Source organism: Monodelphis domestica, chromosome 3 (genome assembly GCF_027887165.1).
Source record: "Monodelphis domestica isolate mMonDom1 chromosome 3, mMonDom1.pri, whole genome shotgun sequence".
In the NCBI taxonomy this organism is placed as follows: domain Eukaryota; kingdom Metazoa; phylum Chordata; class Mammalia; order Didelphimorphia; family Didelphidae; genus Monodelphis; species Monodelphis domestica.
Window position 1 is genome coordinate 387,653,904 of NC_077229.1, and position 144,179 is coordinate 387,798,082.

Consider the following 144,179-nt stretch of genomic DNA (forward strand, 5'->3'; position numbering starts at 1 on the left):
CATGCATAAAGATTTCAGACTTATGCATATGCACACATGAAGAAAAATCAATCTTACACACATGCATAAGATAATCTTACACACATGCATGATCCTGTATTTTTAAATCATCAAAGAACACAGGACTTCAATCAAGGTGAGAAGACAGGAAAATATGAACGCTATACAGAGGAAGACACAGGACTTGTATATTTGCATTCAATCAACACCAAAGACACCAAAAGAATTTTAAAATCAAGGACTGATGATAAGGAGTCATGTTGGATTATTTATCATACTTGTTCATCTCAAATACAGGTCAATGCATACACATTTACACCAAAAACATAACATGAAGAGGACTCACAGATGGAGTAAATGTGTTACAATTCATAAGTAGTGCACACAATTATTTCATACTGGTAATTTTTGGGGTTCCTTCAAAATAAGATCAACTTCTTTGAGCTTCTGCAGGACTCAGGTAGGAAAGAAGTTACAAAGACTCTTGTCTGAATGATTTCTGGTCAGGACTCATGTACAAATGTATCATAGTTGTACATATGTAAAGTTTATACAAAAAGAGCAATGTACATTTGTATCATACTAATGGATTAATTTACTAATATAGTTTTAGGATACTAATGGACTAACAATTAACACACAAGGAAAGATTAAGCTCGGGGAAGTTTGAAACTTGAGACAGATTAAAGACAGAATGAGAATGTATCTTATGATGAATTTAAAGACATATAGTTACCTTAGGAATAGAGTTTATAAAAGTTCATAGCTAGTACAATTGTTATGGTGCATTGTGATAGGGAAGTTTACTTTATTACAAAAATGTTACAATTGTTGAATCTGTTAACTGTGTTAAAAAATAATTCTGTATTTGATTTTGACTTTCACTACTTTTTCCTCTTTCCTATAATCCCTTAGGATTTAGAAAGAATTAGGATAGTGAAGATAGATTAGGATTTGTTATTGGGGGGGGGTAGATATTTAGAATAGTAGGTTTCATGGAATAGATAGAAGACATTGTTAGTAAATCATTCAGGTAAGTAAAGAACCATAATAGGCAAAGTCTGGTTGACTTTTGTAGGAACACAGAAATGGGGGAGTTGTGAATAAGGGAATGGTCAAAAGCAAAGAAAATTTGAAATTTGAAGAAGATGCTTCAGGAGGGGAAATGGAACCTTCCTAGGACCTGAGGGGGATGGGAGTTTCATGAAGATTCAAGGGCAATTGGAACCAGAAGGATGTGTTTTTTCTTCTTATCTAGGACTCTGAGGGAGCTGGATGGGAAAAAATATTCATCTCAAACCCCTTTTTGCCTGAACTGAACTGGATGAAGTTTTTCTTGCCCAACTGAAGACAACCTTTGGAATAGAGACTATATTTTTCCCTTAGGGGAATTCAGACCCATATTCCCTGGAGAGAGTTTTGATCAAACCCTCAAAAGGTGCCATAGAAAAGAGATAGTAGGGACCTTTCTCTTTCCCTCTGCCCATTCCCTTCCTTTCAAAATAAATTAGATACCTTGAATTATAACAGAATTGATTCAGAGTTTATGTAATAGAAGGGGAATTTCCATCCATCAAATTTAGAAGGAAAGCTGTGGGGAGTAGACTTACCCTCTAGTCTGTATTATTGGAGATTTTGAACCCTAGACTTCATTCCCCAGAAGTCCTTGGTATTTCCCAGAATTCCCTATAATCTCTCCTGAGTCTCTACATTAGCGAGATCACAATTGGTATTTAACTGGCAGTAACACCTCCCATGCTCTCTTCCTTTGCAATGATGTAGCAAGTATGGTGGTAAGCTAAGTGTGGGGATTTTAAATGGGCTAATCAGCCATGGGCACGTGGTTTTTATTTTGTATCCTCTTTATTTCTTGATTTCTAATAATTCTTAATAAACCTCATAAATATAATATTTTTATTATTAGAGATATAATTTAATTTTTTAAATAATAACTGACTAATGGACTATATTAGTGGCTGCTTGGCTCAGTGGAAATAAAGAGGAAGTGTCACACAGAACACAGTCCCCCAAAACAGCTGCTCTCTGGTCCCTTCACCTTTAAATTCCCCTCACTATTACAAGGACAATGCTTTGATAATTTCTTTTCTTTTGTCTTATAGGCCATTACATTTCCTAATTCCCTTTCTGCCTTGTTAACTGATCCTATTTTTTCTTTCATTTGCTAATATGGCTTCTGTAAGAATAATTCCTGAATCCAAGAATAGTCATTCTAAATCTTTCTCCGACACAGATTTTTATTCTAAATGGATTATCCCACCTCAGAGTATCAGTGACCCCCAAATCTAACATAGTAAAAACTAAATCATTCTATCAATGAAAATATTTTCCTCTTCTTGATTTCTCTAGTTCTGATAGTAAGTAAATGTTCAAAACACAAAAATTACCTTTCTGTCTGCCTTACTTCCCACATCTTTCTGTTGTCTAATCCTGTTGATTCTATATTTCTTACAATTCTTCTACTGATCCCTCAATTTTATTTTCTCACCATAATCACTATTGTAGTATCCCTCCTTGAAGGTAATGTAATCAGGAATATTTCTCTGCACTGGGTTATCAAGGACAATATATTCCTTTAAAAAAAAAAAGGTGAGGAGGAATTCCATGGGGACTGGAATGACCTTCAGGAATTGATGCAGAGTGAGAGGAGCAGAATCAGGAGAACATTATACACAGAGACTGATACACTGTGGTACAATCAAATGTCAATGGACTTCTCTCCATTAGTGGCAATGCAGTGATCCTGAACAACTGGGAGGGATTTACGAGAAAGAACACTATCCACATTCAGAGAAAAACTGTGGGAGTAAAAACATATTAGAAAAGCAACTGCTTGATTACATGGGTCAAGGGGGATATAATTGGGGATGTAAACTCCAAATGACCACCCTAGTGCAAACATCAACAACATGAAAATAGGATTTGATCAAGGACACATGTAAAACCAAGTAGAATTGCAATCAGTTATGGGAAGGGGTGGGGTGAGGGGAAGAATATGATTCTTGCAACCAAGGAATAATGTTCTAAACTGACATTCAATAAAAATTTCCATAAATAAATAAAAGTGAGAAAAGATTCAGTGTAAAAACAAAGATAAGAAGAGGCAAAGGGAAATACTGACCTGTGACAAGAAATTAGAGGAAATAAGGAAGAATGACCCCTGAGCACCTGAAACTAAATAAAGGCAGTTCTAACTTCCTGTATATTTACAGTATGCAAATTTGACTCCCCTCTAGATTCCTGGGTAGCAGGATCCCTACCTGGCTGGCACCAGCTCCAGACAGGCAGCAGTAGGGGCAGCAGCACCATATAGATGCATTCCTAAGCCACAAGTCCTCTGCTTGCAGGCACTGAAGCCACTAGGCCTTCAGGGACATATGGCCAGGAGGGGGTGGTGTTACTTAGAGCTCCCCAACATAAAAAGGTTTCATGATTCATTTTCAGCAAGCAAGAACTGCCTGTAAGAGATATGAAGCTATCCTCAAATAGGATGCAGCTGGACAATCCAAAGAGATGGCTACTGTTTGTCTTTCGAGAATGATGCTGATGTAGTTTGTTGATAGGCACCATCAGGTGAGAGATCACTCAGTGAAGGTCAGAGGAAGAAAGGAAACATGATATCTACCTCAAAATAACAACAGAGACATCTGCTTTCATCCTGGACATGCTTTTCATGTCCAGGAAGGGATATAGAACCACCCAAGGCTTATCCAACATAAGGGCTACTCTTTACTTTCTGGTGATTCACATATGCATAAATGGCACAAGCAGAAAGGATTTAGAAAGCATAACCAAGATACACCTTGATTATAAAACTAGAGACCTTAGGAGCTCAAGTGTGTTTCTATCATTGTTGGCGATGAAAGAAGAGAAAGCTTTCAGAAAAGAAAGGGAGATTTGGTTACAAATCTGGTATCTGAGAATGAGTTTCAGTCCATCACTTAAAATACAGGAATAAGAGGATATGTCCCAAGAATGGAATGCACCTAGTAAAGTGAGGTAAAGATATATTTCCCTAGACTCTTGCAAATTTAATCAAAGAGATTTCAAATCAAAAAGAATGAGGCAGAAAACTGCCTATGAATATCAGTTAAATTAGATACCACAGAGAATACTTCTATGATGTTGGGACAAATAATTGAGAAACCCAGAGACTTGAAAGAGACACAGTTCCACAATAAAGATAACAAAATAAACCATGGATCAAATGTTTAAATACAAATGCACAGAATATGGTGCAGAGAGCTAGAATTGGAGTCAGATAACCTTGGATTCAATTTTAGAAAAGTTGTAGAATACAAAATAAACCAATATAAATCATCAGCATTTCTATCTATTAGTAATGAAATCCAGCCATAAGAGATAGGAATGCTATTTTAAGTACCTCTAGATAATATCAAATACATGGGAATATACTTGCCTGGACAAACAAATTCCCTTCCCCATGCCTTGTTTTCTCATGTAATACTGGAATATCTCAATTATAGTAGGGATCTAATCAAACAATGTCTCTAATCTTTTATCAATGACTAGAGCATGTACAGTTTTCTTTTGGAAGATCAAGTTGGCACCAGCTTTAATGTACTTTAAGATGTTAGTCACTGCCATGAACACAACATAGACTTGGGGTATGATTTGCCAGAGGTAATTCAAATCTAGATAATTCATTGATAACTGTGTCCGTCCCATAGTCATATTGGTTAATGTCTCCAGAACATTGTCTATCATCCATGCCACTGTATTATAAATGATACAGTAGCCCCAATAAATGGCAATTATTCCTAACACAGCAGACCACAGTATTAGTTGTAACATGTTTGCCATTAGATCTTTTCTAGGCTCTGTCAGGAGTTAACAGTTAGAAAATGGTTGTTATCCCTATAAGCTTTGCTTCTAGCTAGATAGGATTCAAGATGACTAGATCTATTGCTGACAGCCCTAGTACAGCCTACCTTTTACAATAGACTTTCTTCCTCAGTTTTCCAACTGACCAGAGTGGCAGTTGGTAACTGACTTGTACTCCCTCCACCAGGAATCAAGATGTTTTTGATCTTGTGTGGAAACCCCGAGAGTCAGTGACAAAGGCTACTAGCCTCAGGAGTTGTAAATGACAACAAATTCACAACTAACAGTTGATGATAGTTGGTGACAGTCACTAGAGCTTTTTTTTAAATAAATGGGATTCTTTTAAATCTGGGGTGCCATCTGTATTATAAATGGAGGTTAATTTGTAACCAAGCAGCTCAGTCTTTCAGTATAGAGGAAAAGAGTGGGGACCTCCCCTTCTCAAAGTGGGGTTTGGAGGAGACAACTGATGTTTAAGGTTGGCTCAGAGAGAGGAGAGGGGGTTTAAAGATTTTCCCCCTTCTGCCTTCTCTCCTTAGCTAAAGGTGCTTTCCCCAATTCACTCTTGTCCCTCTTGTCCCCCCTCCACTACTTGAGACCAAAGGGTCTCCCCTTGATCTGTTCACTCACACTCAGCTTGGGGAATAGCTAACTCTTAATGTTAACTCAATCAGGTAATACAAAAGGAACTAGCATGGGAAGAATGGTAAAGGGAAGTGAGGAAAGGGGGTCCCTGTTTCTATCTAAACCCTTTTTGTCCCTCCTCGAGTGTGGGGGAACTCACGCCTAAGCCCCCTGAAAGAAAGTCAGGTTGACTCAACCCTGGGCAACAGGAACTGAGGTAAAGTCTGCTCAGGTTTCTCTTCAGAAAGTCCCTTCAATTGGGAAGTGTTGGGAGAACGATTTCCAGTCACCAGCAAGAAAAAGTGGGTAACCCTCAGGAGAAAGTCTTTTCCCACCTTCTGTCTTTTGCTTCTCAAGACTGAGACCAACTCCTCCCCCAGTCAGAGTCTTCTCCTCCTCAAGATTCCAATCTCTTGGGGCTCCTCCCTCATCAAGGTGATCAATTTCACACACTTTTTAGCCTGGCACTTTTTCTTTAAGTGCCAGCCTCTTTCACAATATCAATGGAATAGATTATATTCATAATAATGACCTTAGCAATCTAGTGTTTTATAAACCCCAGCTTTTGGGATAAGAACTCATTATTTGACAAAAACTGCTGGGAAAACTGAAAAATGGTTTGGCAGAAACTATATATAGACCAGTATCTCAAACCCAGTATCAAGATAAAGTACAAAAGGGTACATGATTTAGACATAAAGGGTAATACCATAAGGAAATTAGGGGAGCATGAAATAATTTACCTGTCAGAAGATAAGAATTTCTTAGAGAAGAATTTATGACCAAACAAGATATAGAGGGCATTACAAGAGGTAAAATGAATTATTTTTATTATGTTGAATTTAAAAGGTTTTATACAACTATAACCAATGTAACCAAGACTAGAAGGGAAACAACAAACTTTAAAAAAAAAAACTTTATAGCAAATTTCGCTGATAAAGGACTCATTTCTCAAATACAGAGGGAATTGGGTCAAATTTATAAAAACATGTCAGTCCCCAATTGACAAATGGTTGGAGGACATGAACAAGCAGTTTTCAGATGAAGATACCAAAACTCAATCTTATGAAAAAAAGTTCTAAATCCTTCTTGATTAGAGAAATACAAATTAAGACAGCTCTGCGGTACTACTTCACACCTGTCAGATTGGCCAATATGACAATAAAGGAAAATTATAAAAGGATGTAGCAAAATTGGAACACTGATATATTGTTGGTGGAGTTGTGAACTGATCTAACCATTCTGGAGGGCAATTTGGATCTCTGCCCAAAGAGCTATAAAACTATACATACCCTTTGATATAGCAATGCCACTTCTAGTTCTATATCCCAGAGATCCCCCCACAAAAGTGGAAGGGTCTATCTGTACAAAAATATTGATAGCAGCCCTTTCTGTGGTGGCAAAGATTGGAAATTAAGGTGATGTCCATCAAATGGAGAATGGCTAACACATTATGAAATGTGACTGTGATGAAATACTATTGTGCCATAAGAAAAAATGAGCAGGATGATTTCAGAAGCTGGAAGGACCTACAGGAACTGATGCAGAGTGAAATAAGCAGAATCAGAAAAACACTATACACAGTAACAGCACTCATCTTCCTGAGTTCAAATTTGGCCTTTGACATTTACTGGCCATGTGATCCCAAGCAGATCACTTAGCCCTTTTAGCCTCAGTTCTCTAGCTGTAAAATGAGCTAGAGGAGGAAATGGCAAACTACTCTGGTATCTTTACCAAGAAAACTTCAAATGGAGTCATAGAGAGAGGAATGACTAAAAAAAATGACTAAACAATGTAATTATGCTAAAGGGGAGAGGGGAGAGGAGATTCTTGTCCCAGTATAGGTTGGACTAGATGGCCTCTGATGACCCTTAAACTCTATAGATTCTGTGATTTTCCAAGTATGAAGATTAAAATTAACTCTCCCCTGATTGTGAAGATTAAATTGTAACCCCTGTCTATTTTTAGAGCACAGTGCTCTGAGTATGAAGATCTGCCCATTTTAGATTTAATCTCCCAAGGTGTAAACACCCCATTCACACTTTGAGTGGGGGAGGTCTGTGTAACCCACATGTGTGATAGTGGGTGATGAATCAGAATCGAATGACTGACTTCTGGGCAGTCTTAGAGCGGAGCGTCAACTGTGATTGGTAGACGTAAAATTAGGGGAAGACACAGGAAGTGATGCAAAAGAAGCGTCTTGAAAAGGAGCTGTTATTTCCTGTGAGAAAGAGCTCAGTTTTTGGAAGCGGAGACTGGAGAGAATTCTTCATGCTTTCAAGTTGAGGCTGGTAAAGAGGGGCAGAAGAATCTGCTGAATGGACTGATACATGGTTGAATGAAAGACTGACTCTTAACTGCTGGATTTTTCTGAAAAAGCTATCCTCTGGAAGGACCTACTCTTAAGAGACACTTCCTGGGTCCTCGAGGCCAGCTGAAACTAATTGGGGGTGGGGGGGGATTGGAGGAAATTACTTAGTGCTCAGGCTAGATATCTTATTTTATCCTCTCTGATTTCTTGCTTCACTCTTTCTATATTTTGTAAATAAATTGTAAATGAAAAATCTTTGGGATTAATTAAATTCCTGGTGACCACACTCTTAAATAATGAAGTCCAAAGAACCCCATGTGCCCTTTACACAAGTCTAGTTCTCTATTGCAGTGTCTTTCTGATACCTCCATCCTTTCCCTTAATCTATAAGACAGATTCATCTTCCTTATGTGCTGATCTAAAATGCTACTTGTAGACACGAAGGTTTTCAATTCTGTTATCTATCACATGTAGTCTAAATTCTAGTCTATCATTTAAGGTTCTCCACAAGTATTTCCATGCCACCTTTCCGGCCTCATCTTATACCACTCATTTTCACATATTCTATACTCTAGCAAGAGTGAACTACTACTAAATAGCCTCCATATATATCCCATGGCTCCTCCACCTTCTGTGCTGTTCATACAATTTCCTATTTTGGGGAGTATTCTTCCCATTCACTCTATAACCCCACCATATTAAATCCTACAATACTTCAAGGCCAAATTCAAATGATACCTTTTCCTTGCAGGGAGAGGTTTGATTCCTTGGATTTGAATATTCATTCCTTAAGTTTTACTTGCATGATGTTTTATTTAATATTGCAGTTATATAATATGCATTATACCATATTTGATTGTAGAAGCCTCAAAGTCAGAAAGACCTGTATTCAAGTCCTACCTCTGACACATACTGGTTGTGTTATATTAGGTCACTTAAGTTGCTTAACCTCCCAGAACTCTAGGCAACTCTCTAAGACTAAAGTTGCAAAAAAGGTGCCAACCTTCATTGCTTTTCTTCCTAAAAATTTCCCACATCCAAATCCCTAATCACTGTTGAATCTGCTATACTATTACTAGTTCTTTAAGCAAGGATAACCAATTATTCTTCTTTATAGCCCATCTATAAGTTCCACTCATAAGTTCTCATATTTCATAATAACTTAAATACCACTGTTTCAAGATAGCTAGGTGGTGTAGTGGATAGAGTGCTGGGTCTAGGGTTAAGAAGACCTGAGCTCAAACCCAACTAAAGATACTTATTAGCTATGTGAATCTAAGCAAGTCACTTAATCCTGTTTGCCCCAGTTTTTTCACCTGTAAAATTAACTGGGAACAACTCAGTGAAATGAGAGCCAGGCCAAGAGACGGGAGGTCCTGGGTTCAAATTTGGCCTCAGACAAGTCCTAGCTATGTGACCCTGGGCAAGTCACCTAAACCCCACTGGCTAGCCCTGACTGCTCTTCTGTCTTAGAATCAATATCAATTCTAAAATGGAAGGTAACGGTTCTAAAAAATAAATAAATAAGATGAACTGGAAAAGGAAATGGCAAACCTAGTATCTTTGCCAAGAAAATCTCAAAAGGGATTATGAAGTTGGACATGATTGAAACAAGTGAAAATAATCATTCTCCCACAATCCAGTTCTACATCAAATTCCTAGGGAAAGTATTTCCAGATTAGATTACTGTAACCTCGTCTTTTATCTCTTCAATACCATAAATCATTTCCAATGAGCCCTTTAACTTCCTTCACTATCTTCTTTGAACCTCCAACTTTGCTTTATCCCCTTTGTTACACAAGAGTTTCTGTCTGACCATCTCATTTCCTAATTTCTCTGCTAGACCATCTGGGTTCTTGGCTCAGTTCTCCCACTTAAGGCAATATCTCCTTATTATAAGTCTTTATTCCTAGATTTTTACCAATACCATCTACAAGGGGTATTAAAACTGAATTTTCTTTTGTAAATTTTCTTAGGAATGGTTGCAAGGATCTTCCTTTCCTGCTCTTCTCCATCCATATATCTTAGCACAAAATTCTTACTGAAACTTTTTAGCTAATTAAATTATAATATTAGCCCTTCAATCTTCTTTTATTTTTAAAAATTGTTTTACCATCTGTTTTTCCTTCATGTACATCTGTAACCATACAACAACCTGTTTAAAAAAATTTTTTTTGTAGAACACACAGCAATGCCTTCATTAATGATGGAAAATTCAGGCCTTATTTATGCTCCCTTCAACTCAACACATTGACCTATAAAATTCACTAGCAATGTGACCCTAGGCAAGTCACTTAGCCCTGTTTACTCCAGTTTCCTCATCTATAAAATGAGCTGTGGAACTATGCCAAAAATACTCCAAATCAGGTCCCAAAGAGTCAGACACTAAGACTAAAAACAACAAAAAACTTAATAAGGTCCTTCAACTCTCCACTTTTCAATGGCTCTAGATATATATATAGCCTATACTTGGACATTTAAAGTGAATTGCACAAGGCCCAGCTGAAACTGTCTAAAAATAATAAGACGTGTTTAAGTGACCTCGAAAAACTAAAATAAATTATGATGTCAAAGAAGTAAAATAAATTATGATGCTAATGAGAATAACAAAGGAAAAAATCTCAAAAAAGGATTAATAAGTTAACAATAACCAGGTTAAGTAGCAAAGTTACAGCAGTTTAAGTTTAACTGAAAAGAATTTAGCCAAGGAGTGCTCTCCTTGAACTCTTCCAAACATTGTACACGTTTTGTATTGTGCTGAATGCTTCTTTTTGCTTATAATTTTTCTACCACTTGATATTCCAAAAGGCAAACAAGTAAGGACTTAAGCATTATGCTTATATGCCAGTCACAGCTTTAACCACTCACATAACTTTTAAATCTTTTGTGTAAATTTATTAAATCTCATTAAATGTATCTCCTCCTTCATTTAGTGCAACAATAATATATTTATTTTACAACTTATTTAATGTAAATTACTTGCCTGGACCAGAATTCTTTTATTAAGGGCCCAATTGGATTGAGGTTCTGAAATAATTCATAAAAATAAATTTGACAAAGGCCAGTTTGAAATAGAGCATAAACAGGATGTATTAGAACTGAAGGGATGTTACAGCTTGACCCTTTCTCATTTTACAAATGAGCAAATTGAATTCCAGCAAGTTTACATTTCTCACTCAAGTTCTATGACTAACACACTGAATGACAGAAGTCTGACTAAAAGTCAGAACTCCCAATGTTCTGACCACTATAACCAAACTAGACATAGAGCCTGTTATGAGTCTATAGTGCCAAAAACTTCATGATAACATTCTATAAATGTCTCATTAAAAATTTCATCAGTGGGCGAGACTAATATTGTGGTACTAATAAAACTATTGAAGGAAATAGAAAGGCCATTGTGTCTTGGTTTTGTATCTTGAATCTGCTAGTTGTTTTTTGCTCTATGCCATCCACTTGGTTATTTCATCAAAAATTATGGGTTCTTTTGATAAAGGTATCCTAAGGATTTCTATGGAGCTAAAAACACAAATATCTTGGACAAATTGAACTGGATAACCTGTAGGCATTTCCAACTCAACCCATCTGAAATAGAACTATTCCCTTCTTTATTGTAGTCTCTCAGTAACTGAGGATGACGATTGTTTTTGTACACAAAGACACCTGTGCATGAAGATTTAAGTGGAAAAGTCGGTGCACAGAGACAGTCCCACTCTCTCGGCATTGGAAGCCTGGGTCCAATGGCACAAAAAGTCGTTACACCTGGAGACTAGAGGAGGGCAAAATAGTTTATCTGTTAGACCTATGGATATGGGAAGAATTTATGACTTGATATAGAGAACATTACAAGATATAAAATAAATAACATTGACTACTTTAAATTATAAAGGCTTTGCATAAACAAAACCAACACAACCAAGATAAGAAGGGAAACAACAAACTGAGAAAAAAAATGCATAGCAACAAGGGCCTTTCTGAAATAAATAGAAAACTAATGTAAATTTGTAAGTATTCAAGTCATTCTCCCCCAATTGACAAATGGTCAAACAGGAATTCCTCAGATGAAGAAAATAAAACTATCTTTAGTAATACAAAAATGTTACAAATAACTATCAGAAAAATACAATTAAGACAACTCTGAGGCACTATCTGTAATATATGACTACATACACACACACACACACACACACACACACACACACACACAACGGGGAACTGGAGAGAGAGGGTGAGAACTGAAGAAATAGAGAGAGGAAAGAGAGTGATCCTCCTATCAGTCTGGCTAATATGACAAAAAAGGGAAAATGATAAATGTTGAAGGGGATGTAGAAAACTTGGGACATTGATACACTGCTGGTGGAGCTGTGGCCTGATGCAACCATTCTGAAGAGCAATTTGGAACCATGCCCAAAGGACCATAAAACTGTCTATGCTCTTTGAGCTAACCAATACCACCAAGTCTGTATCCCAAAAAAATCAAAAGTAGGAAGAATCTACTTTTACAAAAATTATTTATAGCAACTTTTTTTTTGGTGGCAAAGAACTGGAAACTGAAAGGATATCTATCAATTGGGAAATGGCCAAACAAGTTGTGGTATGTTATTGTAATGTAATACTATTTATTATACCATAAGAAATGAGGAACAAGAAGATTAAAAAAAAAAAAACCCTGAAGAGATACAAAGTAAGGTGGGCAAAACCAGGAGAAACATACATAGTAAAAAGATAAGTTTTCAATGATCAACTGTTATTGGCAATGCAAGGATCCAACTGATGGAGTCTGAATGCAGATTGAAGAATAGTATTTTTCACTTTATTTCCTTAATCAGTTTTTTCCTTGTATAAGCAACATGTGTCTTCTTTCACAATATGACAAACATGAAAACTGACATATATATGCATAAAAGCATATATATATATATATATATATATATATATATATATATATATATATATATATATAAACTAATATATTATCTTTTGCCTTGGAAACGGGCAAAAGGAGAAAGGAAGAGAACATCAATCACAAAATGTCAGAGAACAACTATTAAAAATTTTATCTACATGTAATTGAGAGAAAAAAAATCCATTCCTCCTTCAGAACTTATTAGGCACTACTATCCTCCCAATCACCTTGGTTCACAATTTTGCTGTCTCTCCTTATTCACACTTACCTCACATATCCAAATCTATTGCCTTTACATCTCCTAGACAAGGATTACCAAAGCCATAGCTTAAAACTGTATCACCTTCTCCACTTTGAACTACCACATTAGTTTAGGCCTTTATCATTTCTCACCTGGACTACTGCAATAGTCTTCTAATAGTCTTGCCTCTTCTTTCCATTTACGTAGCTACAAAGGTTCTAAAGCACAGCTCATCATGTTACACAGCCCCCTCAGCCCCCTCAAAAAGTTCCAGTGTCTATTACCTGTACAATGAAATAGAAAAAAAAACTCTGGCATTTATAGTTCTTAATATAATCTAGCTCCTTTCTACTTTTCTAATCTTATTTCATGTGCAGAGCAATTTCTCTGCGCTCAATATTTGAGATAGTACTGACCTACCACTCACTACATAAGATGCCATTTCCCATCTCAGCATCTTTTCATTGGTTGTGCTCATGCCCAGTGTTTGTCCCTACACCTTTTGATTCTAAGTTTAAAAAAAAAAAAAAAAACCTTCCCTAGGAAGCTTTTCCCAGTCTCCCCAACTGCTAATGCCATGTTCAATATTTCTTTGAAAATTGGATCCATTTTAAACAAAGCAGAAAACATTTTTTCCCCCGAGTAGTTAATGAATCTTTTGGGGGAAAGTGTTCTAGTTATAAGCTCATGTTTTCATAACTTTAAGTTCCTAAATCTTGTAATAAACTAACACTGTAATAAATGAAAAAATAAATGAACAGCATTAGCTATCATACTTCTTTAATTCACAAACTGCTATTTTTTACTAAGTTTAAAAAGATAGATACTACTCTCTCCCAACTTATCAACTCTAGGGAAAATGAGAGAAAATAATTTAAGTGGTAGAAATGGCTATTTTTAGTGTTGCTACTTTAATACTGTTAATTTATGTCATTACTGCTTTTATCAAAGGACAAGTTTATGTATCTAGCTTAGAAAGGAAAACAATAATATCAGTAATTTTTTTAAATCTGGATTTTGCCAGAATGATCTAGAACAAGTATTTATTCTTTCCTCTTGTCTACATGCTCACTTTGAGAGGGAGATAAAGAAAGAGGAGAGAAAGGAAAAGAGGAAAAAAATGAAGGAGGGAGGAAGGGAGGGAGAGAAAGAAAAGGAAGAAAGAAAACCAAAATTGAATTTATTGCCATTTTGTCAAGTTTCTCCATTTGGAGAAATGCTATGTTTCAAATTCACCTTTAAAATTTTGTACTTAAAAAATCTTATTTATATTACAATACTTGAGAAGATCTATTATTTGTTCACAAAAGAAAATTCTTTTTCTCATCCATCCCTTTCCACTCAACCCAATCCAGCAGGAACTTTCCTAAAGGTTGTCTCCTTCCCTTTGTCTTTTTTTTTAATTGTAGATTGTGATCCTACTTTTAAAACATTTTAAAAATCAATATTTAATATGGCAAATACTAAAAAGAAAAAAACATTCCAGCATACCTTCCCCTCAAAAAAAAAAAAGGCTACCTGGTGATGAACATTCTCTGAATTATACTAGGTCCAGGTAACAGAAAACGTTCTGCACTTGGAGTCTTTCCAGATAAGTAAGAAATGCAGGAGCTTGTCTTCTATTGGCATAGTCTTCCAGAATTCAGGGTCCCCTCTTTGCCACGAGGAGCCAGTGAGTGAAACATCAGTAATAACTGTTTTCTCTAAATGTATACTCTTCTTTGAATTACAATGTGTGACATACTTTAAAACAACATTCACATTAAGAACAAAACTATGGAAATGGGTTTTGAGTAATAATACATGTATAACCCAGTGGAATTGCTTGTCAGCTCCAGAAGTGGGGAGGGAAGAGGTGAGGGAGAAAACATGAATCATGTAACCATGGAAAAATATTCTAAAAAAAGTAAAAAAAAAAGAACAAAACTAGATTTTAAAATGAAATCATACCAACTAATTTTAAAGAGGTTTGTGTTTCTAGAAAAGATGTTTGATTTGAAATATGAAATGCAATCTGCAGTGTTCCAATAAAATTATCATAATTTATGAAGAGCTGAGGTCTGGAAAAAACTGCATATAATCCTACTAAAATTAAGAACCTTGAAATTAAAAGAACTGTTAACCTGTGAAAGAGTTAAGTGAGCTATGAGAAGACAGAGAAAGACAATATTAAGTTATAACTTTTGTAATCTCTTTTAGGCAGTTCAAACTATAAAAACAAGCAATTTAACTAAGAAAGATAGATATATATGTATGTATGTATGTCCACAAAGACAAACACAACAGTGGTTTCCAAAGTTTATTAAAAATCAAAGAATAGAAAAACTTTACATAAAAATATGTCAATTTTAGCTTCCACATTGTTGTCCACACAAAAAAAAAATCTAAACATGATATCTTTTTTTAAACCTGTAGCACATAACCACAGTGGTAGCCAGGCCAATTCATTTGGTTCACCATGACTGAAATGGAACATGATACCTGTGTTCTATGAATCTAGCTTTAAAATGCACACTACATAAGATACCAACTAAAGTCCGTGTAGTGGTTTCCTTAATGTAGGTTTATACTCAATATTGCTAATGTGTAAAGATTAGTAGTATAGGCCTATGTATCAGACTTTATAAATATCTGTTTATGAATAGGTTCACAATTTAAATATTTTTAAATATTTTTGATAAGTTTCAATCATCAAGAACTGCAGAAAAAATGTGCTACTCTATTCTGGAATGCCCTCCTAAAAAATCTGCAGTTGCAGTTTATAGATTCCAATGACAATGTGGGCTAGTCCTGCTTCAAAAGGCATACCACAGACATTTTAAAGCTTTATCATGCTAGATGCCTAGTTTAACATTCAGATATCAATTCTAAAACTTCCCACTTCTCTACATCATTTAGATGTCATGGTAATGTTTTCCTCTCAACATTCTCCACTAGTGGACTTCAAAAAACAACCCACCTCTAGTGTTTAGCAGGGCTAAAACCCCTCATTTTAAAAACGGGAAGTCAGATAGCATTTGAGATGCAACCAACTCCCAGGACAACTGTGGTGCTTCTAAAACTCAGGGTTAGGCAGGATGTATATATTCTTGTTCAAAAAAAGGTAACAAAGACAGTGGTTGTCATGGAAGAATACACTTGCATAGTATACCTGTATGCATCTGTAAATTAAGTGCCAGCCACTCAGACCGTGTGCAACCCTGGGCTGTGTTCTCTTGCAATACATTAAAAGATACTTCCTAGAGTGCACTGAGCAGATGAAGTACTTTTCATATATTTGCTCTTAACAGAACAAATGCATACTGCTATACAGATTCCATAATGGAATCAACATAATTCCTTTCTCCACATTCCTAAAACTGGGCAAATCTTTTTCAGTAATGATGTTCAGCAGATCCTCAAATCATTATACAGGTTCTGTTTCATTACTAAAACTGACTAGAAGCATTTCAAAATTCACAAATTTTTTTTATTTTTTTGGGGATTTTATTTTGTGACAACCCTTTTCTCACCCCTAGAAAGTTATACTTCTGGCACTTTAATTGCTGGATTTGTTGTCTAGTTAAAAAAAAAGAAAAAAACAACAACAATTAAAACTCACTGGTCAGAGCAAGACAACTGACAAGAGGCCAGACTAATGAGCTAATGAGCAGGGTCAAAACGGTTTGGAGCTTAATTCCTTCATAAAACGATAAGCCAACTCTGCCCATTCATTATGAATCAAGAAGCCTCACATTTTACCAAAGGAAAAACAAAAACAAAAACAAAAAAGACTAAAAAAAACAAAAACAAAAACAAAAACAAAAACCCCTCATGTGGTGTTTCTAATGACATTCAACCTGCCAAAACTATAAACCCAACTTAGAAAATGCAACTTGGGAAAGGATATAGGATTTTTAAAAAAAAATTCCCTCTTCCATTAAATATAACTTATGTGAAAATATGAAATTAAATTAAAAAATTCTTAGTTATTGCACAAATTATAGTTTTCAATATTTACAGAGCAAAAAAGTTCTGAAATTTGAAACAAAACATGAGGGCAGTAAAACTGTTATAAACTCCCAACTGTGTCTGCTGGAGGAAAAAACATCAGGGGTTTAAATCTCCTCTGCTTCTTTGACAGAAATAAAAATAAGAAACCCAAACTGCAAAGGAACAAATGCAGCTACAGCAAAAATGCCAAAGCATTTAATGTCCTTGCAGTTCTTTATCAAGAGCTGCTTCGGCACTGAATGAATAACCCTGGGAAGGCAGAAAACAACTTCCACATTTAATAAGGCTTCACAGATGAGCACAACTACTTTTTCTTTAAGATGGATTTGACCACCACACAAAGAAACATGCAAAATAATCAGCTGCAGATATTCACAATACCCGTACGCTGATGTGCTGAATGCTGGTCTCAGTTCCCCAGTTTAGTGTCCAATGTCACTTAGCTTCAGTTTGTAAAATTAGGGATAGATAATTCTGACATGAGACATTATCTGCTGAGACTAATAGGCAAACTGTCTCTTGTGTGTGTGTGTTTTTTCCTCCTCCAGCCAGTACGGTTATATTGGTGGTGTCCTCTGTTGCCCACAGGCTGCCGCATTCCACTGCTGCCAACAGGATTGTAACCATTGCCTTGGTTATGATTATGAGTTCCTTTCATGGAAAATTTCATGCCATTGTGCTGCTAAAAAAAAAAATAGAGAATTTTCAATGACATAGCTAGGCCAAGATAGCAACTATAAGCATAATCACAAGATCAAAAGTTGTCTCCATCATAAGAGAAAAAGCTATATATTATTTAGAAAAAAATGACTTGGTAAATGCAGCACAACAGATTCTATAATTAGGGAACAATATAAATATTATAAAACTATTAAATACCTACATAATAATTTCTGAGTTCACACACATCAATCTATTGGTCCCACATCCCATAGAAAAAAAGACAACAATCATAAACTTCTGAATCAGTAGTCATTTCCTTATAGAAAAACCATAATAGTAAGATAATGATTTATACTTGGGTTTATATCAGTCTGTCAAACCCCGCACTAAGAACTAATTTCAGAGATTTTGAAAATTTAAACTCTCTCTGTAGATTTTCAATATCATAAAGATTGAGTATCACAAAATTCTTCAGGAATAGGTCAAATGCAAATCAAGAGTAAAGTCAAGTTAACAACAAGAAAGCACCATGACAGAATGAGTAACAAATTGGGGAAAATATAAATAAAGGAAGTCAAAATTACAAACATTTAGCATGTTTGGAAGACTATTCTTTATTTTTTATAAGTTCTGAATTTAATCTGAGATATTTCTCATTTTCTGTTAGTGGGTATGCTTTCAATATAGTAATGATTACTAAACATTCACTCTTGTTAAAGTTTAAGTATTATCATGTAAAAGTTTCATTCAAGGAGAAATATTTTCATTCTTAGAGGATTAAAAAAGGAATGGATGGCTTAGTCAAAAAACATTACCATTTCTGTCCCTTCATTGAGTTTAGATGCAAAGAATAAAAAAGCTACATAAAAAAAAAAAGATTCATTGTTGCTGCTAATAAATATATCACATAATATATCAGTCCTAGGATTGTAAAGTCCCTATACTGTTAAGGGGGGAAAAAGTCATTGGTGTGAAATCAAATACATTCAAGGGTCCACTTGGCATACTGCATTATTACTATGAATATTTCAGAAACTCTTGCTCAAACTTATTTCCCCAAACATGTATATGTGTGTACACATGTTCATATGTACACACATATACATGTATACCTAAACATTTATTTTATGTTTAACTTATTTGTTTTCTTTATGACAGTTTACTACTTAGACAACATATATTTAGGGGAGTTGCAAATTAATAAAAAAAAAAGAATCCTCAGGATTTTTTAAAAAACAGAAAACTGAAGGAATTTGCTAAGCATGGAAATTTTAAGAATGCAGATTATGAAGCAGAGGCCAACTTTACTAGTTGTTTTCATTTTATTAAAAGTAATGTATTCATTTTCTCTGGAACCTTGGCAAATGAAGAAGCATTTATCATGACACCAAATTTTTAATAGCTATTTATTGAGTACAAACAGATTCTCATCATTTAAACTCTCTCTGTAGATTTTCAATATCATAAAGATTGAGTATCACAAAAGAAAATTCTTCAGGAATAGGTCAAATGCAAATCAAGAGTAAAGTCAAGTTAACAACAAGAAAGCACCATGACAGAATGAGTAACAAATTGGGGAAAATACTCATCAAGAATTGTGGCTCAGTAATTCCAGTCATATCTGATTCTTCGTGACTACATTTTGGGTTTTCTTGGCAAAGATGTTTTGCCATTTCCTTCTCCAGCTCATTTTATAGATGAGGAACTGAGACAACATGGTTAAAGTGACTGCATAAAGTCACAAAGCTAATAAGTGTCTGAAACCAGATCTGAACCCAAGCTCAGGGCTCTAGCCACCATGCCACCTAGATGCCCTTCTTCCCTTCTTGTCAAGCACAGGCTTTTACTTAAAAGGTATTAATGTCAGCATTATACATTTAGAAAATTGTGGGTTTGTCTTAAAATTATAGCTCTCACAAAGCCAGACTTTGAAATATCTTGCTAGTAGTAAGATATTTTCAACACCTGTTTTTTCAGTTTAATAGATTAGGATGGTTAAAACTCTGAATTCAAATAGCATGTTAGTACAATTTTGTATAAACTATAAAAGCATACCTTATGATACAAATGGGGGCTTGAGAGTGGGTTGGGAGATGTAGAAGGAACAGCAGGAGAGGACATGTGATGAACAGTTTTCAAAGATGGGGTCCCTTCAATACCAACTTGTCTGCAAGGAAGCGGGGCCACGCCTAAGGTAGGTGGAGGTATAGTAAACCTAGTCTATGAAAAAGAAATAGCAATAAACATTCAATGAATAGCAGAATAGCCTAAAAATAATTAATTTTTTAATCCTAAATCAAATGAAATTTGTGTACTAAAAGTACAAAAGTGAAATTCTTGCAGATATCTTCTGAATAAAGGTACATTAGAGCAGTTAATTTTATCCATTAAAAGTCTAAAACAATAGGTTTTATTTAGAATTAGACTCACTATATAGGCAAGTAGCAAGATGACCTGGGTTTAAACCCCTCTTCAGACTTAATAGCATTGTGTCCCTAGGCAACTCACTTATCCTAAGTCAGTTTCCTCATCTGTAAAATGGGGATGATAATAGCACCTGCCTCAAAGTGCAGTACAAGAATCAAATACAGCATAAAGTACTTCATAAATCCTATAGCACCATATAAATGTAGAGAATGTTACATACTTGTAAACTCTAAAATCACTGTTATTATTAAAATAAAATATAGAGGACTAATTCATAAAGTGAGAATATTTTGCAAAAATTTAAATTTGGCTCAAAATCAAGAAATAATTAGTAGTATTCTAATGTGAAATAAAGTACTATTCAGTTTTAAGAGAGAAGTCTAAAGCAAAACTGTCCAAATTAAGGTTCAGCTGCAAGCAAGCCTTAAGCCATTAGCAAAATTCAAAATATAATAGGGAAATGTTTAACAAAATAAATAAAAACGTGACACAAAATAGATTAATTGTGAATTTATGGTTTTCTAAGTCAATATGCAGCCTCTACAGGGATCCTTTTTTACAGGGATCCATTTCAACTTGAGTTTGATACCACTAGTCCAAAGTGACCTAAACTTACACTTTCTTACTCTTTTCAAGATAAAATTTCCTACTTCAAGTATGTAATGTCATTATGCAATAATATGTTCCTTATCACAATCAGTGACCTCAAAACTTGATTTGTCTAGTATGACGTGTAGAGTATGGTTACTGGCAAAGCAATAACATTTTTTGCCTTATTGTTTTTCTACAGGTCAACATTTTCAATTTGTTTATCTTAATATTTTCATTATTTTCCCCTGTAGTTTCATTCAATAACTCTTCCTCAGACTTTGAACAGTCTAACAATTGTATATTAAGATTAAGGCAAGTTGAACTCCCAAATAAAGAGGGGGAAAAAATTCTTAATTAGGTCCTTGAAAGTCAGTAGGGTTGGATGACCAAACAAAATTGGAGCAGCACTGCTCTAAGGAGAGGGAACAAAGCAAGGATCCCTTCATGTGTACACTCTTCTCTGTATATATTTATTAACTGGAGTGTCCCTTCATGGAGTTATGAGAGGCTCCTGACCACAAGGCCAATGACAGAAAGGTCCCATACATACCAAAATATGAATAGCAGTACTCTGGCAGCAAAAAAAGAAAAGAAAAGAAACAAAGTGGGTGCCTATCAACTGGAAAATGGCTGAACAAATTGTGATATATGAAAATAATATAGAATATTAGAATATAGGATAATATGAAATAATATATAATAACAGTATCTTACAAATAAAAAACGAGCTAGGAGAAATATGAGATTATGTGTGATGTGATAAAAAGGGAAGAAAGCAGAACTGAGAACAATATATAAAGTGACTACAATGATTTAAAAAACACAAAAAGGAAGGTGAAAGAAGGGAAATTGAATGAACAATGCTGGTGTGAAAGAATAAAAAATGAAATAGGCATTCCTCCTCTCAGCACAGAAGTGATAAACTTGGAATATGAAATGTGTGTACTATCATACATCCATGTTACTTTGTCAGTTGTATTTTTCTAGTCTACAAGGGAAGGTCAAAGAAGGTAGTATGTTATAGGATAATACTCGTAACTGATGTCAAAAAAAAAAACTGGCATCAATTCCTAATGTAATTCATGAGGACCCTTGATATCTCTGAGAGACATTTAAATCTTAGACCCTTATCCTGAAAGCTGTGCACCAAAATCTAATTAAAAGACTAAAATTTCATCTTGGGGGAATGTTGAAGGGGGTTGAAGGGCAGAAGAGCAGAGAAATCTGGCTCAACTTCTGGTTGTGCCCCCGGGGCAATCATCTCTCTGAGACTCAGTTTCTTCATCAATAGAATGAAGGAGTCAGATAAAATGTCTGAAATCCTATCCACTTCCAGCATTCTGATTCTATTGGAGAAGTTGTTTCAACACCTGTTACATTTTGTACACTGCATAGGCTTGCAAGGAGTCTCTAAATATGGGTAGAAAATTAAACTTAAAAAGAATTGGTCACACAGAAAACAAATCACAAGATCATAGCTTTGGAGCTGGAAGGTAGTCTTTCCCCTTAATTTTATCGATAAGAAAACTCAGACCCAGTGAGACTGGATAATTTGCCCAAGGTCACATAGGTAGTAAGAGGAAGACCTGGTTCTAGGCCTTCAAAAGGAGGACTCTTTCCACTATACCAACTGAGTCTTGGAAAAGTGGGCTTTTCAAAAGTTATTACTTAAGGAAGTTTTCACTTCTTGTCAAAACTCAAGATTATAATGTAATACCTAAATCGGTTCAATTTCACTTAAATACTAACAGCTTATGATGTATAAACTACAGTTCTTGGCACCAAGAACAGAAGAAAAAAAAAAGAGTATTTACCTTCAAGGAGGTACAACCTACTAAGGTCAGATATGAAATATATACAAATAAATATAACAAACTATGATGGACAAAGAAGCCAGAGGATGTTTAGAAAAATTTAGGAAAAAAGTATTTTCAGCAAGGGAATGCTTTAATTTAGTTCCTCAGCATTCAAATACTAAACTTTGAATGATTAAAATTGTAATTGCCTGAAATTAATAAAAAAAAATTTATCCATCTTCCATGTCAATATTTTCTTTCTTTTTTTACCTTAATAATGAATATTTGTCCTATAAAACATGGAACCAAATGTTGTCATATTTCCCCATAGTGGAATCGAAGCATTAGGAAATAGCTAACATATTTTATGCTCAAATTACTACAAAATTTTTGCAATTCTTCTAGCTTGCCTTTAGTTGGGCTATTGAGGGAATACTTTCTCCTCCATACATTATACCCTACTAAAGCACAATTTGGTTACAGATACAAAATCAAAGTATTTTCAAATCTTTCTTTTGGACTACTAATCATATCTCAATGGGGTACGATAGGGGGTAGGGGAAATTCTTATCTCAATTACATGAAGTGGAATAAGCTCTATATAGCAACTAAGCCTAAAAATAATTTACATTAAGTGGAATGGAAGAAAGTATAATTTTAAGTTTAAAAAAATAAAGTTTTGAACTGAAATTTTTAAAGATGGAGTATAAAGTACCACACACACTAAAACCTTGCTTACTAAGTGGAATTTAAGATAGGTGCAACATGGACTCCTTTCCCTCCCAACTCCCCCATCACCAAATAAAGGAATTTACCAAACTACCAAAAGGATTTCATTATAAGACAACCCTTTTTATAAAATAACTCACTGCATGAGAAATGAATATTAAAGGAGGATTTATAGAATCTTAGAGATGGAAAGAATTCCAGAAGCCATTTAGTCCAACTGCTTAATTTTATAGATGAGGAAACTGTCAGGCCCAGGGAGGTTAGGTGACTTGCCCAAAGTCATACAATAATAAAGGTTAAAACAAGATTACAGAGATTTAAAATTGAGTAAGAAGAAAGTGAGGTACTCATTGAAGATAATCTTCTCAAGAAACTTAACCTAAGTGATAAGAATTTATAAAGGATAACAGGGATGAGGAGACATGGGTATTCTTACAGACATCAGAGAATCAGCCAATGGTCAGGAAAAGATCAAACACTAAAAAAAGGGTAGGGATGACAGAGGAAGGGATCCACAGGAGAAGACAGAATGGAATAAGATCAAGAGACCTGTATCAGAATTTGCCTTGGCAAGGAGAAGGATCATTTCTTCATGAGAGACAGGCATAAAGGAGATAATAAGTGAGAAAATGCTCTTGAGTGAAGGTAAGATATGTTCATTTCTATCTACATAAGTGTGGGTAAGTATGAGAATGTATATATACCATGAAGATTGCTTTAAAACTATCTTTTTTTCTTTCCAAGGCTACATTAAAATCCACTGGTCCTTTTTCCTATTCAGAAGTGTCCCTGATTGGGTGAGGTTTCATATTGTATCCTAACAATTTCCTCTCTCTACCCCCAATATATTCACTACTTTAAGACAGCATTGTACCCATCATCCAACATCAAAGTTAAACAAACAAACAAAAAAACCACTGTTTTGGGGAACCATTTCTACCAATAAAATATCCCAAAGCAATTAAAATCCTAAATTCAGGAAATTAGAAATTAACATTTTAGAGAAATATAAAAATAATTGTACCTGGTTATTAGTTGTCATTATTAACGTTCTAGTAGGAGCTGACTGAGGTTTACCACTTGGCATTGGCAATGCTGTAGGTAAACTGGCCATAAGCTGAGATGGTGCTTGCAGACTAAATTGGTAAACATTAGGAGTTGTGCAAGGTGGTGTATCAGAATCCTTTTTTGTAGAGAAAAATTAGAAAGGAAAAGCAGCTTCATAAAAAGAATATTAGCTTATTTGCCAAAAAATAAGTAATGATGACAAAATTACTAGGTCTTATGCTAATGAAAACTAATGAGTCTGATATTTTTGTCAATTTTAAACCCAAGTCACAAAGTAACCTGTAGTTTCTATGAAATAATTTCATAACTTGAATTCAATTGAATAAAAAATATTGCAGGATATAAATAACCTCATAAAGTTCTTTATATGATGTCTCTTTCCCTATTGCAAAAGCATTTTTAAATTCAATATTTAAGAAAGATAACTTCAGTACAAATTCAATTTTTATTTGATTTTCTTTTAAAGTAGTATAGGATCAACTCTCCCACAAAGTAAGGACATAAAGAAAGGGCTATATGAAGCAACAAATCAGGTTTAAGCCTTTATGACAATTTTAATTTAATGAAAACATTTATACAGCATTTTGGCACTGAAATCCTTATGTAAAAATAACAATTTTGTGGGGAATTTTAACATTTACCACTAATTACACTGTTGCAATATGTTAGGAAGTATCTTCAGTAGAAGGAATTGCCACATTATTATAAACCGGTGTTTTACATTGACTACATATCATAAAATCATCCATACTTACAATATCACTACCAGAAAGTGAAGATACAGAAGAAGCAGATGAGCCAGAGGAAAGAGGCTGGGTGTTAGACAAAGGTAAAGTCAAACGCTGGCTATAAGGTGATTCTGTGTCTCTGTTTTGAGGTTGATCCCCACTACATGGAGTTATCTGCTCTTTTATCTTTATTCTATTATCTGTTAGAAAAAAATTAGAGGAAAAAAGTTTCTAAAATCATCTATATTGTATAATTTTCCATTGATATTTTTGTAAAAATTAATAGCTTTTCAGTTGCTAGATATAACTGAGAAAATCAACTGGAAAGCATCAGTTATCCCCCCAAAAAGATAAAAGTCATGATAAACATAACTGTTTCTTACCAAGTTCAGGTGATAGATTAATTTTGTTTCCCCATTTTTCTTTGATCCATCCTCTATAGTCAATCACTTCCTGTGTTACTTTGATGATTCTACCTAGTGTACTTAAAAAAAAAGTTTGAAGATTACTGTAAAAATTTCTGAAAATTATCTTGTATCCTTCCCACTAACCAGCTAATCTAAAATATCATTTATCAACATGACAGCTTGCTAAATATCAAAGGCAATTGTCTGTAAAGAAGCTAACATTTTATAAAATTTCTTTGATTTCTGGTATTAAGTAAAAATCCTGTTTACATTTCAGATACTGGATGCTGCTATAAGCTTAAGTCCTCTTAAGTGATCATGTTATGGAAGTTGTGCTCAACAAGATCCTTATTTGCGTACTAGCCCCTCTCCTCTTCAGGCCTAGAGCTAGCTGCTCTTAATTTCCCCTGCAAAGAAAAATTGTTTAATTAACTCAAAATCCTAAATAGTGTAGCACCCAATACTCTATTTAGTGTGGACATTAATGCTATATATAACAAAATTCAAATTTAATGTGGATAAAACTGTTTCTCTTGAAAGGATTTCCATACTTTGTCAAACGCTATATATTCAAACATTTAAATGCAAAATTTTGCCTCTTTCTAATAACCTTGGTAGAAAAAAATTGTCAACAGATAATGTTATGACTCTTGTCATCCAAAACCACTTTACATATTAAGTAGAACAGATTGTGTAAAAGTACAACATAAGAAATAAGAGTCTACATGGGCTGTTCCAAGCTTATGAATGGGTTGTGTTCCAAAACTGTATTTATAAAGTTGGTTTAGAAAAAGCATCATAGAACTAGTGGTTAGGTTTTAAGACTAGCCCAAAATGATTGATACATCTTAAATTGTAACCTAAACTTCTAATTATGATTTCAACTATATCTAATTAATAATATTTTTAATTGCAAAATATATCCTAAGTTCCAGCATGATCTCATTCTCTTCCCCTCTTCCTCCTCTTAAAATAGCCTGATAGGAAGAAGCTCCTTTGGGTGAGGAAGGGTGGCACAGAAGGGAAGATGTAGATTCTTCAGAAACTAGCACAGTGATGGTGAACTTTTTGGGGACCCCATGCCATGCCCCCCATCCACCCCAGGCTGTGTGCCCATGCCCAGGCCCCATTATGTCCCTTACCATGCCCCCAACTACATGCCCCACCCCCTGTGTGCAGGTACCCCACCCACCCCTACAGGGGTCAGGGTGGGCTGAGCTCACAGGGAGGCTCCTGAGCCCCATACCCTCCCCCTTACATTTGGGGGCAGGGCCAAGCTATTAGTCCTAAATCTGCCTTTCTCTCTGCCTCTCTGGGCTGCCCTTCTCATTCAGCTGTGTGGGGGCATGTCCACGAGTCTGCCTGCTTTGGGGAGGGGGCAGCATTGCCAATTGCTGCTTCAGGGAGGGATACAGTGTGGCAGCAAGGCAGCTCACAGCTTCAAAGAGGGAGTCAGCTCATGGCTTCAGGGCAGAAGGCAGCATGGTTCTATGTGCTCAGCCCCTGGGATGATGGAGAGAGGCTAGAATGCCCCATCCACTGCATTCAGGGATGGGGCCAAGTCCCAAGCCAGGAGATCTGGAGAGCCCATAGAGAGGTCTCTGTGTGCCATCTTTGGCACACGTGCCACAGGTTCGCCATCACAAAACTAGCATATCACTAATTCTCTATATTTCACGAAGACAATTATCAAAGTCAAAAAGTGGTCATGGGACCCCTGAGGGTCCCTGAACCCCTTTCTTGGGGTCCTCAAGATCAAAAATAGTTTCACATTAAGATGTTTTCACTTCTATAATGTTAAATATCAATAGATAAACAAAAACTCTTTGGGGTCTTCAATGTTTTTTAAAATGTAAAGGGGTCCTGAGACCAAAGTTTCAGAAACATTGCTCTGAGTCAATTACTTCTCATGTATTTTAAACTTAGGAAAAAAAAGGGAGTTGACTCACAAGAGACATGAGAGAGACTCTAGTCACTCTGGAAACCTCCCCCCTTCATATGTTCAATTGCTACATAGGCTGAATTTTGGTAAACTGGAGACTCCCTGTAGAGATAACAAAATCATTAGCTAATTACTCAGAACTGGATTAAGATTTGAGAAGGGAAAAGCAGGATTACTTGAGGAAAAGAGGAGTTCAAAGTAAATGGTAGTTCTGCTAACATCCACAATTTAGAGTTTGCATTTTCTAGATCATTAGACATAATACATTTTTTTATAAGGGCTACTACTTATAATCTTATTCCAATTCAAATAAAATTTGATTAACAACCAAGAAACAATTTGTAGTAAGTCAAAGAAATTTTTGTAAGGAAACACATTTGTTTTGGCTAGTGTGTTCCAGATGTTAATAAGGAATATAGCAATATAGTAGGTAATTGAATATTTTCCAGAAAATTCCAAAAAAACAAAAAACTCATATTACCTCTCAGAATCTCTGTTTGGGTATGATCTTGCTAGTGGTGACACTGCATGGCTAAGAACAATGTAGGCATAGTCAAAAACTTGCTTCACTTGCATGGCACCATATGAACTTCTGCCAACATCATTTCCTATAATAAGATAACAATTATAAAGATCTACAAAGCATTTAAACAGTAATTACTCAGATAACTTTTTTGTATTTACTTTTTACATAAGGTATTTATTTTAATCAGTTCACAGTTACCTATAACAATTACTGTAACTTTTACTTAACATTCAAAGCTTGGTCCCTATAGCAGGGCTTTCATACATAAAAAGGACATGAGTGGGGGGAAAAGGTGCCTGAATGATCATATAATTGAATATATTTATCTCTAATTATAGTCTAAATTAAAAGAGAAATTATTTTTAGATTATCAGTTTTATGACTCATTTTCTCCTACATTGAAAATGGGTGCTTGAGAGTTGATCAGCAAGTTTTTACATATTTAAAATAAAAACAAAGTCAAGAAAACTGGCAACTCCTAATCAAATAATTTTGTACTCTCCTATTAGGAGAAAACTGACATATTATGATAGCGAAGATATTTTATTATACCTGAGGACTAGAATCTAAACTTAAAACTACCTTGAAATTACTTTAATAAAGGATTACTAATTAGATATTGCAAGGTATTTACCAGACAGAATTTAGTACAAAGTCTAAACTCTAATCCTATAATTCAAGCCAGATTTCATTTAAATCAGTCTCTTGACTAGATATAATCATTTTATTTTACAAAAATAATATGGTTTATAATTAATATATAATCTTTACTTCTCAAAGATGAGTAAAGATTTCATTTTGGAGATATGTATACTATACATTTTTAAATGTATTTAAATTTAAATTACCTTGTAATTGGCTCAAAAAATACATGATGATATTGGTTATCTGGCTTACCAAAATAAATTTAAACAAATACTTAATGTTATAAGGAGATGAAGTACAGCTAGTTCAATAGGTTAATCATAAGTATAAAGCTTGTGAAAAGATTTTGGCCATTACCATCATTGAAAGCCCCAATTCACTTAAATTTGTTTACTGCAAACAAGAAATATGTGTTTTATTACTTTAATTCAATTAAAAAATTGTTTCAAAAATCATTTTCAAATACTTGATGAAAATGAGATATGGTTAAAAAGCTTCTTCAATCATGATAAATGAAGAATTTAAGCTATATAAATATGAAGCACCCTGATATATTGAAGATTTTTTTTTTTAAGTACTGGACTTGGAGTCAGAAAACCTGGATTTTGAATACCAATCCTGCCATTTACTCTGTGACCTACAATAGTCATTTAACCTCCGCTAGGCCATAGTTTCTTCATCTGTAAAATGGGAGAACTGGTAAGATAGCTTTCAAAGCCCTTTCCAGGTCTAAATCCATGAACCTATGAGCTATATATAATCAAACTACTCTTGCATGAATGAATAATTTCCAGATGCTTTTCAATTTGTGAAAAATTCTCAATATATAGTGAACTCAAAGGAAAATGACATTTCTTATAACTGCAGATGAAATGATTAGTTAGAACACGGGATCAGTATTTCAACTATTATCTGACTAATTCATGTAAGGGATTTCTAATATTCCAGCAGTGTGATTTTCTTTATAATTCCATCTGCAAATATATTATTGAATAATTCATCCTTTTTAATAATTTCCCCCAATTACATGTAATAGTGAATAATTTCATCCCTAACTTGTTTGGTATAGGTTGTAACAGAGAGGAAAAAAAAGAATGTATAACATCATGGAAGAACATTGGGATTCTAAAGTCAGAAGAAACCAGGCTACAGGTCCTGCCTACTATTCTTAATTGTTTGTTTGGCCTTATAGTGGTATAACTTCATAGTATGTTTGTTCGTTTGTAAAATAGGAATAATAGGTATACTATACCTGCCTTAGCAAACTGCTGTGAAAAAAGCTTTTTGTAAACTTTAAAGTTCTATTGCTAGAGAAAATATGTTATGTCCAATTTACAACTGATTGTCATATGTTTTGTGGTAAGAGACATTCTTGCCATTGGGCTAGCTTTGAATTGAAAATGGCCTCAAAACTTAAATGAAACCAAGATTGGAAACATTAAGCATACTGACTCTTCATGTACTGGCTTTTTGTACCCAGTCCAATAGGAAGATATATCAATTGCCTAAGGTTTGATCTCCTAATTCAATTAAGTTTCTGGGTTGTTTTCATTATTTTTAAAGAAAAAACTAGTTTAGCTTACATGGCAAGTATTGCTGTTGCCCCACACATAAAGAGCGCTAGCAGAAAATAAGGTAGAATAGTAAAACAAGCTATATGCTGTTTATTTTTAAAATTCTCCTTAAGAGATTACATAGATATAACAAATTTCATTTTTGTGAGAAAAAAATCACTCATGTGGAAATTTATTGTATGGTATCTCTCTACCTGTAGCCCCCAGTAGTGTAAGTGGTCCCCAGTAAAATCAGTCATCGTCTGGCCAGAATCACTCCTCACATGAGGACCCCAAAACCCCTCCTTTCCAACTCCACCTCTGCTATACTTGATAATAACTGGCTGTTCTTGATACACCCATTGAAGCAAATATTTCCCTGAGAATTTGGGCTAGATGGTTACACATTTACCTGTGATTTATTATCCTATAGAAAACTCTAAGCTTTACATGGTAACAGTTTCAAGAGAGTATTTAATAATAATAAATAGGTATTATAACATTTAATAAACCAGAACTAAGTTACAATATTTTTAAATGGTCAGTTAGACTATTTAGATTATGGATTATAATTTGGATGGCCAACCTAGAGGCAGCATAATATAATGCAAAGAGTACCAGATTTGTAGCCAGAAATGGCAAAAGTTTGAATTTCAGTTTTGACATTCACTAGTTACAAACAAATCACTTAACTTCTCTTAGCCTCAGTTTCCTCATTTATAAAGGGGGATAATAATAACACCTTACAATACGTTATCCACAAAATGGAAAGGATCTCAGTTTTATCTGCAACAAGAATCCGTACCTCGCAAGAGTAAGTTTAGAAATCAGAAATATAAGATTAAAAATTAATATCCAATACTCCATGTATTATATTTTATAAGATTTATTCATAGTCACTTGAAGTAGCGGGAAAGTATGGCCTGAGCAAAGAGCAGTTTCCCAGACTGCAAAAGCAGGAGAAGAGAGCACGAGGGCAGGGTTACAGAAAGTTTTATCTACATAATGTAAGCACGTAAAGTGGGGACTAAAGGAAAGGGATTCTGGGAAATGAAGTCCAAGGGTACAAAACTCTAATTACACAATACATAAATCTTAAGCCCTGCACAAATGTAAAAGTATCATTCAACTCACAATCTCTGAAAAATTATAATTTTTAAAACGTGTCAAATAAGACATTAAAAATAACTTTTGGATTGTATTTAAGATTATTTAGACTGAAATGTGCCATCTATTAAAAGCAAAAAAGATCCAAGAATGGAGACTCATGTTTATGATTCCTGATAATGGAGAAGGCTGAGGCTAATTATATACAAGGTAGAAAGTTCTAAGCTACAGTTAGTCTAAAGCTGATCAGGGGGTGTCTGCACTTAGCAAGGCACAGATTGGTGAAGGCTTTCTAAACTGAGAGTCACAAAGCTGCCTCAGGGTCTGACCAGCACAGGTCTATAGTTCCATCCTGTTGAGAAAGATAAGGAGAGAGGAGAGGAAGGGAAGAAAGGAGCCATATTGCACATTATATTTTTCTGGTTAAGATGACCAATATTTGGAAATCATTAACAACTAGTTCTGAGAAATCTTCACAATTTTCAGTGAAAATAAGAGAATATTAAGTGATTGGTTTTACCAGGCAATAGAGGATCTTCAATGCACAACATGGATGGTCTATATCCATTGGTCATGGCTTTCATGATTTCTTCTTTGGCGATATAGGCACCTCCATTTTTTATTCTAATACCAGTTTTCAAGTAATTAAAATTTCTTCCATACAGTTCAAAAAATTCTACTAGAAGCATTCCAAGGTTTTCATCAGCTCTTCTGGCATCAATTCTGGGATGCAACTGCAAAAGAAACACATTTCTACTTGGCACAGATCTGGGTGAATCTCCCAAATATATGTCATATACCATCAACTCTGTTTCTAGACATCCTATAAGACTTAAATCTCTTATTAGCCAGCTCTTTTCTCAAAGTCAATAATTGGTGCTTATAATGATCCTAAAGCTCTAAAAAAATTCGAATTGCTTTCTGAAATCAAAGATTATAATCAGCATAATTTTATATTTTAAACCATATTTCAACTATTACAAAACTGGTCATCTATCTGTGGTCTATAAGATAACTCCTAGTTATTCACAATGTTAGCTTAAACAGAATTGCTCTATTCCTAGGCCTTGCTAGATAATAGTTTAGTAACTTGGACTTTGGTTTGAATCTAAGTTCTACCACTTATTACATGTGTTACACTGGGCAGAGCATATAACCTCTCTGCACTTCAGTTTCCAGTTCTCAATTAATGATGTTGTATATTAGTCAGAATTCTAGATAATCCAAGTTTAATATTTTTGACCATTCTAAAGTAAAGCCAAAAGGGGGCAGCACCAGAATAAATAGTTCAATTTTATATGAAATAGAAATATCAATAGACCTAATGTAGAATAATTTTAAAAGTATATTTACAACACTGAATTGAATATTTCCCTATTCAAACAAATTAGTAGCAATTCAGGCCACCATACATTTTATTTTAAAGAGAAAAATTCAGCTTAGATTGAACCTAAAAAACTGGAAACTAAAAAGGGATAGATGAGGTAGAAAGATCTTAAGAGCTGCATTTCCTGAAAAAGTTATTTTAAAAACCTCAATTATCTTCTTCCTACACTGTATACTACTTTGAAAACATAATAAGATTCCAAAGCTTATGACATTTAAAAACTAGATCCCTACTTAATGTGATAATATTCAATTAAATAGCATTAACTATCTCCTTATCAGAAACTGTAAACAGTTCTCTGAATATAAAGATGATAAATGACAATCCCTGTCCTAGTATATTGGAGCACAACACTAATAAAAATCAGCTTTACCAGATTCTAAAGAGTACGCATTCCTTTTTCAGGAAATGATCTACCTAAGTATCCTAAGGTAAAAAAAAAAACTAGGGAAACTAATCAGAACTAAATATTTCTCAAAATTTTCTTTGGAAATAATTTCATATATAAATTAATACTCTGTACTATATATCATTTACAAATATTTGGTGTGTGAAAAGATAAAAGTCTTAGTCCAATCTCTTCTAAAGAAAAATGTGAAACACATTATCTTTGATTAGGTAATATGATGAAATGGAAAATAAGATTTTAATCTTCTGATTTTAAGACATTGGACAGAAAAAAAGGTAGACCACCTGCAAAGCTATTGCAGCAATTCAAAAATGCTATGATGAAAGTTACTGTCAGGAAAGATGAATAATAAAAATAGAAAAGAATTAGGTGACAGCCTGGATATAGGGGATAGAAGATTCAAATACGAGTCAGCTTTCTATCTTAGTCTAAAAACGGTTATCAAACAAGTGTTTAAAAGTAGTAGGAAAAAATAGATTTAGCTTTGAATAGAGAAAATACAAGTTAGAGCTAGAATGGATAAAATAATTTAATCTAACCCCCTCACATTTTATGATAAAAAACTGAGGTTAATAAAGGGAAAGAAAATTAACATCTTAATAATAAATAGCAGAGCTGAAATTTGCATCTAGATCTTCAGACAGTGTCCAATATTCTATCCATGACAACAGGCTGATCTCAAAATTTTGAAGAGTTTGAGGCAATAACAGAACATCTAAGTGGAAATGCTCTGTGAGCATATATGGAACTGGAAGGCAGTATAGAAGTTAAGTCTGAATAACCATATTTGAGAATCAAATATGACTTCCGTGCTACTGAAGCCATCAGAGCAAAAATATTCTGTACCAGAGTTTAATGTACAATGTTTATCAAAGCAAAATCCCTCTTTATTATCTGGTAGGGGAAAACCTCTTCTTCCTATTTAGAGTCAGTTTATACCTGATATATACCATTTGGCTCCACTTTGCTAAATTTGTAGGGAGGGCAGGGAGAGAGAGAGAGGGGAAGGGCGGGGAGAGAGAGAGAGAGAGAGGAAGGGCGGAGGGAGAGAGAGAGAGAGAAAGAAAGAGAGAGAGAGAGAGAGAGAGAGAGAGAGAGAGAGAGAGAGAGAGAGAGAGAGAGAGAGAGAGAGAGAGTGTGTGTGTGTGTGTGTACACATACTTTATATTCAACAAGCCATATGTTCCAAAACCAAATATGAGTAAAGATAAGGGAATAAAAAGGAACAGAAAAATTTTGTCTTCTTATAAAACAAAATGGAAGATAAGTAGAATATAAAATGTATATTTGTTCATCTTTAAAAATTGGTCAGAAAAATTACTTACCTGTAGAAAGCTAATGGCCATTAAAATTAGGCTGTAAGAGCTAATTCCACCTGTAAAAACTTCATTCAAGTCCCTCTGCAAGAGGAACTGCTTTAATACTAAAATCAAGTAAGGCAGCAATGAGTATTTCTGTAAAGAAAAGAAAATGGATGTACTATGGTTAATACATTTTTTAACAAATTCTACAATACCTTAAGGGGGAGATAAAGAAGGTTACAAACTTCACATGGATTACATAAAGGTTTTAGGAGCTGTCCTAGGTATCTATATACCTGAAAAGTTACTTTTTTACCAGCTGGGTTGTCAAGTACAAGTTGTGTACCTTCTACTTTTGTTCTGCTACAAGAGAAGAATGGGGAAAAGAAGGAGCTTTAAATAACTTTTGTTGAAAGGATATCCTTTGAAGAACTAAGTTCCCCTCTCTACCTCAAGAGACACCCAACCCCAGAACTACATCCATCTTCCCCATGTTTCCCCAAACTGCTATTTGTTTAAAGGAATATGCTAAAGAATTAAGGATTTTCTCAACCCAGCCAACTTGATTCACAATTCTCCCAACCCTACAAAGAAGTTGTAATTTAAAGTAGAATGAGAAGCTGAGTATTTTCAGGAAAATGTCTTTCAATATAAAAGTGTCTATATTGCTTATAATAAAACTTTTAAATTAAAATTTAATCAAATATAATAAATATAAAAACAATGAAGTGATAAATAAACTGTGGACTTATGACATTTTTTAAATACATATACTTTAAAAGGTAGGAACAAATTTCATGTCCCCCTACACACTCTATTTCTGAACATTCTAAAATTCACACACAAATTATATATTCTTTATGAGAAAAAAAACTAAACTTAAAAAACAAATACCAAAACAACAAGTTCCGTCTACATCATAGAACAGTAGGAGTTGATACACGAAACTGGAACTCTCTATTATGGAAAATTGCTTTTACTTTTAACTATAGTCTTTCTAAGTTCAACATGCAACTTTCAAAACTATTCTGCTTTTCTGTGATTCCTTCTGGCCTTCCTTCTATTCTCTTCTCATTTAAAAAATTTGAATCCCTATCCTTGCCCATCTCCTGCCTGATCAACCCCAATAATATTTTTTTAATAAAAAGAAAACTGAAAACATAATAAACATACATAGTCAAGCAACACAAATACCTATAATAAAATGTTTTATTCATAGTCTTTATAGCATATGAAAAAATTTTCATAAACTGATTTCACCTCTTTGGGAGTAGATGTTCCAGAGCCTCCTACCATTGGATATCTTGTTTAGATTAGGTCATGGTTACATTATCCAATGTTAACTTGCTAGAGGGTAGAATCCTGAACAACTTAAATGGATGATCTGTCCATTTTATTCTTTGTAAACATCTTTATTTTGTATGTAATCTAAATAAGTAAAGGATTAGTTTTTAGGTTTTGTTTTGTGTTTTAGTTTAACCCCAATTACTGAAAAAAATTTTAGTTATAAATATTTTCTTATAGAGTACTAATGTTGAAATTTACAAGTGTATAGCTCTAGGATCTGAAAAATAAGCTAGGAATATTAGTATTAGGAAAAAAAAGGTTCCCGCACTTAAAAATTAAATATATTTAATATCAGTGTTTGAAGCATCAACAAAAGTTAGCACTCAATGATTCATTCAATATAGGTAAAATCTCTTTTCCAAGATATACTTTAAATTTGAATGCAAAGTAAGTCACTTTTTTTTTTACTTTGATTTATATAATTTCATGCATTCTCATAAAATTGAAGTTAAAAATTTCTGGATTAAAAAAGATTAAGATAGTAGTAGTAATCCAGTAATACAGTCAGTCATTGTGGTACAACCACTTCCTACCTATCATTTCTAGTCTATTACCTGTTCCTTATATATAACATTCCATCCCCTAACTCCATGCTTTAACTCAGGCAATCCCCTTATGTTTGGAATGTTTTTTTTTCCTTATTTGTTTCTTAAAATCCTTAGCTTCTATCAAAGCACAAATGAAGAACATGCAATGTTCTACACTAGGCCTTTTCTGATCTCCCTATTTATTACTATGCTCTACCTCGTAAAATTTGTTTGCATTATTTATCTCTCTATACACGTAAGATCCCAGGATAACATAAGCTCTTTGAAGGCAGAGACTTTTTTGTTGTTTTTTTTTTTATCCCTACCACCTACCACAGTGATCTACATATAGTATGTAATAAATATTTGTTAATGGAATTTAACTTGGTTTCATAGATTCATTTCCCACTGAGATACAGATTTACTCCTCTGAAGACAACTCATACAATTCAGATAAGCTGCCACAGCTGAGCTAAGCCATAAGGTGTGTCTTCCCTGTGATTATAGGTAGCTCTCTGTCTAAACATACTCCAAAGAGATCAATAACTATCTATTTTCCATGCTTTTTCAAGAATCAGTGATTTATTTCATCAGTATTGTGAATTTCAAAACTATTCCACTCTAATCAGACCATTCTTTAGAAGATCTGATTTAGCTATTTCCTGATCAATAACAATGGAGATTCTTGGAATAATAGAATCAGGTCTTGGAAACTCCACATTCTCCACCCTACTCAGTTTAACAAGATTTTGAAAGATCTGCATCAAATTCACGATTTAATTATCTGAGGAGATGGCCTTCAACAGACATGTGCAAAAAAAGGACAGACCTCTGGGCTGTCCTAAATCAAGCTAAGTCCTCATTGGTACAGATGAGACATAGAAAAGTGATGTTAAAAGGTCCATATAAGGCACATCACTTCCTGCCTCTGGCCTCTTTCCCTGGAGAGATGACTCTGGCTGGCAGCATGCTAAGCATTCCGACATCTTGGAGTGTTGGGTGGTGAGTTTTGCCCTGGAGCTGATTTCAGGTTCAGGTATCTTAGCTAAACCTCTTTGGAGATCAGGCTGATTCCTTCCTCCTTCACACTCAAAACCTTACTTTTTAGATCTCCTATCTTCCTGCCCCGTACTAGCCCCCTCTTTCTTCTTAAAATCTGCTCTACTATATCAATTAAATCACCATAAAATTTGGCAGCTGACTTGGGTATTTTATTATTTGGGATTTCCCTCAGCGACCACTTAAATTTAGATTTGTTTCAGTCTCAACCATAATTTTACCCTTTACAGTATGAGCAATCTCCTCTGTAATACAGATCAAAAGTCCTTGAAAAACTGGTTTAATGAGCTATTTCTGAAAAAACATCACTATGGAGTGGTCAGCCACTTCTAGAGGAAGACTAAGAACTTACCTAGACCCTTCAATGACATACCCAGAGGTCATCTGCTAGCCTTTCTTCAAAGACCTGCTGGAGCACAGGCCCTACTAGTAAAACTTTTTAGAATACAGGGTTAGTACCACATTGTAAGGGAAGAAGATGGTGCTGAAGTTTTAGAACAAAACATTCAATCTAAATATGACACCTCAGAGTTCTGTTAAATAACACCTAGCTGAATTTATTTCCCTTAACTATTTTGATTAGAATGTCTAACTTCAAAATCCTCCAAACTTTGTGTTTGCCCTTTGGTTTCAGTTTAATGTCAATGTTCTTCAAAACCTACTAAGACCCTTCATTTCATTCAGATCACCTTATCACCACCTTACCAACCCAGAAGATAAATACTATAGGGATTATCCTCATTCTTCAAATTAAGAAATTGAGGTTCAATCACTTCCCCATGGTGACAAAGCTGAGATATTTCATAGGAAGGATATAAATCCAAGTAAATCTGTCAAGTTCAACCCTCTTCTCACTATACTATGACTTTCAAACAAAGGCAAAAATATATAATGTTAATGTTTTGAGCATTTATTCTCATTTTCTATCCTAACATTTTCATTACACAATGAGCAGAAAAATTATATAATCACATGAATCTTGTTCACTATCACCTTTCTTAATTTATGATTGTTAATCCTGTTCACTAAGGAACAGTGACTCACTTCAAGTTTAAAAATGAGTAGTAATATTAATGGTAACCAAGTCTAACATCTTCCCCTACTCTTCAATAGTTCTTGCTGCTCCTGAAAACATTTTAGAACACAAAAGTTCAAAATAAACATGAGGGCTGCTCCTATGACATGTCTTTTTTTGAAGAATCCAGTGTATATTTGACTACAGGAGTCCTTAAGGAGTCAGAGTAAAGGTGATCAAAGAGAGAACACTTAAAGAGAGAATCAACTTAATGATATGCAACTGATTCAATACATTTAATATTTCCATTAAGTTTCAGATTTAGAAATTGAAATTGTTTAACAGGGGTAGATGGGGTGGCTGGCACTTCTGTTAAGGCAAGGGAGAATCATTCAGGTGCAAAGAAGCAAATCTTGCCCTTGGTTTTTACATATGTGTCTTCAGCCTTAAATCAGATTCTAAACTATAAAGGCAGGAACCACATTTTCTATTCTTATATCCTTTACAATGAATAGCATAACACTTTCACTTATTTATTGAGTTATTGCTCTATGTAATGCACTGTTTGGTGCTGGGAGAGAGATATTTTAAAAACACAGATCTACTTGCAAGAAGCTTATCATCTAGTAATAAGAGAAAACATGGACATAGATAAATATAATACAGTATAAACTAGAATATATAATACCTTCACCTCATCAATTGTCCTTACTGTTACCTTCCATTTTAAGGAGAAAATACTCCCCAAAGAAAGCACTTTAAGGATAAAATTTTTGCACTAGAAATAACAGTTTTGCAAAAGCAGACTTTCTTGGTAGCTATGGAGAAAAAGGAAAAAAGAAAGAAAGGGGGAAAAGGGAGAAAAGAGGAGATAAGGAGGTAAGGGGGTAAAGAGGAGTGATGCGCTAAGGAGGAAGGGGGAAGGAAGAGGGAGAGAGTGCGAGGGGAAGGAGGAGGAAGGAGAGAGACAGACAGAGACAGAGCAAAAAGAAGAGGGTAGTACATGAGGTATATAAAGGTATAAAAAGGCAATAAAATAAATAAAAAAGAATAACATGGGACAAATAATGGCCAATAATTATTTAAAGATGTAAATGTATAAAATTAAATATCTGAAATGTGTTCTGATACATTTATTTTAAGAAGTTACTGTTGTAACTCCATGCTCCAGCCAAGTTAGCTAACTTATCACAGATAATATGGATCAACTACCCCTACCAAATGGCCTTAGGTTGGTCCTGCCCAAGGAATTGGCTCTTGTCATAATAGGAAATGTATAACATTTTGTCAGAGATAGAATGAACCTCAATTTCATGGTCTTGACAGTATGCAAGTATTTTTCCATTAGTTTCTTATTCTGATTTATTTTTCCAACAATTTTCTATGTTTTCCCCTAATTTTAACTGTATACATAATACCAATCCCAAACACTAAAGTAAATGTTTATTTAATTTGGAGGGTTTTATTGAGTTCTTGGTAAAGTTTCTCTGTGTTCTCATCCTCTGAAACAGGACTTGATACAAAAGCTTTGGTTACTTATATAGTAGTCTTTTTGTAAATAGTTATTATAAGTAATTAGAAGTGACTAAGTGTAATAATGGTATTTCTTATTATCTTATGATGGAGCTAACTCCATTATCTCATTTGCTTCTTTAAAGAGAACATAGGAACCCCACCAAGAATTATTTTAATGCCTCCTTGTGGCATCAGTAGTCCCAGGTTCTTAAGCACTAGCTCTTAGAAGATTTTGCCAAAGTTTTCAAGTGAGATCCCACCAATTGGCAACTGGGTAACTACAGAGAGGCTCATTGACAGTAGGCAGACCAGTTAGTGATGAACTCTGAGCTATTCAATTCAATTAAATAAATATTTATTAAGTGTCTATACCATGTGCTAGGCATTGTGGCAACCACTCCCACTCAAAAGTGCAGCAAAGGTGGAACTTAAAAGCCCAATTTAGAAACTAAAACTAAAGAGATGAGTAACTGATGAGATGGATATGAAGACTCTAATCAGAACCCAAAATTGCTGCTAATCTAAAGAGCCTCCAAAAGGAGAACAATTGTAATAAATTCAAGAGAAACTCAAAGGAAAAAATTAATTTCCCATGAGAACTAGGTAAATACCTAGTTTACTTGGTTTTTTTAATCTCTTAAGGATTTGAGGCATTTTGTTTTGTTTTTTTAATAAGTGGAGAGGAGCTCTGGAGGAAAGAAGTGGAAGGAGAATAAATAATTTACAACAGAAAGTGGCAAACTATGGCCAGTAATGGACACCCTGAAAACCAGAACAAATAGACAAGAAATTAATAACTCCATGAAATATCAAGAAATATTAAAAAGAGATAAAATGACTGTTATGGGGAGAAATGTTTGCTATCTGCTACTAAAAACATCTAACCTGGAAAATAGGTCAAAGACAGAGAATTGAGACATCATTGCATTCTCTGAAATCCATGATTTTTAAAATATATATTTCAAGAAATAGCAAATGAGAACTACCCAGATCTAGTAGAACAAGAAGGAAAAGTGAAGGCAGAATCCACCTATCACTTTCTGAAAGAACTCTCCAAAAGAAAAAGTCCTAGGAATGTCAGCCAAATTCTACATCAAAGAATAAATACTGTAGCATCCAGAAAGAAACAGGGCAAGTAATCAAAGATGAAAGCTAGAATCCCAAAATGAACTGGAACTTCCTAATGTAGATGAAAGGAGAACTTGGATAGCAATATTTCAAAAGCAAAAGACATATGCTTGCAACCAAAAATAACTTACCCTTCAAAGATAAATATCATTTTATGGGGGGGGGGGGGGGGGTTGTACCATTAATGGAACAGAGGGTTTTCAGGCATTTCTGAAGAAAAGACTAAAACTAAGAAGGAATTTTGAATTCCACCACAAGAGTTAAGAGAAACCGTGAAAGGTAAATTTATTTAAGCAAATGGAAGAGGCTTTATGATAATGTAACGCTAATATATCAGGAAGAGATGAAACAAGTATCTCTTCAGAACCTTAATGTGTTCAAAGAGTATTTAGGGATTTAAATTTAAAAGTTACAGGTCCTGGGGGTGGATTGGTCCCTTACTGAGTGTTTAAAAACTAGGAAAATAAGGGTGAGTAGGGTGAGTATAAGAATTCACCTTTTAAAGAAAGTGTCAGAACTTATTCTTTTTCATAATTAAGTTGGATAAGAAGAAAAGCATGTAACCATGGAAGAAGAGGTGGGGAATGGGCATCAAATGAACCTCACTTTTAACTGAAACAGATAAAGGAGGGTGAAACACACACATACACACACATATATATGCAAGCATGCACACAATCTGGTATAGAAATACAGCTAACTCAACAAAGAAATAATCAAAAATGAGGAGTGGAGAGTTAAGGAAGAGAATATTGGGGAAGAAACACTGTAATGAACTTCTGGATGCTGAGAGATTAAAAAGAAAAAAAAATAGATTCTAAAGGGGAATCCAAATTCTTTGATTTGAAAGCTGGTTCTGTTAAACAGATGATTTATTTATTTTTCTAGTTAACCAAACAACATTCAAGACATATAGGGAATGACACCTAATATTTTTGACAGATTTTCCATGGAGAGTGTATGGGTAAAAGTCACAAAATATGCAGATAGGAGGGGTTTTGTTCTATACTTTGGCAGAGAGATCCACATCTGTGAGATTATACATCCATTAAAGTATGAGATTATTTGGCTGTAAACATCAGAATTTTAATAAAACTTTGATATTTAATTTTCTAAATTCTGATAATTCAGAATAATAGTACTTATAAAATGAAGATAAAAGAAAAAATCTTTAAAAGCCTATACATATTTCAGTTTAACACTGTCTGAAAAATGAATATCATGAAGATGTATAATATTTTGGTATTGTTAAATGATAACAAAAGATTTTAAAACCCATCATGCGACAAAACTATCAATTTTTTAAAAGTTTCTTTCAATCAAGCGTTCAAACAAAATGTCACACTCATTTTAGTCAAATGAAAGGGATTTTAAAATATATACTTTTGGGGGCAGCTCAGTGAATTGAGAGCCAGGCCCAGAGACAGAAGGTCCTGGGTTCAAATATGACCTCAGATACTTCCAACCTGTGTGACCCTTTGATTTGAAAGTCACTTGACCCCCATTGCCTAGCCCTTACCACTCTTCTATCTTGGAACCAGTACACAATATTGATTCAAGGACGGAAAGTAAGGTTTAAAAAAAAAAAAGATATACTTTTGAATGAATTTTTTTAAGATGTACTAAGTTACAAATTAATACTAGACAATGTTATATATTGCAAGTTTTAAACTCATTAACTAATTTATGACTTACTAAATTCTCATTTAAAAACCTGAATTAAACTCCTATACATGGCTAGTCTTCTCTGTTTTTCATACAAATAGACACTGGAAAGAGATTTTAGCAACTTTTTTTCAAAACAAGATTCTACTTTGTTTCAAAATTCAAAGATAGCACAAGATAGTTCTCTTTATAGAAGCAAATCTGTGAAGTGGTTATTTTAAATATGAATCTCTCAGTTAAAACTTCCTAGTGTAAATAGTGGCAACAATATTCAAGTTTGAGTGGAGAAGCAAATCTTAAAACTACTTAGAAATGGATACTTCTTTATAACTTTGTATCACAAATAGGGCAAATATAAAGCATTAAAAGTAGTTATTTTCCAAATTAACCCAAGTGTTAAATTTCTTAAAGTTTTACAAATTAAAATCAAATAACTAAAAAATAACCTTTAAAATTCCTTAATTTTTCTGAGATTCAACTTTTAGCATAGTAAACATACCTTCATATAATCCTTGATTAACCGAGCTGCCTTCACACCAGTTTCCATATTAAAACTGATGTCAACTTTTACTTCTGTCTCCTGGTCAGTGAGTTTTATTATTGGTACCTGCAAAACGTTTTAAAGGCATTACTGACTTATTTTGTAACACTTGTAATAATGAGATTTTTCAAAATTGCTATTTTCTATGAATTTTAGGAAATAAAAACAACAAACACAATTGGACAGAAGAAACATCAATAATACCTCAATTAATGAGGATACTGAAATCCTACATCATTTTGTAGATGACCAATACAAATTGGACAGTAATATAAACAAATTAAAGAAAATTAATTTAAAGACAATTTAAACATGTAAAACCTTGTGTATGGTACAAATTAGTAAATAAATCAAGGTGATATAATACATCAATTTAAAGTAAAGTAGTAGAGCTCAAAAGGATATTAGAAATATATCTTATTTTTACCAATAAGAAAACTGAGCCCCTAAAAGATTAAGGAATGTGCTCAAGTTCATATAGCTCATTGTTATCTTAATCATTGTAATAGTTATAAAAGAAGTAGCATTTATATAGCAATTACTAAGTGTCAGGCTTTGTACTAAGTGGCTTTCAACTCTTATCTCATTTGACTCTTGTACAAGAGTGGCAAACCTGGAAGGCTAGTGCTTTTATTATTCCTGTTTTGCAGTTAAGGAAACTTGCCTGGGATCACATAACTATTAAGGATTTGAGGCTGGAATTGACTGTAAGTCTTTTTTTGATTCCAAGACGAGCTCTCTATTCACTGGGCTACCTGGCTGCCTCATAATTAGTGACAGAGATGAAACAGTACCATACACAACTATGCCAAAATGCTTTCATGTGAGAGTACAAATCAATCAATAAATTTAAAATAAAAGACTGTGATCTCATTTGTTCTTTTTAAAGAATGGAGAGTTTGGGAGCAGTAAGTACCTGGGGGGAGAGAGTAAAGGTGCATCCCTCTCACAAAAACTGGTGGCATAATAAGGTGATGAAAAAATATTTTTTCTACTACTAGTCTGAAATGGCACTTAAAAGTCCCTTTTTTAAGATTTCCAAATGGTTTAAACCAGCTTTAGGGAAACATTATCCCCAAAAGTTGTTTTTAGTTGTTTCCCAAATAAAAGTTTTTGTCATTCTAAAAACTTGTCAGTCATCCCTACTTCTCCCAATATTAACTCAATAAGGAAAAATTATGGACTATGGCTATGGACAATAATATTTCAAAAATCCATAATTTCATTAATGTGAGTTTTAGTATATGTAGATCTCTAGCTATTTAATACTTTAAGATTTACAAAGTACTTTTCTTTACAGAAACATTTTAAGTAGGTAAGTACAAAGATAATATCATAAGCAGCAGTAATAGAAAGAGAACTACTGACTCCAGAGTCAGAAGAAAAGTCAAGTCCTCCCTCATACAGATAATGACTGCATATTCCTGTGCAAGTTATTTCACCTCTGAGTGTCCCCAGGCCACTCTCTAAGACTATTATTTCCACAGAATGTACTTTTCTGCTTTGGTAAAGGAAGTTCCTTACCATGAACTCCCTATTTGTGAAGGAAAACACAGATCTGTTTCCTCTTGAAAAATAACCACCAGGGCTCAGAAAAGCAACTTCCCAAAGTCACACAGTTTGCAAACAAGCACTGGAGCTGAAATTTGCACACTATTTCTACTTCACTAACAGCACAACAGAAAATCTAATCAAATTATATTTGCTCAAAATATGAAAACTTTTGTCTCTGCTCCCTATCATTTTCTCTGGATTCTGAACATGTTAGCGATACTATGGTAATAGTGCATCTGACCAAGGTAGTCAATATAAGCGGCTTCACTTCTAAAAAAGGAATGCTAGATAGATCATAAGAGGACAATTCTGCTGCTATTGTTACTCTGGACATCCTCTATCAACCAGTGGGTACATGGTACCTAGCTTAAGGGAATCTAACCAGGAGGCATAAGTATTATTTAAAACATTTTATTTTTCCTTAAGATTCTCAGGAACCCAGGACAATCTACTTATCAGGGTATTTTAGTTTTTGGCAAAAAATTGTCAGTAAAACCTTGGTATTCCATTAAAGAAGTTACATGGTATAGTAGAAAGAGTATTAAACTTGGAGTCACAGGACCCAATTCTTTATTTATTTGTTTGTGTGTTCATTTATTTATTTATTTATTTGTTTGTTTGTTTTTGGTGCTCTTTTCTTTTTAAATTTTGAATTCTAGATTCTCTCATTGCCTCCCTTACCCTACCCAATGAGAAGGAAAACAATATATCAAGTATACATGTAAAATCATGCAAAACTTTTTCCCATTAGCTATATTTTGTTTTGTTTTGTTTTAAAAACCCAATTCTGAATCCCATCTCTGTCACTGCTATCTGACTTGGTTTGAGTAAAGTTTAACTTCTCTGAGTCTCCAAAATGAAGGGATGGACTAAATGATTTTTAAGGTCTCTTCCAAGTCTACATAAATTACTATGAATTTTGGACAACTGCTACCTCATCACATTTATCCACTAAGCAAAAAGATTTGCCTGACTATTGAACTACAGATTTTAGGACTGATAAGATCTTAGTGATCACAAAAACCAATCATCTAATTTTATAGAAAAAGGAAACAGACATAGGGAGATTAATAACTCAGAAAGGAAATTCATTTGTTTTCATTTCTTTCAAAGAATCTTTTTGTAAAGAAAAATAAGGATTTATGAAGATATTTTAATGAAATTTTTCACAAAGTATGTATTTTAAGGATAGAGTAGGCAAAAAAGGAATAGTGAGCTAAGAAAATAATTTATAAAAGTATACCACTTAAAAATTAAACTTTTCTCTTAGTTTAAAAACACCTTCATTCCCATTAAAAATTGCACAAAAACACAAATTAATGTCTAGACAAAAATGAAGCACTATTGAATATCACAATAAATTTAGCCTTCTACATTAATAGTCATTTCATCTCTCATTAATATAAAGGCATAAGATGTTTTACTTCTCCAAATATTACAATGAAATATAAAACTGAAATATTATTCAATTAGAAAACTGAGAAAATACTGAATGAAGTTCCTTTGAAATTCCACTATCTAGGACACTATTCTAATATCACTGTTTTGGAGCTTACTAATATGCAGAGAGCACTGAAAACCTAAAATGCCCCCTTATCCTCCCATTTTCAATGAATCCAAGATTTCTAACTTGAAGCATTCTTCTTCCTCCACAAGAAAGAAATTAAGTAAAATTGTGCTATTCTGCCAAGAAAATGTTGATTGTTTACTAGCACTTGTTCTACTAGAAATTACAATTTCCATCAATTTATAAGCAGCTAATGATCATAATAATTGAATATATTACAAAAGATTGACATCACATACACTCAAATTTTAATCAAGCCAAAATCTAAATGTTGAAAAATCCAACATATTAAGTCATGATGACTTACTAAATCAAAAGAGCTGCTTGTGCAGAATTTTTTTAGTTCTCTAAACCCACCTACCTGCTTCATTTACATTTAAAAAAATACTTACCGTAGCTTTGTCAAGTACTTTAATGGAACATGGCTCAGCCACATTGTGTTTCCGAAGCGCTTGTTCCAATAGCTGTAAAGGAGGACGCTCCCATTTTCCAAAAACTACTAAGTCTATGTCACTATACAAAAGAGAGAGCACATATGTCAATAAAGCAAGCAATAAATATATTTCATTTTTATTCTAAAAGTAGAAGAACATAATATTTAGCTTGAATAAACCATTCACTTTTTTTTAGGAGCATAATATAATTCTATTACTTTTCCTCACAGGTAAAAAGCAGTTTATCTCCTATTGTAAAATGATGACATGGAATAGAAATGGTTTTCTAAACATTCTATGGATATAATTTTAAAACAGAACAATATCTTCAAATTCACACTTCTGTGCTCTCTACGGATTATGGCATTTTTCTAAGTCAAATTCACTTTTCATTAATATAATTTGAGATGTCCCTGGGTTATCTAGAATTCTCATAAATTTCAAAGACTGTCTTTCCTTTAATTTGCAAATAGCACTTGTAGATCAGAACAACAGACATTAACTTTTAAAAATCAAAATTTAAATGTAATATTTTATGCAATTATGCACCAAATCTTATCCGTTATTATGGATAAAAAGGGCTATGGTGGGGAAAATAAAGAATTATAAAAACTCTTATCAACTGAATTATAATTAAATGACAGAGTTTTCATTTTATAAATAAGAAAGCTGGAGCTCTAAGCAAAAATTATAATAACAAAACTGTGAAACCCCACAATATTTCATTTCTTATAACCACCCTCTGTTCTTTACTAACTTTTGATTTGGCTGTAATTATGTGATGTACAGTTCTTGAAACTAAAAAAAAGTAAATATGACTTTAAATTTTTCATGCACACAACAACACATTTAATGGGAATTAAGAAACTAAATAAGTAAAAAATTTAACTTAGAACTAACTTACCTAGTTGGAAGATAAAGCCCTGTACTAAAGCTGCCAAATATCTGAACCTGAAAGAAAAAGACATTCTCTTCTAAAATATTTCAAGCAATTCATTTATCAAAGTTCTGATTAAATTAAAAACTTAACATAAAAAGAAATAATTATTATTGGATACAAAGCCAAACTAGATTTTTTTAAAACCCTTACCTTCCACCTTAGAATTAATGCTATGTATTGATTCTAAGGCAGAAGAGTGATAAGGGTTAGGCGATGGGGGTTAAGTGACTTGCCCAGGGTCACACAGCTAGGAAGTGTCTGAGGCCAGATCTGAACCCTAGGATCTCCCCTCTCTAGGCCTGGCTCTCAATCCACTGAGCTACCTAGCTGCCCCCAAACTAGAATTTTAATAGTAAAACAAAGATCAAAATTAAATAACTAGTAAGAAAAATATTTTGTAATCTAAGAACACTCTTATTTTAATAATTTGCTATCTCCATTGTATGAATTCCTAATGGTCTCAAAACCAGAGAATTTGTCTTGTTGTTCCACTTAAATAATTTTAAAATGTATATTGAAATTTTTGAAAGCTCTCTGAAGAATATTTAAATAAATCAAAATAAATAACAATCTACTATATTAATAAAGAACATCCAAATGCAACATGTAATTTCTCTATAATAAAAATTTTAATGATGATTAACATTTATATAGCACCTTAAATTTGGTGAAATATTTTGTTTATTCAGTTAATCCTTAAAATAATTATGTGTTATCCTCATTGTAAAGGTAAGAAAACGAAGTCTCAAAAAGGTTAAGTCACTGGGCAAAGTCATACAAAAAGTGTCAAAAAGGATTCTGAATTGAGGCCTCTCATAATTTTAATTTTGCCAATCAGCATAAGAACTTGAATATGCTAGAAATACTGATACACTAGATTTTCATACATGTGATTGCGGAGTCAACATTAGTAATATCTGAAAAACCATGGAAAACAGAAAAAGTACCAGAAGGTTAGAGAAAAACAAATGTTTTGGTTTCCCCACTCCCTCCCCATCACCAACACTAACCCTCTCTTCCAAAAAAGCAGGGAAATCTATAAACTCTAGTAGGCTACTGAGCTTGACTTTGATTCCTAGGAAAATTCTATAATGGCACATTAAAGTTATGGTTGATAAAAGAGCCAGTATGACTTTATTAAAAATAGGTTATATCAGATTAACATTATTTCACTTTTTTATTGATTACTAAAAGAAAAAGAGGAATTCTTTATATATGTTTTACATGTATTTTAGCAAAGCTTTTGACAAAGTATCTAAAATTACTCAGGTGGAAAATATGGCAAATGCAGAAAATATAATGTAATTAGATGAATTCAAAACTGGTTGGATGTCCAGCTTTGAAAAGTAGTTGTTAATGGTTCAATGTCAGCAGACAAGAGTTCTTCAGTAGAGTACCCCAAGAATATGGACTTGACTCTGGGCTATTTATCACTCTCATCAATGACATGGATGAAGATGGAAGACTCATCAGATTTGTAGGTGACATTAAAATGGAAGGGGATTGCTAACATGCTGAATGAGTTAGGTTCTTAAAAATATGTTATCAGACTACACACTGGGCTAAATATAACAAAACGAAATTTAATAGAAATAAATGTAAATGTAATAGAAATTATGTAAATATTACATTAGCTGGATAAGTACAAGATATCAAGGAAGTGATGTTTTTGTCCAAAAGATATGAGGTTTTAGAGGACTATCACTATCACTCAGCAGTATTAACAGGGTTTTCAAAACAACTAATGCAGTGTTAACAGAGGAAAAAGAAAGTGAGAGACCCTCCATATTCTGTCCTGGTCATGTTTGTACAGCATGTTTATAGGGCAGGAAGTAACTGATATCTGGAATATTAAATTCAGTGCTAATCACTTTGGTTTTAAGGAAAATATTAATAAAATGGAGAGATTTCAGGGAAGGACAATCATTATTGTGAAGATCCTGGAAACCGTGTCTTGTCATAATTTGATAAAAGAACTGAAGATATTTAGCCAGAAGGGGTGGGGGTGGGGGGAGAGGGGAGAGGGGAGAGGGGAGAGGGGAGAGTGAGAGAGAGAGAGAGAGAGAGAGAGAGAGAGAGAGAGAGAGAGAGAGAGAGAGAGAGAGAGAGAGAGAGAGAGAGGGGAAGAGAAAGAGCAACTTGAATGGCTGTCAAGTCAAAAAGGTATTAATTTTTTTACTAATTGGCACCAGAGGGCAAATAAAATGGTTATAAATTTTTAAAAGTTTTATTTAGGCTTGACATGGAGGAAATCTGTAGCACTTTCAGGTGTCCAAAAGTAAAATTGATTGCCTTAAGAAATTAAGAAATAGTAGTTTGTCTTCTACTTGGAAGTCTTCAAGCAAAGTCTGGATAGCCACTAGTAAAGCATTTTATAGTGCAGATTCCTTTTAGTTATAGATAAGAAAAGAAAGCCACTGAAGTCCCTTCTAATTCTCAAATTCTAGGATGCCCTAAAAATTGGATAGGAAATAATTTAAAAGAATGATAAAATGACAAGAATATTTACAGACTATGCAAAAAGTTTCATTACACTCACATTATGCAATGCCATACGTGAGCATTAAAAATTAGTTTATTTTTAGACTGCTACAAAAATTATCTGTAAAATGAGTTATATATTAAAGAACTATATTAGACAGGCTAGACACTCAACGTTTAAGAGCCTTAAGTAATAAGAACAGGTTGATTAAATGCCAAGCTACTGTCTAGGCCAATAAAGTCTAAGTAGAAATGACCAATGTATTTATAAAATTTTACCTACATATGATTTTTCTCTAAGACAAAGAACACTATAATTTCAATAATTTCATGTAAATAAAAAATAAATTTATCTACTCAAGAAAATTCACCAATAAAAAATCAAAATCACTATGAATTCATTAAACTGACATGGGTTTGGTAGTAATTGACATTAGCAGTTTCCTTAATTTTTTTAAAAGATTTTTTAAAATTGGGAAAGCACAGGATTAGGGAAGGACAAAAAAATTCTCACTATGTATTTCAAAACTAAATGTTCTGGTGGAAAACCAATGAGATTCATCATTCAATTTTTTTTAAAAAGGGAATCATTAAGCATTAGCTTAGGTGGTTGGGTAAGAGTCAAAAATTAAGTCAATTATTCAGTAAAATTCTTTTTTTTTATAACATCCTACTAGAAGCCCAAGGAAAATATGTGTTGATAAAAGAGGTCTTTTTATATCAAAGGGAGAAAGGCAGTAAGACAGATAGCTGAACCAGTTAGAAAAATTCAAAAAATAACTCCCCAAAATAAAATGATACAGTAAGTTAATATTTCTTTTTACTGAGGAAGCATTTAGAAAAAATTCTCATTCTCAAGTTGTCCCTTCATATGGGTGAGGTCAAGAGAACAACTAATGATAAATATACAGGATGTTCCGGACCAGTGATGGTCAATCTTTTGGAACTTTTTTGGGACCCTGTGCCATGCCCTACCCACCCCATCCCCAAACTGAATACCTGTGCCCACCCCCAACTGCATGCTGCCCACCTCCCCCACTCCCAACTAAGTGCAGTGTCCCACCCACCCTGCATTCAGGGTGGGACCGGGGACAGGACTGAGCTCCATGGGGAAGCTCCAGCAGCTCATACCCGCCCCTTGTGTTTGAGGATGGGGCCAGGCTACCAGCCCCAGGCTGGCCACACTTGGGAGCCTGCATCCCTTAGGGCAGGAAGGGGTGTAGGTAAGAGGTCCAAGGGGCACAGCTACACTGCTACTTACTACTTTGGGGCTAGAGGGGCACAGCTGCACAACTGGCAGAGCTTAGCCCCTGAGATGGTGGAGGGAGGCTAGAATGCCCCACCCCCTGCATATGGGGGCAGGGCCAGGGTACCAACTGGCCAAGTCAGGGGCCTGCAGGTGCCCACAGAGAGGTCTCTGTATGCCACCTTTGGCAGATGTGCTATATAGGTTTGCCATCTCGGTTCTAGATTTTGTCTAAATATAGAAAAATCACTTTGATGGGATGATACTGAGTCAAGAGTTTTGAAGGAACTCAAGGGTACCACAGCAACTAATGTTGAAGAACTGGCAAAATGTCAATAATTTTCAAAAATATGAATGCTCTACAATAACCCCTGCAAAATGATGAAGCTCCATTTTCATAATGATTAAGGGAATGGACAAGTGAATGCTGAAGTAAAAAGACTTACTAAAAGGAATTTATGCCTGACTGATCTATTAAATTTCTTTGATATAGAAACCTTACATTTGGATAACTAGGTACAACTAATAAAAGTTTTTACCAGTAAAGGTTTTCTGAATAGCTATACATTAATTTCTTTTAATTAATATTTAAATGCTTGTTATATTCAAGATACTATGCAAGGCATTGGGGATACTCAACACCACAACCAAAGTGGAAAAAAAACGTCAGTCCATAACCACAAGAAGTTTACAAGATACATACTTTGTAAATTGATATTAAACATAAGATAATTTGAAGGAGAGATCACCAACAACTAGAAGGATTTTTAAAAGTATATTAACTGGGCCACGAATGAGCTAAGATTCCTAAGAAACTGTGAAAGAGTTTTGCGCAAGGGGGATGGGGGGGGGGGGGGATAGTATCTAACTTTGGGAAAGATAAATAAAGTCAGTTTGACAGCAATGCCACTGTATAATGTAAAGTTAAGTCTGGAAAATTAGGCTAGGACCAGAGCAGCAAGAGTTTTAAATGTAGGGCCTAGACTGTAATTTATCCTAGAGAAAAAAGGGAGTCACTGAAGACGTTTGAAAATATGAGGAATATGGTCAAACCTGTACATCAGGAATGTCACTTTGGCAGCTCTGTTTAGCTCCCCTAAACAATGGTTTAGGGGAAAGAAGACTAATTAGAAAGATATTGCAATAATCTAGAAAAGAAATAAGTGTGGCTTGAATACCAGGATGGTGAAAATATGAATGGAAATAAGGGAAGAAATTCAAGAGTTGTTAGTTAAACTTAGAAACTAGCTGGAAGGGTCGAGTAGTGTAGAGTAAGAAAAACCAAAGATTCAGTTTATAAACCTAAGTGACTAGAAAGATAGTGGTGTCTCCACCAGAAATAATGAATTCTGGAAGTGGAATAGGCTTAGTGAAGAGAATAATAGATAACCATTTTGGATGTATTGAGTGTAAGAGGCCTACATGATATCCAGACAAAAACAAACAGCAGGAAATAGCTAATGAGTGAGAGGAACCTAGAGCTCAGCAAAGAAATTAGAGCTAGAAGTTAATTTGAGAGTCATATGCAAGAAAACAATAGCTGAACCCAATAGAACTAATCACAAAGGAAAAAGGAATAAAAAGAAAGGGGAAGAGGACCCAAATAGAGACTTGGAGGAGGAAAGGAGGGAAAGGTGAGGAGATGCATAATAATCTAACAAAGCAAGATAAAAAGGAGAAGTCAAATAGGAAGGAAGAAAATCAGGAGAAAGCAACTTGATGTAAGCCAAAGAAGTATTCTAAGGGGAGGTGTAGTTAACAGTGTTAAAAGTTGTGAAGAGGTTAAGAAGAATGATGCAATTAAGAGACTATTAACCTATGAGAGAATAGTTCTAGGACATGGTAGTGGCAGAAGCCAAATTGCAAGGAGTCAAAGTGAGTGGGAGCTGAAGAAGTAGAGGCAATGACTGTGGATGTCTTTTTTCCAGGACTTTGACAATTAAAAAGAAAAACAACATAGGAAAAAGGGAATGTGGCATGTCAACTGAAGTTTGTTGTGGGGTTTTTTAAAGATGAAAACCACTCCAGCATGTTTGCAAGGAAGGAACTGATAAAGAGTTCAAACAGGAGAGAGAGGTTGACTAAAGATATGGTATCAAGAGCACAAAAAGATGTGGGTCTTAACAAAGAGGGCAACTTCTTTGTCATACTAGAGCAAAGGAAGAGAACATAGCATAAGAGAGAATGAGGACTTTGAATATAGAATAGGATATTAACAAAAAAAGAGTTTCAATTTTCTCTTTAACATAGTAATCAAGGGTCTCTGCTGAGGGAGCCAGGAAAAGGGTGATATAGAGGAAGAGAAATGATGTTTGAAATGACAGATGGGGCAATGTGACCAAGAAGCTATCAGAAAGAAATAAAAGAATTACCAGGCAGCAGTAAGACGTATTTTAAAAATATTTCATTACCATGCAATTGAGAAGACTGTTTTTAAAAAGTTAGATAAGAAAGAAATGGAAAAAAAGAAAGATAAAGAGGTATCTTGAATGGGGACTAGGAATACAGACTTAAACACAAAGAATCTATAATTTCATAAACATATGGTACTGTAAGGTACTAGGGCTCTATCCACCAAAGCTTCCTTCAATGGCTTATATTGCCTGAGAAAAACAGAGGTTAAGTGATTTTTACCAAGGTCTCAAAGAAAAGTGTCAGAAGTAGGATCTGAACAGATTTTCTGATTCCAAGACTGAATTCTCCTGACTTCAATCCCAGGACTCTGTCTACTATATCTCACTGCTGTTACTATAACTACTCCTATCTTCATGACTTATAAATGCTCAGGACAAATATGTACAGAGTACTATCTGAAGACTGATGTATTAAAGGCAAATAAAAACTAGTTTTACAATACAAAAATACAAATGACAAACTTACAGATCTGCTATAAGCTCCTTTAGAGTAGAAATCATACCTTAGACATCTTTTTATCTCTCTCACAGTGCCTAAAATAGTGCTGGGCATGTTAGAGGTAGTTCAGGATAGTTTAGTAAATAAAACTTTTAAACAACATCTAACACATAGAAGAGTTCAGGCTTATGCTCAGGCTCTTCTATAATTCTATTCTTACTGTATACTCTACTGTTTCTCATATGGCAGGCAGGTTAAAGGAAATTAAAATGTATGGAGAAGCCCTTAACTTAAAAAAAACCATACCTTTTCAGAAGATATCTGTTGGTAGCATTCTGACTGGAAAATGGGTCTGATTCTTTATGGTAATTATATTTTTAAGCTTACATTCACAGAGGTATGTACAGTAACATGAAGATACTATGGTTTGAAAATATATACTTACATCAGCTGTAGGCCAAAGATCTTTTATGACAGTTTCTATTCTTTTAACTACTTCTCTTCGCATAGCTGCTTCTTCGGGACAAGGAGACATGAAGTTATAAAAGTCAATTATTTCTTCATGAAGCCTGAAAGAAAAAAGGACAAAATAAAATCATTACTGTGAGTATAAATGGGCTTCCCAAGATCACTTAACAATATAATTAACAGTATTATTAAAGCTACATAAACAAACCATAAAAATAATTTTAAAGCCTATTGGTTATTTTGAACTTAAACATATAAACCATTTATTTTTAATAACTGGGACTAAACTAAAAAAAGTCACAAAAGTATTTGGTTCAGAAGTTAACAAGGGAAATGAGAAAGGTGGAGTAAAGGGGAAGGAAAAGAGGGAAGCAAAAAATGATACATAGAAAAGAAAAATGTGAATGGATACATGTTTGTATGCATACATACACACACATTTATCTATGGTAGGTAGTCACAGAATTCTAGGCAAACTACTTGTAGTCATTTCAAATTAGAATTGCTCAATAAAACTATACATCTAAATAAAAAATAAACATAAACAACAAAATTATTAAGCATCTAAAGGCATTTTCTCTAAAAGAAAACAACACTGTAGGGCAACAGCTGGAAATAAGTTAATTTACATAGGCATTATCTTACTTTTATGATTCTAAATCACACTCTGAATAGTCAGTCCAAAATAGGGATATTCCAAAAGGTTTACCCACCTCCACTTGTCACTCCTCCCTACCTCCAGCCATTTATCTTTCCAGTGAAAAATTTATGTCAGCACCTAATAGATCTCACCATTGGACTCTATAGGAAAGAAGTACTGATGCCAATTTAGCATCACAGATACCAAACAGATTAAGCTTGTCATTTTATTACAGATGTTAATTAAGATGTAGAAAAGAGAAAGGCAAACTATACTGCAGAATGTGTTAAATATATATTTAAAATTCATGTGCTTATATTGAAAATATATTTGGTAAATTTACAGATTCCACCACTACTGAAATAACTGGCAAAATAGGTATTACTCTCTGCCTTCGTTCATCAAATAAAAAAGAAAAGAAAATTCTTTAAATAGCACTTTTAAATATTGGGGTGGGAGGGGGGACAGCTGGGTGGCTCAGTGAATTGAGAGTTAGACCTAGAGACAGGAGGTCCTAGGTTCAAATTTGCCCTCAGACACTTCCTAGCTGTATGACCCTGGGCAAGTAAGTCACTTACCTCCCATTGCCCAGCCCTTACCATTCTGCCTTGGAACCAATACACAGTATTGATTCTAAGACAGAAAGTAAGGGTTAAAAAAAAAAGTTGGGAAAAGCAGGAACCATACTGATAAAAACTGGGAATGTCTGTGGGTTATAGTATTTTAGTAATCCAGCTTTAAGGTCACCAGAAGTTCAAAACTGCTTGAGTAATAAATGTCAATACAGTTTGTTCATGATTTAACAAAAATGATTATAGCATTTTGAATTGTAATTAAACTGAATAAAATTTTTGTTAGAATGGAAATAAGCAACATTTAAATGTAAACACTACTCTAAGGAAGTTAGTTTAGAAGCATAAGTCAAATTTTTATAGATTTTTTTTATTTTTAAAAAGTGCAGAAGAGCAATGAGATCAAATAGTTTTTTGTTGGGGTTTTTTTGTTTTTTGTTTTTAATAAACCCTTATCTTCTGTCTTGGAACCATTGGTTCCAAGGCAGGAAAGTGGTATGGGCTAGGCAATAAGGGTTAAGTGACTTGCCCAGGGTCACACAGCTGGGAAGTGTCTGAGGTCACATTTGAACCTAGGACCTCCCGTCGTCTGTAGGCCTGGCTCTCAATCCACTGAGCTACCCAGTTGCCCCCCAGAGATCAAATAGTTTTAATGTATTTCTTATAATAGATTTTATTTTAATATTTAACCATATAATTTATCAGGTAGAAAGCAATTTAAAGGTACTTTGTATCATGTTTTATAGGTAATATAATATATTTAACATCATATGGAAACTACCCAAGTAGAAAAAATTAACAAGTTAATTATGAACCTATAGAAATATCTTTAAATAAGTGATGTAGCAGAGTAGAGAACAGAGTACTGCACTTGGATTCAGATCCTACCTGTGACATATCTCAAAGAGAGTATGACTCCTAAAGAAGTTTATCTTTCCTCTTGGTTCCAAGTAAATCTGAAGGAATTGTCAAACAAATCATAGAAACCTGTGATTTCCTTTGGTGTAAAATATTTCCAGAAAGTAAAATTAAAGATCCTTAATTTTTTCACTTAAAATGATCCTATCTTTATTAAATTAATTAGTGATTATGAAGAATAGCTAGGTGGTACTAACACAAGAATCAAACTCAAGAGATCTTCCTTCTCCTACTTGCTACTACCTATATGACTTTAGGCAAGTCGCTTAAAACCTGAGACATGTTAGACATAGTTCCCCCATTGGTAAAATGGAATCAAACGTGTCCTAACCCTAGCTTGAAGGGGTGGTTCAAGGATAAAAATAACTTTTTTATCCTCGTTTTTAACAAAATCAAAATCCTTTGTTTTTAAACAAAAATGTTTGTTTAGCAAACATTTACTCAGTGCAATGAATGAAAGTCAGTAAGTATTTTGGAAATAGTCTTAAAACATTATATGATTCAAAGTATCAATTATTGTTATTATAACTTTAATTAGTTAGCACTTGACTAGTTGAAGCATTCTAGAAATCCATATTTCATTGATGTTTGAAGTAAAAGGCAGACAAATATTTGAACTCAAAAATCAAATTAACAACCAAAAACTAGGAATAGAGGGAACTGAGCATATGACAAATTCAGTAAAATTTGTTATAAGTATCAACCAGTGCGAGAGTTCTATTTTAATCCATTGACCCAAAATCTAAAAATTTCTTAAACTTGCTACTTTGCCTTCAAGATAATAAAAATATAAGTTTGAAGAAGAAAAAAAAATACGCTTTGCCTCTAGACTAGCATACCATATTTAGCTAGCTTTCAGAACAAAAATTACATTACTTTTTTGATTGCTGCCTCTTTAAATTTTAGTATTTTGACAACCAATTCCTGACCAATATGTCCTTTTTTCCAAAATCATTTGCACTATCTTACACGATAAACTATTTGTGAAGTATCTTTTTGTTCCTTTGACTCTGGATGCTCTCTGTTAAGCTTTGTTTATTAGGGGCAGGTTGGGGGAAAGAGAGAAGAGATTACTGGGAAGAAATCTTTCTATTTTTTTTCTTAGCTAAAGTTAAATACAGATAATTTGAACTTTATATGAAACTCTAGCACAGTGGTTCTCAACCTTTCTAATGCCGTAACCCCGCAATACAGTTCCTCATGTTGCGGTGATCCCAAACCAAAAAATTATTTTGGTGGCTACTTCAAAACTGTAATTTTGCTACAGTTATGATTCAGAATGTAAATACCTGATATGCATTATGTATTCTCATTGCTACAAATTGAGAGGTTGAGAACCGCTGCTCTAGCAAGATGGCAGAAGTAACTCTTTGTAAACTTCTTCAACACAAAAACCTCAAAGGAAAGAAATTATGAATTAAATATGAATAAATTATAGCTAAATACAAAAGATGTGCCAAAGATCTCATGAGTTAACAACAGGAATCTTTCATTCTATAGAGCTCTCTGCACCACTACACTCAATCAACGATTAAATGTCTGCCTCAATAAGCACAACATCAAGCTCCCAAGTTTGTGACTCAGGGGACAATCATGGGAACTCCTTCCCTGCAATGGTAGTGACTTTCCTTCTTCTCCACACATAGCCTAAAAAAAGTATTAGGCATTGATTCTGCTCAGTCACAAGAAGAGAAGGGAGAATGGGGGGGCAGGGGGCACCCTGACCTTAAGAATTCAGGCTGGCCTGAAAACATGGGTGTGGAGTACTCACAGCCAAAGGGCAGATAGAAGTAGGGTAATAGGACCAGAAACCAAGTTGAAACTAGGCCTACTTCCTCCTAGCTTACTCATAGAAAGGATCTGATCTCACAGCCCCTAGTGGGAAGAGGGGGAAGCAATCTATTAAATCAACCTTAGAGGAGTTTGTGAACCTGTGGAACAGGAACTGGCAAAAGAGTGAAAGGAATATATGAAAACTGATGAAACACTAAAATATCAAGAGAGAAAAACTGAATAAAAACCTAGCTAACATGCAACTGAAACTGAGACAACCTAAAAATAAAAGGAAGAATGAATAACCTTGAGAAGGGAAAACATTTTGAATACTCAATAAAAAAAGAACCAATATTGCCTAGTGCAAGATACTCCTGTGATCTCCCTACATATCATGGAAAGACAGTAAAAAAAGTCTAGAAATGACTTGAAAGAAGTAAAACTATTAAAAAAGAAAATAAGAATAAATATTTACATCAAAAATTAGATTTCTTAAAAGTAGAATTTTAAAACCTAAGTAATGAAGAAAAAAATGAATTTTGGAACAAGAATCTTTCCAAAGTAATAGAAACTGAGAAAGAGAATAACAAATACAAAAATACTGAAGTGTAAGAAAATCTGGTGGAAAATTTGCAAAAGGTATCCATAACAAAAAATGAATTCTATATAAACTAAAGTGAATGACATCAAAGATATGTTCAGTGATATTCTATATTCTATCAAATAAGTAAAAAAATAATTATGCCAAAAATTAAGAAAAAACACATGACTAGATTTAACTTTTTATGAGACAAAGTGTTAATGTCTAACCCTGAGAGGAAGAAAGGACAAAAAAATTAAACTACAAACCATTATAACTAATAAACATTTGTTATTTTTTTAATTCTAACAAAAAGACTTCTACACCCAAAACTTATTCATTATGATTAAGTTGGATATTCATAGACTCAAACATGGTTTACCATTAGAAAAATGGTATCATTATTTATTTAAAACAGAACATTCCAAACAATATTATTATAGAAAAAGCTTTTGACAAAGTACAATATAGATAATTTTAAAAGACATTTAAAAATCAAGTAAGTATTATTTGTAATAAGGAAACCTCAGCTTTCTCAATACAAGAGAAAATAAACTAAGCAGGCCTTCTTTCCCTAACTTTTATATGACACAGTTTTAGAATGTTAGCAGTGGCAACAAGAAAAGAGGAAAGAAATTAAAAGCATAAACCCAGGCAAAGGAGTGACAAAACTACATTTGATTTGTTCAAGGAGTGATGTTGTACTTAAGATAACCCCAGGGAATCAAAGAATACAACTGAAATGAATAATTTCAGTAAAAGCAACAGGATGTAAAATAAACCCACCAAAATCAACAGCATTTCATTATAGTACCAACAAAATCCAGAAGGAAAAATCAGAAAAAAGAAATCCCATTCAAAATAATGACTATATAGTATATATCTGCAGACATCTATCAAAGTATATTCAAGATCTATAAAACTGCAACTTTTTATGGAACTACAAAAAAATTTAATGACAAATATTCATTCAGGGATATTCATTGCCCAGGGTTGGTCCAAATGAATGTAGCAAAAATGGCAATACTACCTAAATTATATTTTTATGTTTAAAGTGCAGATGCTATAGGGTCAATTCCAGACCAGTGCAATAAAGCAAGTCTCACAAATTTTTGGTTTCCAGTGAACAAAAAAGTTATGTTTGCATTGTACTGTATCCCATTAATTGTGCAATTTTAATGCTGTCAATAAAACAATGTACATACTTTAAAAAACAAACGCTTTATTGGTAAAAAATGCTAACTATCAGGTGAAGTCTTGATGTTACTGAGTGCTCAGAGTCATGGCCTAACTTTCTTGACTTTTCATATGTTCCACTCACTAAAATCATTTCTAGCTTCTGATTTCAAGTGATCACTTAGAGGCTTATTAATAATAATAAGTAGGGATACTAACTGGCCTAATTTCAATATTGTTGTGCCTTAGAGAGAAAAAGAAAAGAGGGGAACATCTGACTGGAAGAGTAGTCAGAAAACACACATTTATCAATTGAGTTTGCCATCTTAGATGGCTGTATCCTTGGCAGCCCAAAATAATTACAATAGTAATATCAAAAATCACAGATCACCATAATAGACATAAAAGAATGAAAACGTTTGAAACATGAGATTTACCAAAAAGTGAAAGATATAAGCACATGCTGTTGAAAAAAGAGCACCAAAAGACTTTCTTGCCACAAGGTGGCCACATACTTTCAATACATGTTAAAAACACATTATCAGCAAAGCACAATTAATGGAGGTATTCCTGTACCAAGAGAGCTACATTATAGTACTTGACAAAAACAATAAAATTCATTGTAGAGACAATCTGGACACCAGTCTGCTGAAGGAGAGACAAGTTGGCCCAAACTGGAAGTGGGAGGTCAAAGCTCCATAACTCTAGACCAGGCTAAACATAAGTAGCCCCTTTATTAGAGCCTGGGAGACCAAGTATTTCTTTTAGCTGATTGGTGCTGGATAAATATCGAAAAGTGAATCAGTGGAAAAGATCAGATAATCAAAAATCACAATCTTATTAACCCAGTTTTCAATATATGATTGAAAACAGATCTGACAAGAAACTCCCTATTTGACAAAACTGTAAAGTAGTTTAGTTAAAATTAGGCATAAATCCACACTTAGACCATATACAATAATAAGCTTTAAATAGATACATGACCTGATTATGAAAAGTCACACCATTAAAAAAAAATTAAGGGAATCAAATACAAGAGTCTTTCTCTAGCTCACTTTACAGATGAGGAAAATGAAGCAAACAGGGTTAAACGACTTACCCAGGAGTCACAAAACAAGTAAACATCTGCAGCCAAATTTGAATTCAGCCCTTCCTAACTAACAGGCTGGGCATTCTACCCACCAAGCCACCTAGCTGCCCTTCTGATACATTAATGTGATGTAAAATTACATACCCATCACTTCCATACTATTAAGACTAAAAGCCTTTAAAATAGAAACTACAGGGGCAGTTAGGTGGCTCAGTAGATAAAAAGTCAGGCTTGGAGACAAGAAGTTCTGGGTTCAAATCTAGCATGAGACACTTCCTAGCTACGTGACCCTTGGCAAATCATTTAACCCTAAAAGTCCAGCCCTTACTGTTCTTATGCTAGAGGGCCAATATTCAGATATAACTAAATACAGACACTTGAGAAGACTTTTACTAATTGATACAAAATGAAGAGACTAAACCAGATAAATAAGCATAATAATTACAATGATGTAAATGGAATGAACCAAAAAACATTAAAAAGTGAATGCTATGATTAAGTTTGTTCCCAAAGAAAAGTGAATGCTATGATTAAGCTTGTTCCCAAAGAATGCACTTCCTTAGCTTCTAGGTAGAGGTAGGGATATGTGCTACACATAATCTTGATCTTGGTTGTTATGATAGATAACTGATAGCTGAATTGTTTTCCCTCTTACTCTTTGGTATTAGAGAAATATTTCTGGGAGGGAAGAATACACTGGAAAATGAAGGTGATGCAAATACAAAAGATATCAATAAAAATTTAAATTTTTCTAAAAGTATCATTTTGAAATCGGAAGGCAAGTCATGTTCCTTATAGGAAACGAATCGTGTCATCGTAGAGTTGCAGAAATATAAACTATTACTGTTATTAATAGCAAAGAAGAGTATTAAGCACTGTCAGATAGTTACACAAGACTTAAAAAGAAGGTAAATTTCAAAAATTTCAAACACAAAAAGGGCTACAAAGTCTTATTAAAAAACAAAGGACAGGGAAAGCAGATGGATAGTAGGCCAAGCTTAAAGATGGGAGCGTTCAAATCTGGCCTCAAACACTTTCTACTTGCATGTTTCTAGGCAAGTCACTTAAACGTAATTGTATAGCCCTTAATGCTCTTAGAAACAATATTTAGTGTTGATTCTAAGAAGTTATGGGTTTAAAAAAAGCTAGTAATAACAGAAAGAGATAATTCTAAAAAATGAAAAATTATTGATAAAAATGATTAACTATCCACAATAAGAAATTCTCTAGCAAAACCAACAGCTTCATAAGGAGCTTTCCTGTAAGTTTAAGATGCCTCATCCTCAAAATATAACTATATACAATACAAATATAATATATAACATATATTATGTATGTGAACTCAGGTGCACACTCCTAACCTATCTATTTAAGCCTCTCCCTTATCCCTCATACAACTAAACTTTTAGAAAGAATAGTATATGCTTGTTGTATCTACTTCCTAACTATATGCTCACTAATGATATTCTTAGCTCAAAATCTACACTATGCTTTTGTTCTCAAACTCTTTTTAGAATAAGACTATGGACCACCCTATCATTTGAGTACCCTTTTCTTCCTTGGCTTCCTATTTCTCCTCAACCTTAAAATACAAATACTTCCCAAATTACTATTTTTGGTCTGAGTCCCTTCTCTTTCTATTCGCTTACTTATTGATCTTAATTAGATGCCACTTTTTCCATGAAGCCTTTCCTAATCTTTCTTAGCTTCAAACTGAAATGCTTCAAATTTCTTAAGACCTCTTTGGGTATAGTTTAACCCCTTTGAACTTATATACTCTTTTTTGTATCACATAGTTAGCTACTTACATATTTTTCATGCTCACTACTTCCATACCATTGGATTAAATGCCTTTAAAGTAGAATCTATAGAGGCAGTTAGGTGGCTCAGAGGATAGAAATATAGGCCTGGTGAAAGGAAGTTCTGAATTCTAATCTATCCTTTGACATTCCCTAGCTATATGACTCTTTGACCAGTCCTTACTGTTCTTCTAACTGATGACCAATACTCAGGACTGAATTCAAGACAGATGGTATGGGTTTGTTTTTTTTTTTTAAACGAATGGAATCTATCAAATCTACCTTTGTATCTCTGGTGCCTAGCATAATGCTTTGCACATAGCATTTGTTAATAACTAGTTTGTCAGAGTGAAAAAGACAAATACAAAAGTTCAAAACAGGACATAAAACTAAATGAAAAACACAAGAATGACAGATAAAAATCTAGCATGAAAAAAGCTTCATAGTGTAACAACTTGATGAGAGCTAGAAGGTACATAGAGGATATCAAGTCTAACACCAAATGAAAATAGGAGATAGATGAGGAAACTAAGGTACACAAATTAAGTAACTTGCTCAGTATCAGTCAATAAGTTTTTATACAGAATTTTGAACTCAAGCCTCCTTGAATCCAAGTCTAGCACTCTAACTGCACCACTCAATCCTGAAGAAACTGAGATTTATATTTTAAAATGGTAAGACTTTTAAGGGGCCATTTTCAGGTAAATGCAAGGCATAAAAGAAATACAAACACATATATGCAGCTTTCTTTACAAATTTAATGTTAAAAAAAAAAAGACTGACTAAAAGAAGACTTATATTTTCTATTTTCACTGTTAAGATAAATTGACCAAACTAAAAGGAGAGAACAAAGCTTTTGATTAGTCAGACAACAAACATTTTTAAGTGCCTACTATATGCCAAGCACTATGTGAAATACTGGGAATACAACAAAGACCCCAAAAAAATGGTCCCTACTCTCAAAGAACTCACAATCTAATGTTTCTAAATGGGAACTGAAGTACACAATAGGTGCAGTGATATTGGAAATAAGCAGCTGTTCTAATGAGTTCAAAGCTCTCCAATGAATGAATTATATGAAAGGGTGATAATATGTAGCCTGGTTTATTTAGCATGTAAGACTCACAAGGAGTGAAGTACTATAAATATTATCCTTAATTTATAAGGAAATAAATATCAGATAAATTAACTTCCTTAGATAAAATGCTAAATCTATCATTCAAACCTACAGTAGGTACCTCCTGATGAGTTCAAAATTCTTTTTACTACTGTCTGAAAATTGAATATGTATAACTACCAAACAACCATTTGTATAATACTGAAAAATGGAAGATTTATCAAATAAAAATAGGACAAATGTTACCTCTACCTTCCAGAAATTAGTCTGACAAATATAGTATACCTTAACTTTAGCAGGACATTTAACAGTGTTAAAGATCAAGCTTTGGAAATGAAAATTTTTCTTTAAAGAGGATTGACTTAGATATGGATGAGAAAAAAATTTGAATTAAAATCTTACACAACTTTCTATGGGGAAATGACATAAATCTTCAGAATTGTAGGCAATTCCATAAGAGATATTCATAAATAGCCAAAGTTTGTGCTAAAATCAAATGAACTAGAGATTGTGATTTGAGGGAGAAAAGAGAGGGAAGCAATAAATGATCAACTAGAACACCACTAGGACTTTGTGAGGATGAAATTCATGACTGGAATATGGATATAGATTGGAATTTTTTTTTTTAAACCAGAGTCATGATTTCACTAGTAAAGAGAATTCCCAATAAGGAAACTCCGGCAAGATCTAGTAGATTAGCATTTGCTCTATAATTTATTGTCTTGAAGAAATCCCTGGATAACTTTGTGAGATTAAATTGCACAGGATCATAAAGAAGTATATATGTTAGAGACAGAATTTAAACCATGATCTTCTGGTCTCCAAAGTTGGCGCATTATCCACTTGATACCACATTGCATATCTCTTTGAATGGGCATACTTTGAGAGAGGGTAAAAAGGGTGGGAGAATGAAATAAAATGCTTTATTAAGAATGTGGACTGATGTAGGGACATCCAGGAATAAAAATGGTAAATGGTGGAGAGCATTTGAGTGAAGATCAATGGAGGGAGGAACAAATCATTTTTTCATCAGAATATCCATATGTAGACAAAATGAGGAAATAAATGAATCCAGGAAAACACATCACAATCCTGACACAGAGGCATAATATACTAGTGAGAGGGGAATTTTAAATATCCAGACATTTGTTGTAACTGTTTTTGCCAAAAGAAATGCAGCTATGTTTCTTGACTTACCTTAATGAAAATTACATCCTTCAAAAAAATGGAGGCGCCAATAAGGGGAAATCATATTCTGGATATTTTTCTCACCAAAAGAGAATAACATACTGAGTTGGAAATGACAAGAACACCAGTGACAAAGAAAAACAGGAAAGTCAACAATAACCTGATATGAACCCTAATTTTTTAAGAGATATGAACCCTAATTTTTTAAGAGCAGTTTTCAAAGAGTTCTGAGGAAGAATGAGTTAGATCCTCTGGTCTAAAAAAAATCACAGAATAAATCAAACCAAAAGACTGACCACTCTCAAACGTGAAATCCTAAATTTGCAAGGGGAAATAATTCCAATGAGGAAGAAAAATAGGAATTATGTTATTGATTGGCTCGATGTAGATGCACAAAGAACTCACCAGTCAATTTAGGTACATACATTATGGGAGTGAGGGAGAGGAAAGAAGGAGACAGACAGACAGACAGACACAGAGAAAGACAGACAGACAGAGAGAGAGAGAGGAGGGGGGGGGGGGAGAGAGAGAGAGAGAGAGAGAGAGAGAGAGAGAGCTGCTTCAATATTAGGAAAACTAACAATGTAACAGACTATATCAAAATAATGAAAATCACATGATTTTACAAATAGATGTAGAAAAGATTTTTGACAAATTACAATACTGATTTTTTAAATTATAAAGCATGAGAATAAAATCAAGAGCTAACTCTAAAACTAAACAATGCTAAGTGTTTCCATTGAAATCAGGGGTAAAGCAAAAATGTCCACTGTCACCACTATTCTTTGATATAGAAATGCTAAATACTGAAATAAGATAAAGAAATTGAGAGAAAACTTGAGCAAAGAAGGTGAAAAATTATTGATCTTTGCAGATTACATGTTACCTTAGGGAATCTGAGAGTTTGAACAAATAATTCATCAGAAATATGAAATAATATTAATAAAATAATGGCATCTAAAATAAAACATAAAATATTCTATAAATATAACGAGACAATCTGCAGAAATAAATGAAGATTTTTAAAATGAGACCAATAAATATTCATAGTTGGACAATTCTAGTATAATAAAAATGACGATAATACCTAAATTAGTTTATACACTGAAATTAGTAGGGTACCCTGAGGAGTATGGATGTTGAAATCCACCAAAGGATACCTCAGTCCCCTTTTAGTACAGTAAGGCAGTTGGGCCTTATCACACTGGGCCAGAGCACAACTCGGTATTCTAAACAGTTGTTGATGTAAAAACTAACAGGTTTATCAGTAAAACAAAAGGTAAGTAGGGAGGATTTAGGAATGGAAGGAGGGTGCCTTAATCAAGAAGGTCTCTCACTTCCCTCTTACCTCTACCTTCACCACAAGGTGAAGCCTTCAGTTTCTTGATGCTCCCTTTCTCTAGATGTATGAGTTCAACCCAGCTGAGTCAGGCCTGAGGTTGACCCCTCAGCCCTCACACCAACAACTGACTCTGGACAAAGACTTTCTTTGTCAGGGTTGAGAGTAGGTAGGATCTTCTTCAGGTGTATTTCTTCTTGGGAGAAAAGGTACTCCCAAAGGAAATCAAAAAGTTTCCCTTCTCTCACAGGCTTGGAGCAGAGATCAACTCCTTTATCTCTCAGTTCCAGGACAGGAAGAATATAGTTGGTCTTTGCTCCTTCAAAATGTCTCATCCCACATTCCAGAATCTTTTCTCTAATGTTCCTAGCATGCAGTCATGCACAAACCAACTTTTACTTTACTTAAATTCATTTCTATTTCTAATAGTTCTACCATAACAACATATAGTGCCATGGTAAACTACTAAAAGATCACTTTATAGAACTAGACAAAATAATTTTTAAAATTCATTTGAACAATAAAAAAATTAAAGGGAAAGGAGTCAAGTAGTATTGTGTCTCGAACTATACTATAAAGAAGTCATAATCTAAAAAATTTGGTACTGGTTAAAAAATAGAAATTTTGATCACTAGAACAGAACAAAAAGGATCAGAAGAAATTAAATATTAGTAGTGTAGTGTTCAATAAGCCTGAAGTCATCAATTCCTGGTGTAATAATTGCTTATTTGACAAAAACTGCTGGGAAAGTTAAAAAACAATCTGGAAGAAATTAGGTTTAGATCAATATTTGATACAATATTCCACAATAAATTCTAAATGTACATATGACATAGAGATAAGAGGTCATATTGTAAATAAATTGGAAGAGAAGGAAAGAAGATACCTTTCACAATTGTTGATAACAAATTCCTTGACAAGAGCTAGAAGATTATGATAAAAGAAAAAATGAACAACTCTGATTACATAAGATTGAAATGGTTTTGCTCAAATAAAATGAATGCAATGAAAAGTTAAAGAGAAAAGTTAACTGAAGAAAATCTTTGCAGCAAATTGCTCTGATAAAGATCTGATATCCAAGGAAAACAATAAGAATTTATCCAAATACATAAAAACAAGAGCTATTCCCCAATTTTAAAAAAATCAATGTCATTTTCCAAAAAAATGCAAACTATCAACAACTATATTTTTTTAAAATATCTCCAACAAGAAGGTCTAGGCCAATGAAATTGCAATAACTTTCTTGAAAATTTTAGAACATATTAAAGATGTAGTGAAAATTTTGAAAAGTATTTGATGATTATAAAGAACCAAGAAGAATTTGCCAAGTATAGACTTACTCCCAGCAGGGTCCAAGATATATATATATATATATGTGTGTGTGTGTGTGTGTGTGTGTGTGTGTGTGTGTGTGTGTATACACATATATATTAAGACCTGTGGATAGACTGAAATCACAGGTATAAGCATATGTATCTTCTGACTATATATTTAGCAGATAGATAGATAGATAGATAGATAGATAGATAGATAGATAGATAGATAGATAGATAGATGGATAGATGAATGGATGGATGGATGGATGAATGGATGGATGGATGGATGGATTATTGCCTCTCCCCACTCCTGCCCCTTAGTTTGGTGATTCATGGTCTCCCTATGCCCACCAAAAAAAAAAAAGGTCAGACCATGGCACTTTGCAGTCTAGTGCTTTGTGGTTGACCACACATAACTGAAACCTCAGAAATCAAAACCTCAGATGAGGGATTCCTACTGTATTTCCTCATTTCCTTTTTTCAACAAGGTTTTACACAGGCAGATCATGGGGAACTTTATAATTATAGTTTACCTATATTTCAGCAAGATGTTTGAAGTTAAGAGATACATAGACACAATCTGACAGATTTGAACCACTGAATGGCAGGAATCAAAGACTACTTATAGTTAGAAAATAGCTCATTAGGAGGGTTCCAGTAGAATACTCCAGGGATCTGTATCTTTGCTCTGAGTTGTTTAATAATGACATAATAGCACAGTCAGGATCCTTTTATCAAATCTTTAAATGACACAAAGGCAAGGGTACCTTAGGATCCAAAAATATCTTGACAGGCTTGGGCACTGGACTAAATCTAACAGAATGGAATTCAATAAGCTAAAATGTGAAGTCTTATACTTGAGATAAAAGAACTTCATAAGTTCAAAATGAAGGAAGGCATGATTAAAATAGCACTTTGATATCAGAGTTTTAGAAGACAATTAGGTCAACATGAATCAACACAGTGGTGTTGTGGTGGCAGGCAAAATAAGCTAATACAATCTTGGGCTACATAATATCTTCCTAGAATAAGGAAGTGATCATCACTCTGTACTTTGCTCTGGTTGGACCTCATCAGGAATATAAAGTAATACACAGTATATGGTTCTGGATGACACCATGTGAAAATGACTTTGTTAAGCCAAAAGCATCCAAAGTTGTACAACCAGAAAGAATAAGAGTCTTCTTATAAAAGTTAGCGAAGGAACTACGGATGTTTTACCTAGAGAAAGATTAAAATAGAATGGGAGTAAATAAGGAGATGTGAAAACTCTATCAAAAGATCTGAAAGGTTGCGATGTAAAAAAGGGATAAGACATGATCTATTTGGACCTAGAAGACAGAACCAAGAGCAGCAGACATAAGCATACAGAGACAAATTTAGGCTTGATATAAGGAAAATTTTCCTAATGATCACAGTTATCCAAAATCAAGTAGAATGCACCTTGGGAGATAATAGATTCCTCTTTACTGGAGATCATCAAACAGAAGTGGGATGACCATTTTTCAGTAATATTGCAATGAGAATTTCTTTCAGGTACAGAATTGCCAGATAACTTTGATTCTATGATATGGAAAAATTCAGAATTAGAACACCTGTAGGAAAATATTAACTTACTATTTAGAGAGCTGTGTATTGAACCAGGCAATTTGGAAAGCAATTGGAATTATTCAAAAAGAGTTATAAAACTGTCCATAACCCTTGACTAGCAATTCCACTAAATATCTACCCCTAGGAAGTTACTAACAAGAAAAGATATATTAGTTCCAAAAAATTCACAGCACCACTATTTGTAATAGCAAAGGATGGAAATAAACATGCATCAACCAATTAGGAAAGAGCTGGGTAATGAATGATACATGAATATAATATAATGGTGCTCAAGAGACAAATATGAAAAACTTAAGAAAATATGGGATGATGTTTATAAAATAATATAGAATGAAGAACTAAAAGATACCACAATTATATGAAGACAAAAAGCATTAAACAAAAGCAATAAAGCTAAAGCCAAATTCAATAAACTAACTTTTTAAAGAAAATACTTTGATACTTCTTAACAACTGTGGTAAATATACAAAAGGATAAGATTATATTATAAGTAACTCTTTTATGCATTTTGATTTACTATTTTCAGACACTGCAACTTTGTTAAAAGTTTGGTTTTAGCTTATCCTTTGAGTTAAAATACATAAATTAACAAAAAAAAAAAAGACAAAACATGGTCTTATATACATTTTTTTCATTAATGTTCCAGTTTTAAAATCATTCCATTGACCTTAAGAGTTGTTTCTAACTTTCCTACTTGGTCTACAGAACTAGTTTATTTTTGGTTGTCAGAATATTTCATTACATTGCCATAAAAACAAATTATTGGGTCACTAACACAAACATTTAGAAAAAACTGCCAACACAGTTCTTATTGAAATACTAAGAGAGGCTTTAAGACCATATCCTGAGTATGGACATTATCGTCCTTCTCTGGACACTGGCAGAAATCTCTGAATGAAAGGATAAAAAGGCAAGGAAAACTGGAATGAATGTTAATTAAGCATCCTTAAATGAATAAAGCTTCCTGAACCTGCTAAAGCACCAAAATGTTGAACTGCCACTAGAAAATGAAAAAAATTTAAAAGAGATGAAATTAGATGGCAAATGAGTCAGTAAAACCTATACACACTTTCAGGATCACACCTATTGCAGTTAAATGCACTCAGCCTAAACCACATATTTGTTCAGACATGCCCTTTATGCAATAAATGTACCAATGAAAGAGCTGAGTAAAATTCAAGTCCTTTTTAATTATATAATTTTTCTATTAACTTCAGATATACAAATAAAGTCATGGGGGTAGTAGAAAATATCCCTATGATTTGTTCCAACAAATATCTTGTTTAAATAAATTTCCAAGATGATGATATTGTGATTTTTAAAATAAGTAATACTATTAACTATGTATTTAATTTAACTAATGTCAACTTAAAAGTTCTAAATTTTTTAAAGGGTCCCAAACTGATTTTAAAAATAATCTTCCTTAATAGCATTAACAGAAGATATCTTTTTTAAAGAAAGACTAAATAAGCATATCATGCCTATGACAACATAAATATCTAAACAATTATTTTCCTTTAGTATCCTATCTAACTATTACAGTTAGAAAATGCAAAACATGGTAGTGTTTAGATATTTAAACTAATTATTTAAAACAACCAAATTTTAAATTCTCCAAAATCTTTTTGGGTTACTGTGCCATCCAAGTTAGCATTACTTATGTTTATTCCATCTGGTAATATAGCAACTTAAACATTTAATTTTTCATTTAAAAAAGTAATTAACCCACTAACTCTACAAACAAAAGTTTAAAAATGCATAATGTAAGCTCATCTATATTTAGCCTCCAAATTTTTTTCTTCTTCCTAATTTACCATTATGTACTAAAATTTCATTTTCCCAGTCTAACCAACAGTAACAAATTCAAAAGAAATGAATCCTTGTGGACCACATATTGATCCACAATGAAAAATCACTGTGTGAACACATATATTTTGAAAGGTATGACTGGGAAGAATCAGACTATTTTACTTAGGAAAAATGCAAGTCCATTCCAATTAGCCTGTATAATGTGAAAGCCAGTATATATGTAAGTCTCTGAAACTTAAAAATACTTTAGACCCAAAAATTCATTTTTAAGTCATATGTATGGGAGGCAAAGTACTTTCTCACAAAGATAGTGTTATTAAGTAGTGGCTAGACTTCTAGGCCAGTCTACAAAAAACTATTTAGCCCATCACCTAAGTGAGGTAGATTACAGAAGATGCTTAGGACTATAGGGAATGTGCTAGGCTTGAATTAAGGTAAACTAGTTATATTCAAATCATGTTCTGGTACTTACTGCATGAACCTGGTTAAGTTAAACTTCTTTATGCTTTAAGGAACTCTGGAAATTTACTTACAAATCTGAATTTCTCCATACAATACTCCTTTAAAAGAGTGGCAGACTTGATCTGAGTTCAAGTTTCACTTCTGACACATATTAGCTGTGTGAATCTGGGTAACCACCTAGGGCCTCAGTTTCCTCAATCATAAAATGGAAAGTTTAGATTAGATGCCTCTAAGATCCCCTTCAGATTTATGATCTTAGGATATGATTTGTCTTTCACTTATAGTCAGCAACCTAGTAGGGTAGCTCCTATGATATTCCTGCTTCTTCTTTTATTGCATTAAAATAAATTTTCCCAGGGCTAAGAGATTTCTCATCCTCTTTACTCTCTACACTTTTTCTCCTCTGATCTATGCCTTTGATTTCAACTATTATTTCAATGTGGATTATTCCCAATCCTTATCCCTAGTCCCAACTTGATGCCAAAATGCTGTACCAGCATTTCCAATTAGTTGGAAATGTAACTGATGTGTAACTGGCACATTACGTTAAAGCAAAACTCATCAATTTTCCTCTAAAACCTACATTGGGAAAGCAGCTCAGCAAAAGCACAAAATCAGTAGAAAGAATAAAATGTGTTTTGACTGGTACCTGTACCAGGGAACATATCTAAGCCTGATTCTTAAACAGTAAGAAGGCAATGGTTGCTTCAAATGTATATAGTATACATGAAGTAGTTTCAGAAGGAAATTACCCTTTTAGCTTAGAATTTGATATAGAGGAAAGGAAAGCTGACACAGTATGATTTGAACCCCAGGTTTCAAGAGATTATATATATATAAAGAAGTATGGTAAAGAAGGAAAAGTTAACAATCCAAGAAAATAAAAGCTGATTCTAGGGAATTCACTGGCCAACTAAGACTTCTAAAATATGAATATGGATATATTCCAAGGAGGCCGATGATAAGAAGAAAAGTTCCATTTACAGAAAAAAAAATTATAAAAGTATTTAATAGTTAAGACCTGGAAACAAAAGAAGGTACCTATTGATTAGAAAATGGTTAAATAAGTTATGCTCCATAAATATAATGTAATATTACCATGATGGAGGAAATGTGGACTACATTAGAATGGGAAGAATTATGATTTGATGCAAAGTAAAGTAAGCAGGACGTGGAAAACAAAACAATTAGTGACTATAATGTAAATGGAAAGAACAACAAAACAATTGAAACTGAATGCTGTGAAATTATAATGATGTTTTCATCCCAAAGGAGAGAAGTGATTCTTCCCTCCTTCTTCAGAGAAATGAGTATAGAACATTGTATTTAACATGAAACTTCTTCAACATGTTAGTTAGTTTTACTGAATTTTTTGTCTTTATTTTAAAGTGGTTCCCTGAGGTCTGTAATATAAAAACAAAAGAAATCAATAATTTTTTAAAGAAATGTAGAGAAGACAGACACAAAGGAAGCAGAGAATGAATAAGTATAGCACAGACTTATAAAAAACTTTTCTTACTCCAAGTCCAGCACTAACAGCTAGTAAGTAGTTCTACATACTGTTTTTTTATGCTCATTTTCATTTGATCTTGAATTCCATGTTACAATGATAAAGTAAGGTTCCAATACATCTCTAATCTTGTAGGAATATCAGATTATCCTTTAAGTGCAGGGTACAATATACAGGGTACATACCAGCCAATGATCTGAATTACATAAGCCAGCACTTCAGTTGCCTGTAGCCTCTAGTAGACAGAACTATGTATGTTTACTGTTTTCATTCTTACAACTTTAAATATCCTCCTATATATTTCACAAAGTAAACAGGCAGTTGTTTGTCTAACTGAATCAGTAGAGCTATGACAGGGTCAAAATAGGTAAAGGATCTAAACGTATCTGCATTTTCAAAAATTTGATTATGCTCATAGAAGCAGACCATGAGGCTCTGAGCACTAATTATGGCTAAAAATATTTCAAATAAATTAATAAGACAATATCAGTTTATTAATTTACAAAGTACCACATACTAAGAGACAGCACAGCAGAGTAGATAGAGAGCTGGCCTCAAATCCAGGAAGATTCCTCTCATAACACTTGGCAAGTTGCTTAAGCTTTTCAGGGCTCCAGGCAATTAACACCTAAATTGCAGAGAAGGTGCCAACCTGCACAGGAGTTTCCCATACCAATGAAATTCCATGGCCACTTCCTGTTCCTATTACAATCCACAAAACCATCAAGCAGGACAAAATATTCATGTCTGCTAATTAGTGCATTCTCATCCTGGGTGACAGTTTATTTTGAAAATCAATTAAAATCAGCTTGTTTGGTGAATATCACCAAAGCAAAATGGATGAACTTAAAGGACAATGTCATAAAAGTGTAAAGGTATGATAAACCCTGATAGTTGAGATACAATATGTCTGGCTACTCCTAGGTAGGCATTTTCCAACCTGGACAAGTAATGAATGAAGCAAGAAATTTATTCTCACTCCCTTTTTCCTACACGTCAGGAAAATTTCTGCCCTTTCATTTTAATTTACAAGATATAACTAATTATATTCCTATGTTATTTTAGTTACACCTTAGTTTTATTGACGAGATCCAGAATATTTATTAGAAAGTCAAAATACTCCAATAAGTCTATTAGGATATACCTTCTAAGACAATAATTATCTACATTTTTAAAAACTGCACTACCTACATAATTTTATGTACAGATACAAACAAAAATAGCATTGTGTTCCTTCATACTGATTGAAATTGAAAGGAGAATATTAGAAGGAAGCAAATACTACATAATGATATTGTGTCTTCTTATAAACAAAAAAAAGTGATATTTTGGATCGACCACTATTTTTCCTGAGCTTCACATGTGTCATTTGTTGGTTTGCACCACATGTTATGATTTGAGCTATGTTCACATGATCATTCACAGCACAGATCTGACAGTACAGGACACTCCATAAAAAAGTGAAGTGATTTTCTTATTTTTCTATACTACAATAACAATAGTTATGAGGGAGGGGGAATACATAAAATCTCCCCCAAAATCAATTATTTCACTCAAATGAAAGTTACTGTTATGAAAACTATAGCTTATTATTTTAACACAAGTGAAAAAATCTACATGTGATCTACACCTAGCTTAAACTCATGATAAAATTTAACAACAAAGTTTAGGGAAAAATCAATTTAAATTTTATCTTTCAATTTGGGGAGTTCACATTTGTATCTGAATTGGTTTCTCTACTCTCCTGCTTCCTAGAATGTCCCTTTCATCTCTGATGTATTCTCGCCAACCTGTTTTTCTTCATCCAACATAACCTGTTAACCTGTTAACGATACCATCTTAATCAGACTTTGCAATTATTTTTTTCTAATCACCATCAATTCCACCATGTTAGTTTAAATGCTTCATGAACCTGGTCTTTTTTATTCTAATCATCTTTCCACTCCCATCTCCACCATGCTAATATAGCACATATACAACTGGCAAAATGATCTTTATAATTCCCAGATCAAGTCTCCCAACTACTTTTAAACTAAACATTTCACTACCTACTAAATAAATCAAGCCAAAATTCTTTATTATGCTATTCAAAACTCTCCAAAAATCTTGTCTCAAATAGTCAATCTTTCCAATAGAATCCCATACCTGGAAGAGCTATGCCTGCCCCAGCCTACTTTATAACACAAACCCTGACTCCAACCTGCCTCAAGGCAGAGCATTTGTGCAGGGAAACTTGGCAATTGCCTCTTAAAGTGCTGCAGTACCCTCCTCTTTTTATATGACAGAGAAGACACATCTACAAAGTATTTCACTATAAAAATGATTTAGGCATTTTCGTGGATCGTAAGCTTCATGATTCAGAAATGTGATGTGGCAGCCAAAAAAGCTACTGTAATCTTGGTTCCAAAGTGTGGGAGACAAGTCTTGCTCTGTCCAGGTCAAATCACTTAAAAGCATTACTGTTCTCTAGCTCTGGGAATCACATATTAAAATAGAAATTGACATTCAAATGAAGAAACCTGAAACCATATTATAAGACAATCAGTTAAAGGATCTGAAGTTGTTTAACTTTAAAAAAAAAAAGACTACTAATAGTGAAGGAACATGATGAGAAGTCTGAAAATATCTTCAGAGCTGTTCTCTGCTTGACCTCAAAGGACAAAACTAGATGGTAAAGTATAAAGAGGCAAATTCTGGCTAAAAGAAAATATCCCCACAATCTAAGTTATCTAAATAAGAATGGGCTACATGAGAAGGTAATAGGTTCTACCTCATGGGATGTTTTTAAAAGGAAACTAGATGACCATTCGTGTCACAAATGTTGTTGATGGGATTCATATTCTAAGTAGGTAAAGAAGAGAACTACATCTGACTTTATGATTATATATTCTTCATACTCTCAACACATCTTTCCCACTTCTAAATTTTTGTTTATGCTGTCTGGAATACTTTCCTCTTGTCTCTGGCTGCTGAAATTCTATTCACCTTGCAATATGTAATTTAAGTGCAATCTCCTCCCATACAAGCTTCCCTGAATTCCTTAGCCATAAGTTATACATTCTCTGAGATTTAAGATTCCTTAAGGGAAGTGATCTGTCTTCTTCCTCTTCATATTGTTCTTGAGCCTTCAACTATGCACCTTTCATATAGCGACAGCTTAATAAATAATTGTTGAATCAGGAAATTCAGATAAGTAACAAATACTGCAACCAAGTGAACTGGTAAAATATATATTTTACAACCCCTAAAGCATGATAGTTTTGAGCAAAGCTTGTCACAGGGTCTACTTGGCCAAGAATACTCTCTTAGGGAGCTATTTCGGTGGAGAAGGGGCCCACCATGCCTGGCACCAACACTGCCACTGCCGGGGCAGGTTAAGTCCAAGAGCCCACAGAAAAGAGAAATACTCACTATATTGTGGTTCACTTATCACAGCTTCACTGTATCACAGATTTTTAAAAAATATATATCTAATTCTGTATAACGGAGTTCCACTTATCACGGCACACTATTGGCTGATATAATGAAAGGTGATCCACCATAGCACTGTATTCTATATCCTAGGTGCTGATTGGCTCAGTGACTATAGGTTAATAAGAGTGTGGAAAATGTTTATAGGAGAGTGGGAGAGGTTTATAAAGCCTTAAAATATATATAAATAATAAAATAAATATAACACTACTACTTTGCAGATTTTTACCTATCACAGGGGTCTCTACAACTCCTGCAGTAGATGAGGAATCACTGTACCTCCAACCTGGATCACCAGCCTTGACTCCAGCTTGCCCTGCAGCCATCATCAAGGACAGCATCTCTGTTCAGAAGTGACCTAGGAAATTGTTCTCCAGGAACAGCAGCCATATCCTCCTCAGTACCCAAAGAATTCAGAGACCCAGAAAAAGTTCTCACCAAAGTCCTTGGAATCATCCAACAATTCAACAGAAAAAGAAAATTGGGTTCAAAGAAGTTAAATTACTAACCCAGGCATGGCCACATAAGTAGTGACTGGACCATGAATACAATCCCGCTCTTTCCACTAAATTTTCCCCCTATTCTAAATCATTTGACTTCTATTTTACATTTTGACTATCTCTCATCATTCTTTCTACTGAACGATAATCTCCATTAAGGCAAAAAAACATGGTTGGATTTAACTTTGCAAATTCACTAGAACAGTACTTAGGACATAGAAGACTTGCACTAAATATCTAGTGAACTGAAATAGGCAGCTATATACTGAATGATGACTTGAAATTAGAAATATAAAAGTCAATGCTTGAATTTTCTTATCTATTTCAGTCCTTTAATTTAAATTTATTTTATTTTATTTAAATGTACCCGCACAAAAGTTCTGTACCAATGCTTCAAAATATTGTGGTGATTCCTTCAGGTTGCAGCAAAGTGTAACTTCTGGCAGGTTTTATCATGCTAGAAAAGTATCAACTATGGTACTTAATGAACTCTGATGAAGATGTTCAAGGATGCTCATAATCAATAAGCTGAACTGATACAACCATTCTAGAGAGCAATTCAGAACCAGGCTCAAAGGGCCACAAAACTATGCATATCCTTTGAACCAACAATGCCACTCACTGCTGGATCTATATCCAAGAGATCTGAGATAAGGGAAAAGGACCTTCCTGTACCAAAACATTTTTAGCAAACTTTTCTGTGGTGGCAAAGAATTGGAAACAGAGAGTTTCCATCAATTGGGGAATAGATGAACAAGTTGTGGTATATGGCTGTAATGGAATACTATTGCATATGAAGTAATAATGAACAGGATAAGTTCAGAAAAACCTGGAAAGCCATATAAACTGATGCAAAGTGAAGTAGGCAGAACCAGGAGAACAATGTATACAATAAAAGAAATGCAAGATGACCAACTGTGAAGGACTAAACCATTATTAGCAAAGCAAGTCTCCAAAATAACCCAAAGGAGTCATGATGAAAATGTTATATCCAAAGACAAAGAAGGAACTTTTAGAGTCTGAGTAGAAATCAAAGCATGCCATCTTCCATTATGTTTTTCTTCATGAAATTTCTATTGTATATGTGACACGTAACTTCCATCATGACAAGAGATATATGGAAATATGTCTCATATGAAAGTACAGAAATACCCTGTATCGGACTAAAACCTGAATTCCAAAATATCAGAAAACAATTGTCAAAAACTATTTCTATGTAACTAAAAAGGAAATGATCTTCAGAAATAGTTTCTGTATGTAATTGGAAAAAAACAGCTTTAAAAAATCAATAAGGGGGCAGCTGGGTTCAGTGAATTGAGATCCAGGCCTAGAGATGGGAGGTCCTAGGCTCAAATCTGGCCTCAAACAGTTCCTAGCTGTGTGACCCTGGGCAAGTCACTTGACCCCCATTGCCTAGTCCTTACTACTCTTCTGTTTCAGAACCCATATATAATATTGATTCTAAGGTGGACGGTAAGGATTTTTTAAAAATCAGTAAGCTAGATAATTATCTGGTAATGAAGTTTTTGGAAATAGTAATCCACAAAATAAAAATATCACTGTCATTCAGTCCTATAAAGTTATCTTCTCTCTGTGCAGTAGCAGAACACAGAGAATGCTAACAATCACAATGCACACGTTTTTTTTAAAACCATCTATAAGAAGATTCTTACCTAAAAACAAATATCAATCAACATTATTGCTATAAGTGAATCCAGAAGTTATAAGCAAATTGCAACCTAATGGAAGACTGATTCATAACAGAAGCAGCAAATAAATGATTTCATAGGATATCTGGATATCTCAAACTAAAGAGCTCATTATGATGAACATAGAGAAAAAATTAGGAAGCTAATTAAGAGTTTAAGCATCAACATCTTTTGAAAAGGATAAAAAAATGAAGAATTTGATAAGACTTCAAATGATATTTACACTTTAATACTGAATTACTTCAAGAAGAAAAAGTCATGGCTAACAACAAACATCCTGACAAAAAATAAAACTGACTTGACAGGAATCAATTTGTTCTTGACGTGAGAATACTTTCTAGACAAGATGTCAGATTATCAACTTACTAGAATAAAGATCAAAAGCAATGCCAAATAGAATAAAAACAAAATGATGTCATGATTTAATATTAAAGATCATGCTACCAAAAAATTTGGATGAGAAGTAGTTGATATACATCTTGGTATTTAGGAAATGTATTCTTAATCAAATAAGCAATGTAAGCAATCACAGAAAATAAAATATATAAGTTCATTGGTTACATGTGTAAAAATTAAATTATATCTCTAATAACATTATTAGAGATAAAATTTAATCTTTACAGGAAGAGAAGAGCAGGAATTTTGAATGGGCTAATCAGCCATGGGCACGTGGTTTTTATTTTATATCCTTGATTTCTAACAATCCTTAATAAACCTCATAAAATATAATATTTTTATTACTAGATACTAATTTAATTTTTACACATGAAACCAAAAAGCTTCTGCATAAACAAAATTAATATACCCAAGATAATGGAAATAACTGGAGAAAAGTCTTTTTATCAAATTTCTTTGATAAAGAGTTGGTGTCTAAGATATATTCCAAGATATAAATGTTTAACAGATATGTTTGTGTGTTTACACACACAGATATACCCAAAAAGTCATTCCCCACTAGATAAATGTCAAAGGACATGAAAAATTGCAAAGTATTTACAATCACATAAAAAAAATACTCCAAATTATTAATAAAAGAATTGCAAATGAAAACAACCCTGAATTTTCATATCCTGGAGATTGGCAAAGATGATTAAGATCTTGAAGGGGTTATGGCAAGATAGGTACTCTGGTACATTGTTAGTAGAGCTGTGATTTAGTATAACAATTTTAGAAAACAACTTGGAATTATGCAAAGTGGCTAAAATGTCTATATATTTTGACTCAGATTTACCATTATATGGCTTATACTCCAAGAAAATTTGATTAGACAGTTCGCATGAACACCAAAATATTTATAGCAGCTCTTTTTGTGATAGCAAAAAACTTGAAACAAAAGTAGATGCCAATCTATTGAGGAATGGCTAAGCAAATTCTGGCAAATAAATGGAATGGAATGTTACTGTGCTTTGAGAATTGACAAATGTAATTTATATAGAAAAACATGGGAAATTCTATATAAGCTGATGCAGAGTGAAATAAAGCAAAAAAAAACAGCATACATAATAAAGATACAAACAGAAAGAACAATAAAAAATCAAAAACTGATGTGAAATTATTTTAAAATGTGGCTTAAATTAAATAATTCAAGAAAATGTCCCTACCTCATCCCTTGACAGAACTGGAAAGTCCATAAATTGCACAACTTTATAAACTTCAGAAAATGAAGAACAGCAAGCAGGTTAGTCTGTCTAGACCAGAAAGTGTATGAAGGGGAGTATTATATAATAAATCTAGGAAGGTCAACTGGAGCCAGATTGGAAAGCAGTTTAAATTTTAAACAAAGGCATATATATTTGATGCTATGATCTAGAATGCCTCTGGGGGATTATGGGCATAAGTATTATATGGTAAAACTTGGGCTTTAAAAAATCAATTTGGAAACTGGAGAATGGATTTGTGGTTAGGGAAATATTGAAAGACTGGTAGCAAAGGGATCTAATTAGGAAGCTAGTATAATAGTATAAAGGGAGAAGTAACACACCCTGAAATAAGATGGTAAAAATGTAAAAGTAAAAAAGGGCAAGTATGGAAGATGTTGAAGAAGCACAATTAATAAGAAAGTAATGTAAAGAAAGACTCCAGCATTAGATCTCAGCACTAAAAGAGTAACAATACCCTCAAGAGAGGCAGGGAAGTTTGGGATGTGACTGGGAAGTAAAGGAAAAAGATAATGAATGGTTTTAAACCTGATTGAGTTTGCAAGACCTGTAATTCCAATTGGAAAAAATGGAACTAGAACTCAGGAAAAAAATATGGGTTGGATATGTAGATCTGGAAGTCATCAGCATGGAGATAATTAAATACCTTATTATTAAGTTATCTTATTGTATATTATTTAATTATATAAATTAACTTATTATTAAATAAATAATAGATGCTCCATTACCACCTCACATTGCTTAGCCTCCCCTACCTCCAATAGTCTACCCTGAGGCTGATCCAGTAAATGGTGGAGGGAAGGGGGAGAAGCGAGGAAGAGTCTCCCTAAACTCCACAGTCTCCTTTCCTTACTTCTGAAGCACACCTTCTGTAAATTCTACCACAAGATTGTTCATAGAAAACTTTTCAATCTGCCACTACAATATTATTTTATTTGAGTATAATTCAAAAACAGGAAAACTTCATTAATTTAGAGACCAACTCAGTGAGACAAATAAAAAGTCTACCTTTTTACTACCTATAAATAAGGGCTTGCTAAGCAAATTAATCATTCCCATGTTTTGTTCACATAATTTAAGTTCTAGGGAGAACAAACAATTTTCGAGGACTATTCAGGCTTAACTCAAATTTAAAGCCCATATGCAAAAAAATAAATCTATTTGCAAATGAATTATGACAACTAGATTGGGGCCTTTAAAAATTATGAGTAAACAGAGTTTAGACTTCAAAAGTAATGAATTGAAAAACAAGTTAATTTTAATATGCTGCATTAACAATAAATTAAAATAGACACATTTTCATTGAGTTTTTTTAAAGTAGGGATTTTCACTAAAATTCCAATATTAAACTCCATAAACTTTCTTATTGATTCCATTTTTTAAAGTCGAATCAAGATATTCTCATTTGAAGAGAGGCTGATTTTTGCACGCTAGATATAAAAAGAGATCTATGGGAAGTGTTAGTGCTAGTACTATACTGAGCAAATAGTAAGCACTTCATGAATGCTTTTTTATTCAATCAAAAACATTTGCTTCATGGATTTTTTTTATGATCAAGATGAATTTTTTCTAGCCATATTTTATAATAAAACATCAGTTCACCAAGAAGGAAGAGAGATAGGTAAGTTAGATCTGAACTATTAATGTGATGAAATTATATATGCCAATTTCGAAATTGGAAAATTGAGTCATGCATTCTACAAACATTAAGTGTATGTACTGATGCGCTGGGAATATATTTTTTCAAAAATCTCAGCCCTCGATGAGCTTACAATCCATATGGAGACCACATGAATACAGTAAAATAAATGTAAAATATATTCAAAGTAAATACAAAGTAAAGGGGGCAATATTAGAAATAGGGGAAGCTAGAAATTCCCTGAAGGTAAGGGGGAAGTACATTCCAGTTATATGTTCTGGGAATACCTATATGCAAAGGAAAGTAGATGAAAGATGAAGAGTCTGATAAGGGGAACAGCAAGTCACATTAGAACCAAAGTAAAAAAAAAAATCTAGACAACACATTAGGGACAGAACAGCCAAAATGAATTAAGAATCATTATGTTAATGTTCATTGAGTAAAAAAGAATGTAATAAGGAGATAATTAACACCCTTTCAAAAGAATTGTCACAGAGAATAGGGTAGAACAAATGGGCCCTGGGACAGACAATAGTGAAGAGAAGGAAAAATATCCTTCTTCTAAGGAGATACATATTTAGATAAATGGAATTTTAACAGTTAAATACTGAGAAGAGTAATTTGTACCCAGAAGTTAACCCAGTCTTTTAACTTTTACTTCAACTAAGTAATGTGATGTTAATTTTAAGAAAAGAGAAGTTATTCAGTTCAGTTTTTAAAAGATGAATTTTGGTTATTACATGCAACTAGGAAAATAAAACAGCTTCTAAAAATAAAGAATTTATTAAAAAAAAGATTAATTTTGGGGGCAGCTGGGAGGCTCAGTGGATTGAGAGCCAGGCCTAGAGATGGGAGGTCCTAGGTTCAAATCTGACCTCAGACACCTCGCAGCTGTGTGACCCTGGGCAAGTCACTTGACCCCCATTGCCTAGCCCTTACCACTCTTCTGCCTTGGAGCCAAAATACTCAGTATTGACTCCAAGATGGAAGGTAAGGGTTTAAAAAAAAAAAGATTAATTTTGGTAGTAAAAGCTGAAAATGCCTTGGCTACTCTAAACAGACACTATTTGATGACAGATATTTCTAGTGTAGAATGGAATGTTGGAGCTATAATCAGATTCAGTCAACAGCCATTTATTAAGACCTTTAGAAGTGCCGGGACAGTGCTCACTATGCATGGAAACACAGAAAACAAAAACAAGGAGTTCACATCTAATAGTTTAAAGGAGGCCTCAAAGATCTAATTCATTCACACTTTTCACCTGTGAGGAAAAGGCCTTCCTAGAGAGGTTAAATAATATACCCAAATTCGTGACTCAAGCCTAGGTCTCACCAAACTACTTTCCCTTTTGGAGCTCACTATAGCCTGCTTTTAGTAACGAAAACTTCATTAATAATAATAGCTAGCATTACACAGTGCTTTAAGATTACAAAACTTTTTACAAATAATGTCTCAATATCCTCACAACTCTGGAAGTGCTAATATTATCACTATATCAGAGATAAGAAAACGAAGACAGATGGATGTTATATGACTTATCCACTGATCACAAAGCCATTGTCTGAGGCCACATCTGAACTTGGGTCTTCCTGACTCCAGATTCAATATTCCATTTACTTTACTATCAGTCATCTATATCTTCACTTGTTTACAGAAATACCCTAAAACCTTTTAGGGAGCAATATTAATGTTTTACATTTGAAATGAACTAGATTTCTTCAACAATATCTATTTAAAATTTCAGTCTTCAATTCTCCCCATTCTCTTCAGCAGTTTTACTAAACTTAAAAAGATTTAAAAATTAACTCTCTTTCAGCTTCAAATTAGGGCACATTTCTTCCCATACATATTTCTAATATGTATTGATCCATCTGACAACCTGCATTGAGCAGAGGAAAGCCCTGAAGCCATTATCACACATCTGCATGTATTGAACTTAAACAAAGTTTTACCTATTAACATCCTAGCACCTATAAAATATAGAGTATATGAGTATAATCTTGTCTCAAAGTCACCCAGGGGCTGGTAAGAGGAGCAAAGTTAATACAATCAATACCCAATTTACAAACAAATCATATTCTGATTTATAAATCATTGTTTAGTACTTTGAACCATTACTCAATTAAAAAAAACAATATAAATTCTAATATCATCCCTTAAAAGCCTTACTTACATCTATTAATAAACTCATCAAAGTATAATAATATGCTAACAGTACCAAAAGAACCTAAACAACTTATTTAACAATATTCAGACTTAACTTGGGACTTCTAAACCAACACTCCTACTGAAAAAGAGCCAGGGATTTTCCCCAGAATGAAATACTTTTCTTGTCCTGCCTCCTGAAGGCCTTGAGGGTTCAAGAAAGGGAAAAGACACCCAAGGCATTACCACTTTCTTTTCCAAGGACTCAAGAATAATTTTTATTATTCATTTAGCATGATCCATTCTTCAGTTTTGCCAGTGGTTATTCAAATTCTTCCTGAACTATAATTTCTGGAATTCACCTTTTTTCCTTTAAAAAAAAAAAAGGACATATCTTCCCATTTCCAATATTCTGACATCTCTTATATTTTTTGAAATTCTTTAGAGATTATTACAATTATTCAGTGATTGTGTCTGCAAGTTCTTTCATACCATGTGATAAAGTTTCTCTAGTCCTGAAGACTTGGCGTCCTTCAAAGAAATAAAGAATCTATTATTTCACTTATTGTGAGATATTTGTTCCTTCTTAATCATGTTTGTAATAATCACTTTCCTGTGAAGATCATTCTTCATAGAAAAAAATTAAATTAAAATGAATTGAGTGGTTCTCATGTCATTATTATTATTAACTGATATTTCAAGCTATAAAAGTTCACACACTCCTTTCCTAACTACTACTCTATAAAATGGTTCAGACAAGTACTATTGTTACCATTTTATAGATGAAGAAAATCAAAGAGGTGAAGGAAATTAACCATAATCATCAACTAAGTGGCAATGACAAGCTTTGAAAACAGACTTTGAGTACAGTTCTCATCCCACTATACTGAGTTACCAATATATGATCTGCTTCCCCACCCCGTGTTTTTTATCCCTGTGTTGTTTACCTTCTGTCCAAACTAATTTAAAAGGCTCTATTTGGGGGGGGAGGGGGTGAGGAGGGCTATCTCTACTTGGGGATTTTGGTTCCCTCTACCAATAAAAAAGCTTCAATTCATTCTGAAATTTAGCCAGGTAACTAATGCTCTTGCTGTTTATTACCTATCACTCTTAATTCATCCTTGAAAATCTTCAGACCTTATGGTAAAAAGTGAAATAATTTCATGACTTTAGAGATTCAGAATAAATAGGATTGGGGAAGGGAATTGAAGAAGACTATAGGAAGAATAGCTCCTTGGCCCAATTGAAGCACATTTAACAAGGACTGGGGAAAAAATGTTTTTCCTGGAACCTCACAATTATAATCAAGAAGGCTTTAAACAAACAATAGTGGGTGGGGGAGTCAGGGAGGGAGACTGCCCACATATATCTGAAAAGCCTGGTACTACAGAAGCAGGTACAAAACAGAAAATAGAACTAGTAATTCATAGGAAACTATTCATGGAGAGAAAGCAATAAAAACTATGGCTTTAGATGTCTACTTTACAAATAGACAAAATACAGGTAATAGAGGGTAAATGAGAGATCCCTAAGGAAAGGAGGCAAATGTGGCCTGATGATTATCACAGACATGGTAGCAATGAACCTCATGACTACAAAATAAGTCTGGAAGGATATATACCTTATTTTTTTTTAAGAGAAAAAAGAAATTGTCTATTAAGAAAACATAAATTCTTGATAGAATATAAATCCTTTGAAGGTAGAGACTTATTTTTATCTTTGCATCCCTACACCCCTAACATAATGCTTGGCATATAGTAGATGTATAATAAGTGCTTACCGATTGAGAAAATCCTGGAATCTAAGAGTGGGGAAATATATTACCCAATATTTGGATGAGGATAAAGAGGAAAAGAGAAATTATTGTTGGCGATAAATTATAGACCAATTTGACAAAAGGAAGAATTAGGTGAGGAGTTTGAAAAGTAGATCATAAATCTGGCGTAGAAGCATGATATTCTCATTTCTGTCAAAAGCAAAGCAATTAGTTAATATGAAATTTGCCATACTGATGAAATAGAAATTTAAGTGACAATTCCATCACATTAATAAGAAGAGGGAAAATACACATCTAGTTTGAATTACAAATTTGTTCTGGAAAAAGGCCATTTCAGAATATATAAAAAGGACAAATAGGATATAGTGGCTCAATATGTTGCAGAGAAGGTAGGACCAAAGAGTATTAAGCCAGAAGATCAAAAATTTAAAGGAATCATTTATACAAAAATATTTATAGCAGCTGATTTTGTGATAGCAAAAAAAAACTATATCTAAAGAGATCCCCAACAACTGAGAAATGGCTAAACAAATTATAGTATGTGGATGTAATGGAATACTACTGTGCTATAGAATTATGAAAAGAACCAACATTTCAGAGAAACCTGAAATGACTTGTACCAACTTCTGCGGAGTGAAGCAAGCAGAACCAGAACATTCAACACAAAAACAATAACATTGGAAAAACAAAGAACTTTAGAAAACAATAATTCTAATCAACACAATGGCAAACCATAATTCCAGAGGTTGAATGATGAAGTATGGTACCCAACTCCTGATAGAAAGGTGATGGACAGATTCAGGGTATAGCCTGAGACTTAAACTTTTTGGACATGGCCAATGCAGGAGTTGATTTTGCTCAACTATGCATACATGTTATCAGGATTTTGTATTTTCTTTTTTTCTAATGCAAATGAGTGGAAAAGGGAGAGGGAAAGATTTGGTTGAAATTTTTTAATTAAAAAAAAAAGGTATAAAGGGGGCAGCTGGGTGGCTCAGTGGATTGAGATCCAGGTCCAGAAAATAAATAAATAAATAAATAAGTGGGAAGAGGGCAGTAAAATCTGCAAATTATGGAACAGAAAGAATGATTTACTCTGCACAAAATATATGAATTATATGGTTAAATACTCACTCAAAAAGAAATAATGATCACTAAAAGTCAATATTGCTACATCAAAAGCATGTCATGCTAAAGGTGAGCAAAAAAGGTAATGAATTACATCAGATTTAAAAGCTTTTACGCTATCAAAACCAATTCAGTTGAAATAAAGAGAAAGTATCAGTTAAGCAAAAACCTTCACATCAAATATCTACCCCAAAAAAACTGACTAAAATATAAGAGAATAAATCCTAGTATAATATTAAGAGAAATTTACCCAATATTTATGAATGGTCAAAGGATATGAACAAATTGTTTTCAAAAGATAAATTTGAACATATCAACAAATGGAAAAAGTGGAAAAAATGCTCCCAGTTACTATTAATAGAATTGTGAATTTTAAAAATTCTGAGATTTTACCTTACCCCACCCCCTCAAAATGACAAAGACAATAAAGGGAAATAATAGTTAATGTTGGAAGGGCAGTGGGAAGACAGCACACTAACTCAATACTGGAAGAACTATGAAATAGTCCAACTATTGTTGGTTATAATACTTGGTTATAAGAAAAATTGCTAAACATCCATAATGCTTAACTCAGACTCACCCACCACTGAGCACAACTCCAAAGAGGTCAAAGCTAGAAAGGCCTCATATATACCAAAGTATTTATAGCAGCACTTCATAATGGGAGGGTGCCCATCAATTCAGAAATGGCTGAACAAGTTGGTATATAGTACATAAGTGTAATTAAATATTATTGCACTTTTAAGAGACAAATGTGGTGAGAACACTGGAGAATGGGCCACAGGCCAATTGTTAAAATTGGGAATTCTCAGCCTAAAGAATAGCCTTGAGGGGGCAGCTGGGTGGCTCAGTGGATTGAGAGTCAGGCCTAGAAATGGAAGGTCCTCCTAAGTTCAAGTCTGGCCTCAGACACTTCCCAGCTGTGTGACCCTGGGCAAGCGACTTCACCCCCATTGCCTAACCCTTACCACTCTTCTACCTTGGAGCCAATATACAGTACTGACTCTTAAGATGGAAGGTAAGCGTTTAAAAAAATAAAATAAAATAAAATAAAATAAAATAAAATAAAATAAAATAAAATAAAATAAAATAAAATAAAATAAAATAAAATAAAGAATAGCCTTGAAAGGAAATATGGAAGTATCCTTCAAATATCTGAAGAGTTCTCATAAAAGGATGAGCCTTGTTCTGCTTAGCCCCTCAGAAAAGGCTATAAATAATGTGAAATTGTCAGTGTTAGATTTAAGCTTGATATAAAGAAAACATTCCTGATAATTATAGACTCTTTCAGGGCAAAGGTCTTCAGAGTCTAGAGGACCATTTAATGAGGGCATTTTAGAAGGGATCCCTTGGTTATATATACCTTGGCCTTTGTCAGCCAAGATCTTTAAGTTTTTGGCAAGTGTCTATCTCACTTTCTATGCATTCATTCCAATGTTCTGTCACTCTACACTAAACAAATGCAGAGTCATGACACAAATTTAGCTATCTTCATGCCTGATATTTCTATTGCTGTCTATTCTACCAGACCAGTGGTTCATTTCATTAGCTTCAACATAAGATCACAGATCAAAAGCAGGAAAGAACAGCAGAAACCATCTAGTTCAACTCCCTCATTTTATGTACAAGCAGGAAGGTTGAGTAAATTGTTCAAGGTCACACATAACGGTCAAAGGTGCTCTAAACTCCAAAGACAAATATATTCTCAAAGCAGTCATCTGTGGTCTGGTAAAATCTAAGGTGGATAATCCTCTACCAGTATAGTACCTCTGACTCAAAAGGCAAATACTTTACTTTCCCTAATTTACAGAATTCTTCAATGAATTCTACAATTTAGGTCCCTATCCTGTGCTAGAAAGGTTAGAGATGAAATGTCCAATGGCTAAGACCCTTGAAGAAGAATCACTGAGTTCTTGTGAAAATAAGCTTTTTTAATATAAAGAAATTTGAGAAAAGTTTGTTTTGGGACAGGAAAGGAACTGAAGAAAAATAGAAAAAACAAAAAAAACCCATGTAAGAAAAATAAAGTAGCACTCATTTCAACCTCTTGCTCAGGAGTGTCCATCGGTGACAGAAAAAAGTTACCATTCTAAGGGTTGTTTTGGCCTCATGGATTCTTATCATCTTTTAATTTTTTTAAATATCAAGCTCAATAATTCAGATACATTGTGTGAGCTCAGTATTTAAAGGTATTGAGAGATTAACTTATTGTGCAATGAAGACTACAACAAACACCTAATTTATGTTTTACAAATTTGTTTACTAAAAGCATCATTCAGAGTACTAAGAGGATTCATTTTTTATTGCTTCCCAATTTAAAAAACTATGTTATGCATATCTGCAGGCATAACACTTTTATAGAATACTTGATAGTTCTATAGTATGTCTCTCTCATTTGATTCATAACACTAAGGCCAGAGGTATAAGCATTATTGTCCTCAATTTTAAAATAAGAAAAACAAAGACTCACAAATTTAAGTGACTACTTCAGTGAGACAGGCTGGTAAAATGTGAGTGGAGAAACAAGTAAGTGGCAGCGGATATGCAAATCTTAAGTTGCTTTTGGATCACTCAACTAAGAAAGCAGAGTCTGGCAAAAGGATGAAAGAGAATAAAGTAGGACTGTGGAAAAAGAAGCAAAAGGAGGGCAAGTTAACTAAGAATGGGCTTTTGAATCACTTTCCTATCATTGTGAGTTCTAAAGTTTCATACTTTCTTTCAGTGTACTTGAAACCTACAAAAATGGAAATCTGGATGTGAGAGGGAAAAAAATCAGCTTCTAAATTTATTCAGTTTGTTAAGTGATTAGAGTATAATTTATGGTGCATATTTCTACAACTGACTCTCTACTTGATTACTTTATACAATATAAATCCCAATCATTCCACCTCACTTTATATTCCTAGTCAACAGTTTTTCCTTGTCATAAAAAATAACTTATTTTTATTATGCCTCCTTCAAAAAAACTGTCCATTATCTAGTTCCCCAATTTAGGTTAGTCCTCAATTAAAGTTTCTATGGGTTTCTAACTATAAAAGTATTGGATATCAAAAGTTTTTACTATAAAATACATGGTTTATAGATCTAACACTAAGTTACCTGTAACTGAATAAATAATCACTTTACTTTCCCAAGCCTCTTTCCTCATCAAAATAATAACAACAATAATAATTATAAACAAGATTTACATAGTACTTTAAGGTATGCAAGGTGCTTTATATGTGCAATCTCATTTAGGCTAGATCAACTCTGAGGTCCTTTTTAGTTCCAAGACTTAATATTCTAAAATTCTAAAGCTAACAATTTAGATATTTCTCCTTTGATCTTTTCTATCCTTCAAGTTTACAAATTAATCAACTATTCTCTGCCCTCAATAATGATAATTCCTGCTTGAGTAGAGAATGGAGAACATAAGATCAGACATATTTATAAGTAATAAATGCTGGAAACAAATATACAAACAAGAAACCACAGCAGGATTGTTCTCAGTAATTAGGGAAGAGAATTCTTATAGTCGTTTCTCTCAGAAAAGGAAAAAAATTTCTACTTTGAAGAACATTTTCAAATCAAATCATTTGCACTGCCACAGTCTAAAAGAGCTGTTATAATTAAGGGTCATTAGTAGTTTCTATAGGAAAGAAGCTTTGGCCTGAAAGGTTGGCATATGTGCATTTTTTAAAAACCAATTAAAAGGATTTCCCTAAGACAGGCAGAACTGGGCTTTTTGTTAGTTTTAGGTTCAGTCTACAGGAAAAGGAAAGGGAGTCTATGTCTTTTAAACAAAGTGCCAACTCACCCTTAGCAGTTGAGGAGTAAACTTGTACTCTATAAATCCTGAGCTAATTCTGGATTCAAGTCTGGATATCTAAGCACCATTCATAAAAAATACCAGCACTATTTATTACACATGTATTATATGCTCTTCAGTTGAGCTAAACTGCCCTTGCTGTTCTTCATATTTGATATTCCATCTACTAAATCCTTGCCTTTGCACAGGCTCTCCCCTCATGTCTATAATGTCCTCTCTTCTCTTCGCCCCCCTTAGAATCCCTAGTATCCTTCAAAGCTCATTTTAAAATGCTACCTTTATATGAGGTCTTTCCTGATCCCCCTCAAAGAAAGAAAAATAGCCTAGTAAATATATTTGTATTTGTGTGTGCTGTGTCAGTGTGCACACATGCTGTCTCACTCTATAGAAAGAAAACTCCTTGAGAAAAGGGAATGTTTCATTTTTTGTCTTTGTATCCATAAAGCAAGTGCATGATCAATAAATACCTAGCTAGATGCCTACTTTCCTAACTATATAACTGGCATGAGAACAACTTGCTCACGCATCTCTATAATTATCTCTGATGAAGGAAAAAAAGCAGGCATTTACAAACAATATTCCACAAAAGAATTCATCTCTGCCATCTTATCCTAAAAGATGCAGAGAATGCATCCTTACCATCATTATTTCTAGAATATTAAAAACGTTTGGGTACAACTCTCTTCTAATAAGGTGACTTCCATACATATGACAAAATCACAAAAAACTAAACACATTAAAAGCAAATATATTTTAAAAAACTAAACTAAAATGTTAGATTGCATGGAAAACAACTTGCAGCACTGTAATCTGGGGAAAAATATTTTTCCTATTTTTTTCACTGCCAAATAACCCTTCAAAACTAGATTTTTTTTTTTTAATTTTTAAACACTTGGAAGTTACTCCTAGATTCTAGTTTTCACTCCATTGCTATCACCTTATTTGACTTTGGGCAACCCACTTTACTTTTGAGGGTCTCATCTCTCATCTGCAAAATGAGGGTAAATTTGCTTTCATGGAGTTCAATCAAAAAATGCTATGACAGACAAAATCTGTCAAATCATGGAAGTAAGCTTAACAATGACAAATCCCTGGCCCTGTAGGTTAGAGGGGCAAAAGTTCACTTGAACTGAAGATTCTACCTCTGCCACTTATTACCTTTTTGACTTAGGTAAGTCATAACCTTTCTGGGTCTCAATTTACTACTTATTCATAAAATCAAGTCAGAATAGATAGCCTCCTCCTCAAATTCCTAACAGTCCTAAATCTGTGATCTTAAGACAAAAAATGATACAGTACCGGTATAACATGAAATCTTGGGTGAGAAACATCATTATCAACAGGATTTGGGGGTAAGGGAAAAGGAAGGCAAAGTTCAGGCATTCCAGATATAGGGCATACCATGAATCTAGGCAAATATGCAGAAAAGCATAGGAATAGTAGTGGGGGGAGAAGGAGCGTGAAATGAGATCAGAAAGATTGGGTAACATCAGATTGTAGAAGACCTTGAATACCCAAGAAGACTGAGCCTTATTCCTTAAGCAACAGAGGATGAATTTTGAAAAATAATAGTGATCTAGCAGCCCTGTTAAGAACTGAATTAGAAGGAGCAAGGGAGGAGTGAGGGAGAGTAGAAAATAGAGTAATATTAGAAGGTCAGTACAATGAATCTAGGCAAATATGCAGAAAAGCATAGGAATAGTAGTTGGGGGGAGAAGGAGCGTGACCAAATGGTTTGTAATAAAGGACTAAAGTATGGTTGCAAAGAGGGGAAGATATCAAAAACAGTATAGAAGTAAAGTCAATAGAACATGGTGAGAGACGGATTAATGAAAGGCAGCACCAAGGTTTTAAACATGGAAAATTTGGTCAATTGTAGTGACACTAAAAATAGACAGAAAGTATCAAAGGTTGAGGGAGAGGGAACAAGCATGGTATTGAATGTATGATTTGAGTTATAAGTGTATATAAATAGAAAATTCGGTAAGATCACTTTCTATCCCTGAAACCTGGCTTCTGACCTGCCTCAACTGAAAATGCTCTCCTCAATGACCTCAGTTATTAATTCCAATGGCCTATTCTCAGTTTTTAACTTTCTTAACCTCTCTCAGAGTTGATCACACCCTCCTCCTGAATACTTTTTGTTCCCTGGGTTTTTGTGGCACTGCTTTTCCCATAACTATTTTTTCTGTCTTAATATCTTCTCAGTCTCTTATGCTGGTTTATCATCTATTCCATCCCCTACATACCAAGCTTATACCAAAGGGCTGTATATATCTTCACCTTTCTTTTATTCTCTACTTCTGCTCTCACTATTGGTGATCTCATCAGCTCCTCTGGGTTCAATAATTATCTCTATGCAGATGGCTCCCCATCAATCAAGAAGCATTTATTAAATGACTGCAATTTGCCTGGCATTGTACTTTATATTATGTCCTCCCTTCTCTCCTGAATTCCAGTACCATTCTCATCAAATTTTTGCTGGAAATCACAACCTGGGTATTCCACAGCCATCTCAAACAGACTCAAAATAAAATGTAGTGTTTTCCTTTGAGCTCATTCTTTTTAATTATCTATTTCTTTTAAAGGTCCTATCATTCTTCTAGTCAACCAGATTTGAAACTTAGGTTCACAATCTCAAAAGTTATCTTTGATTCTATACTCTAACTCTCTCATCCACACCCTCCCCCCCCCCCCCCCCCGGAAGATGTAAAATCATGGCAATTCTACCACTTCAACAACCAGTATGATCTATCTTCTATCATATCATCATAACCCTAATTCAGGCTCTCATCTACTCTCATCTAGACTTTTGCCATAGAACCTCCTAATTGTTCTCCCTATATCAAGTATCCTTCTCCAATCAATCCTACACACAGCTGCCAAAATGATATTTCTAAAGCAAAAGTGTGACCATATGACTCCCCTACCTCAAAAAGTTTTGTTCATTAGCTCTCTTTTACTGCTAACATAAAATAGAAATTCCTCTGTTTAACTAACATTTGAAGCTGGCTCCTTTCCAGATCAATTTCATATTACTCATTTTCCTCCTCCCCCTTCACCATATACTCTACATTCCAATGAAACAGGATTAGATACTTTTCACATGTGACTTTCCATTTCCAGTCTTCATGCTCCTCTCCCCTTCCTAGAATTCAATTCCTTCTTACTGTTCTCTCTCAGAACTCCCAACTCCCTTCCAACTGATCAAAAGCTACCTCCAAGGCTGGGTCCTTCCTGATTCTCAACCTGTTACTGTTCTTTCCTCACCCCAAAAATTACTTCAAATATATTTTGTATCAGCATTTAAATACATATGTATGTATTTTGTATTTACAATTTGTTTCCATGTAGTTGAATGTTATCTCTTTGGGGTCAGGAATGGTTCTATTTTTGTCATTGTATCTCTTATAGCCTTTGTTTCATGGGGCACCACAATGGAAAAAAATCATTACCACATACTCAACCTAATAGTAATGTGCCTCCAAATTACTCTCACAGGAAGGGTGATGGAGAGGAATGTAGAAGCTGTGAACAGCAATATAATTAATGGAGAATTCTGAAGCAAAAACAGGAATAAAAGATGTCGTATCAAAGAACTGTATAAGAAAATATAGGCTAGTCATACGATGAGATCTAGGACAATTGGAATGCTTCATGATATCAGAAGAACTACAGGAAGGCTTCAAATTCAGTAACTAGACTCCATGGTAAACTAATGGGAAATCTTGGCCAGTAATGGCACAGGCATGGATCAGATGTGATCTGCATCACTGAAGAAATTATATCTGTGAGATCATAGTTCCATTTAAGTATCACCAAAGACTAGCAAAATATTTGTTGAATTAAATTAAATGTTCATCTGGAGATAAAGGTTTGAAAGGCAGTAAGTAAAATCATGGAAATGAATTAAATTGTCAAGGGAATAAGTGGAGAAAACAAACAGGTCAAAGTCACAGCCTTGGGAAATATCAAAAGATCAGGAATCCCTGAAAAAAATTGGGAAGTTCTTAAAGAGATACAACAAAGATAAAGAGTGTTATAGTTTAGGGGAAAAAAAAGTATCTAGGATTGTCAGCAGTCAACTATTCCAATTAAGATGAAATCTAAGGGAAAAGTCACTAAATTTGGCAAAAAAATTAATTATTAATTACCTTTGAGAGAAAGGGTTCAGCAGAATAGTATATAGTACCTGATGGAAACAAGATTGCAAGAGCTAAAAGGACAGAAGTGGAGGGAAATGGAAAGGTGGCATAGACTACTTTTTCCAGAAGGTTAACAGTTAAATTGAGAATGACTTGGGAAGGGTTTGTTTTTTTCTAAGATTGAGGAGATATGAACATATTCAAAGGCAGATAAGAAGGAACCAATGAGAGAGATTGGTGATTATGAGATCATAAATTGAGCTGAGAGTTTAAAGATGATCTTTTCCAGGGATTCTTAATCTGAGGCTTATGAACCTGGGTTGCAGGAGGTCTATGAACTTAAGACTGGAAAAAAAATTACATCTTTATTTTCACTAACCTCTAAGTGAAACTTCACATTTCTTTCAATTATGAATTTGCTTAAAAACATTATTCTGAGGAATCTATAGTCTTCACCAGACTGCCAAATGGATCCACAACACTTCAAAAAAAAAAAGTTTTACACACACACACACACACACACACACACACACACACACACCTGCTGTCCAGTTCCCTCATTTAAGAATCCAGTTTATTACACTCATTTTATAGCAGAGGTAACAAATTCTGAAAGTAACTTGGCCACTGCCCAACATCTTAGGAGTGATAATTTGAAAGTCTTGAAGCTATTTTCTATACCTTTCTATACTCAACCCAACAACCATAATCACTACAATCTAACTAGCAATTAGTTTGCAAAGCACTTTCTTCACAACCCTCTGAATTTAAGTACTATGATCCACACATTACAGAAGAGGAACCTGAGGCTCTAAAAGGTTAAATGAATTACACATGACTATATAACTAGTTAAAGACATATTTGTGGCAGAACTCAATCCCAGGCATCCTTCATTTTGAGTTCAAACTTCTTTTCACATTACCCACTGCCTCTTGGTACCATGGAATATACCTAAATGTATATTTTTATAATTGATGTTTATTTACTTTTTTAATACTTCCTATGTTTTGTATTTTATACTGCAAAGAATAAAATTAGCTTAGCCATGCAATTTTCACCAAAAAAAGGTATGATTTTTGGTAGTAGTTTCTAAAAAAAAAAATATTATAAGGACTGAATAGAATTAAAGCACAAACCTTGGAAAAATCATTGAGCAATCAATGTACAAGAACTGTCCTGAAGAATGAGTAAATTTTGGTCTTTTATTATATAAATATTCCAGTTGATATTGGAGAGAAAAGGGTTCCTCACATTGTACTCATCTTCTAATTCTCCCAATTGCCCACTTAAGCTAATGGACAAATTCTCAGTTGCAACAAGACGCATCAACAGACATCCATACAAAAGGTAAGTATGGGTCAGTTTCTCATGGAATCTAAGCTTGTTGGGAACCTTAGATCAACAAGCACAAATTCTTGATTTTTACAGATGACAGAATTAAAGATAAAAGAAATTGTGGCCTGTCTGTCACACAAAACTACTTAAATACAGTTTGAATTTGAACCCACAATTTGTGATTCTAAGTCCTGTACAGTTTTTATTAACTACACAGGCTCTGTTCAACTCCACCCAAAAAAATGAAATGAGGAGTTGGACAGGACAGAGTGAAGGGTTACTTGAAGAATAAATGGCATCTTGTCAATCCAAAACAGTCAACTGCCTGAATTAAAAATCAGTTTGTTATGTTTCAACTGGAATGGTTGACATTTCCTTCTCCATTTCATTTTATAAATGAGGAAACTAAGGCAAACAGGGTTAAAGGACTTGCCCAGGGTCACACAGGTAGTGTCTAAGGCCAGATTTGAACTTGGATCTTCCAGTCTCCAGGGTTGACACTCTGTTCACCATGCAGCTAGCTAGCTGCCCCTAAAACATCAGTACTATGGATCAGTAGAAAAAAATATTCTTTGATTTAAATTCACTTAGGAAAATAGAATATTGACTCTATTAAGTCTGATTATGAGTAAGTCACCTTACCCCTTTCTATATTATGCTTTCCTCATCTGCAAAATTATTATTAACCCTTCCTACAACTTAAAACCATTTATTCCATTTTAACAGACAAGTCAACTGGGAAATGATATATCTGGTTAGAATCAGATTATATAATACATAGAGAGAATCCATATATACATTTGATTGTAAAGAAACAATGCTTAAAGTTTTTTTAATGTATTCAAGCACTCTGTTAAACCTTCTTTAAACTATAATTAATATAATGATCCCTCTATAAATATTTTGAGGCAAAGAGAAAATATAAATGCAAAGTAGTGGTATTATCTGTCCTACATAGGAAATAAGCGTCTTGTAAAAAACAAGTGTAGAGTACAAATGTGGTGGGGGGCTTGGGTCTTTTCAAGCTTCCTGACTTTCTCACTTCTTCCAATATGAAAATTAAACACATATAAGTTAGAAGTTATTTCAAAACTGCTCTTCTCTGCTCCAAATAACTGTCTTTAATTTAGTGTATATACAAACACTATAAAAGTTTTTTTTCTTCCAATAACTGGATTAAGACAAACCAAATTAAGGTATCATCAAAGGAGAACAGGAAAGATGCAAAAACTGTCAAAACCAATAACCATTAATTAAATATATGACATGTGACAATATTCATTAAGTTCAAGAGCTTCCAAGGGTATGGCATGGTCATGTACTAACCAGAAGTGGCAGGCTTGACTTTTTTACATGAATGTGTTTTGAGGATATTTTTCCTAAGTCAACAGTTGTTCACTTTCAAAATATCCCTAGCTCCTATAGAATGGAATGGAACTTAAGAGACACTTAAGACTTAAGAAAGACACTTCTTTCTGAGAAATAGCTAGGCACTTACCTAAAATACTTATTTGTACTTTTTTTATATTGTTCAATAAATAATCAGCCCATCCCCTCTTCCCCCAACAACTCACATACTCAGGTTCTCCCTCTCCATCATCAGCCTATTTGGGGGACAGAGAGGTTTTAAAAGTCGAGGTACTTCAAAAACCAAGAAAGAAGATGAGTTAATACTAAGGGTTAAACCCAGGGAAGTACAGAAGCAGTCCTGGTGTTGATTTTTTTTTAAACACCACTGACAAAGTTTCCCTTTTGGCCACATTTTTAACTTTTCTTCTGACTCTCAAATATTATCAACTATTCTTAAACTGCTTTTAAATGTAAAAAGAAGAGCAGTGTTCAATAAAACCAATATAGATTGGCAAAAACCCAGGCATACATTTCAACTATCCTCTTTTTCTTTAGACTCTACTCTTTGACCTGTTTTTCCCCTTATTACAATCAAATCTCAACTGACTCCACAGAGCAGATTAGACAAATATTCATAATGCCAAATCACTTGTTATGTTCCAAGGATAGAAAAAAACTACTAACCCTCCCCCTAAGCTTTTCTAGAGAAGCACAGGTTGCTACACAGGTCGTCAGGCAAATGTCCAATTGGTCTATGGGTTATATCTACAATTCCATACCCTAATCCCACAACCAAATCTGGAGCTATCCAGAAGACAAGCAATTTCTGCAACAGGTTCTACACAGTAGCCTGGTTATGTAAATGAAAGTTCTAAAGTTTTATCTATGCTTATTTCTGTTCCTTTCCTTTCCTGGCTCAAATGGATTAGATCCTTTTGTAGTACTAACGCATCACAATAGGCAGATACTCAAATCAGAGGCAGATTTTAACCCCAAAGGCAGACACTTCAGGAGTTATTTATAGCTGGCCTAGGTTTCCATAATATATCCAATTGGATATGAATTAACCAGTCTTTTCTACCTTAATCTCTACCACAACTCTTCTTTTCTACTTCCAAATTCTTGTCCATTATTGAGGAGGTATAGGTAACAATAATATAAAAAGTGGGCTACTGCCTCAGCCCCTCCAGGAAGTAGGTGACAAGTCATCAATCTCTCTTTTCTTTAATGCCAAAGTGAGCTTGCCTTCAGTTTACAGTGACATAAGGAGGCATCAAAGAAAATAGGGGAAAGTGTGAATTCTTGAAGGCCACACTTTAGATAAAAGTCCTAAGCAATTTGAGCATCACCAGAATTAACAGATGTTCAGTGTCTATTCCACTAACTCTAGCAGTGACATAAACCATATTCCATGTCCCATAAAACGTCCTGCTACCTAGCGATGGAATGGTAAGTTCATGATTAAAAACAAACAAAACAGTGAGGACAAACTATGGTGCGGGATACAATCAGCAGAATCTTCTGGAAAACCACTGACATGGATAATGGGAATAAGTAATTCCAAAATTAGAGCATGCCTTCCAAGGTGGATAGTGTCTAACTTCCAGAATGTTCCTGAACAGAACAGGACATATGTCTCATTTTGTTTAAAAAGACAAATTATATTCCAATATTTTAATTTTTAACCATACTGGTAATACATAATTTACAAATATTATTATGTTATTCAAATTTTCAAATCCAGGCTCTACCTTAGGAAGCTCTAAAAAAAAACAGAAAAACTCTCTTCATCATCCTACTATTCTCAGAAGCCAGAGATTTAGACTTCAAAATCAATCCAGGTGAAACAAGTTATGGGCATGTGGCTATAATGTATCATACATACTTTCAAGTATCAATTTCCATGCATTGCAAAGTATTGTAAATGATTTTTTAATCAGAATCCTTTACTATCACTTTTTAAAAATAAATTCCTATTCTTAATAACTCTATTAGTGTTTCAAAATCTGGATGTGTTTGCTTAATAGGATTAGTGTTGACTATGATTTATTATCCTGATAGCTTGGGAAATTGATAACTATCTATAATAGAAATGTCTAAAGCAGCTTAACACAGTGCTCCATACATAGGAAGCACTAATAAATGTTTATCAAAATGAATTCAAATAAAGTAAAAGAGAAGGGAATCTTTACCTTTAATTCCACATTCTCAAACATAAAAATACCAAAATAAGGGATAGGAGGAAAGGCCCAAAATTAAGACTACTTTTAAGCATTTATTACTGAGAATAATAGCAAGTTGGAGAATGCTTATTAAACTTTTTGAGTTCAATATTTTCATCAAAATTCAGGCATAATACTTAAGTGAGCTAACAAAATTTTCTGTCACAACTTTCGAAAGCTGAGACTAAATTTGATACAATTGTGTCAGCTTTTTAAAAAAATGTAACTTTGCCTATTTAATCATAATCTAATTGTAATATAAAAGAAAACAAGTGAATTGGTTGTAACTCTATTCAACTGTATTATTACAGAAAAATCTGGTCACTTAATTTGCATCCCAATTTTCTTGGCTTTAAAAACTGTTTGCATTTACCTTTAAAAAAATGGAATTCTGAGAATCCTAATAAAACCAATAAAATCAAAATCCGTTACTTTTAGACAACTTATATAAGAGCCATATTCCCTGTGTGAAAAGGCAAAGAAAAAATAAAATTTAAATTCCATTCCTAAGTGATTAATAAGGAATTTGTGCACAGTACCACTGTAGAAGACTCATTTATAAAACATTAGTATTTCTTTCCTTTATCTGTTGGTTTTATGGCTGAGCTGTTATCGTTCATATTAAAATGGAAACTTTTCCTTTTAAAAGCAACCTGAAGTTAGTAGTTATAAATTATATGTCTACCTCTCCAACTAAATTTGCCTCTAAATTCATGAAGAATTTCAAACGAAATCATTTAGCAGCAATTTCTACTGCTGCTAGACACTGCCTGATTCAGTTGAAGTGACTTTTGACTAGTACCCTACAATTCACATGTCTAACTCTTCCTGGCTAATGGATTCCAGGTCAGACCTATCTTCAGCACCCAGGTCTTTTTTGAGGTTTTGTGCCCAATAAGGAGCAGAAGATGTTAAAGGAGGTACCGCCTTGCTATTTGAACACGCTAGTAACAATCACTTTCCTGTACATTTCAATTGCCCTTCCTCACCACAGCAATTGAGAAAACAGTGACTTGAATAAATGTTTTCCATAAGGGGCTGTGACTTAATCTTCAAGCCCTCTTGCTATTTTTACAGCCTGTTCCACACTACTTTGTATAGCCAAGCATCCGTTGCTCCACCCCACCCCCAATAAAAGTCTTGCACTTCAGAAAGAAACCAACTAACCACAGCCCCTAAAGCCCCACCTTTCTCTATACCTTGGGGTATGCTGGTCACTCCCCCTCCCTCAACAAATACACACAGGTTAGCACGCCATTTCCTAGCATTTATGGCTGCAATAGAACAATTACATCCCACCCTTCATTCCCGTTACTTTAACCCTTCGAGCGCTGTTTGCTCTCTGCAGGTCATTACTCACCCCTGGATACCCGGGCTATATGTCCTAGTCTTCCAGGGGGTGCCAGGTCTCTGCTGCTGCTCCTGGGGAAGGTGGTTATTGTTCAGCGCGGCCCCCCGGCTTCCAGACAGCAGATAGTTCATCCCATAAGTGCTAGCTTTATTCTCCCGTTTCCTGCGGCCGGGATGGTACTGGTGCTGCTGGATGGAATTGGATGAGGTGGGGGCAGAAGACGGCGGGGGCTGCTGCTGCGGTGACTGCTGCGGCTGCGGTGGGGGCTGAGGAGGCGGCGGCGCTAGGAGGTTGGTGTTGACTCCACTGTGCGGGTTATGGTGGTGGTGATGGCCATTCACGCTATTGAGATTGTTCAGTTTGTTCTCATTGAAGTTAAAAAAGGCGCCGGGGCCTCCCCCACCGCCCCGACCAGGTAAGGTCCCACCGCCACTCCCGGATAGAGTCCGACCCGAGGAGGCGCTGCTGGAGGACGAGGAGGAGGAAGAGGAGGAGAAGCCGGGACTCTCGGTGCCAGACTCGTTGTTGGAAGAGGTGGACGACGACGAGGACACGGAGGGAGACTTTTGCAGCCGCCGCCCGCCGTCTGTACTCCCAACCACTGAGGCAGGGACCAGTCCGGTCAGAAGCACCGGCAGCGCCGTGGGCGGCGGGGGCGGGGAAGCAGAGGAGAGGCTTCCGCTCCCGCTGCTGCTGCCACAGTTACTGCTGCTGCTGCCGCCGCCGCCGCTGCCGGCTGGGGTAGGAGCCGGGAGAGTCGCGGTAGGGCCAGCTTTGACAAGTGAGGTGCAGCTGTGGCTCCCACCGCCAGGGGTGCAGGGAGAGGAAGCGGCGGCGGTCGTGTCCAGAGCCGGGGAGTTGAGGCAGAAATACGGTGGATAGCTAGAGCTGCTCCGCCCCACTCCCTGCGAGGTCTCCCAGATCTGCATCCAGAGAGCATTAGCGGGTCCTTTCTGCTCGGGCTGAATCCAGGCCACACGCGGATCCATTCACCCTCTCTCCGCCGGCCGCCTCTCCTCCCCGAGCAGAGACGACTGCAAGCCCACGAACCCTTCCCACCCCCTGCACACGCGCACGCACAACACACACTCACACTCACACAGACAGACTCGACGGGCACTCACTCACTCACCCCAGACGGAGCAGGCTTGGTAGCCGGCAAGAGCAGCAGCAGCAACCCCGCCCCCTGGTTCTCCCGGGCGGCGGCAGCGGAGCACAGCCCCGCAGCCCTGCCCTCCAGGCTCCAAGGCCTCCCCCCACCCCGGCCAAGCTCACACACACTCACTCACACACAAACCCACCCCTCCAATCCCCCCCGAGACAGACAGACAGACACCAAGAGCGCTGCCGGCCGCGCGGTCCGGCCCCGGCGCTGCTCCAGGCCGGCTGCTCGCTGGCTCGCTTCCCCCCCCCCCACGATGTCTCGGCCGCCGCCGCCGGGGTGGAGGAGAGAGGGAGCAAAGACAGGAGGGAGGGAGACAGGGAGACAGCAAGAGGGAGGGAGGGAGGGAGCGCAGGCAGAGGCGTCGGGCCCGGGCTGGGCTGAGGCTGGGAGGCCGGGGCCGGGACAGGCAGGGTCGAGGCCGGGGACGCGGGCGGGCTCCGGCGCTCGGCACGTTCCTGGCGGGCGGCTCCGGCCTTTCTCTCTCTCGCTCGCTCTCTCTGGGGTTCCCAAGTCACACGCCCCGGAGCGGGGGCCGCGGCGGCGGCGGCGGCGGCGGCGTTACCCACAGGCCGGGGGGAGCGGCCATCTGTAATGGGGCGGGCGGGGAGAGGGGACTGGGAGGGGGGGCAGCCGAGGGGGCGGGCCCAGCCGCCCCGCAGCCGGCAGAGGACGCCCCGGAGGAGGGGACCGGGCGGCGGGCGTGCTACGTCTACCCGAAGCCCGGGGCTTCTCGGTCACTCTCCGGCCCCTGCTATTAGGGCACAGACAGTCCAGGAGACAGCAGCGCAGAGCAGGAATCCCGACCGAAGAGGAGGCCGCCGCCGAGGCTCCAATGAGGGGAGGGGGGGAAAAGGAGGAGGGGCCGGGGGCGGGCAGAGGGAGGGGGAGGGGGGAGCAGGGAGGGCCGCCCTCGCCGGCAACAGAATTCGCACTGCGCATGTGCTGTCGATTTTAAATCCTCACTAGACTCGGCCGCCTTGGTTACCACGACTGCGCACTAGGGCGCTTCTCGGGACTGGCTGAGGGAAAGCAGGATGGAAGATGTTGGAGTACGCGACAGGGAGGGGCTAGTGATCTGGGGAAGGGGTGTCGGAGTGGTGTCTGGAGGCTTAAGAAACCGCTCACCCGCGCTTCTTTTAAAATGGACTTTACCTGCGGGGGCGGGGGGGGGGGAAAGAGGCGTGTGTCTGAGTGTGTGTGTATGTATGCCTTTCCAGTCCCAGCAGTACATACACCGTTCTAGGCACACACGGACACACGTTGGGACCGGGGCCAATTCCCAGAGACGTGCGCGCGTTGTCTGCTAGCTGGAACATTTGGAACCTCTCGGAAAAGCCGAGACTCCTGCCGCCGAGGGTCCCTTTTGAACCCCGCCCGACTCTCCAGTGCGCTTGCGCAGCGGGACCCCTTAGCCGCCGCCACCCCTGGATGGAACTTTCTGCGCAGCTGGGGAAGGAGGAATCCTACCCCCCACCCCCACGCCTCGTATTCTGGGCCCTAATTCCGTAGGGGGGGAGAGGAGGGAAGGTGATGAAAGCTGCCAAGGCTTTTGCTGTTACGTTGGGGAGGGAGGAGGGGAGCGGATGAGGGCCCGCATTGATTGTGAGCTTCAGAGCTCAGCAGTTTCCCTCAAGCTGCCTTCCTCCCCCTGTCATAACTGGGGCCATGTGCCTCCTACGCCAGAACCCGGGGCTGCCTGCCCCTGAGAAGCTGTGATTTAGAGCTGATCATCAAACGGCCGCTTCTATTTCCTCTCCTCCCTGCTGGGCTCAAGCAAGTGCCTCCTAAAGCCTCCGCCGTGCAGCGGCCTGACTTGAAAAGAGTCTGAATTGCAGTTCATTGCAATATAACTTTTGTCTTGCCACTCTCCCAGCCCCCGGTTCAGTTCCCAGGATCAGAGCCGATTTCAAAACCTCTAGTCTCGTTAAGCAAGAAGTCCTGGCAGTGGCATCCTCAGTGTCCCAAACGCGGTGGATTTGCCGAGCAACGAGCCCTAGGAGTTTAGCCTGTCTGCCAGACAGCTAGTTTCAGTTTCATTTCCTTTATACTGTTTCATTCAACGAGACTGTATTACATAAGTAACAAAGGTATAATAAATAACTTCGGCTTGGGTGGGAACACGACCTACAGCAGGATGCTAGAACCGGCAGGAAGTGGCAAATCAAAATTCCAGGGGTCCAGTTCCAGCCCCCAGATGCAGATTAATTATCGTGTTCTATAGAGAAAAAGAATTTGCCTGTACGAAAAAGTGAAAAACCCCAATGTTAATTTTCAATGTTCGTTATGGATCCTCTCGACAGGAATACCTAACCACATACATCTGGTTGTTTAAGATCATTTTCTTCCCAAATAAACTACCAAGTTCTAGTAGCGTTTTGGTGCCCGATTTGCCAGGCAAATAATTTCCAAATACTTTTCCTTGCTGCTTTTATGCTTCAGAGTAATAATACACAGTAATGATGCACTATAGAATTAATGTAGTAAGCAAGTTATTCTTCTTAAACAATTAACTTAGTATCAAAATAAAACATACCAAAATTAGTCAAGCAAATATTCTCGAGGAAATGACTCAAGCCCTTAAATACAGATTTTCCTTGACTTAAAGTATTGATGTTCTCCTTTTTGGCAAAATTCATTATATTATTGGCCAAACTTCTGTTACATTTAATTTCTACCCTGTGAAGTATGAAATAGCTTGTACTTAAAAGTTTTTGTGAGGATCAAAGACTTGAATGGGAAGAAAAAAACAGATATCACAGATTTAAGGCTGTGAAAGACCTCATTTTATAGATGAGCCAGATCTGCCCCAGGTCCTCTGGCTTCAGCTCCAAACCTTTAGCTTTTTGCTTCCTCCTTAAAATCTCCGTTTAAGTCCCATTCCTGAAGCAATCAACTTTGGGCAAATTACTTAACTTTTCAGTGAACAAGAAAACAGCTGTTAAATTGTACAGGAGTTGTCAATCTGCACTGGTAAAAGGAATTTCCTCACTGGGAGATTGCTCACTACAGATCTAATCTGAGGAAGAAAGAGAATGTCAACCTTCAATTAAATCCTCCAAAATAGATATCTATTGATCATATTTAATTTTAAGTACTTATGCAATGTGAAATTTATCTCACCTCAATATCATTGTGCCCTTCACTACCCATCCTCACTTTAAGCATAATCTCAAGTACCTGGGCTTGTCTCAAATCTAACAGCTTAATGTTGCCCTTTTTGTATTTGTTCTTTCTTGATTTCAGGCTAGTGAGTATCCCAGAATAGCTGTGTATAGGCTTGATTAGGTTGCTTGAGACAACATAGTAAGTTTGAAAGATCTAGAAGTAATGAGTTGGAGCAGATGCAAGGGTAACTTTTGTATTTGAGAGTTAGCCACTGGCAAAATATTTAACCTGTTAGGATAGAACAACCCCAGTCTGGCCCATTTTATGTACAACAGATATATACTAGGAATCATATGGATCATGCCCAGCTGAGTGTGATATGATATGCCTACATTCTGAAAAATGCTTTATGTTCTGATAAGCCTCCTAGCAGATTATAACAGTGGTTATAAATTGGAAGTAAATTCTGTTCTAGCCATTCTGTTATAGTACACTGTGATTCTTTTCTGCTCAATATTCCTAAAAGTATAGGAATTTTATACCCTGATCCATAATGTGCATTTAGTACCCTTTTTCCTCTCTTGAGAATTCCTTAGGCTTTTGTGCCATGGCCTGACTTATGGAGGTAGGGGGAAATAATCATAATAATCACTACTATTTATATAGTACCTACTTTTATAGTACCAAGTACTGTTCCAAACACTTTACTCTCATTTGATCCTCACAGCAACCCTGAAAGGTGGATGCCATTATTATTCCCATTTTACTTTTGAGGAAACTGAGGCAGAGGTTAAGCAACATAACCAGCATCATACAGCTAGTCATCCTGATTCTAAGCCCAGCACTCAACCACTATGCCACAACTACCTCATATCATTTAGCAGAATTTATTTATTTTAATTAAAATCACCTATGATGGGAATCTTCATGAGGAAACAAATGTGAGAAAAGGGAACTCCCTCTCACCAAAGACCAGAACAAAACATTGTCAAGAATTTGCCTGAGTACTTGAAAAGGAGGTGAAAGTAACCCAGGTACTGTGGATTCTGCCAAGAAATGCCTCAATCCTAAATATTCAAATGGGTTCTACTATCATGTCTATACAATTGACTGCCAAATCTAAAATTCTAGCCCTACCTATCTCCAGAATTCCAGGCCTAGTTTATAATAAATGCCACTAGGATGTGTTTTGCCTTCTCAAACTCAATAAGTCCAAAATAGAACTTTCGATTTCTCTCCTAAAGTTTCCCCTTCTCCAGCCTTTACTATTTCTGTTGACTGTACCACCATTCTTCTAGTAACCCAAGTTTATAACTTCTAGGGTTTTCCCTCTCCCTCTTATCCCATGCCATCAGTTGCCAAGAGCTATCCTTTCTGTTGCAACATCTTCTGCATTCATTTTCTCTCCACTCACACAGTCAACAGTCTATTTCATGACTTACTGCCTTTCAATTATTTTCATCATGGTATGCTAATTGGTCTCCTTAGGCTCCATTCTTTCCCTTTTTCAATGTGTTTTTTTCAGACACCTGCAAAAATAATCTTCCTAAAGTATAGGTCTAACTATATTACTCCCCTACTAAAAAAACAAAACAAACAAAAAACAGACCAGCTAACTATTTAAGTTTTTGCATAATCAACCTGCCTTTACAGATTTATTTTAGATGACTCACATAATCTATGTTTCAGGGAAACTGATCTACTGGACAATCTGTCCCCCACGTCTGGAATGCAATGTCTTCATCGATTTCTGCAAGAATTGGCATCTTTCCCTGAGACTAGTACAGTTAACTATTCTTTCTTGATATTTCTTGTTGCCTCTATACATGCTATATCATTCCAGCATAAAGTTAATTTCCTTGAAGTATTCTTTTACTTATTCTTTGTATCTTCTGCGTCTTACACAAAGGTAACACTTGGTAAATAAGTTAGATTTAACTAAAGTTAAGAAACAATATATCTACTAGAACTTTAAAATATTATGCATAAAAATCTCCAAGCTTGATTTTCCATTTACATATGTGTGTGTAAAATATATATATGTACATATTTATACACATATATATTATACAGGTTATATTTTTCCTCAACTTTTCTATTTATAAGCCTCAAGATATTACATATATTTTTTCTTATTTGGTACAAAAGCCCGTTTTCTCCTACTTGAATTTTTCAAAGCAAAAGACTGTGATTTCACTGATACAAGGAAGTCAAAGTGAAGAAATTCCATCTAGCAATACAAGTAAGCAGTTTCTCTGCAAGTTATGGTATTAAAAGATTGCCTAGAGCAATGAGAAGTTAAGTGACTTTCCTACAAGACACATAGTCAGTGTGTGTCAGAGGCAGTGCTTAAGCCCAGGTCTTCCTTGAATCTAGATCTCTAATCTTTATAGAGTTTATGCCATGCTACCTTTCAAACTTTTCAAGGTGATATTATTTTAGTTTTAACGACTTTTCACCTTTAAAGTATATAATATGTAGCATTTCTGGAAAGTAGTACATCTAATGATTCTATTTTATGAGCTTCAGAACTTGAAGGAAGGAAAAGTTGACTTACACAATGCCTCAATGCCTTTATATTAAAAAGAATCACATAAGATTTAGAAGAATCTGATCCATGACTGAAATATGACTGAATAAGTATACTTTATTCAACAGCAGGTGAGACTGGAGTAATATGGAATAGTCAGAAGGTATACCTTGGTAGAAAAGCCAGGAATAAAAGGGGGAACAAGTGTAGTGGAGAATTTTTTTATAAAAATCACCAATAGGAAAAACAGAAGCAATTTCATCACTGAAACATGCTATAAACCACCTGGACAGAAAGAGGAAAGAGATGAAGACCTAAGAAAACAGATCAGAGTCCTTGTCCTGAAGCATGCAATGAGTATTGAAAGACATTAATTTTTCTAGAAATCATCTGGAATTCTTTCTCTCTGCCAAAAACAGACTAGAGGTGCAGAATGAGGCAATTGTTTTCAGAAGAAACCAATGTGTGGATTTCTTTTGCTGAACTGAACTTATTTATTTCCAAAAAGGGCTTTATTTTTAAGGGGAGTGGTAATATAAGAGAAAATAGGAGAAAACAATAACATTAAAGGAAAGAGCATGAGTGAAACATTTTTAAAAAATACTAAATGAGAGCACAGTAGTTATATAATTGCCATATTAAATTTAATATGTATATAGAATGTCCAAAAAAATCTTAGAGAAGAAAAATGCATTAAGTCATTTGGGATACCCTGTACTTACTTTTTTAAGAAGTTGTAAACATTAGATTCACAGCGTCTTATATAGTACTTTTCTATTCATGTTTGTATAAGAAAATGTTGATGTTTATTGATATTTGCTAAGACTACAATAATTTTTAATAAAACAAAAAGCATGTCAGAGTCCTTCAAAAATAGTGTCAAGAATGCTAAACTGCATAATGAAGTGAAACTAGTAGAGAAGGTATACAACCTGAGAGATTTATCTTAAGGTCTGAGGACCAAGAGAATCAAATGGTTGGCTTGATATGAATCTTAGCTGAAGACTAACCAAAGGTTTATTGTTTGTAAGCAGTACTAGGGAAGAGGAGATATAGAAAAGGAAATGGACTACTTCTTAGTGAAAAAATGATGATGACAACTGACAACAGAAGGAAAGAAGAGTTGCTCAGTTAATGTTTCCTCTGCCTTGAAGAATGATTATCTTTGAAGGGGAAGGAACAGAACTAAAATGTCTAACCAAAAGTTATTTTCCAAGAAACATAAGAAGATAGTATTACCAGTGATGATGAACTTTTTAGAAACAGAGTGCCAGGCCCCTTCCCTACCTCATTCCCCCAGACCAAGTGCCATGCTCACCCCGCCCCAGAGATCATGTGCCATGACCCTCCCCTGCCACTGAGTGCCAGGTATGCCCTACCCCCAACAAGGGAGGGAGAAAGCACTCCCATTGGGCTGCTGGGTGGAGGAGCAGGTGAAATGAGGAATGCCTTTAGCTAATGTAGAGAGGGGAAGGAGAGTGGCCCAAGTCCTCTGCTCCCCTCTAACACTGCCATCTTTCAGCCATCCACCTTACTCCATGTGTGCTCCCATTGGACTGCTGGGCAGAGGGTCAGGTGATGTGCAAAAAATCTCATTAGGCATGGTGGAGAGGGGTATGGAACATCTCCACCCAAGTCCCTCTGCCTTTCTAGTAATGAACTCCTGTGGGGTGGGGTACATGGGTGGGGCATCCATATACCCACAGAAAGCTCTTTGCATGCCTTCTTTGGCACCTGTGACATAGGTTCGCCATCAGTGTAGTAGAGAATCTAATTGCCTTGTTGCCTTGGGGCACCTAAGTGACACAGTGAAAGAACACCAGTCCTGGATTCAGAAAGACTCATTTTCCTGAGTTCAAAACTGACCTCGAGGTGTGTGACTCTGGGCAAGTCATGTAACCTGGTTTGCCTCAGTTTCCTGATCTATAAAAATGAGCTGGAGAAGAAAACAGTAAACCATTATCTTTGCCAAGAAAACCCCAAATGAGGACACAAAGAATCAGGCATGACTGAAAAGACTGAACAACAAAAAATGTTGCCTTATATAAATTCAAATCATTTCACCAAGATGAGCTATATGTCTGGTCCTTGAAAGAACTGATGAATGTGGCTTTTGAGCCACTGTTAGTGACATTCAAGAGACTGAAAAATGAGAGAACTACCACAGGCTTGAAGAAAGACACATGTCCAGTTTTCAAATAAGAGAACAGAGTCTGAAAATTATTGGCCAGTGAGCTTAACTTTTATTAGAGGTAAAATTTAGGATGATTTAGTAAACTTTATAAGCTCTGACTCTTAGTTCCTACTTGTCAGGACCCCCAGAATAAAACTAATTACATTTCCTTCTTAGGGTTCTAGGAGTACTTACTGAGGAATTGGACATGTTTTTTCTAATGCTACCAGCTTTTGCCCCCATTCTGATTTGGTGTTCCAAATATCAACATACAACAATTAGCACCTTGGTTTAATATAATCAATTAACATCAGCTATTTTTGAGAGAAAGAGAGAAGCTATAGCTAAAACAGAAGTACTAAATACTCATCTAAACCAGAATACATTCTCCCTTATACTAACTCAATCCCTAGATAGAATAAGTCATATTTAAAATATTTTCTTCAAAGCATCTACCTTATCATATTCACTTTTAAATTCTATAGAGTGATAGATTAAATTACTTATTGGTCAAGACTCTGTTCCAAATCATTAGAGAGATGATCAGTGCACGTCTAAAAAGGAAGCAATGATAACAAAGAGATAGCATAAACAAATCGTGACAGACTAACTTTTCCTTTTTTGACATGGTTACCAAACTAGTAGAACAGGTGAACATTGTAGCTACAGTTAACCTCTATTTAAAAAAAAATGTTTTGAAACTTTTGCCTTCCATTTGAGAATCAATACTGTGTATTATTTGCAAAGCAGAATAGCATTAAGGCCTAGGGCTGTGGTGATGAACCTATGGCACATATGCCAGAAGGGGCACTCAGATCCCTTTCTGTCCCCAGCACAAAGTTCTCAGAGTTCATTACTAGAAGGGCAGAGGGATGAAGGAGCCAGACTGTTCCCCTCTTCATGCATGGCTGAGAATATTACCCACCCCTCTAAAAGATTCACCATCACTGGCCTAGGCCCTAAGCAATGGGGGACTCACCAGCTAGGAAGTGTAAGAGGTCATGTTTGAACCCAAGACCTCTATCTCTAGGAATGGCTCTTAATCCACTGAGTCATCTAGCTTCTCTCTTCCTCTATTTTTAGCAAAGAAATGGATTTAGTATTTCACATGAGGCTTGGGGGGAAAAAAGATGAAAAGATGACAATTAAAAGATAATAGAAATAGATAGCTTTGGAGCCAGCTGAATGACTATACTAAAAAAGTTGTTAATAGTTCAATGTTAACATGGCACAAGGTCTCCAAAGAAGGGTCTTAAGGATCCATGTTTGGCTTTGTGCTATTTAATATTTTTATCAGTGATTTGAACAAAGAGATAGATGGTATGCTAATCAAATTTAGAAATGACACAAAGTTGGAAAAGTTAATTTACATGCTTGAGGATGGGATGTGAAGAGATATAAACAGGACAATGGACTTAATTCAAAAAGATGAGATTTAGTTGGAATAGATGTCATATAGTTAGGTTTAAAAATCAATTTTGTATATACAGAATGGGGTGACCTAGGCAGATTGCAGATTACCTCCAAAAGACTTGGGAATACTGACGGATTGCAAACTCAATATTAATCCAGAGTGGGATGGGATAGACAAAAAAAAAAGTTAATGTAATCTTGTGCTGCAGTAAAAGAGGTATCATTTCCAAGATAAAGGAAGTATTCTTCCTTTTGTACTCTACCATGGTCATACTACATATCAAATATAATGCCCATCCTGATCACCTCAGTTTAAGGATAGAAGAGAAACCAAAGGAAAGTTAGCAGAATGGTGAAAAGTCTTGAGTAAATGTCACGTGAAGATAAGTGGAAGAAACTGGGAACACTAACCTTGGATAAAAGAAGACACAGGGAAGATATGATAACTCTATTCACGTATTTGAAGGATTGTTATGTGGAAAAGAGATTAGGCTTGTTCTATTTGGCCACTGTGGAGAGAACCAGGAGAAGTACAAAGAGCCAAATTTAGATTTGATGTCAGGAAAAACTTTCTAGCAACCAGAGCTCTCCAAAAATGGACTTGGCTGCCTCAGGAAGCAGTGGGTTCCCTCTCATTAGAGGATTTAAGGAGAAGCTAGATGAACATTTGTTAGGCATTTATAGTTAAGATTCTTTGGATGTATGAGTGTGGACTCTCAGGCTGCTGAGGTCTCTTCCCACTCTAAAAATCTGGTGATTCTATAACAAAGCCTTTAAAAGAGACAAAATAGAGGTATGGAAATCTGGCCTTGAAGGTGTGACAGTTCTGACAGATATTGCTTCTGACACATATTGGCTTTGTGACTTTGAGTTAAGTCACTTAACCTCCCATTATCCTAGGCAACTCTAAGATTATAAACTCCAAAGGAGATACAAATTAGCATTATCAGTGGGAGTTTCCTCACCTATGAATGAATGCCTTATGCTAATGAAATCACAGTTCTAGATCCTAGAAAATATAACCATGATATGGGAACTAGAATAGCCTCTTTATTATTCTCTTAGGTCCTGGAGACCATAATTATGAACTCTTGGGAAAACTTGAAAGCTTTAAAAATCCTTTGCATCACTGCCCCTCAGAAAATAGATGAAGCTATTGAGTGTGTGGAAGGGTTGTCCAGTTGTTTCTCAGTTGTATCCAATTCTTTGTGACTTTATTTGGGGTTTTCTTTCAAAAACACTGCAGTGGTTTGCCATTTCCTTCTCCTGTTCATTTTACAGGTGAGGAACTGAGGCGAACAGAGTTAAGTGACTTGTCCAGGGTCACAGAACTAGTAAGTGCTTGACACAAGATGTGAACTTGCCTGACTCCAAGTCCAGTACTCTATGTCTTATTATACTACCTAGCATCCTTGTCGAAAAGTATAGCCAGTTAAAAGTTCAACACAATTGTTGCATTTAATTGTTTCAGGCAGATAAAAAAAAACCCAAACAATATAATTGCATTCAGTTGTATAGCCTGCTGGGTAGTGTGCTTGTCAAAAGTCTCTCTCCATTCCAGTCCACCCTCTAGTCACCTGCCAAAGTGACTTCTTAAAGAACAAATCTGACCATATCACCTCCTTAATCAATAAACTCCAGTAGTTTCATATCATTTCCAGGATAAAATATAAAATCCTCTGGCATTCAAGGCCCCTTGTAATCTCTCTTCCATCCCAAACTTTCCAGTTTTCTTCTATGTTATACCCCCACCCATGTCACATGCTCTGAGATTCGATAGTTTTGATGACTCACCAAACTCCCTATTGTCACTGCCAGTTCGTGGGGACTCAGATTTGAGAGAGTTATTCAAGGAATACTAGCTTTGGCAAATATCAAGAAGTCAACAACTATACCTTCCATCCCTGAGGAGACACACAATGTGGAGTGGCGGGGAGGGGAGCCAAGATGGAAAAAGGTAAAAGTAATTAGGGCAGCATTGCTGTTTCACCATGAAAATCCTCTCCGACCAAGAGTAAAATATCACCACAAAACAAATATAGGAGTGAAAGAATCAACAGAGACAGAGTGAAACATCCTTCAAAAAAAGGAGACAGCCTGAAAATTTTAATCACACATTGATGAACCTGGTAAGAAATGGAAAATCAGAATAAAAATCTTAGTGAAATCATCTATCATTTCTAGTTTTATACACAAGTATAACTCCATAAGAAATGATAACACTGTCATGATCATGTAAGTTATCATTCATTCTACTTATTTACAGAGTTAGGTAGGTGGCACAGTGAATAGAGCACTAAACCTAGAATCAAGAACTGAATTCAAATCTGGCCTTTAGTAATAGCTGTATGATCACAAGCAAGTTACAAAAAAAAAAAAACCCTCTGTTTGCCTCAGTTTCCTCATGTGTAAAATACAGATAATAATAGAACTTAACTTCTAGTGTTGCTATGAGGATATAATATCTATAATGAGCTTTGAATTCCTTAAAGTTTTATATAAACACTAGGTATTATTATTGGGGGTTTTTCTCACCCAGCTATAGGTGAGGAATCTGAAATTTTTCCTGTGCCCCATTTTTCAGGAGGCTGGGCTGTGATATCACCTAGTGAAGATTATAGCTGGTACAGTTTTCTGGGAGGTATAAGGTTTTAAAAAGTGAAGTAGTTAAAGCATAATGGCCAATGCAGATAGAAAGGGCCTGGCTATTATCAATGTAGAAGCAAAAAGGGCTATTTGGGTAAGTCTGCAAAGAAGGCTTCAAACCCAGGAACTCTAGCAGAAATCTAATGACCCCAGAGCCAACCAAGTGAATGTTTAAACTTGAAATGCTATAGTAGATTTCCATTCCAGCTACTAAAAGCAAAGTTAGAGGAGACAAGGACATTTGACTTTTACCTTCACCCAATTTGCCTTTACAGAAAACAGAGCTTTCAAGAGCTCTTGGTCAAGTCAATACCATAAAAAGGACTCAGAAGAGTACCAAACAGAAAGATATCAAGTAGAAAATCCACACAGCAGTTCGGAATAAGTATTTCATGGCTACTGGATTGGTTTGGTAGTTGGTAGTAGAAACTCTTGCAAGGGCAGGGGTCCTTTTCATGCTATGGATACCATAGGCAATCTGGTGAGACTTATATACCCCTTTTCAGAATATTTTTAAATGCATAAAACACAAATTTTATACAAAAATTCAAATAAAATGAGATTAAGAAAGGAAGGGGAAGACAATAAGGATTTATATAACACCTATTGTGAGCCAGATATTGTGCTAAATGCTTTTTACAAAAATCTCATTTGATCCTCCCAGGAGGTAAGTGTTATTATTATCCTCATCTTGGAGGTGAGAAAGCCAACTATATTGAAATACAGCTATCAAAATATTTTTTGGTATAAGATATTTACATTTTTTTTAAGTTCATGGACCACAAATTAAGAACCCCCTCAGGGCTGGGGATAAGATAGGTATAAAAAATGAAGGCACATTCTAAAGAAGATTACAACTTAGCTGGACACACTCTTAGAGCTGGAAGATTAGAGTAGACATGACCTCAGGGATCAAATGTAACTTCATCATTTTATAAGAATTAAGAAGTTGATTAGGTCTGTATCCCTAAGATCAAAGAAAGGGGAAAGGGACTTATTTGTACAAAATATTCATTGCAACTCTTTCGGTGGTGACAAAAAAATTAGAAGAGAAGGAGATGCCCATCAATTAGGGAATAGCTGAACAAGTTGTGGTATGTGAGAGGCTATGTAATGGGATACTATTCTTCTAGAAGAAATGACAAACAGGATGATTTCAGAAAAGATTGGAAAAGATTTATATAAATTGATGCAAAGTGAAGTGAGCAGAACCAGGAGAACATTGTACACATTAACAGCAATATTATATGATAATCAACTATCAATGTCAACTATTATCTGCAATGTAAGGATCCAAGACACCTCCTGGGAACTCATGATAAAAATTGCTATTGACTGCCTTAGAAGGAACTGATAGGAATCTGAATGGAGATGAAAGCGTACCATTTTTCACTTTTTCTACTTTGTGAACATTTTCTTGTAGGTGTGATATTATCTTCTCTCATAACATGATGAGTAAGAAAATATGTATTGCATAATAGCACATATATAATCTATATCAGATTACTCACCATTTTAGGGAGGGGGAGGTGGGGATAGAAGGGGATAATTTGAATCACAAAATATCAGAAAACAAATGTTAAAATTGTTTTTACACATAATTGGGAAAAAATACAATAACATATTAGTGGACTGGAAAAAAGAATGAGAAAGTTGAGGCTTAAATAAAGAGATTTGCCCAAAATAAATAATACTGCTAATCAATGGAATAGACAACACAAAAAGCAAGGCATCTTACTCTGTCTCAAGCTCCTTCAAGAACATCATGCTGAGGCAAAATACAAACTGGAGAAGTGATACAAAGTAATGCATTAGCACTAATATTAATAGATGACATTTTTATAGTGCATAGGGAATCCCAAGGCATTCTAATATGCATTTTCTTATTTCGTCCTCATAGAACCCCTGTGAAGTAAGTATTGAAGTTATTATTCTTCCCATTTTATAAATAAGAAAACTGAGATTCAAGAATTCAATGCCTTGCTTTCCATGGTTACACAGTTAATAAGTGTTGGAGGCATGATTCAAACATATCTCTCCCTATTTCAAGTACAATGCCCTATCACTATGGCCCTGCCTCTAGCATGAAAGTAAAGAATAAGTAAATAAGTAAAGAATAAGTGAAGAATAATGTAATATACATTATAATGTGAAAATGTGAAAGGAGAAAGGGTGGGGAATTAGGCAGAATAGGGAAGTAAGGGAATGCTTCTTGGAGAAGGTAAGTCTTAATTAAGTTTTGAATAAAGTAACAAATTTCAATAGTTGGAGAGGAAGTGGGAGAACATTAAAAGGAGAAATTGTCAAATTATCAATTTTTTTAAAAAAATGAAGTATATTGGTATAGTCCAGTTTCTAGCAAGCACATTATTTACTGAAGATAAACTATACAAACACAAAAATAATTACATGCCAAGAGGAAATATATTTTGAGTTGTTTAACTAATAATAAAGATGGAGTTACATTGATTCATCTGCATTCCTATTTTCATAATTCTCAGAGTTGAAAGGGACTTGAAAGATCCCTTCCCAAATCCATACCCAAATCACAAATCCCACCTATAACATGATTACAGATTTCTCTTAAATTTCTAAATTTCTAAAATTTCTCATGATCCAGATTTTTCTTAAAAGACCAGTGGTGATGAAAAACATATTACCTTCAGAGGCAACCTATTTCATATCTTCACAAATCTAATGATTAAAACTTTTTCTTTACATTAAACAAAAATATGCCTCTCTACAGATTCCATATATCAGTGCTACTTTTGTATTTTGAAATCAAGCAAAAGGTGACAATTCTTCAAATGTTCAAAGATAACTAGCATGCACTCCTTTAAGTCATCATTTCTCCAAGCTAACTCCTCTTCATTTTTTCAACTGAGTCTTTGTTGATGGGATTTTAGATCCCTTCACTATCCTGGTCACTGTCCACTGGACCTTCAAATTTGCCATTGTCCTTCTTCATATGTGATGTATTCTATATTAAAAAAGATTAAGACATTCAGTATTGAGAGGGGGAAAGAGAGGAGACCGCCCCTTCTCAAAGTGGGGTTCAGGGGAGACAGCGGATGTTTAGGGTTGGCTCAGAGAGAGGAGAGGGGGGTTGAAGATTTTCCACCTTCTGCCTTCCCTCCTTATCTAAAGCTGCTCTCCCAGATTCGCTCTTGTCCTTCTTGTCCCCTCTCCACTACTTGAGACCAAAGGTATCCCTTTGATCTGTTCACTCACATTCAACTTGGGGAACAGATAACTTTTAATGTCAACTCTATCAAGTAATACAAAAGGAATAACAGGCATGGAAGAATGGGAAAAGGAAAGTGGGGAAAGGGGGTCCTGTCTCTATCTAAACTCTTTCCCCTCCCTCCTCGAGTTTGGGGGGAACTCAGGCCTTGGCAGCCTGAGCCCCCTGAGAGAAAGTCAGGTTGACACCCCTGGGCAACAGGAGATGAGGTAAAGTCTGCTCAGGTTTTTCTTCAGAAAGTCCTTTCAATTAGGAAGTGTTGGGGGGAAAGATTTGTAGTCACCAGCAGGAAAAGTGGGTAACCCTCAAGAGAAAGTCTTTTTCCCACCTTCTGTTTTTGGCTTCCCTAGACCAAAGAGATAACCAACTCCTCTCCCAGCCAGAATCTTCTCTCCTCAGGATTCCAAACTCCTGGGTCCCCTCCCCCATCAAGGTGATCAATTTCACACACTCTTCAACCTGGCAATTTTCTTAAGTGCCAGCCTCTATCACAAGTCTTTTATTTCCTGTTGTTTGTGTGGTGCCACCCTGGCCCATGCCAGTTACTTACCTTCTATGTCTATACTAATCTATCTATGTTACTTATTGTTCCCATCTAACCTCCCCCCTCCCAAGATAATAATTATCCTAATCTGTCTATTTGCTAATCTAAGTTCCTATCTTATGCTAAGACTGAGTTGTGGGAAGAGGGTTAGGATCATGTGCCAACAAAGTTTTTATAATATAACAATTTCTTAATACAAAGGTCATTCCTGTTGCAATCAATAGGAATGCAATTTAACTCAAGTAAAATTGAACTATCCTATGCATTATGTAATACTAATTCCAATGTAACATTTCATAACAATTATATGTATATATATGCATATATATAAACTTGTATCTAAATGAAATCTGATTTATTCTGTCCCTATATTACCTCTCTAGTTACAATATTCCCTTTTCCACCCTAAACTACTCTGTCCCTGTCTATTAATGATTAGTATATTAACTCTTTCTCTTTTATCTATATTCATTGATCAGATCATTATTATGTTACATATATACATGTCTGTTATTTGTACACATTTACATATGTCACATGTTATTTATATACATATATAGATAGATATCTTCTGATACTAGAGATATATTTACATATATACAATTTATGGGCTGTCCTTATTTATGGCTCAGCCCCTAATGTCAGTGTGAAATTTGTTTGTGTTCTAGATATGTTGCGGTGGATGCATATTTATTCCAATGTATATGTGAAGTTAATGTGATTGGCGATTAATCTTATGTGACCCATTTTCCTGAAGTTCATTCTCAATAATGTCTTTGATTCAAAGTTCTTTCCAGTTGTCCATGTATCTTCCATCCTTTGGTATTGCTTGAAGTTTATCACTGGTCCAGGGTGCCTTCTCCTTTACAGAATACATACTTGCCTGTTGTCTCACCTTGAAAGAGGATCTCAAGTATCTGGAACTATAGGATCATGCATGAGTGTAAGATTAACATGTGTATTCATGTAGGAGTGAATATTTTGATGCATGTGAGTGAAACTTTATACAGGATGTTTGTGCCATCCTCATGTGTGCAAGTGAGATTTTTTTTAATGTAATAAATGTAGGTATCTTTCTTAATGTGTGATTGTAAGGCAATTATTCTATTCCTATGTTGATTGTAGAGGTTAATGATATTTTAGTCTAGGCTTAAGATTAAAATTTGTATATGAGTTTACTAATTCTAAGGTATTCTAAATTCACCCACATAAATTCCCAGGTTCCACAAGGAACCGTTTCTCCTGTATTTCACTGGCTACGCTAATCCTCCCTGATATAACTAACCCAAATTTATACTATTTGTTTTGGGCATTATTCTAATTTGGTTTCATGCAATAATATTTGTTTGGGTAAGATGCTCCAATAGCTTTTTGGATGTTTCTCATTTACATTTACTGGGCTTCGTGGACTTGTCTCAGTTTGTTGTTTTTTTTTTCAACCAGAAATTATCAAATTATCATTATGGGCTTAGGGGTTTTTCTGATTTGATTAAAGTTTCTTTGTGGATCATGTGTCAGATCTTATGCCTAGTACCAGTCTGGGGTCTTATAAGGTTTTGTGTTGTTTACTACCCTACAGAACTCAAACCAGTCCTGGTTCCAAGTATTCTCAAAAGATGGTATCTGTTGTGTTATGGGATACTCATGGTTGGAGACAACAGATGTGATAATAGCATTACATTGCCTATCTCTTTTTCAGTATGTTCTCTATCATATCACATCCAATTCAGTATCACTGTCCCCTAAGTCATATTTCTTACAAATTTCTTCATAACTACAGATTCCTGTAATATACAGTATTTCCTCTTCTGATAAAGAGTTTCCAATGTCTTCAATTGCTTCATCAGAATCAGAATTAGAAAAGCTTGTTTGTTTTGAATTCAGGTGTTCTCTATGTCAATTTGTGTCCCGCTCTTCTAAATCTTTGTGAACTTTATCATAAAGCTTAATGTACTCATGAGGTTCTTGTTCTTCATCACTGTTTTGGTCAACTATTATTCTACCATTTGGTACTGTATCATCTGGGTCTGAGTCTGACTCTTGGTCACTGATTTCTGTACTCTCCAGGTCTTTCATTAGCTTTCGTTTAGTGACCTTTTGTAATTCTGTATCGGGTGTTGTTAACCCAGGTTTTGTGTCCTGGTCTGACCCTATTTCAGTGATTTCTGTATTTCTCAATTCTTTTTCTATCTGTTGCCCAATAATATGCTCTAATTCTGTGTTCTGTGGTGACAAATTTGATTCTTGTGGGTTTACTGCTTCCTGTGGATCTGCTATTATGTGACTGGAGTGCACAAGTTCTACTATATCTTTTTGGATCAGGTTCTTGTTTATCTACTCCCTCTTGTGAATCTGTTGACATAGAAACCATTCCCTCTATGGTGGTATCTTCTGGGAATTACTTCAATACAGATCCACTTGCCCCTGTATCAGTGAGAGGTTTGTGCTTTTGTTCTCCCACTTCTGTCCCAAGATATGGTTCTGGAGTTTCTTGTAAATTAGCTATTATGGTCTTTACATACACAGATTTCCTATTATCATCTTTACTTTCTTGCCCCAGGATTTGTAAATCACATGTATAAATATTAGATGTTTCAGGTTTTGTAGATGTTATAGTGTAATCTACCATCCCCATTAAATGCACTATTATTAACCAGCTCTGTATCACTTTGGACCACTGCTGTCTGTGAGCTAACAGCTTGCTCAGAGGAAAAGTTTGTGTTTGTGTAAATTTCAGTTTGAGAACTGCTTGGATGAGGTTTCACTATCAACTCTTCTATTCCCACTCTCTTAAATTGTTTTGCAGTCTCTGGTTCAGGGAATAGAAAGTCATTGGAAGTTTGGCATTGATCTATGCTAAACCCATCCCTAGGACTGGTATTTTTGAGTGTTATAGGATTTCATGGGTAAAAGTCTTTGGCTTTTGGCTTTAAGTTAGTTATCCCTTAATTTTTCTTTTTTTCCCCCTCTTAGATGTATAAATGTATCAGCTCCAAAGTCTCTTGCAACAATGTCTCATTTAGCTATCTTGTCAGAATGGTCTGGATACTTAAGTTTCTGTTTGAAAGATTTGCTAGCCCCCTTTGATTTTCCACTGTCTAGATCCATTCAGCAAGCTAAAACATTTTCCAAAAATGATTTAATCTGTTCCTTGCTTTTCTCCATGCAGTTTTGTGTACCCATGTATTATGAACCATAAATGTCATGTTTCATGTCTGCTGTTCGGTATGTAATTTCTCTCTCCATCTCAATTATAGACTTTTGTTTTGTACTTAAGTTGCTTCCCTTGGCATCTTGCTCAACTATCTGTTTCTCCACCACTAAAATTTTAAAGTTTTTATTTTCCTTTCAACCATCTCCCTTTTTGCCCTCTGTGCTTATGCCTTCATGTTTCCTCCCTGAGGTTCTTCCCCCATTGGTCTCTTTTTTACTAGAAAATGCTAGAGCCTGGCATCACATGGTATAATTATTATTCCTCACTACCACTTCTGAATAACAGGGTTTTGCTCCAGAAGCTATTGCTGCTTCCATGGATTTCAGGTCTGGGGTCCCCTGTTCTCTAAGTCTGCAGTGAGAGCAACATTATTTGCTATTAGAGTCCTGTTTCCCATAGTTTTTGTTATTATTTACTTTTCCCTGATAATATGAATTTTGACCTTTCCCATCTCTCTTATTTTGGCCCTGTTCATAGCGATGTTTCATCAGGCAGTTTCTTACTATGTGTCCTTGACAAGAACACAAAAAGCAAGTCCTGGTATCTCTTTGCACCCTCTGTTGACTTTGGGCTGTCTATCTATACTGTGTGGTTTGTCTATTAAATGTCTTAATTGTAGCCAGGTTCTTAACCTCCTCTAATTCTTTCTGCCTTAATATTTCAGAGGTCTCTTGGAGCTTTTTCTTTAGATCGTCCTTTTCTTTTTCTTGATCGACTTTGTTATCATGAAGATAGGTGGAAATGTCTCTAAGTTCATTAAGTCAAACTTATGGTAATCATTTCTGAAGAAATCCCTCAAGTGCTTATCACAGCCCTTGAGAAATTGGCTCCTCACATGTGCTTCTGATTCTTTTGAATCAGGGTTAAAACCTAACAATCCCTCAGTTCTTTTGATAAGGTGATCAATAAATGTGCTTGGGTGTTCATTTTTTTTCTTGGGATAATCTGTCAAATTTTCCCCATACATTGGATCTTTCTGAAAATTGCTTCATTCCCTGCAATGGATCCTCACGGCATTTTCTTAGATAAGCCATTGATCTTGGATTAGAAAAATCCAGATCTTCTAAAACTTCTGGCCAGCTCATGAGTGAGGAATCTTTTCTAGTTTGCTCGATAAAGTTTTTTATGTTCCTGGGATATAAAAAGTTCAGATAAAAGAATTGCTACATCCTCAAAATCTGGTTCATAGAGGCAAAATGCTCTCTTTAGTTCTTTCATTTCAAGATGAGGCTCTAATAAAAATTTAGGCATTTGTTTACATAAAGACTCTAAGTCATGGGTGGTGAATGACTTATGAACCTTTGCATGTAAAACACCATAGTTATCAGTGACCTTAGCTATGTCATGCAAAGGCAGAATCTTTTGAGCCTTTAATGCATTTGCAAGATTGTTAGCAGATGCATTAGTTGGTGCCTTGTTGTTTTGTGACCATATGTTATTGGCAAGGTTATTTCTCCCAATTGCACCTAATGGTATCCCAGTATTAGTATTAGTAACTACATAGTCCTTATTAGTCTGTCCTGTCATGTCCCCAACCTCCACATCAGTTCTCTTCCCCATGCCTTGTTTTCTCTGCATGTAATTCTGGCACATCTCAGTTATAATAGGGATCTGACCAAACAATGTCTCTAATCTTTTATCAATGACTAGAGCATGTACAGTTTTCTTTTGGAAGACCAGGGTGGCACCAGCTTTGATGTACTTTAAGATGTTAGTCACTGCCATGAACACAACATAGACTTGGGGTATGATTTGCCAGAGGTAATTTACATCTAGATAATTCATTGGTAACTGTATCCATCCCATAGCCATATTGGTTAATGTTCCCAGAACATTGTCTATCATCCCTGCCACTGTATTATAAATGATACAGTAGCCCCAATAAATGGCAATTAGTCCTAGCACAGCGGACCACAGTATTAGTTGTAACATGTTTGCGATTAGATTTTTTTTTCTAGGCTCTAACTGCCAGGAGTTAACAGTTAGAAAATAGTTGTTATACCTACAAGCTTTGCTTCTAGACAGGATCTAAGATGGCTAGATCTTTTGCTGACAGTCCTAGTACAGCCTCCCTTTTACAATAGACTCTCTTCCTCAGGTTTTGTAACTGACCAGAGTGGCAGTTGGTAACTGACTTGCACTCCCCCCACCAGGAATCAAGATGTTTTTGATCCTGTGTGGAAACTTCTAGGCAGAGACAGTAACAAAGGCTGTTAGCCTCAGGAGTTGTAATTGACAACAAATTCACAACTGACAATTGATGACAGTTGGTGACAGTTAATCACTAAAGCTTTTTTTTTTTTTAAATAAATAGGGTTCTTTTAAATCCAAGGTGCCAACTGCTTTAAAAAAAAAAGATTAAGACTTTCAGTATTGAGAGGAGGAAAGAGAGGAGACCACCTCTTCTCAAAGTGGGGTTCAGGGGAGACAGCTGATATTTAGGGTTGGCTCAGAGAGAGGAGAGGGGAGTTGAAGATTTTCCACCTTCTGCCTTCCCCTTATCTAAAGCTGCTCTCCCAGATTCACTCTTGTCTCTCTTGTCCCCTCTCCAACTCTTGATCTGTTCACTCACACTCAGCTTGGGAAACAGATATCTTTTAATGTCAACTCAATCAGGTAATACAAAAGGAATAACGGGCAGGAAAGAATGGGAAAAGGAAAGTAGGGAAAGGGGGTCCTGTCTCTATCTAAACCCTTTCCCCTCCCTCCTCGAATTTGGGGGGAACTCAGGCCTTGGCAGCCTGAGCCCCCTGAGAGAAAGTTAGGTTGACTCACCCCTGAGCAACAGGAGCTGAGGTAAGGTTTGCTCAGGTTTCTCTTCAGAAAGTCCCTTCAATTGGGAAGTGTTGGGGGGAAGGATTTCTAGTCACCAGCAGGAAAAGTGGGTAACCCTCAAGAGAAAGTCTTTTTCCCACCTTCTGTATTTGGCTTCTCAAGACTAAAAGATGACCAACTCCTCTCCCAGCCAGAGTCTTCTCTCCTCAGGATTCCAAACTCCTGGGGCCCCTCCCCGATAAAGGTGATCAATTTCACACACTCTAGCCTGGCAATTTTCTTTACTGCCATCCTCTTTCACAATTCATAGTACTCTATATGTGTCTCTCATATACATACATAGAGTACATAATAACCTCTGTCATTCTATTTTCTGTGCTTCTGTTACTGTAACACAATACCACATTATCTTTTCTGGCTTTCATGTCATACTGTTCATTCACAGTCAGATTTTAGCTCACTAAAATAACAAGGTCTTTTTCACATGATAAGTTTTCTATTCATAAATTCCTAATGTTGTAAGGAAGGTTAATTTTTTAAGAATCCAATATAATAAAGTTATCAAATATTTGATAATTTTAATCATCTCTAGGGTTCTTTCAGTAAACCATCTGAAAAATTTGATAGTTTTTTCTTTTTGTCTGTGTTTATTTTCTTTATTTCTTTTTCTTGTTTCTTTCATTTCTTAATGATCAGTCCTATGCTGTCTAAAATGAGCATGTGCTTTTAATTGGCAATCTTCATTTCATCATAAAAATGTATGACACCATGACTTTGACTATTATTCTCCAGAGAACCAGATTCTTTTTTATCACTATGTACTCAGCATATAATAAAGGCAGAGATTCTAACAAATTTATTTTAGGATACATGCAAAAGTAGGGAAATTCAACATTTTTTTTGCATAAGGAATGTCATGTCATGAAGTGTTGGAAATGACACCACTAAACACCTGGTTCACAAATAAGATTTTTAAAGGAAAAAAAATAATCAATCAATGTAAATGAAAACATGGAACTACAACTTGCTGCTTACTGTATGGCTTAAAGGTAAAATGAGAATTATGATAGAATAATTTGTGTCTGTTCAGGAAAAATAATGAAAAGTATAGAAAAACTTGAATCTACAACAGCAAGCCTCACCAAAGAAAGAAAGAAGAGTAGATTGGGGGTGGAAACACACAGAAGTGAAGTATAATCTAGAAGAGAAGTGAGGAAAAAAAACATTATGAAATATGGTTTCTATGAAAGTAAAACATGCTTATCTCAAAGACAAGATGTGTAAAGATCATAGGTCTCCCACAACAATATTACAGGGCAAGAAATCTTAATACTACAATGAAGAAAATGATAGAACATCCCAGAACTTTGGAACAGAGAAAATGAAATTCCAATTGAAAGAATTCTCAGATCACCTCCAGAAAGGAAAAAAAAAGCTGGTTAAACTTTAATAATTCAATTAAAAAACAAGTTCTGCAAGCCATTAAGATAAAGACTAGAAAAAGAAAGAAGGAATGAAATGTTATGTTCTGAAGAGTAATGGAACTCAGGTATAGCCTGAGGTGACCTAACCTACAACTTTGAACTTTATGAGACAAAAAAATGAATATTCAATAATATGTACAAATTTGAATAATTTTTAGAAAGGAGGTTAATTAGTCATTTTCTTTTTCCATATTCCAGCCTGGACACATCACATTACTATAGAAGGTTTTGTTAGTTGGTCTCAGCAAATATATTACAAGCTAGACTTGGGTTCTACTTGAATTTTCTCCCAGTTCCCTCATTGTCTTTCTCTCTCCCCCACCTCTCCAAACCAGTATATACATTCTTCAGTCTTTAGTCTCACTCCATGGTAAGGATAGCAGGCATAAATTTGACCCTTCTAGATACAGGTAAGAATAATTACAGAGAATCTTTCAAATTGATACTTACTAGGTTAAGCACTGGAGGGGGGGGGTGTTATCTTAGGATAGTCTTCATAGAAATATATTTGCTTTTTAAAATAAAAATAAATTTAAATCATTTTAAAAGAACTATGTAATATAGCACAAGATATCTGGCAAAAACCTGGAAGCAGAAGTCCTTGAGGGAGGGGACAGATAAGAAGCAGTGAAAGGTGGCGATAATTTCAGTTTGAAAATAAATAGTACAATGTAAGTTTCTTGAAGACAGAGACAGTCTCATTTTTGTCTCTAGCACAAAGCGCAGTCTGCAAATAGCCTAGTATCTAGCAAGAACTCTGTAAATGCTTGTCAATTGATGGATGGTATGTAGAATGTACTCTTTTTACGTTTCATTGAGATTCTAAAATGATTAACATATTTTCCTTCTTGTAATATAAAAGTTTTCTCATAATTATTTTCCTTTCTTGACAAATAAGCTGTCCCTCAGTATTTGTGGTCAATTTCTCTGCCAGCTAACTCAATCATAATTCTGGAACATCATCCAACAGCAAATTTATGACATTCTAATAGAAACTATCCATTTTTGATTGGTCAGTTTTTAAGTTAGGTATCACTCAGGTTCAGAATCTTAAAGGTGAAGACAAGAGTAACATATCTTAACTGCTTAATTTTATTTTCTTTCCTAATTTCTGAAATCAATACAAAATTATAAAACAAAAGGGTTCAATCCTAAGTCTTTCTCCATCCTTGCACAGCAAACCAGCAAAACCAATTCAAGTTGCGATGCTCCATGCTTCCCTCTACTGGAAAGACTAATGCTTAACTCTTCAATTTGCACTTAGTCTAAAAAGTGATAGGACATCTTTTGCAAACTTTCTAAAGACCTGTATCCATGCAAAATTTATAGAGTCATAGGATTTAGAACCAGGAAGGACATAAAAGATCATGAGTTAGTCCAACTCCCTGATATCTCAGCTTAAGAATGTTGAGGCCCAGAAAGATGAAGTAACAATTCCATTCCAAATCATTCCACTTAACAGTGCTATAACTTTGTGTGCAAAACTAAATTAAGATTTTGGATCTTATGAAAGAACAAGACATCTAATTATAAAGTGAAGGGAAGAATAACAGTAATATTCTTTTTTTTAAACCCTTACCTTCCATCTTAGAATCAATACTTTGTATTGGTTCCAAGGCAGAAGAGTGGTAAGGGCTAGACAATGGGGATAAGTTAAGACTTTCCCAGGGTCACACAGTTGGGAAGTAGGTGATACCGGATTTGAACCTAGGATCACCCGTATCTAGACCTGGCTCTCAATCCACTGAGCTACTGAGCTACCCAGCTACCCCCCAGTAATATTCTGATAATCCAACACTAAAACAAGCTATGAAATGCAAAGCTTGCACTGACCTTTCATTCCAAAGACTGAATAAATTTGTTGAATATATTTATTTCATCACTTCACGTAGTCTACATTGACTCAAATACAATGAACACAAAACAGTAATGTTTGTTTAATGTTTCTTAGTTACACATTATGAATATACTTTTTCATTGTGAAAACTTTTATTAACAGCTAATTGCTGTAATGGAATGTATTTACCTTTATATTCTCTTATGCATGCAGATCACTTGATTATCTAAACACTTTAGTCCAATATTTTATTTCATAGTTATTTTTATTATTGAGCACTTTAATTATAAAATGTACAACTTACCTCACGTCTAGAGACAGAACAGAACACTGCTCAAATATTGATTTGGAGAAGTACCTATAAATATTCTGTTTTCCTGTAGTGGTCAATTAAAATTTTTTTTTCAGGAAAGATAATGCTCAGACAATGTAATGAAAGCAGTTACTAGGCCAGGTATCAGAGGTTATAAGCAGCAAATATTATTATATACTATTAACCCACAGAATACAACAAACTTTTTATTTGTCAAAGGTGCATTTCTCTTTTATTTGTGTGAGAGAAAAAAAAAAGAAGAGCCAACATAACTTTTTCTCTTGAACAAGATGGCCCCAATATTATAAGTGTCCTACAGAATTTTTGAAAAGGAAGTGTTCTTTTGATGAACCAGCAGATATCCTATACAGTGTTTTGTTTTGTTTTCACTTGTTACTCCTAGTCTCTATCTAGGAAGGAATCTTTGCTTCCTTCCTCATTGAATTGAAAATCCCCTTGCTGGATTTAGTTGTTATTTCAACCACTTATGCCTCAAAATCATTGTCAAACAAAACAATTTAATTAGATTAAGAGAAATATCAAATATCAGCAAGTGTTGACTTGAACTCTTCTCCTCAATTAACATTTACTACGAACTTCAATTTCCTAAGTAAAAACTTTCTTCAACAATGTTGTCCTGGGTGTATCTTAAGGAAACCATTTCACCAAAAGGTAAACGGGAAAGCTATAATGTATACCTGAACATCTTGAGGCTTGCATATTTATACTTTGTTGTTGAGTCATTTAGTCATGTTCAACTCTTCACAATCCTGTGGACCATATTGTCAATGGCATTTTCTTGGCAAAGATAATGGAGTGGTTTGCCATGTCCTTCTCAAATGTATTAAGGCAAACAGAGGTTAAGTGACTTGTAAGGATCACACAGCTAGTACATTTCTGAGGCCACATTTGAATTCAGATCTTCTTAACTCTAGACCCAGCATTCTATTCACTGAGCCATCTAGCTGCCTCCTACCTTTATACTTGACTATTTTTAATCTTGAAATGGACAGAAATGATGAATTCTAAGAGATAGGATGAAGTAAGGGGTAAATTCTAGGCATAAGAAATAGTGCAAATGTATAGAAAGAAGAAATGGAATGTCACCTATAAGGGTCAGCAAGGCAAAAAGGCAAATTTTGCTGAACTGTAGAAAGTGGAAGGGGAACAATATATATATATATATATATATATATATATATATATATAAAGGTAGGTTGAGGCCAAATTGGATCCTTCAGCACCTCCACTCCAGGATATCTTAACTAGTCAGGTGAGAACCACAGGACTTTTTATCGGAGAGTATGTTCTCATATTCTTACCAGAAGTGATAAAAATTAGGGAGGAGTCCTGATGTATAAACATGAAACATGAAAGTTTCAAAGTATCTAATATTTTTAAATGCTATTCATTAGACAGCAGGGAAGAGGAAAGTCATGTCTAGAGCAGAGAGCCTGCTATAAGAGAAGCAAGGAACAGAGAGTAAAGCAACTTGTCTAAGGTAAGGAGTAAGTGATACAGTTCAGATTTAGACAGTCTTCTTACCTAAGAAATAACTAATGTAGCCATAGAGGTTAGTATAATCTCTGTGGATCAATTTATCTTTTTCCTTTCCATCTTGTATTGGCTCAATTCCTTACCACCTTGCTGCCTGGTGATAGAAACTAATTCTCAAGTCTCTCCCAGATTCAATTCCTATTCCTCTAACAAATGGAACCCTTCATCACATTTTTCCTCAAGTCCAATGGTCAGTGTTTTCAGATGCTATCAGGAAGAAGCAACCCTAGTAGAATTATAGGATTTGATTATGGGACTTTAGATCTGGAAGGGGCCTATGAGGTCATAGAATCAGGAGGAATTGAACTCACAGCCCAAGAGCTGTATGAGACCAGCTGCCCAAATCAGATTAAAATGTATCTGAGAAATACTTAATAAAACATATAAAAATACAGTAAAACATAGTTCGTGTTATAGTATGTTTTCCTAATTCTGTATGTATCCTATGGAGATTCTTATGTAGGGTTTAGTGACCTCTCATTTTCAGATGAGAAAACTGAAGCTGAGGTTAATTGACTTGCCAGTTGTAAAATGGAGATTTGAACCCCAGACTTCAATTCCCATAAGTCCTTGTAGTTCCCAGAACTCCTGAGTGGGAGAACACAATTTGTATTTAAACTGACTCTCTGCCTACTTTGTGCCCTCTCTCGGCTTCCACTTCTAGGCTCACAGGGCTCTCTACCAGGCAGGAAAGATGTAGGTTGCACATGCTTTTCTTATTTTCTATTTCTTTATTTCTTAATTCTAATAATCTTTAATAAACCTCATAAAATATAATACTTTTAGTAGAGAAACTAACTTTAACTGTTACACAGTGGTTACACAGTCAGTAAATAGCAGAGCCAGGATAAAATCCCAGGTCCTATGCCCCAATACCCCAGTCCAAAGTGTCTTTCAGAAAAGTTGTCCAGGCCTTTCACTTTATGTATGAGAAAAATAAGTCTCTCATAAGTAAAGTGACTTGTCTAAGGTCACTCGAGTATAAAAGAACCATGGAATCAAAGAAATTCAGTGTTTTAAGAGACCTTAAATAAATCTGTACTTGAACAATAAATAATCCCACCCTAAAAAATGTCCATCAGTTCTGAGAGATGACAGATGGACAAGCTACTCAGTAGTCTGGAATAGAAGCAAAAATTTTCCATTACCATCTTGATCTTGGCCACTAAACAAACATCTATTTTTTATAGAAAGTCATTAGTGAGGATGTTTGTAGTCTCACAAGATCTGATTTCTTCTCATGAACAACTAGGTAGGAAAAAGAAAGATCAAATTCACACTTTTTGTGAAATCCTTAGTTTCTCATGGCATAAGTTCAAAGATATTATATGTGTACTAGATATGGAAATATGAATAATATGGATTTTATAGATACATGGTAAGGGTACATATATATAGTAAAGGTTTAAATATACATATTTATATATATTCTAAGAAGGGAAGGGTTAAATATACATATTTAAATGTATTTATTATTATTTTTAAAATATGTATTTATTATTGATATATTTAAATAAGTATATTTAAACCCTTACCTTCTTTTTTAGAATGAGTTCTAAGGCAGAAAAGGAGCAAATGCTAGGTAATTGGAATTAAGTGGCTTGCCCAGGGTTATGCAGTTAGGAAGTGTCTGAGGCTAGATTTGAATGGAGTTCCTCCCAACTGACTGTTTATCCACTATTCTACCTAGCTGACCTTTGAAGATTACATATTGAAAAAGTCCCAAAAAATATTTAAGATGACCTCTTTAGAACTTCAGCTAAAATGTCTGTTAAATAATTTAACTGTTTCCTTCCACTTTTCCTTGTTATCTACCTTTTCTTTTTCCTCTTCCTCCACCTCCTCATTCTTTAAAAAAAAAAAATTTAAGGAAAACAAAATAAAATCATTGGAAAAGAGAGAATTTTAACCATTATAGCAAGGAAACACAGCTTTTAATTGTGACACTAAATGGACACTAATGAAGATGAAGAGACCAGATAAAATGCTTTTATATCATTTAAATAGCATGTTAGTACTCTTGAAGATATTTCAGCATTTGGTTTACTGGAAGGTATTTTAGGTATTTATTTTTAAAAGTCAACAAATTATTATCACACAGTGAATCCTTTTAAACTAAGTTGGAAAATTATCTTCTATCCTTAGAGGTCTATTATTTTTAGGTAAGACTTTTACAAAAAATTAAGGAATGTTCCAAGTCAAACGACTCTACGTCCCTGTTAGCTACAGAGGTAAGTAAGGTATTGGAACTATTCAAAGATTATGGCTTCCTCAAAATATCAAAAGGAGAATTATTATTTCAAGTACAACATTCTTGTCTTAATCCAAGAATATGTAGGAAGAAAATATGTTCTGGGAGCTATTGGCTTCATGTGTCATAATTAGGGAGCCAATTTTAAGAATAATCTTAAGAGCATTATTTTACAGGGCACTTCTTCCTATTTCACATCTGCATTCAGTGGGAGGAATATTTTGCTCCCTGATAAAGAGCAGGATTGATGGTGAGGATATATGGTTCTGATACTGTCTTTTTACATATATTGAATGATAAATATTGGTCATTTATTGTGGACAGAGCATTTCATTAGCCCTCTTCTTACACTCTCTTTTAAGAGTATTTAAATCATCCTTTTCCAAGTTTTCCTTAGCTAATTGAAAATTAAAACTGGAGATTACAATAAATAATAACAAATTATAAATAATAACAAATAATGGAACTGAGATAACAATTGAAGTGATAGTTGTTGAAAATAAAAAAGATCAGATTATTTATATCTGAGATATATACACACACACACATATACATATGTGTGAAAGGGAATTTTTTTAATTTTTTATCTTAACTTAATCAATCAAGTACTTGATAAAAGTTCACACCCTCAGAGGATGGGAGGTAGATCCCATAGGCACTGTCTAGGCAAATTAAGAAACTTTGATTGATTCCTGATATGTGACAGAGAGAGCTGAGGTGGAAAAAACTGCATATAAACAGGAACCTCTAGGACCCTGGGAGTCTTTTGGCCAATTGGTCTTTTGGCAGCTTGGTTCTTTTTTGCTGCTCAGTCTGGTGTGGCTCAGCTTGATTAGGCATTCAATTCTGCCTTGGATTCAGCATTGGTGGCTTGAGGAATTCAGCTTCAGTGACTCCCTTGGGGTGAGGAGACTCTGGCCAGAGACACTGGCTCTTCTGCTCGTCTCCTGTCTTTAGTGGGAAGCTCTCTTTGGTCTGGAGGCACTCAGATCCGGACTTAGAGTATTTAGCTAGGCAATATTTTCTACCTCCTTCCTACATGTCCCCCTTTACTATCTCTACCTTGCTGTAATTAAGCTATTAAAGCTACTAACAGCAACGTGCCTTAAGAATTAATTTTTTAAAATGGCAACCACAACTATTTTTAAAATTCTTATATTTGTCAAACCCATTTTAATTACTATATATGCCAAATCTGTTTCTAACTGCTTCAAGAACATTGACCATATTCTTATTCCAAGTTGAAAAAATTGGGTATCTATCAATGTTGTTCCTTTCAGTTTATTATTGGCAATTTGCCAAAGCAGGTATCTGGTTCAGGCTGAAGTAAAGACAACAAAAAGTACAAGAACATACATTTTTCTGTAGTTTCATAATTAGATATCCTTTATAGTTATATAATTAGAATTAAAAGGTTTGAGTTAGCTCTCACCATCTGACCTAACTTTTGGCAATGCAAAATTTTAGTGACTGTTAAATTGTATTAAGATCAAATTTTCAAACAATTTTAGAGGGAAAAGTTATCAGTGACCCTGATCAAGGGAAGGTCAGTGGTCAAGGGAAAGTAGATCTGCCAAAGGAACAGTTCTGAGGACCAACATGATTTCAGATGGCTGAAGATGACAATAGCAGAGGACCCCAGAAATCAGACTGCTACATCATGAGACTTTGAGTCCTTGGATATAATGAACTGGACAGTAGGAATTGGGTCACCTATCCCTTTTGTGTTTTTCCCATGTAATGAATAATCATGCTATTTGAGATGCTCCTTTAGAGAGAATGAGGCCTGGTTTCCCCAAGAAGCAAAGGGGTGATTGCAACAATTATTTTTTCATATACTGTATTAATTCCTATATGTTAATTTTCCTCTGTCTGGAATCTGAGATAGAGATACCATCTAGTCTCCTACTTTTTGCATTTTCTTTGTCCTTGGGAATCCCAAAGAATTTCTTTCTTTTTAACAGATTTTGGGGAAGGGCTGAGGGTCTCATAGACCACCTCTTAATTGACTATCACTATTTAAAGATATCTTTGGATGGTCAAGGGAGGGGCTGAATAATGAGCATCTAAAATCTACTTTGCATTTTGCCTGACCCAGTTCAGGGGATCCCTGGTTATGAGAGACAACCATGGAGATTTATATTGTTAAAAGGGGAACTTGGGGGAAGGGAAAAGTTTGAGGAAGAAACCATACAATTTTATAAACAGTTTATTAAATAAAAGGGAAGGGAAGGGCAAGGGGTGGAAATCTAATTTACAATCACCCACCCAGATATTAACTAACTAAGATTTCCTCATCTAAATCTGACTGCTAAAAACTAATAATTTTAAAAGGGATTTGGTAAGAGGAAGCCAATCCAGGGCCTTAGGAATTTTTAAGATTTAAAAATCTCACACAGGAGAGTCCTCCTTGGGTCTAGCCAGCAGCTCAGAGGGATGGCAGCAATGTCCTGTAGAAAATCCACTTTTCTAAGCAGGTTTCAGCAACTGGAAGCAGGCAGTAAATCCAAACAGTCAAAGGGAAGAAAATACTGAGTTTGGGTGTACCCCAAACTCAGTCAGGTATTCCTCTGGTCTATCTTGTGAGCAGGAGAGATTCAGATTCTCCCTTCAATGGAGTCCAGTCACAACAACTGACACACCAACTGATTTTTCCAGTAACATTATCTGTGTTCAGCCCCTGTTCCTGGAAGAGTTCTAAGTGGAATCTTGACCTTGCAACCTCTCATGCATCTAGCTTTGCAAAATCTCCTTATTACAATATCACTTTATCAGTTATAATTCTGGCCTAACCAATAAATCTGTTATAATCAATAAACTTATATTCTTACTCAGAACTCAATATCTCAAGATAATTTTATTCTTAACAGTTGTGGTACTTTTAGGTGTCCTGCTCCCAAAATTTTGGATAGAACACTATAAGGATCAGAGGTGGCTATGGATGACAGAGGAGACTGAGTTGTATGGGGCAAAAATGGACCTGGGAAAGGAAATTAGGTAAATGGCAATTTACTTGTAATAGTCCAAGGTGTTAGCTCCTCTGACTGCCTTAGTAAGAATATGTTAGCAAGATAATTGATGTTGTATGGGCAAAACTCTCTTAGAACCAATCAATGCTGGAGAAATGAAGGTAGAAAGTATCCACACTTGACAGAGCTGGAGATATAAGAGCAGAGCCATGATTTGCTGAGTGTAGGTCTGATGTTAGACAATTTCCTAGGTTCATGTAAGAGAAACAATAGAAAACCCTGAGTTCCTATATCACAACTCCCTCAAAGGTTTTTTTATGAATGAAAAGCCTTGGACAAATTTTGCTAGCTTTCCATATTGAATGGAGGAAATTAGACTTTTAGACTTGTCTTGACTGTCATGGGTGGGTCGATGTGTATACTTTAGGAGGATAACATATGCTGGGTAACATGAATGCTAGATGTGACTTGTTTTCCTCCACTTCTGATATTCCGAATAAATAAAATATACCAGAATGCTCTTGTAAGAACCCTAACAGGAATACAGCGTTATTGAGATGAATGAAGAAGCTTAATAGGTTCAAGTTATGATCTAAGTCTTTGAAATGCAACCTTGTGCAGAGTCAAAGAGTGAAGGGCAACCAAGTGATTGGTGGCACATAAGGTAGGTGAGACAAAGTCTAGCTCTATCTCTGTTGCACTGATCAAAGTGTCCTCTACATTTCTTCCTTTTCATGTTGCCAGACTTAAAAGTCTGTCTTTGATAATACTGAATAAATTATTTATAATACTCTATTTCCAAGTTCTTATATCCCTTTTCTATTAGATAATAATTTTTCTTATAATTATAATAAACTTTTATATTATATATTATAATAAAATATAAAAATATATTATAATAAAATATAAAAATAAAAAATATATTAAAATAATAAACTTTCTTAGGGTAGAGTTCATCTGCATTCACATAAGAATGAGGGTAAATTCTTCAAGTAGGGTCATGTGAGTCCAATGATGATTGGGGAAAAACAGATATTTTTTCATCAAAGAAGCAAGATGATCTCAGCCATGTAGTGGGGAGTGTAAGGAGCCACAAATAGTAAATTTATCTTGAAGTGTGGCTTCTACTGCCTTTGCCCCTTTTGTGTTTGTTCTTTTCTGATCTTGGGCAAACAAGTATTCTGAAGTAGATATATCCAGGATTGGAGGTGACTTTATCAGGTTGGGAAGTCAGAATTTCCCATCAGAAGATAAATCTAACTGGATTCCAAAGGGAGTCCTTGGCAACTTTAAGACTTTAAGAGTCCCCAAGGCTCTGGATAAGATGGTCCCCAACAAGAAGAGGACTGGCCCAAGTCTGGCAAGAGTAGTAGGAACACTGCCAAGCCAAGGAGAATGGAAAATACCTAATTATTGGCACAGCAAACTGTTTAGATTGTGAGCTCCTTGAGACCAGGGGCTCTTTTTTGTTTCTCTATTGGCAACCTTTTATGAAACCCCAAATTTACCTTTGTCCCATAGGAACTTACCTTCCAGAAACTCCTAGACTGACTCTTGTCTCAGGCTGAACAATAGGCCATCAAGCACCCAAAGGAGCACCCAGGATAGGAGAGGTGGATATAGTCATCTTAAGTATCCTTTCAGATTTTCTTAGTTTCTCTTATTGTATTTAGGCCTCTCCTAACTACCCTACCCTCAGGCTACAACCCCTTTTCCTCTCTCCTATGTAAACAGTCAGTTTTTCCATTTTGGCCCTATTCTCTAAGGTAGTAATGAACCTTTTAGAGACCCATGCTGTTCCCCCACACACACACTCCACCACCCCCCTTCCTAGAGACCAAGTGCTGCTCCTCCCCTTTTCCCCAGTCAGGGGAGGGAGAAAGGGAGGAGAGTGGTACAGGCATTCTGCTCAGGAGAGAGAATAAGCACTGGGCTGCTGGGTAGAGGGGCAAGGAGGCCAATGTGTATTTGGGAAACAACCATTCTTTAATCAGGAGTTTGTTGAACTATGGGCAATCACAGAAATGTGTCTGACCCAGCAAATACTGAGAGGGACTGCTGCCACATATATGATCTCAAATTATGGACCAGGTACCTGTAGGTGTTTAGATAATTGGCAAAGTTTACCTAAATCTCTCTTAAGCATTTTGGGCCAAAATGGGGTTTGGTTCAGCCTGGATGTACAACCTCCACCCTCATATGGATGTATGTGTTTGGTTGTGTGTGTGTGTATGTTTTGTTGTATGTATGTGAGTGCTTCAAGGCAGCTACATGCCTCTCCCTGTCCTTACCCTATACAAAGTTGGAGTGTGATACAGATGAGAGATACCAACAGCAGCCTGAAATAATCTGTTTGGATGGTTTACTGTGTCAACCTTGAAAAACACAGAACTACCAAAGCAGTTACGAAAAAACATAGCTTTAATCAGGACAAAGAAGACAATGCTCTTATGGCCTCCACACAGAAACAAGCTCTGAGATCCTGGGAACAATGTCTCTAGGAAAAAAAAAAAGAACCGAGAATGGGAATTTACTTTTCTAGTTCTCAGGTTACAATAATTGCTGATCTTCAAAGGGACCTCACTCAGGTTAGATACCAGTAGAATTCTCAGGGGAAAAATAACAAGGCCAAATTCCATATCTAGCACAAGGACATATATTGAAAGAAATCAAATGGGCACTGGAAGGGAGATAACATATTATAATAGTAATTATAAGTTAAATTACTGAATCCCACTTACTTTATTCTAGTGAATGTTCTATGTCTAACAGTCTTTTGATATGAAAGAATAAATGATTCATTCCTATGTGTTGTATATTGACTACATTTTTATTACTTTCCCCTTTGAGGGAGGCTAGACTTTTGTGAGTCATAACCCTAGTCTTAAGGATTTCTTCCTGGGATTCTGGGGAGCAGAGCTTAATGAGTTATTGAGAGGCAAAGGATCCAAACCCGTCTCCTAATAGGTAAGTTCCCTAAGGCCTGAACTAGTCCTTACTGAGAGCAAGACTAGGAGTGGTACAGTAACCTATGGCTCAGTAACAGGTCCTCAGTGCTGAATTTTCTATATGACACAGGCATTTCTGTGTGAGTTGGACTAGATGGCCTCTGGATTACATTTCAAATTTGAGATTACATGATTCAGTGACTGCTAAGCAGGAACTTGTATGTAATTATGAGAATTCTTCTTTCTCTGTTACCTGGATTTCTCCTCTTCTTTATTTCTATAAAAGCCTTAGTTTTCTTGCATATCTACCATGAACAAATCTTGTTCCTATTTCTCCTCTTTCTCAATTAACTATTCAGTTTATAGTTAATCTTATGTAAATAAGGAAGACATGCTGATTCTTGTATTTCATCAAAAATGTAAGTGAAATATAAATTTTGTATTATACTTTTATGTACCCAAAGATTGATTTATGTAACATGGCTTTTGCCTTTTCTTTCAGAGCAAAATGAAGTTGTTTGGTAAAATGAGGAAAACTTGTAAAGGTATTTGGGAGCATCACCTCAAGATTTCTTAAAACACTAATCTTCCCTTCTCTTATTTTATCATCTCTTGGCTTATCCCATTATTCCTGGCTAGAAAACCCCTTTTCAAAATATGAAGACTCTATACATGCTTCAGAGACAAAAAAATTAAGGAGAAATTGTGACACTGCATTGTTCTGAAATTAGCTGGAGGAGGAGAGGAATGTTGCAGAAAAGCAAAGCAGATTGGCAATGAAAAGAGATACTTAAAAGAAATGAAAATGGGGGAGCCAACCCAAAGCCCCCAAAGCATCCACAACCTCCCGTCACTCTTTATTGCTCTGTCACTGGAATTCTCATCTTAGCCTCCTCACTGTTGGAGCCTTTCCTAACCACAGAACGAAGCAGTTTGGTATAGTAGAAGGAGCACTGAACTTGGCGCCCAAGAACTTGTAACATTACTTATGTGATAGACATTCATTTCACTTCTGAATGTTTGTTTCCTGATGAGGAGATAGGAAATGATGTAGTTGAATCTAATAATCCCTAAAATTTCTTCTACATCCAGATCACATGGCCTGGGAGTGTCCCCTCTCCTAGTACTTAGGAGATGAATATGACAGTACAGGAAGTCCTCGATTCCCACTAACCATGACATGGAAGAGGAAGAGGTATCCCTGACATCCCAAGTTGGACCATGGAAATCACATCACAATGGAAACATCATCATACATGATGTAAATTCTTTATTTCCCTCAGAAATATATGTCATATTGTGAGTTGAATAGACTTTGGTAGACTGACTTGGAAATATAACTGCCTTATATAAAATGGTTTCCATGGGAAAAAATATGTTGTGGATTCCAAGCAACCAATCTACAGAGTTATAGAAAATAACAAATTCTTAAGCAGGGCCTGCTTTATCCGGAGTATTTCATGGAATTTTGATAGAAAATTGGCATTACTTCCATAATTAATTGTACAAAAAAGTAATATTTAGAAATCATAAATTCAAGGGTTTCTGTTTTGCTCACTTTTTTTTCTGGCATCTATATGCTTTTCAATCAGAAACATGTTTAAGCTTGACAGACCATGACTACAGCTGTTGAAATGTCTGGGTTGAAATTACTTTGCAATTTATTTTTTCTGCCAATTTTATTTATAGATGTCAAAAATCTTAGTTTCACTACATTTAGATTTTCAAATCAAAGAATAATGTCATTGGTTTGCTTTATTAGGTTTGCATAACTAGAGCATTCCCATGTATTTTACAAATTTGTAACACATTAGTTATGTAAAAATTGAAAATATCCTTCTACTCTTTATATTAGCACTTAAATAATAATTAGGCAGCAGCTTAGGTGGATCACCTGTGGAGCATTTCTAAGAGGGTATGGGGCAAGGGTGTCCTAGCATGGAAAGGCATGGGTGATTATGATCTGTACTGTACTGTACCCACAAAAAGACCTAGTAAAAACCTCTGACTCCAGAAAGCAATTGGTGAAGGAAAAATCTAAAAAGCAATGGTAGAAGTCACTGATATTTGAGAATTTCAATTGATATTTCAGAAATGTCTGTCCATCAGCTACATAAATAGCCTGAAAGTCCCATAAGAAAAGAAGAAAAAAGTTATTCGAATGTCTTACTTTCATTCTTTGACAGAAAGAAATTTTAAAATTCAGGTATTTGGTTTATAAACGTCTTTGTCATTTGATTAGAACCTTGAAACTACTCTTAAAATTTAGTAACATATAAACACTATAAATCAAGATTGCTAGAAAGAAACCCAAATTGGGAGAAAGCTATTCTTATATTTGTTTTCTCTGGAACTTGTCATTTGGTACTTAAGTAGGGTGTGTAAGTGTTTAATTATCAGAATCTTTTTAAACTTTTCTTTTCTGACTTTTCAAATTTCCCATTTTTACTCAATTTCCATATATGGAGGGGGCAGCAAAGTAACACAGTGGATAGAGCAAGGGGCCTGGAGTCAAGAAGACCTGAGTTCAAATGTGACCTCAGATACTGACTAACTGTGTGACCCTGAGCAAAGAACTATCTTTTTTCAGTTTCTTTGTCTGTAAAACGAGCTGGAGAAGAAAATGGAAAACATTCCATTATCTTTGCCAAGAAAATCCCAAATGGTTCATGACAAATAAGACATGACTGAAATGACTGAACAGCCACCATATATGGGGCAGTGGATAAACCACCAGGTTTGGAGTCAGGAAGATGAGTTCAAATACAGCCTGAGACACTTACTAGATATGCAACCTTCTGCAAATTACTTAACATCTATTTCTCAGTTTACTCAACTATAAAATGGGGATAATAAATGCATCTGTCTCATAAGGTTGTTGTGAAAATCAAATGAGATTATATTTATAAAGCACTTAGCACAGTGCCTGGCACATAGTAGACATTTAAAAATGCTTATTTCTTTCCCTTCTCCTTTTACCCTCCACAATTCAGTTCTCCTTTTGCAGATGGTATTTATCTTCATTTCCCCATCCACTTACTAAACTCTATTCATTATTCTCCATAGTTGTACTATTGGAGGGAGAAATCTCAGTGATGATGTGAGTTATATTGAAGTCAATCACATGGAAGAGTGAATAGACTTTTTTTTTCTTGGTCTCTGTGGATAGATCTAAGAAAAATGAAGGACTGTGCTATAGATATGGTACAAATTACATCAGAGAGATTAATGACCAGGAAAAAAATCGAACTAGTCATGTAGCAAGAATGAGGAATAAGTGATATTAGTATCACTCCATTAGTATCTTCTTAATGTCAACAAGTCTAAAAGAAGGCCCTAGTGGGTAAGGTGTCATCTTACGCAACCCCACAGAGGGAGGAAATGGGCAAAAATACTATTAGATAGGTGGATATGGATAGGTTGTAATTTTCATCATTGGACAGAGTATGGACAAATCCATAAAACTTCAAATTTGGGGGCCAGCTGGGTGGCTCAGTGGATGGAGAGCCAGGCCCAGTGATGGGAGGTCCTGGGTTCAAATTTGACCTCAGACATGTCCTAGCTGTGTACCCTGGGCAACCCTCATTGCCTAACCCTTACCACTCTTCTGCCTTAGAACCAATACATAGTATTGATTCTGAGACAGAAGGTAAGGGTTTAAAAAAAAAACAAACCCTACAAATTTGTCAAAGTTTGAAGCAAATGTGAAAGAAAGGAGCAAAGATGAAGGAGTAAAACCATGAGAGGAGAGAAGGGGTGCAAAGAATAATAGAAAAGGTAACAAGGGATAATCAGCCATGGGAAGCTAAAAAGACTTATGAGAGAAGGGATGTGGGAAACAGGGAAAATAAACAGGAAAAAGAACTAGGGAAGAAAATAAACATCAGGAAATAAATAGAAGAGAGAGGAGCATGATGACTATGTATAAGGATGTGTAGAGTGAGAAATATTTCCTATCCAATAAAAATTATTGCTTCACAGAATGAATAAAGGCTAGCAAGAACTTTAAATGGGTACAAGGCAAAGGGGTTTAAATTCCTTTTATTTTACTATTAAAACTTTGGGGGAAAGAAGAAAAAGTTTGTTTTATTTTTATTTTGTGTTTAAGAAATAGAATAGGAAATTGTAGCCTTAATTCTGAACTGAAGTGCTTCTGACTTCCAACCAAAACTTTAATGAAATAGGAGGGAGGGAAGGAAGGAAGGAAGGAATAATAATAATAAAGGAATAAAGGAAGGAACATGCAAGTAAGAAAGGAACTAAGGAAGGAAACAAGCAAGCAATTGAGGAAGGAAAAAAAGGAAAGAAAAAAGGAAGGAAATAAAGAAATTGTCAATTAAGTAATGTGCTACATGTTTAAGTACCATATACTGTGCTAAATATCTCATTTGATCCTCTCAACAACCCTGGAAGGTTGTCATTATTTTGCCCATTTTACAATTGAGGCAGCAGAGATGAAATGTCTTTCCTAAAGTCACAAAACCAATAGGTGTCTAATGAAAGATTTAAGCTCTGTTTCCCTTACCCAAGGTCCATTTCTCTGTCTATTGTGCTACTTTGCTATCTCTAGATATAATAGAATAATAGATTAATGAGTGAACAGTCACAAGACCATTTCTATCTGAATTCAACCTGAAACATAAAATGAAAGAGATAATAGTACCAATATAACAATTATTATTTTCTATAATGATAATTTTACATCCCAGACATATGATAAGACTGTGACAAAGTGGCTAGAAAGCTAGTCTTAGAGTCAGAAAGCTTCCATTTTAAGTCCATCTTCTGATACATCCTGGTCATGTGACCTGGGAAAGCAACTTGACCTCTTAGTGGCACTAGACAACTATGCAAGACTAGAAATTACAGAGCAGGACCATTGGAAGTAGATGTTTCCTGGCTGAGAAATGTCACTAAACTATTTAAACACTGGTCCAATCTTATCCTATCCAAAACCACATAGCCAATGAAGTATAAAAGAAAAACTGGCAGTTTTAAGTAAGAGTAAGAAGAAATAGACAGAACTATAATTATATTTGGTGGTAACAGTATTTCATTTAGTAGACCATGTCATATCAATTAGACAAGGGCTTTTTAAGGAGAAATTATTGAAGTGAACAATAAAATAAATTGGTAAAATCAACCTAGTGAAATAATGAGGGCAGGAAAACACATCACATTTTCTTTTCAAGCTTCTGTAGTTAGTGTGCATATGATCCCATGTCACTTAGTGAAGGCAACTTTTCCTGATTTTCTCTTCCTCTTTCTTCTTTGTGAGGGGTAAGAAAGTGGGGTAGAATGGTACATGTGCTGATAGGAAGGGAATTACTCTCCCATGCATGATACAACAAAATCAGGACATATCTCCAGAAAGTACCAAAGGGTTTTTCTGGGAGAAAGAGAAACACTTCCAGGAGATGGTGACAAAGAAGAAGGATTTGTTGTTTAATTTTTTTCAATTGTGTCCCACTCTTTTTGTGTGTGTGTGTCCCATACTCCTTTTGGGTATGGATATGGAATGATTTTATCATTTCCTCCTCCAGTTCATTTTGCAGATGGAGAAATTGAGGAAAATAGGGTTAAGTGACTTACCCAGAGTCATATAGCTATTAAGTGTCTTGAAGTCACAGTTGAACTCAAGTCTTCCTGATTCCAGGTCTGGTGTTCTATCCATTGTGCCACCTTGCTGCCCCATGAGGAAATGTAGGTAATGGCAATAGATGGCAGTAGCTACCCAGTTACCTTCTAGTATTGGGAAAGGTTTGCAAATGCAAGATTATCTAAATTTTCTGGAGAAATCAGCCACAGTGTTACCCGAGGGAATCTGGGAGCTTCAAACAGCAGCATTATGATGATGAACTATGTGACTTCTAAGGTCACTTTGTGATATATTAGATAGAACTTTGCACTTGGAAACTGCATCCTACTTGGGATATTTTAATATCTGGGTGTCCACTAAATGAGTAAAGTCATATACTTGCAGATGCATAAAGTACTTTGCCCAAGACTACTCACAGCCAGTTAATGACAGTCATTTAACCTTTGGAAACCTCATTTTCCTTACTTGTAAAATGGATGAAAATAATAGCACTAACCTCACAGGGTTATACTGAGGCTCAAATAAAACAACCAATCTAAAACACTTTGCAAACTTTAAAGTGCTATATAAAAAGGACTTCTTTTGCAGCTCTAAGTCTATGAGTTTATGGTCCAATTGAGATGACAGAAAATGCTGGGGCTAAGGATAAAGGCTGTTCACCCTGAACTATCCCCTCAGTATCCAAAATAGCACCCTTCTATTGTTACCGTATCTC

At 35.2% G+C, this 144,179-nt stretch overlaps 1 protein-coding gene across 3 annotated transcripts; it reads right to left on the reverse strand.

Annotated features, from left to right (window-relative positions):
* Nucleotides 1-15,230: 15,230 nt before the first annotated feature.
* On the reverse strand, nt 15,231-103,662 carry TENT4A (terminal nucleotidyltransferase 4A). Of its 3 annotated transcripts, none has more exons than XM_007486799.3 (13): nt 101,707-103,662; nt 54,535-54,658; nt 47,474-47,520; nt 46,528-46,648; nt 42,973-43,080; nt 34,242-34,370; nt 31,641-31,854; nt 27,771-27,897; nt 25,324-25,424; nt 24,968-25,140; nt 24,169-24,327; nt 19,657-19,821; nt 15,231-17,617 (listed from the first exon to the last, which is right to left on the reverse strand). In XM_007486799.3, the coding sequence occupies exons 1-13, from the start codon at nt 102,684-102,686 to the stop codon at nt 17,426-17,428; spliced, it is 2,640 nt and encodes an 879-aa protein (XP_007486861.2). In that variant the 5' UTR covers nt 102,687-103,662; the 3' UTR covers nt 15,231-17,425. The 3 variants fall into 3 exon arrangements, with proteins under 3 accessions (XP_007486861.2, XP_001371537.4, XP_007486862.1); XM_001371500.5 differs by having other exon boundaries at nt 15,231-17,620; XM_007486800.3 differs by lacking the exon at nt 19,657-19,821 and having other exon boundaries at nt 15,231-17,620.
* Between the last annotated feature and the right edge of the window lie 40,517 nt (nt 103,663-144,179).

Bases quoted from the DNA above. Each gene is read 5' to 3' on its own strand.
- TENT4A (XM_001371500.5), bottom strand. From the start codon at position 102,686: ATGGATCCGCGTGTGGCCTGGATTCAGCCCGAGCAGAAAGGACCCGCT. The intron at 47,521-54,534 runs GTAAGTATATAT...TTTTTCTTTCAG, and splicing joins ATCTTTGGCCTACAGCTGAT to GTTCAGATATTTGGCAGCTT. The intron at 17,621-19,656 runs GTATGCTTTTAT...TTTTTTTTTTAG, and splicing joins GCCCCCATTTGTATCATAAG to CAGCACAATGGCATGAAATT.